This window comes from Narcine bancroftii, chromosome 12 (genome assembly GCF_036971445.1).
Source record: "Narcine bancroftii isolate sNarBan1 chromosome 12, sNarBan1.hap1, whole genome shotgun sequence".
NCBI lineage: Eukaryota > Metazoa > Chordata > Chondrichthyes > Torpediniformes > Narcinidae > Narcine > Narcine bancroftii.
Window position 1 is genome coordinate 64,021,260 of NC_091480.1, and position 125,798 is coordinate 64,147,057.

The 125,798-nt window shown below is 42.8% G+C and overlaps 2 protein-coding genes across 4 annotated transcripts; both read right to left on the minus strand.

Annotated features, from left to right (window-relative positions):
• Positions 1-33,114: 33,114 nt before the first annotated feature.
• Positions 33,115-36,564, minus strand: LOC138746649 (dendrin-like). Its single transcript, XM_069904937.1, has 2 exons — positions 36,394-36,564; positions 33,115-36,314 (listed from the first exon to the last, which is right to left on the minus strand). Exons 1-2 carry the CDS (start codon positions 36,562-36,564, stop codon positions 34,005-34,007), a joined length of 2,481 nt encoding a protein of 826 aa, XP_069761038.1. The 3' UTR covers positions 33,115-34,004.
• Positions 36,565-54,592: 18,028 nt separating this feature from the next.
• LOC138747368 (5'-AMP-activated protein kinase subunit gamma-1) lies at positions 54,593-121,474 on the minus strand. 3 transcript variants are annotated; one of them, XM_069906506.1, is made up of 13 exons: positions 121,310-121,474; positions 101,701-101,749; positions 93,553-93,659; positions 87,028-87,109; positions 85,622-85,680; positions 84,778-84,823; positions 82,837-82,891; positions 73,687-73,813; positions 68,069-68,234; positions 66,025-66,062; positions 65,799-65,945; positions 56,447-56,540; positions 54,593-55,815 (listed from the first exon to the last, which is right to left on the minus strand). In XM_069906506.1, the coding sequence occupies exons 1-13, from the start codon at positions 121,316-121,318 to the stop codon at positions 55,787-55,789; spliced, it is 1,008 nt and encodes a 335-aa protein (XP_069762607.1). In that variant the 5' UTR covers positions 121,319-121,474; the 3' UTR covers positions 54,593-55,786. The 3 variants fall into 3 exon arrangements, with proteins under 3 accessions (XP_069762607.1, XP_069762608.1, XP_069762609.1); XM_069906507.1 differs by lacking the exon at positions 121,310-121,474 and adding an exon at positions 103,321-103,407; XM_069906508.1 differs by lacking the exons at positions 93,553-93,659; positions 121,310-121,474.
• Positions 121,475-125,798: the final 4,324 nt, after the last annotated feature.

The following is a 125,798-nucleotide window of genomic DNA, read 5'->3' on the forward strand; positions in this document are numbered from 1 at the left end:
AAAGGACTCAAGCCTGAAACGTTGGTGATGTATCTTCACCTTTGCTACATAAAGGCACTGTTTGACCTGCTGAACTTCTCCAGCATTTGTGTGACTTTTCAGTTAACCGCAGTGTCAACAGAATCCTGTGTTTTACTTCCTCTCGTATTTATCTCTCCTAATCGACGTGGAAAGAGCCAACTCACATTTACCCTGTCTATTCCCCTCATAATTTTGTAAACCTCTATCAAATTTCCCCTCATTCTTCTATACTCCAGGGAATAAAGTCCTAACCTGTTTACTCTTTCCCTGTAACTCAATTCCTGAAGACCTGGCCACATTCTAGTAAATCTTCTCTGCCCTCTTCCAATCTTACTGATATCCTTCCTGTAGTTTGGCGACCAGAATTGCACACAATATTCCAAATTTGGCCTCCCCAATGTCTTATATAACTTTACCATAACATCCCAGCTCCTGTACTCGATACTTGGCCAAGATGCCAAAAGCTCTCTTTACGACCCTGTCCACATGTGACACCAACTTCAGTGAACAATGTACTTGTGTCCCCAGATCTCTTTGTTCCTCCGCACTCCTCAGTGCCCGACCATTTATTGTGTCTGTCCTACCTTGCTTTGTCCACTGTATGACATCCTATGCCATAGGTGCTTTGTGGTAGTAAGGGATTACTTAAGGTGGCACGTGAGTGGGGAAAAATAGGGTTGAGAACCAGGGTTCTAGAGGCTGCGTGACCTGCTGAGTTTCTCCAGCACTCTTGTGCATTGAAGTCACTTGGACTTGCACCTCAATTTTTGATGCATTGACTTGAAGGGCAGCAAGGATATACCTCAGGCAGTGAGTCAAGCAAGAGAGCAGGACTCAAATTTCTGTACTATCCAAGTTGGCGCAGCTTTGCCTGTGAAAGTAAGCCAGGCCGCTGAGTTAGAATATTCCCCAGGCTGCCTTACAATTTGCTGCAGACTGAGAGGATCACCAAAGCCTCGTTACCACTGGCTGCTGCTGAGTTGGAAACCCCTTACATATTGCTGCACAATTAGATCATCAGTGACCCTCAATAATTGCCACAGCTGCTCTACAATCGGCTGCTGAACGACGTGATCACCAGAGCCCAGTCAGAGTGGCATGGTTGGCCAAGTGGTTGGCACAGCGCTGTTACAGAGCCAGTGACCCGGGTTTGAATCTGTAAGGAGTTTGTATGTTCTCCCCATGTCTGCGTGGGTTTCCCCCCTGGGGGCTCTGGTTTGCTCCCACCCTTCGAAATGTACCCGGGGTTGTAGGTTTAATGGGTGTAACTGGGCGGCACGGGCTCATGGGCCGAGAGGGTCTGTGACCGTGCTGTGCGTCTACATTTTTAAAACATAATAATTGCATTTGGCAGCCATGTGCAGTTTTGCCTAAACGCCTCGGAGATCGCAGTCTTTGCTTATGACAGGATGTTAAAATTGCCTTTATCCAATTGTTTTCTCCCATCACAAGCAACCCATCAGCAATCAGGTGCGCCAGCACGTTGCTGGAGACTGGCTCACGAGGACCAGGTATTGGAACCAGGATTCGAGAGAGTGCTGAGGGCCAGGAGGGCCCCCGAAGGGTGCTGAGGGCTTCCTGATCATGCTGGAGGTTTGGATCTGGAACCTGGGTTGGCTTTGAATCGAACAGGAGTCTGTGCAGCTGCGGGGGCAGCGAGAGGGTTGGGGGCGAATCCACGGACACTCGGTGACTCTGGGGGAACTCTCTTTTGCTTCTCTTTCTCTGACTGTAGGGGGGGCCAGGCGATACCTTGGAAATTTTGTGTAATATTACATTTCTGTTTTATTACATAACAATAAATAGTATTTGATCTGATTCGCCAACATCCCACTGTCGCATTTATTTTCTAAGCTTCATGATCTAGTCACAGGTCCCTAAAATACTCAAGGAAGAATTGTTCATCGAGTAGGTTTATATGGGTCAGCACAAAATTGTGGGCCAAAGGGCCTGTACTGTGCTGTAATGTTCTATGTTCTATATTTAAAAGGAGAAAACCTTTTATATTTGTGGTCTCATGGCCTTGGTTCACCGCAAGGAACTCAGTAATTTGAAGGAGGAGATTGGCTAAATTTTTACCAAAGTTGATACATGTTGATCAACAGGTTTTATAAAGAATAGATATGCTTCAGATAATATTTTGCGAGTGATTAGTTTGATTAATAGATTTCGACAATCTTTAGATCATCCAATGGTAATATCCTTAGATGCAAAAAAAGCATTTGATAGAGTTGAATGGAATTTTTTGTTTAAAGTTTTGGAGAAATTTAAGTTTGGACCTTCTTTTATTGGTTGGATTAGGGCTCTATATAGTAAACCAGTAGCTAGAGTATTGATGAATGGTTTGATTTCAGAATCTTTTAAGTTAACTCGATCAACTCATCAAGGTTGTCCTTTATCACCAGCTTTGTTTGCATTAGTGATTGAACCTTTAGCACAGCTGATAAGACAAAATACACAGATCCAAGATATGAAAGTTTTAGATGAGGAGTATAAAATTAATTTATTTGCTGATGACGTATTGGTGTATTTAACAAATCCAGCTCAGTCACTTTTGCATTTGAAGGAATGTTTAATACAATATGGATGTCTTTCTGGATATAAAGTTAATTGGGAAAAAAGTGAAATATTACCGGTAAGTGAAGGAGATTATTCAGTTTATAAGAATATTATTAATTTGAAGTGGACTGATCGAATTAAATATCTGGGTATAATTTTGAATGTTAATTATCAATCTTTATCTAAATTAAATTATGCTCCGTTAATGAAAAAAATTAAAACTGATTTGATTAAATGGAAAGATTTACCTATTAATTTACTGGGAAGGATAAATACAATTAAGATGAATATCTTTCTGTGTATACAATATTTGTTTCAATCTATTCTGTATTTACTTGATAACATTTTTTTTCGAGATTTAAATAAAATGGTTAGGGAGTTTTTATGAAGGGGTAAATTTTCGAGAGTAGCTTTGAATAAATCAACTTGGAAATATGAGTTAGGGGGATTACGTTTACCACATTTTCAAAATTATTATGAGACAGTCCAACTTAAATTTATTAGTTCATTGATGGATTTGGTACGGCCTCCTAGTTGGGCTAAAATTGAGATGGCAAGTATTTCTGAATTTGAAATATATCAATTTTTGTTTAGGTGGAATATGAATTAGTTACAACAATATAATGTGTCTATATTAAAACATTTGTGGCCTGCCACATTGACCACCACCAGTGGGCTGATATCGCCTCAAACCGTGCATCTTGGCGCCTCACAGTTCAGTGGGCAGCAACCTCCTTTGAAGAAGACCGCAGAGCCCACCTCACTGTCAAAAGACAAAGGAGGAAAAACCCAACACCCAACCCCAACCAACCAATTTTCCCTTGCAACCGCTGCAACCGTGTCTGCCTGTCCCGCATCGGACTTGTCAGCCACCAACGAACCTGCAGCTGACGTGGACTTTACCCCTCCATAAATCTTCGTCCGCGAAGCCAAGCCAAAGAAAAAATATAAAAACATTTAATGAAGTTATGGATAAAGAAAAATAAAATTAAGGCTTTAGGGGTAAATTATTGGCTTTGACTCCATTGTATAATAATCAACTTATTTCTTTTTCAATATATAATCAAAGTTTATTGCATTGGAGATTTAAAGGTGTGAAAAATTTGGGAGATTGTTTTAAAGAGGGTAAGTTTTTATCTTTTAATCAGATGAGGGAAGATTTTGGTATTGTTAAGAATTCTTTATTTCTCTATTATCAAATTCGATCTTTGGTAAAATGTATGTTTGGTAGAGATATGATTTTACCTAAAATGACTAAATTTGAGACTTTTCTTATGAAAGTACCAGAGAAGGGGACAGCAGTGGACAGTGTTGAGAACCTCAAATTTCCGAGGATCTGTCCTGGAGCCTCCACATTGATGCAATCATGAAGAAGGCTCGCCAGTGGCTATACTTAGTGAGGAGTTTGAGGAGATTCGGGACGTCACTGAAGACTCTCGGAAACTTCTACAGGTGGAGTGTGGAGAACTTTCTGACTGGTTGCATCACTGTCTGGTACGGAGGCGCCAACGCTCAGGACAAGTATAAACTCCAGAGGGTAGTTAACTCAGCCTGTGACATCACAGGCACCAGTCTTCACTCTGTCGAGGATGCCTACAAGAGGAGGTGTCTGAAGAAAGCAGCGTTTATCCTCATGGACACATCCCCCCCACCCAGGCCAGGCCCTCTTCACTCTGCTACCATCGGTGAAAAGGTCCAGGAGCCTGAAGACGAGCACTCAGTGGCACAGGGACAGCTTCTTCCCCTCCGCCAGCAGATTCCAAAATGAACCACAGACACGGCCACACTTTCTCTTCTTCTGGACTCATTTATTTTTAAAATGTAATTTATAGCAATATTTGCCCTGTGACGCTGCTGCAAAACAACACATTTCATGATGTTCATGACAATAAATTTTGATTCTGATTCTAATTTGAAGAAACAGCGAGTGATTCCTTTCTGGAGTCTTGCTGAACATCTGTCCCTCAACCTAGTCATCATTGCTGTTAATGACAGCCTCCTGTGTATAAATTAGCAGATGAGTTAACTACATTACAACAGCAAGTTTCCTTCAACTTATTTAAAAACACATCAGAATCCTGGAGGAACCCAGCTGATCTTTTCAGTGTCTATAGGTCGTGGTTTCCTAATTTTCTCCTGAAGTCCACAATCATCTCCTTGGTTTTGCTAATGTTGAGCGCAAGGTTGTTGTTGTGACACCACTCAACGAGCTGATCTCTCTCCCTCCTGTACACTTCCTCATTGTTGTCTGTGATTCTGTCCTGTAATCTTTCAAGTTCACCTTTAAAACCAAATGGAGCCTCGGTTCCATCCCGACACTCCCTCAGATGTAGAATCTTTTATGTTCGGAGCCCTAGATTAGGCTTTGAACTCACGGCCTTCTGAATCAGTCCTATCCTCTGAGGCATGGTTGACACTTGATGGGCTGGCGTTGGCATTGCCTGGGATCTGGCCCAATGTCCAGAACATTTTGTAGCTCAAATAGGCAATCAGAGCTAATTCACTGGACAGCAAATATTTTGCTTCCTGAACACTTTTGGGTGTATTTTATGGATTTTGGGTTGCTGATCACGAAAATCACTGCAAAATTTTCCTATCACATCGCGTTTTTTTTAGATAGAACCTATTTTTGTGATTTCCCATCATATTTTAAATCGACTTCAAGCAGACAAAACCGTGAGGCGCAACATGTTATTGAAAATTCACTTTCTGCATTCGCACTTGGACTCCTTCCCGGCTGATCTTGGTGCCATCAGTGACGAATACGGTGAAAGGTTTCCCTGGGACACTGCGACCATGGGAAAGTGGTCTCAGGGCAACTGGTACCCATCAATGCCGGACAACTATAGCTGGGCACTGACGCAAGAGGCATCAGATGCCGAGTACAAATGAAAATCAGCAGCAAAACATTTTTCGGTCGGATGAACTGACGCGATGTGTCAGCGTCAGGATGCGGTTAAACAGGGTAAATTCAATAAAAGTTAATTTAATGTTTCTCCAACCTCCTACGTGATGCAGCAAATCTGAAATTATCTTTGTGTTCAGCTTGAAGTTGTCCATCAAAATCCCCAATTTTGTTTTCAGGGAGAAAACCCTTTTTAAAAATTTTATTGTCCAGTGTTATCTTGCCACACTGGACACCTTCGTGCCCCTAAAGTCCAGCTCTGCTCAGAGCATCAGAGAGTTTCATTTCTCTTATAGAAAGAAAGTGTATGACAGGAAAACTGTCTCAATCAGCTTCACACCCTTGCGAGCTATCTGTCTCATTATCATTTCCTCTTCACGCACTAATGATTTTGCCCCACTCCGAGTTACTAAGAGTTCAGAAGAGTTTTCCTGAAGGGTCACGTCACTGAGGTACCGTGCAAGTAGAGTTGTCCCGGGACAATATAGTAATCCTCCAAGGTCAGGCAATCTGACACACCCAGTCACATGTACTGCTGGCCAGGACAATGTGTGGTCGTCCCTCCATTCTTTCTCTAGACTCTAGTTGGTATCACAATGACTGGAATCCATCAAGCCCCCTCTAGCTTAGTAAAATATCCCAGGGCAATTCACAGGAAAGTTATTGAGCAAACTTTCACCCAAAATTTCCCATTTGGACAGATGGCTTGGACAGAAATGTTTTTTTAACGAGTCACTTAAAGTAGGAAAGAGGGGTTTAGGGAAAGAGTTTCAGTATTAGAGGCACGGTTAGCATAATGGGTGGGCAACGCTTTTCCAGCACCAGCGATCGGGTCCTGGGTTCAAATCCTGTGCTGACTGTAAGGAATTTGTACGCTCTCCCCATGTCTGTGAGGGATTTCCCTGGGGGCTCCAGTGTCCTCCCACCCTCTAAAATGTACTGGGGGTTGTAGGTCAATTGGGTGTAATTGGGAGGCACGGGCTTGAGGGCTGAAAGGGTCTGTTATCATGTTGTATGTCTCAATTTAAAAATACATTTTTAAATTTTAAAAAATCCAATTTAAGTTCAGGATCAATACACAGCTGCCAATGGCGAAACCATTAAACGTGCCTGGATTGAAGAAATGCAGAAAGAAGTTTGGACGACCCAGTGTTCATTGGGGGGGATCAGAGGTGGAGCAGGTGAGAAATTATGGGAGTCACTATCTCGTACGATCTTTCCTGGACCCAACACACCAAAGGCATCGTAAAGAAAGCACGTCAGAGCCTCTACTTCCTCAGGATTTTGCAGAGGTTCAGTATGACACCGGAAACCTTTACAAGAGGCTCAGACCTTGAAGCATTGGTTATCTTTTACTTCCCACAGATGCTGCGTGATCTGCTGAGTTTCTTCCAGCATTTTTGTGCATCGAGGTTTGAATTTTATGAATAGAATTGGAATACTATATTAGTGATATTACAATGCAGACTGAAGGTATAACAAAGACTTTGACACTGGTTATGGAACTGCAGTCCACAGCAGTAAACAGTGACCATAGGAATTTAACTACAAGTTCAGAACATCGAACATAGAAATCAACAGCACAGTATTATGCCCACAGTGTTGTGCTGACCCAATAACCTACTCTACCAATTGCCTAGAATTTCCTACTGTATAACCCTCTATTTAGAACCAGAGAACTACAGAACGTTACACACAGAAACAGGCCCCTTCAGCCCTTCTAGTTTGTGCTGAACCATTTTTCTGCCTAGTAGTCCTGCTGACCTGCATCCAGTCCATAGCCCCCCCCCCCCATCTCCCTCCCATCATGTACCTGTCCAAATTCTTCTTAAAAATTAAAATTGAGCCCACATTTACCACTTCAGCTGGAACTCCCACCATTCCCTGTGTAAAGAAATGCCCCCTCATGCTCCCCCTAAACTTTTCTCCTTCCACCCTTAACCCATGTCCTCTGGTTTGTATCTCGTCTACCCTCAGTAGAAAAAGCAGACCTACATTTACTCTGTAGCTTACCCCATAATTTTAAATACCTCTATCGAATCTCCCCTCATTCTTCTACGTTCCAGGGAATAAAGTCCTAACCTGTTTAACCTTTCCCTGTAACTCTGTACCTGAAGTCCAGGCAACATCCTAGTAAATCTTCTCTGCACTCTTTCAATCCTACTGATACCCTTCCTGTAGTTTGGCAACCAGAACTGCACACAATACTCCACATTTGGCCTCGCCAATGTCTTATACAACCTCTCCAATAACATCCCAACTCCTGTGATCAATACTTTGATTTAAAAAGGCCAAGATGCCAAAATATCTCTTTACAACCCTATCCACCTGTGACGCCACTTTCAGGGAATTATGTATCTGTATTCCCTGATCCCTCTGTTCTACTGCACTCCTCAGTGCCCGAACACTTACCAAGTATGTCCTTTCTTGGTTTGTCCTTCCAAAATGGAACACCTCACATTTGTCTGCATTAAATTCCATCTGCCATTTCTCAACCCATTTTTCCAGCTGGTCCAGATTCCTCTACAAGCATCAAAAACCTTCGTTGTCCGCATCGCCTCCAATCTTTGTATCATCTGTGAACTTCCTGATCTAATTTACCACATTATCATCCCGATCATCGATGACAAACAACAATGGTCCCAGCACCGATCCCTGAGGTACGCCACTTTACCTCAGTTCCATGTACTATCTCTCGAAATAACCCTATTGTCCCTGCCTCCACCACCACTGCTGGCAGTGCATTCCATGCACCCACCACCCTCTGCGTGAAAAACCTGCCTCTTACACCCTTCCCCTGTACTTACTCCCAAGCGCCTTAAAACTATACCCCCCAGTGTTCGAAGAAAGGAGCAATATTTGCAACCCTTCTGCGGTGGTCTCAGAAAGCAGGGAGCTGATCCAAGCAGATCGGTGAACAGATAGATCCTGCGTACACAAGCACACAGCCATCCAAAGGCACATGGGTTCATATGTCATGGAGTCACCCGCAGTCACTTAAAGGATCAGGCAGCTTCACAGATTAATGAATACTGTCCACAAGCAAGCAGATGTCTGTGTCCGAACAAAGGGGCAAGCTGCCCTGATCTCTATCAATTCAAAAAACAAAGTTTATGGTAAAGTTAGTAACTTTTATTGGAGTAATTAAAAACACTTTGGCCAACTATGTTTGTTATTTTTGCTCAGCTTTCTTGACTGAGGATTTTAATGAATACTGTTAAGTAAATAAACTGGTGCAAAGCTTAATTCCTGACAACTTTACCAGATTAGAGTAGTCTGCATTACATCAGGTATACAGACTTCAGTAACTCTATACCAATGGACGAACAGATTTGATAAGTCATGACTTTGAATGTCAAAAGCCAGATGAATCCCCTGAGAGACCTCTTGAAAGGTCCTTTAACAGCTGTTTGGAACGGGTTGTCTCTGTTAATGTTCACATCAATTCTTCATGTTCTTGCAAGAGTGAGCAACTGGGGACTCTCAGCAGTTTGCTTGCTGTTTACTGACGGGCCATCTTCCCTGGTGGCCCGCTGATGAAGTGCCCTGCCCATTGCATCGAGAGGCCACCAGACAGGGAGAGTTTCAAGTTCACAACTGGGGTGGTGTTGGCTTGATTTGCACTCAGCTTCCAAAAGCAGAAGGAGAAGCGACTTCGCTCAAGCTCTCACTTATTATCTTCAGCCAGCGAGTCTTGTACCCTCTGTTCTGCTGATTACTGCCCTTTGGTTTGCGTAGGCAACCACTGAAAAAGGACTCACTCACTGACTTAGAGTTTGAGTGAGTGGGCAAGGGTCTGGCAGATGGAGCACACTGTTGGTAAATGTGGAGTTATCCGCAGAGGAAGGAAAAATGGAAGATGAGATGATTATTTAAATGATAAGTGATTGTAGCAGCTGCCATGCAGAAGGACTTGGGAGTGTTTGTGCATGAATCGCAAAAGGTTGGTTTGCAGGTGCAGCAGGTGATCAGCAAGGAAAATGGGACGTTGGCTGTCATTGCTCGAGGGATTGAATTTAGGAGCAGGGAGATTGTGCTGCAACTATACAAGGTCCTGGTGAGGCCACATCTGGAGAATTGCATGCAGTTCTGGGCTCCTTACTTGAGGAAGGATGTACTGGGTTTGGAGGGGGTGCAGAGGGGGTTCATCAGGTTGATTCCAGAGATGAAGGGGTTGGCCTATGAGGAGAGATTTCATCGTCTGGGACTGGACTTGCTGCAATTTAGAAGAATGAGAGAGGATCTTATAGTAACATAAAACTATGAAAGGCATAGATAAGATAGAGGTAGGAAAGTTGTTCCCTTTGGTGGGGGAGACCAGAACTAGGGGACATAGCCTCAAGATCCAGGGTAGTAGATTTAGGATGGAGATGAGGAAGAACTGCTTTTCCCAGAGGGTGAGGAATCTGTGGAATTCGCTGCTCATTGAAGCAGTGGAGGTGACCTCAGTAAATATATTTAAGTCAAGATTGGATGAATTTTTACATAGTCGTGGAAATAAAGGATATGGGGAAAAGCTGGGACGGTGGAGATGATCATCAGACCAGCCATGATCTTATTGAATGGCGGAGCAGGCCCGATGGGCCGGATGGCCAATTCCTGTTCTTGTTTCTTGTGACTCTCAGCTGAAATGGGCTATGTGGGACATAGAGAGGTATAGCACAATAATAGGCTCTTCAGCCCATCAAGTCCTTGGCAACCATCAAGGAATCATTTACTCATTCCCTTTCATTCTCCCTACATTCCCATTCAGTCTGCCCAGAGATTCTATCTTTAACCTACACCAGGCACAATTCACAACAGCCAATCAACCCTCCAACCTTTGGGATGTGAGGGGAAGCAAGAGCACCCAGGGGAAACCCATGCTATATTAGAGGGAACATGCAAACTCCACACAGAAACCTTTGTCCAGGTACCCAGAGATGTTGGTTGCCCTTTGTTTTCCATGGATGCTGCATGACCTGCTGACTTTGTCCAACATGTTTGTGCATTACATCCAGCTTCAAGGCCTCCGCGACCCTCGCTTTGTCACTTTTGGCCGTGATGAAAGCTGGGATGCAGGTGAGCCCTAAGGATCGGACCACTTTAGAACCCACAGTGTGGATCTTGTCCATCGTCAGAGGCCATGGGGAGTTCTCAAGGAAGCGGACTACGAGCTGAGGGAGGCATGATTGGGGGGCACAGTTGGTGTAGCGCAATGCTGTTACAGCACCAGTGATCGGGACTGGGGTTCAAATCCCACGCTGTCTGTGAAGAGTTTGTACGTTCTCCCCATGTCTGTGTGGGTTTTCCCCAGGGGCTCTAGTTTCTTCCCACCCTTCAGAACGTACCAGGGGTTGGAGGTTAATTGGATGTAATTGGGCGGCACGGGCTCAAAGGGCCTGTCGAGATTTTAAAAATTTAAATTTAAATGTGGCCACTTCATGGGTAGATGGTGGATCAAACCATCCCTCTGGCCATGACTATACAGGAAACCACATTGTCTCATCCTGGCCACGACATTTATACTAAACATCCATTCTGACAAAACCTTCCGGTTTATGAAACTCACACTCTACATACAAATGCTGTTCCAAGCCATAAGCAAGAAAAAGTTCAAAGCTGCACAGACTGAGGATGCATAGTTGCTGAGAACATCCAATATTTATTACCCTTTATTTTCTTTAGCAACTTCTTGTAACAGTCTGGAAAATGGTCTGGCTACACTGGACAACGAAGATCTTTCTTCCTATACAGTTTTGGGTGTATTTTACAGATTTGGGTTGCTGATCACAAAAATCTCCTTAAAATTTTCCTATCACTTACTGTGTTTTAGATATAACCTATTTTTGTGATTTCCTGTCATATTTTGTCTACTTTAAGCAGACAAAACCCTAAAGTGCAACGTGTCATTGAAAATTCATTTTCTGCATTCACACTTGGACGTCTTCCCGGCTGATCTTGGTGCCGTCAGTGACGAACACGGTGAAAGGTTTCATCAGGACATTGCAACCATGGAAAAGTGAAATCAGGGCAACTGGAATCCATCAATGCTGGCCGACTATTGTTGGACACTGACATGAGAGGCATCAGATGCCGAGTACAACCAATAGTCAACGGCAAAACATTTTTAGGTCGGTTGAACTAACGCAATGTGTCAGTATCATGATGCGATTAAACAGGTTAAATTCAATCAAAGTTAATGTTTCTCCAACTTCCCACGTGATCCAGCAAATCTGAAATGATCTTTGTGTTCAGCTTGAAGTTATCCATCATAATCCCCAATATATTTTCAGGAAGCAATTTTGAAAAACATTTGCTGTCCAGTGTTGGTTGTAATATTTGCTGTAATTCTCACAGTGATGTCTCTGTGCAATGTGACAGCACTCCCTCTCTGAGACGCCGATGATGATTCGTCATCATCAATGCCAACGCAACCTCACATCTCACGCAGGATCACCGTGCTGAGCCAGGCGAGTCTTTCCCAGCTGTAAACAGGAAGTTGGAAGGAAACAAAGGAGATGAAAACTCAGAGCAGATGTTACTGGCCAGACCTTCCCTAGAGCAGGGCAGCAAGGCATTCACAGTGAAGACAGGCAGGACAGTAACTGGGGAGCAATTTGAGAAGCCCATGATGCACAGAAGATTTTAATTTGTCTGAACATTCCTGAGCCACAAACAGTAATATGCAATTCTTTCAAAAGGCTAAATGGTTTTCAGGTGTTTTTCAATTATTAGATATAGAAATGGAGCATCATACTATAGGCCCTTCGGCCCTTGAGGTTGTGCTGACCAATATATATCTTTTTAAAAAATAAACCCTTCCTACCTTTTTTTTAAAATGTAGACATACAACATGATAAGAGGCCATTCCGGCCCACGAGTCTATGCCACCCAATTTATACTCCATTTAACCTACACCCCCTCAGTACGTTTCAAACAGTGGGAGGAAACTGGAGCCCCCAGGGAAACCCCATGCAGACACGGGGAGAGAACATACAAACTCCTTACAGACAGTGCGGGATTCAAACCCCGGTCCCGATCGCTGACGCTGTAAAGGCATTGCGCTAATTGCTATGCCCACCATGCCTCGTAACCCTCTATTTTTCTTTCATCCATGTGCCTATCTAAGGGTCTCTTAAATGCTCCTAATGTTCCAGCCTCCACCACCATCCCCAGCAAGGCATTCCGGGCACCCACAACTCTCTGCGTGAAAAACTTACCCCTGATGTCTCCCCTAAACGTCCCTTCCTTCACTTTGTACAAATGTCCTCTGGTGTTTGCTGTTCATGCCCTGGGAAACAGGTGCTGGCTGTCTACGCTATCCATGCCTCTCAGAATCTCGCCAACCTCTATTATGTCTCCTCTCATCCTTCTTCGCTGCAAAGAGAAATGTCCCAGCTCTGCTAACCTTGCCTCGTAAGACACATTCTGCAATCCAGGCAACATCCTGGTAAATCTCCTCTGAACATAGTGTGGTCTCACCAGAGATTTATAGTTATTCTCTTTAAATTATGCTCATCCCACTGCCTACATATTATAATCAACACAATATTCTCTCTTCCTCAAGATAGACTTTGTTGGAATGCTGTGAGGCATAAATTGGCAACTCCATGTGCAATGAATGGCTGTGTCCCCCAAAATAGTCATCCAATCTGTTTTGAGTTTCTCCAATGTCGAGGAGCCCACATAGTGGACAGTAAGCAGGGAACACAAGATTGGAAGCAAAGGTGTATCGCTGCTTCATCTAGATGGAGTGTGCTATGTCTATAGAAGAGAGTTGCTAGCGTTCTCCCACAGATGCACGGGAAGATGGGGGGGGGGGGTGAGCATGTGCAGTGATGGAAGAGGGACGCTGAAGTGAAAGGGGAGGGAAAGGGGTTCGGGGAACATAAATGGCAAAGGATGGATGTGCAGCAGGGGCAGAGGTGACCACAAGGGGAACCTTGCAGGGAAATGGAACAGACTCAGATCCTCATTTGCCACAGCATAGGAGAAAGGAATGCATCTCGGAAGCTTTGGTGTGGAAGAGGTCACCATCACAGCACCATTCAATCCACAATGGGGAACCTGGCCCTTCAACACCCCAGCACCTATACTTCTGACTGGACCTCTTACAGCCCTCAGCACTTCACTTCAAATTCAATAACCCCAGATGAAGAAGCCTTCCCATTTTGGATCAGAACTGTCCAGGCTATACAGATGCTGCTTGACCTGCTGAGTATTTTGCACATTCTTTTTGACGTCTGTTTTGCAGCAGTCTTACTGTTCCTGCTTTGTTTTTATTTTCTCTCCTCTGTTCCTTCAATTTACAGTTTAATAAGTCTTCATCATCCTTCCTCAGTCACTTAGTCTCCTTAGGAAGTCAGGAGAACACAATCCAGTCCTCATCAAGGGTGTCAGTTGTGGAGAGGGTCAAGAACTTCAAATTCCTGGGTGTGAACATCTCCGAGGATCTATCCTGGAGACTCCACGTCGATGCAATCATGAAGAAGGCTCACCAGCGACTATACTTCGTGAGGTGTTTGAGGAGATTCGGTACATCACCGAAGCCTCTCAGAAACTTCTACAGGTGGACCGTGGAGAGCATTCCAGATGGTTGCATCATTGTCTGGTACAGAGGCGCCAACACTCAGGATAAGAATAAACTCCAGAGAGTTGTTAACTCAGCCTGCAACATCACAAGTACCAGATTTCACTCCATCGAGGACATCTACAAGAGGTGGTGTCTTAAGAAAGTAGCCTCTACCCTCAAAGAACCCCACCAACCAGGCCACACCCTCTTCCTCTGCTACTGTTGGGGGAAAGGTACAGGAGCCTAAAGACAAGCACTCAGCAGCACAAGGACAGCTTCTTCCCCTCTGCCATCAGATTCCTGAACCAAAGACACTGCCTCACTTTGTCTTTTTCTTTTTGTTGCAGTATTTTTATTTATTTTGTTATGTGGTTTATATAAATGCTTGCACGGTGATGCTTCCACAAAATAATGAATTTTGTGACGCTCTTGGATGATCTCAGGCGGTTAGTGTGAGCAGTTCCTTTGGTTATTCAGCATTCTCACTGCCTGTGGGAAGAAGCTGTTCCTCAGCCTGGTGGTGCTGGCTCTGATACTCTTGTATCTCTTCCCCATCGGGAGCAGCTGAAAGATGCCATGTGTGGGGTGGAAGAGGTCCTCAAGGATCTTATGCACCCTCTTCAGACAACTAGCCCAGTAGATCTCATCTATGGTGGTTGGGGGACACCCCAGTGATCCTCTCTGCTGCCCTTATGGTCCTGTGGATTGACTTCCGATCCATTTCTCTGCAGCAATCGTACCCACACAGTGATGCAGCCGGCCAGGATGCTCTTGATAAAGCTCCTGTAGAAGGTTGACATGATGGTGAACGGTAGCCTTGCCAACTTTAGCCTTCTCAGGAAGGGCAGTCGCTGTTGTGCCTTCCTGACAAGTGAGGAGGTGTTGAGTGTCCACGATAGGTCACTAGTTAAGTGAACTCCAAGGAACTTGGTGTCTCCATTCTCTCCACTACAGAGTTGTTGATGTGTTGTGGAGGGTGGTAGTTCCCGGTCCTCCTGAAGTCCACGATCATCTCCTTCATCTTGTCCATGTTGAGACACAGATTGTTACTCTTGCACCATTTCAGGAGATTTTCCACCTCTTCTTTGTAGTGCGACTCATCGTTGTTGCTGACAAGGCTGACGACTGTCGTGCCATCTGCAAACTTAATGACGCTGTTGGAGCTGGATCTGGCCATGCAGTCGTGGGTCAGGGACGTGGACAGGAGCGGGCTGAGCACACAGCCCTGAGGTGCGTCAGTGCTCAATGTGACAGTGATCGATGTTCTGCTACCGACCCAGTCAGACTGTGGTCTTTCCGTTAGGACGTCCAGAATTCAGTTGCAGAGAGGTGTATTGAGTCTCAGTGGGGACAGCTTCTCCACCAGCCTTTGGGGAATGATCGTATTAAAAGCCGAGCTGAAGTCAATGACCAGCAGCCTGGCATATGAGGCGTCATTTTCCAGGTGGGGTCAGGACAGAGTCAAGAGACAAGGCTACAGCATTGTCTGTGGAACAGTTTCTTCTATAGGTAAATTTTGATGAGTAAATGGAGCGACACCACTCCATAGAGACACCTCCATTTCATATGCCTGGTGAAGAGCCCAGGTCTGAAACATTGATCACCCTTTTACTTCCTCTGGATGCTGTGTGACCTGCTGAGTTTCTCCAGCACGTCTGTGCATTGCACACCACTCCATTTGGTGGAGGGCCAGTCAGACGAAGGCACATTCTGAAGGGTCAGCAGAGAGATAAGGAGCATTTTGTTTTGTTCATGTGGTTGACTCACTCATGGCTCCCTCTGCCTGAAAGGAGATTCAGGAGGAAAAATCAGATAAAACATGGTGATGGGGGAGGGTGGAATTTGAAGGACTATGGGGCAGAGGAATAGGACTAGAAATATAATCCCCTCTCCGCCTTCTGCAGGGACCGCTCCCTCTGTGATTCCCTCATCTGCTCCTCCCTCCCTACCAATTGCCGCCTTGGCACCGACCCCTGTGTCCCGCAGGAGATGTTTCATTCGCGCCCACACCTTCCCCCCCCCCCCACCCCATCACCAATCAAGGCCCCAAACCATCCTTCCAAGTGAAGCAACACTTCACTTGTGAATCCGCAGGGATCCTCTGCTGCATCCGGTGCTCCCTTTATGACCTTCTCTACATCGGAGAGACTGGACACAGACGGGGAGATCGCTTCGCTGAGCACCTCAGCTCTGTCCGCTGCAATACCGTGGCCACCCATTTCAATTCCCCGTCCCAATCCCTTGCCGACATGCCTGCCCATTTACTGAGACCACCTGCAAATTGGAGGAACAACACCTGATTTTCCATCTGGGCTCCCTCCAACCAGATGTCATTAACATCGACTTCTCCAGTTTCTGTTGGAACACGTTTCCCTCCCCACCCCTTCTCCTTCCCCCTGTCACCTCTCCCTAGGTTCTCTCTCTCTCTCTCTCTCTCTCTCTCTCTCTTTCCCTTTGCCCCCTGTCTCCTCTCACCTCTCCTCTTATCATATCCAATTAACACTTTTTGTGGGTCTGGACTCCTTCCTCCACCAGCACTGTCACTTATTCTGACCCCTTCTTTGTTTATTCCTTGAAGGGCTCAGGCCTGAAACATCAATTATATATCTTTAGCTCCTATGGATGGTGCGAGACCAACTGAGTTCAACCAGCATTTCTGTGTGTTTTTACAGAGGAAAAGGACTGAACAAAGTTATCATATAAACATATAGCAATTACAGCACAGAAACAGGTCAGTACAGCCCTTCTAGTCCATGCCGAACACCTTCTCCCACCTAGTCCCGTTGACCTGCACCCGGCCCATAACCTTCCATACCTCTCTAGTCCATATATGTATTCAACTTTTACTTAAATATTAAAATTGAACCCACGTCTACCACTTTGGCTGGAGGCTCATTCCACACTCCCACCACCCTCTGATTGAAAAAAAATTCCCCCTTCAATCTCAATCTATATAACCATATAACAATTACAGTACGGAAACGGGCCATATCGGCCCTTCTAGTCTGCACTGATTTAAGTGAACTCCACTAGTTCCACCTACCTGCTCCCTGCCCTTAACCCTCCAACCCCCTCACATCCATACACTCATCCAACCTCCTCTTAAATGACAAAATTGACCCTGCTGCAACCACCTCTTCTGGAAGGTCATTCCACTCAGTACCACTCTCTTGATTGAATCTCCCCCACTCTCAATGGAAAAGCCTGTCCACATTAACTCTATCTGTCTCCCTCAAAACACCCCTCAATCTTCTATACTCCAGGGAATAAAGTCCCAGCCTGCTTAACCTTTCCCTGTAACTCAAACGCTGAAACCCAAGCAGCCTTCTCATAAATCCCTCTGCACTCTCTCTATTCTGTTTATATCCTTCCTAGAATTCGGCGACCAAAACTGTACACAATATTCCAAATTTAGCCTCACCAATGCCTTATACAACTTCAACATGACATCACAATCCTGTACTCAATACTCTGATTTATGAAGGCCAACATACCAAAAGCTTTCTTCATCACCTTATCTACTTGTGACTCCACTTCCAGGGAATTAAGTACCAGAATCCCTAAACCCCTTTGTTCTACTGCCCTCCTCAATTATCTACCATTTAACGTGTATGACTTTTGCTGATTAGTCCTTCCAAAATGTAGCACCTCACTCATCACTATTAAACTCCACCTGCCAACTTCCAGCCCACTCTTCTAACTGACCTATATCCCACTCCAAGCTTTGATGACCTTCAGCACGATGAGCCGTTTATTTTTTGAAAATTTTATTTAATATTTTCATAAAATTATACATAATACAAAAAGAAACAAAAATACCCTCTCCCCCTCCCCTTAACAAAAATAAACTAAACTAATCTAAACTAGCCCCCTCCCCCTTGGAGCCTTAAACACACAATAGACGGGTATTAAATAGTAACTGTTTGGTGTGCCAACTCCACACAAATCATTTACTTAAAATCTATAGCCATATATTTTAAATATGGATTCCACATTTCAACATAAAAAGAATAATTATTTTGTAAATTCTAAGTCATTTTTTCCAAATATAGACATGATTGTAATTCATTATGCCATCTTCGTACACTTAATTCTGCAACATTTTTCCATGTAACAGCTATACATTTTCTCGCTACTGCTAATGCTAATTGAACAAAAGCTAAATCTGGTTTATTCAATTGCAAGCTTGCATTTAATACATTCATATTACCCAATAAACACATCATTGGATCTAATTGCAAATATATTTTGAACAAATCTCTCAAAAATTTTACAGCTTTTTCCCAAAAAATTTTAACTTTCCCACATAACCAAACTGAATGTATAAAAGTACCTCTCTGTTCCCCAAATCTAAAACACAAATCAGACAAACTAAATCCATATTTCTTCAATTTTTCAGGAGTAAAATATAATTGATGTAAAAAATTATAATTAACCATATTATATCTCACATTAAGCAATTTTGTAACACTCTCAGTACACATATTTGACCATTCTTCCCATAACAAAACCATATCTAGATCTTTCTCCCATTTCTCCTTCATTTTATATATGTCCACTTTTTCCATTTTCTCCTGTAATAACCATATAACCATATAACCACTTACAGCACAGAATAGGCCAGTTCGGCCGTAGCAAATCCCCACCCTCCTAGTCCCACTGACCAGCACCCGGTCCATACCCCTCCAGTCTCTCCTCTCCGTGTAACTATCCAGTCTTTCCTTAAATGTAACCAATGATCCCGCCTCGACCACGTCTGCCAGAAGCTCATTCCACATCCCTACCACCCTTTGCGTAAAGAAATTTCCCCTCATGTTCCCCTTATAATTTCCCCCCTTCAATCTTAAACCATGCCCTCTAGTTTGAATCTCCCCCACTCTTAATTGAAAAAGCCTATCCACATTTACTCTGTCTTTCCCTTTTAAAATCTTAAACACCTCTATCAAGTCCCCCTCAATCTTCTACGTTCCAGAGAAAAAAGCCCTAGTCTGCACAACCTTTCCCTGTAACTCAAACCTTGAAATCCTGTCAACAGTATATCTGAAATAAATCCCTTTTCACCTTTATCTGCAATTAATAACTCAAACTTCGTTTAAAACTAAATCATGTCCAAAATTTATTTTTAAAAAATTCCGAACTTGATAATGAGCAAATAAAGAATTTGGCAATATGCCATATTTCTCCCGTAATCTATTAAATGTGGAAAATCTTCCTGCCTCAAAACAATCCTGTATCACACTTATTCCTTTTATTTCCCAATCTTTCAAGTGAGGATTATTTAAAGAAAAAGGATATAATGGTGATTTTATAAATATTTTTCCTTTGGAACTAATAAATTGATTTTGTTTATGCCAAATATTCATTATATGTCACAAAACAGGTAATTTAAACATTTGTAACAATGAAGGATTCCATTTATAAATAAAATGACTAATATTATTTTCAAAAATCGGATCCATCTCAATTTTTGCCCATCTAGGTGGTTGTTCATTATCAAATAACCTATTAATACATTTCAATTGCACAGCTTCATAATAATTCTGAAAATGTAGTAACTGTAATCCACCTAATTCATAACGCCAAGTTAATTTTTGCATAGAAACCCTTGACAATTTACATTTTCACAGAAATAACCTGATTGCTTTATTTATTTCCTTAAAAAATTTATTTGGTATTACACTCGGTATAGATTGAAAAAGATATTGTATCCGGAGGGTCAATTCATCTTTACACAATTCACTCTCCCAATTAAAGTTAATGGTAAGTCTTTTCACCTGCATAAATCAGCTTTAATCTAATTTAATAATGGTATATAATTAAAATTATATAAATCTTGATATTCTTTATTCACAACAACTCCCAAATATTTAATTTTACTAGACCATTTGAATCTAGTAATTTGCTTCTGTATAATCTTCATCGGATATAGATAATATTTCACTTTTTTCCCAATTAACTTTATACCCTGATAACATTTCATATTGATTTAACAAATTTTGTAATGACTTCAACGAATCTTTAGGATGCGTCAAATATACCAACACGTCATCTGCAAACAAACTAATTTTATATTCCTGCTCTCTGACTGTAATTCCTTTAATACTAAAATCCAGCCTTATAGCTTGAGCCAGGGGTTCTATTACCAAAGCAAACAAAGCAGGAGAAAGAGGACAACCCTGTCTAGTTGAACGAGACAAATTAAAAGATTTTAAAATTTGACCATTTGTCATCACTCTTGCCGTAGGTCCAGTATATAAAGCTTTGACCCAACTAATAAAAGAAACGACCAAAATTAATTTTTTCTAATAAACAAAAAATTCTATTCAGCTCAATCAAACGCTTTTTCCACATCTAACACTACTACTATTGGCTACCAAAACTTATCCTGTTTTCTTGCATCGTTTACTAATGAAATCAATTTAATAATATTATCTGCAGAATTTTAACTTTTTAAAAAATATATATTTTAAATTTAATTTAGACATGCAGCACGGTAACAGGCCCACAGCCCATGTCGCCTAATTAATCTACACCCCTGATACATTTTGGAGCATGGGAGAAACTGGAGCCCATGGGGAAACCCACATAGACACGGGGAGAATGTACAATCTCCTTACAGACAGCGTTGGATTCAAACCCAAGTCCCGATCGCTGCCGCTGTAACAGCGTTGCTCTATCTGCTACGCGAATTGTGCCTCCCATTCACAGCATCTCTTTTCCAAGAGGTCATGTGTTCAGCTAATTTTGAGTTGATTTGAAACGTTTTATGAGCCCAACATTTGTTACCTCTTGGACAGGAGGCACACTGGGCAATGAATCAGTTCAGCATCACAGACAAGCCAGGCTCAGAGTTGCTTCCCTGTCAGTGAACGTCACGAGTTTCTCGAACAATGATACAGTTTCTTTTTCAATCTCATCTTTGCTTAATTAGCTACAATTACATTTTGCAGTTGCTGCGATGTGATTTTGAGATCCAACAGTGGTGTTTGATAGGCTTCTAGATCGACATATGAACATGGAGGGAGTGGAGAGAACAGATCAGGGGCAGGCAGCAGGGATTTAGCTTAATTTGAACAATGGACACCTGGGCTGAAGGGCCTGTTACTGTGCTGTAGTGTTTGATGTTCGAAGAGATGGGGAAAACGTGGTTCCAGCTCTGGTCTGAGTGAAACCCGAAAGTCCTCAGACGCTGTGATGGTTGTAAAACCACACCGAAATGCTGGAGGAACTCGGCCGGTCTTTCAGCATCCATGGGAGATTAAGATATATTGCCAACGTTTTGGACCTGAACCCTTCTGCAAGGAATAAGCAAAGTTTTAGACTCTCCTGTCCCCAGGGTCGGGGAGTTTCAAACTAGAGGGCACAGGTTTAAGGGGAGAGATTTAAAGGGGACCTGAGGGGCACCTTCTTCACACAGAGGGTGGTGAGTGTATGGAACGATCTGCCACAGGAAGTGGTGGAGGTGGGAATGATTACACTGTGTAACAGACATTTAGACAGGTCTGTGGATGGAGAAGGTTCAGAGAGAGATGGGCCGGACTAAGGGAAATGGCTCGAGGGCACCTCAGCTGGCCTGGCTCTGTGCTGTAGATGATTCCTGATGGCTGAGAACTTCTGGCCCATGGCCACTCAAAGAGGAAAAGAAGCATTTGTGGGTGTGTTGGAGCACACAGTGACATAATATAGATAAGTTTTTGGGAGATAAATTGAGGCAGGGTTTGTTAGAGTAGGTCACATACAAACAATTTAAAACAAATCTTATTTAAAATACTGGAGCTCTGCCCCATGCTAGACATGTCAAGGCCTCAGAGCCTTTGCAAAAGCTTTGGAGAGTGCCCAAGAGACTTTACTAATGGATTGCTGTTTACAAAAAGGCAACAGATGAAAGAGCTTGTTGGAGCTGCCTACTGTCTGGAAGGGAACTTACTGTTCTAAGAGGGTCATGTGGTTTTGCAAGCAGAGAGAGTCAAACAGGCTTTCTCTCAGAGAGAGAGACACACACAGAAATCAGTTGTACAGTGTTACAGATAGTAACAGCAGCTGGGACTGGAACAGGACAAACTGGCAAGCTTGTGGAAAACCCCCATTTGGAAGACTGGTTGTGAGTTCTTAGTTCAGCCTGGTCAAATCCTTTTGGTTCATGCAAGAGGAGAGGACTGGCTGCCTAATATTTCACTTGGAATAAAAGAAACAAGAAGGAGCTCTGTTGACCTGAAAGAAAGAGGTTGTCATCTGGAGAACCCTGAGGGGGCAAGTTTCGTCAGCAAGATACTGATGTGGCTGATGGAAGTAAGTCAGTTTTGGCTGTCCTGGAACAACAAATCTCTCTCTGAAAACCGACAAGAACCTTCCTGAGCGATAACCATCTACCTTTCAAGCACCAAAGCCTGGTGAACTTTATAAATGTTAAATTCTGTCCACAGTATAAGAATTGCCTGCAGCCAGTGAACTTGAAGGAATGAGAAGTGAGATTGGACTGTGAACCAAAGAACTTTGCTGAACTTACACACACAACTTAACTTAGAAGGGGATTAAGTTAGGTTAGGTAAGTCAATAGTTATCTTTAAAGATAATTAAAAGTAATTTTTGTTTGTAACCATTTGTCTTGGTAAATATCTATTGCTGCTGGGTTTTGGGGTCCTCTGGGCTCGTAACAACACAAAATTCCCCACTCCAACCCCACCACTCACTTCCTGTCCCGCCTCTGGCAGAGTCCTTGGCTCCCACAGTGACCTCACTGGGTACCTCAGAACCGAACAGGAAAGCAAGTGGGTTGGCGTAGCAGTTAGTGCAACACTCTTACAGTACCAGTGACCGGCGCTGTCTGTAAGGAGTTTGTACGTTCTCCCCATGTCTGCGTGGATTTTCCCCGGAGGCTCCAGTTTCCTTCTATCCTTCAAAATGTATCGGGGTTTGTAGGTCAATTGGGTGTAAAATGGGCGGCACGGGCTCGTGGCCTGTTATCGTGCAGCATCTCTACATTTAAATTTTAAATGTAAACATTTTTTAAAAATTAAAAGTCACCCTTGATGATCCCCACCCATCCGCCCAAAGCCAGCCTTGTCATTATTCTGACATTTTCCTGTTCTTTGCTTAATCTTTGACGCAGGGCTCAGGCCTGAAATGTCGGTAATGTCCTACGAACTCTGCGAGACCATCTGAGGTTCCTCCAGCATTTTGGTGTGTTTTTACTTGATCCTGAGGGACCAGCTCAGGAGAAGAACTGTGTGTCGAGGACCAGTGGTGGTTCATTCAAGTGGCCAAACCAAGTGAGCAAGCTCAGGAAGCCACTGGCAACGTTGAATGGTACTGAAAAACGGTGCCTTTGCAGTGCAGACAGAACCATACTTAATTTTCACTCTCCCCACTGAACCACAACTGCCATATCTCGACCACCTCATCAACTGAAAGTGTTAACTCCATAAAGTCAAAGGCTTCACAAATCAGTACCTTATCGGACAGTACACTTGCCCTTCAGACGACCACTGCCTTTCATCTGCTGCATCAGATTCAAACAGTATCCCTTTACAGCTTCCAAACCAAATGTTAAGTGATAACACTGGACAACAAATTTTTTTTAAAGGTTTGCTTGCTGAAAAGAAATTGGGGATTGTGATAGACACCTTCAAGCTGAACGCAAAGATAATTTCAGATTTGCTGTATCACATAGGAAGTTGGAGAAACGTTAAATTAACTTTGATTGAATTCAGCCCGTTTAATCGCACCGTGATACTGACACATTCCGTTCGTTCAACTGACTTAAAAATGTTTTGCTGCTGATTTTCATTTGTACTCGGCATCTGATGCCTCTCCTGTCAGTGGCCAACAATAGTCGGCCAGCATTGACAGATTCCAGTTGCCCTGAGACTGCTTATCCATGGCCGCAATGTCCGGGTGAAACCTTTCACCGAGTTCATCACTGACGGCACCGAGATCAGCTGGGAAGGAGTCCAAGTGCGGATGCAGAAAATGAATTTTCAGCGACATGTTGCATCTCATGCTTGAAGCATTTTCTCAGTCAGATGGATGTAGTTTGGTGCTCTGTAGTTGCCAAGAAAATTCTCAACATCATTTTTAAATGCCTTCCAAACATGCCCAGGCCTAAAACAATATTTGCATAGTACCTACACTGTGTGTATGCCCAGGCAGGCTTAGACTGACCAAAACAGCTTGCTTTGAGGCCAATAGACTTAAAATATGACAGGAAATCACAAAAGTAGGTTATATCTAAAAATCAGTGGGTGATAGGAACATTTTAAGGTGATTTTTGTGATCAGTAGCCCAAAGTCCATAAAGTGCATCCAAAAGTGTTCAGGAAGCAAAATCTTCGTTGGCCAATGTGATTAGTCCCTGCCACTAAATAACTTGCTCCACTAAGCATTTAAAGGAAGCCTCAGCTACTCCTGGGAATGAACACTAACCAGCTTTGAGGTGCTGATTTATAGTCCTCTCTCCTTACAACATGATGTTCTAATCACATTACTGGCAAGAGTAGGCAGAAATGGCAAAAGGACAACGCACCTTCTATCAGAATTTTTTGAAAAAGCAGTTCCTCCTTATAAGAGAGCAACGTGAAGACTTGGGCAGCAACAAGTCTGCACTCATTGCAGACAACTCTCCACAGGAAAAGGGAGAAGTCATAATAAGACACAGATTTCTGCAACAAATATTGGCCACTATCTGCAACTGGAAAACATCCAAATTGAAACTTGTTATTAATTTATAGATGAATGGATAAACATTTATTTGTGCTTGGAACAGATTGAGGAACTGCTGTGTATAAAATATGTTCTCTTTTATAATCTGGAGATTCCTTTTAATTTCATAGAATTAACAGCAACTTTTCTTCATCCCAAGTATCGTCCAAAAAAGGGTTGACCCTACATTCCCTGAACCCTTCCAGCTGCATCAACATCAGGAGCTTGATGGCTGTGGTCAGAGATATTCATCGTGTTTTGACAGCCGGCTTAACGGTGGGGGAGGAGAGTGGCTAAAATGGCTGTCAAAGACACTTCCTTCAGACTTGTGGAATAATCTGCCTTACCCCACTCCCATGTCACCTCTGAGACCCTTTCAATGGGAATAAGGGAAAGATCAGTGGGAATGACGGAGGAAGATCTGGCAACATCACCGAAGGACAACTGCGGGCTCCGTGAGGATCCAAGCTCCAGTGAGAATCAGTAGCAGTGAGAGAGAAAGCAACACAGGACAACAATTTTTTTTCCCCATAAGGTTTGCTTCCTGAAAAATAATTGGGTATTATAATTATTCAATGAACTTTTTATTGAATTTAACATGTTTAATCGCATCATGTACCTCTAAGCCAAGATCTCAGATTGACTGCACCTGTTGCACAACAAATGTAGGGAGCCCAGGGTTTGTCAGGGTCACCAATCTTACAACCGAAGTAGAGCTCATAGGCTTTCTTAATAAATGCAGTCATGCTGCGTCTTTGAGCCATAAGCGTATACACACAAATGTAACAGAATGAATCACAGCTGTTGCGACATTGACGAGACATTTCTGCTGTATTAAATCTTCCTGAAGACAAAAGCTGCTGTTGTTCAGTACACTCACTCCACTATTGCCTAAACATGTGCATCAACAGGCATTCAATCTATAATCAATGTAATCCACAGCATCTGAATATGTGAGCTGCTTTTATAGCCTGTCTCCATCTATCCTGACTAAGCATCCCCAGGCCTAAGACAACATTTGTTTAGCATCTGCATGGAGTGATACCCAAGCATTCTTGGTCTGACCCTATCCGTAGTCTTAAAATATTACAGAAAATCACAAAAATAGGTTATATCTAAACAATGGTATGTGATAGGAAAATTTTAAGATGATTACACGGTTGGCATAATGTTGTTACAGTGCCAGCGATCAGGACTGGGGCTTGAATTCTGTGCTGTCTGTCAGCGGTTTGTACATTCTCCCCGTCTGCATGGATTTTCCCCGGGTTCTCCGGCTTCCTCCCATTGTTCAAAATGTACCAGGGTGTAGGTTAATGGGGTGTATTTGGGCGGCATGGGCTTGTGGGCTGAAAGGGCGTGTTACATCTAAATTTAAAATTTAAATGTTAAAATTTTTAATTAAAAAAAATTAAATTTAAAACAACTAATTTTTATTTTAAATTGTGATCAACACCCAAAATCCCTAAAATACACCCAGAAGTGTTCAAGAAACAAAATCCTCATTGTCCAGTGCAATATTCAAGAGGAGAATAAATTTGCTTTTAAAAACTGGTGCTAGTACTAAAAGAGTAATATAATTGTGCAGAGGCAGGGAGAGAGAGAGAGAGAGTGTATGTGTGTGTGAGAGAGAGGCAGGGGGAGAGAGAGAGAGAGAGTGTATGTGTGTGTGAGAGGCAGGGAGAGAGAGAGAGAGAGTGTGTGTGTGTGTGAGAGAGGCAGGGAGAGAGAGAGAGTGTGTGTGTGTGTGAGAGAGGCAGGGAGAGAGAGAGAGAGTGTGTGTGTGTGTGAGAGAGGCAGGGAGAGAGAGAGAGAGTGTGTGTGTGTGTGAGAGAGGCAGGGAGAGAGAGAGAGAGTGTGTGTGTGTGAGAGAGGCAGGGAGAGAGAGAGAGTGAGAAGGAGAGACAGAGAGGCAGAAAGAGAGAGAGGGGGGAGAGAGAGGCAGATAAGTCAGTAACGTGAACAGGAGCAGGCTGAGTGCACATCCCTGAGGTGCACCCATACTCGACGTTCTGCTACTGACCCAGACAACCTATGGTCTTTCCGTTAGGAAGTCCAGGATCCAGTTACAGAGAAGAGTATTAAGTCCCAGCGAGGATGGCTTCCCCACCAGCCTCTGAGAAATGATCATATTACATGCTGAATTGAAGTCAACGAACAGCAGCCTGGCATATGAGGTGTCGTTCTCCAGGTGGGGCCAGGATGGAGTGGAGGGACAAGGCTACAGCATTGTTGATGGGAATGTGGGGAGAATAAAATAGGGTGAGCAACGGATCAGTGTAAATGGGTGGTTGATGGCCAGTATGGACTAGATGGACTGATGGGCCTGTTTCTGTGCTACATCCCTGTATAATATGAATGTACTCCACATAGGGATTCAACAGTCAGTGTTAATGATTTGCACCGTCCTTCATAAACTGATGACGTGGAACAGGAGACAGATCAGTTCCAAGTAGAGGGTTTGGCAACATGACCAAGCCTTAACATATGACTAAAATTCCCCAGCATCTGCTTTGTAACCACATTGGTGCTAATGGGCAAGCAAGTGACCTGAATCTGGAAATATGCTGTTCCCAGCTCCCTCAGTGAAGCAACAGATAATGGGTCAGGGAGACAACAAAAATGTCCCACATGCCAGAAGACAGAATTGGATTTTGACGTTTGGATCCTGATTTTTCATGTGCAAATTGATGCAATTGAATTCCAAATACAAACATCAGCAAGTCCACATGAATTAGCTGTGCAAACCACTTCAATATTATTCAAGTTTGAAAGATGGTTGTGGTTCCCGTGGCCTGGATAATTCTGAAATTCTCAACCCTGTAAAAACGTGGATTAATGTGCAAAAACCCTTTGACTGACACAAAAATGCACACACTCAAACACAAAGGCAGAGAGAGAGAGAAGCTGATGGTGAAGAGAATTCTAAAGGTAAACTTGTAGGCTGAGTCAGGGGTGAAGAAGACAAGTGGTATTCATTTCAAGAGGAATAGAATATAAGAGCAGGGATGTGATGTTGAGGTTCTAAGGCCCTGTGAGCAGTTCTGGGCTCCTCATTTAAGAAAGGATGTGCTGAAATTGGAGAGCATTCAAAGGAGGTTCAAGAGGATGATTCCGGGAATGGAAGGGTTATCACATGAGGAACGATTGACAGCTCTTGGCCTGTCCTCGTTGGAATTTAAGAAAATGAAGTGGAGGGGAGGGTCTTATTGAAACATTTTGAATGTTGAAAGGCGAGAACAGAGTAGATGTAGAAAGGTTGTTGCCCACGGTGGGAGAATCCAGGACAAGAGGGCACAACTTCAGGATTGAAGGGCGTCCGCTTAGAACAGAGACGTGGAGGAATTTCTTCAGCCAGAGGGCGGTGAATGTGTGGATTTTGTTGCCACAGGCGGTTGTGGAGGACTGGTCATTGGGTGTATTTGAGGCAGAGATTGACAGGTTCTTGATTAGCCGGGACTTCAAAGCTTATGGGGAGAAGGCCGGGCAATGGGGCTGAGTAGGAAAATGGATCAGCTCATGATTAAATGACGAAGCAGACTCAATGGACTGAATGGGCTTTTTCTGCTCATTTGCCTTATGGTCTAATAGAAGCTATGTGGAGCAGCTCATTCATAGTGGAGCTAAAGTTACTGAGTAACCTCCCCATATATTGCAGTGATCACCTCATTGTATTGCATTGGCCCTCAATAAATTTATTCACATGTTTTTAATCCTTAAAATCCTCAAGACTCCCAGAGAGCTGATATTGAATATCATTCCCAAATCGAGCACATGGGCCCAACCTTTCCAAAGCCCTGGACACATTCAGAGTGTGAGGCATAAAAAAGAAAGTAATTTAACAAAATCATTTAGCTTGACAGACAATAGTTTGTGTGCACTGTGAAGGAGGCTCGCCAGCAGCTAGACTTCGCGAGGCGTTTGAGGAGGTTTGGTACATCACCGAAGACTCTCGAAAACCTCTACAGGTGGACTGTGGAGAGGATTCTGGCTGGTTGCATCACTGCCTGGTACGGAGGCGCCAACGCTCAGGACAGGAATAAACTCCACAGGCACCAGACTTCACTCCATCGAGGATATCTACAAGAGGCAGAGTCTTAAAAAAGCAACCTCTATCCTCAAGGACCCCCACCACCACCCAGGCCACGCCCTCTTCACCTCGGGGGGAAAAAGGTACAGGAGATTGAAGACGAGCACCCAGCGGCACAAGAACAGCTTCTTCCCCTCCGCCATCAGATTCCTGAGCGATCAATGAACCACAGACACTGCCTCACTTTGTCTTTTTGTGTACTATTTTGTGTAAGGTGGTTTATACGAATATTTGCCCTGTGACGCTGCTACAAAACAACAAATTTTGTGACATCTTCACGACAATAAATTCTGATTCTGATTGATGGAACAGTTGTCAAAATTGCCTTGACAAAACTGTTGGAGTTTGGAAATAAATATCTCCAGGCCAGAGACAGATGTGAAGCTCTGGAAAAAAATGCTCATCTAAATATTGCCTCCTGCCAGAAATTGCAGGTGTGAAGATGGCTAGAGAGGGCTGAGTTTCAATTGGGATCATTCTCCCCCATCGTTTACCAAGGATGGGGTCACTTTCTGACACAGGGGATGCTGAGAAATTTGAGTCTTCCTCCTGGATCCTGATTTCCACAACCCAATGGCAAACCTCTGATATATGGTCGTTGTGTTTGTTGCCTGGACTTCAGGAAATGAGTTACAGGGAAAGGTTAAACAGGTTAGGACTTTATTCCCTGGAGCGTAGAAGAGGTGTTTAAAATTATGAGGGGGAAAGACAGATTAAATGTCGGTCAGCTTTTCCCACTGGTGGGTGAGATACAAACCAGAGGACATGGGTTAAGTATGAAAGGGGAAAAGTTTAGGGGGAACTTCTTCACACCCAGAGTGGTGGGAGTGTGGAACGAGTGAAAGGGGAAAAGTTGAGGGGAACTTCACACAGAGGGTGGTGGGGGTGTGGAACGAGTGAAAGGGGAAAGGTTTAAGGGAATTTCACACAGAGAGTGGTGGGGGTGTGGAACGAGCTGCCAGCTGAAGTGGTGAATGCAGGGTCAATTTTAACATTTAAGAAGAATTTGGACAGGTATGTGGATGGGAGGGGTATGGAGGGCTGTGGGCTGGGTGTAGGTCAGTGGGACTAGGGAGAATAACAGTTTGGCACAAACTAGAAGGGCCAAAGGGCCTGTTTCTGTGCTGTAATGATCTGTGAAACTGCAAACCGCACTGTTTAAACTCACATGCACAAAATAACATCCTTGGAATCAGATCCCATGAAATCATCCAGCCTTTGACCCGTTCAATTAGATTATTTCTGATATGGGTTCTAAACTCCCAGGTTTCTGTGGCTTCAGACAAGGAATCATTCCCGTTGCAGCATTACAAGGTCAACACAGTGATTTAATTTTTTTCTGTTGTTTTATTTCAGACCCCACCCCTAAAATATCCCCTGATTTCCACAATCAGATATAATCAGTTTACTTGCAGCAACATTCATTCTACTCACAGACCGCAGCAGATGCCAATTATGTTTGCTGCCCATGTCTGAGCAGTGGGACATTGCCATCCCCTGGGTTTGAATAGTATTGCAGTTTTGATCAGGAGCAAAACAGAAATTTCAAATGTACCAGTTTTCTCCTTCACTGAAGAGGTTTACTTAAACTCCCTCACATCACCCCCCCACCACCCCATGATTAAAATTCTCTTGCTTTGCAACAGTCAAAACAGTAAAATACTTTACTCTCAACTCTGCGATATGTCATCGGAAATCCTGGCAAATTTCTACAGGGGTGCGGTGGAACCTGACCAGCTGCATCACAGTCTGGTACGGGGACACCAATACCCCTGAAAGTAAAGCCCTGCAAAAGGGAGCGAACACAGCCTAGGACATCACAGGCAAAGCCCTCCCCACCATCGAGAACATCCACAGGGAACGCTGCTGTCGGAGAGCATCAGTGAGCATCAAGGATCCACACCACTCAGCACAGTCTGTTCTCGCTGCTGCCATCAGGAAAGAGGTCTCGATGCCACAAGACTCGCACCACCAGGTTCAGGAACGGCTGCTCCCCCTCCACCATCAGACTCCTCAATGACAAACTCAATCAGGGCCTCATTCAAGGACTCGTACTTGTGCACTTTATTGAGTTTTCTCTCTGTATTGCACAATCCGTTTTTTACATCTTTATTTGTTTACATGTGTACGTTGTGTACAGTTTTTTTTGCACGACCACTAAATGGTAATTCTGCCTGGCCTGCGGGGAAAAAGGAATCTCAGGGTTGTATGTGATGCCATGTATGTACTCCAACAATAAATCTGAAATCTTTCACAATTTCAGTTGTTTTAAATGCCCGTTCCTCCACAAAAAAACAACTATACTTTCCATTAGCAGCTCGCAAACATGCTGGGGAAACTCAACAGGTCATGCAGCATCTAAAGGAAATAAAGGGTGACCTTGACAAAGGGCCCAGGCCTGAAACATTGGTAGCCCATTACTCCCCATGGACGCTGTGTGACCTGCTGAGTTTCTCCAGCATGGTTGTGTATCTCACTACAAACCCAGCGTCTGCAGACTTTTAACACTTTCCATGAGCCATGGAGATGCTGCCCTCTTGAGAGCAAAGAAGGATAAGAGGAGATGATGTATTGAGGCTCTATAAACCACTGGTTCCACTCAGGGCAGGTTTGGGCTCCTTATCTAAGGGTGTGTTGGCATAAGAGGAACTAGAGGAGACTCACAAGGATGATCCCTGGAATTAAAGTGTTATCACGTCTGGCTCTGGGACTGTAATCACTAGAGCTTAGAAGGATGAGAGGGGGGGGGATCTGATTGAAACCTATCGGATACTGAAAGGCCTAGACGGAGAGGGTGTTTCCTATGGTGTAGGAGTGTGGGGCCAGAGGGAAGAGCCTCAGAATACAGAAATGCTCGAGGAACTCAGTGGCCACACAGCATCCATGGGTAGAAATGCTCAAAATTTCGAGTCAGGACCCTTTCTACCACTGGCCATCAGTTCGCCCAGGTCTTTTCCCCAAAGATGAGGGATGGACGTTTAAACCCAAAGGGATCTCTTTCTGGAAGCACATGGTGAATCCCTGGAAGTTTCTACCCATGAGGATTGTGGAGGTTGGAGCATTGGGTGGGTGGGTGGGGGGGGGGGGTGTTTCAAGAGGAGGGGAATATTATCTTGAAGAATTGGGGAACTGGGGGTTATGGAGAATGGTAATACAGACACAGAAATGCTGGAGGAACTCAGCAGGTCTTGCAGCATCCATCGGAGGTAATGATATATAACCGATGTTTCAGGTCTGAGCCCTTCTTCAAGGTATGAGTAAAAAGCAGAAAGGCATCTGAATTAAATGAAAGGGCAAGGGGAGGTGTACAGACCAACAGACAAAAGGTGACAACAATGAACAACAAATTTTTTTCAAAAAGTTTGCTTCCTGAAAAAAAATTGAGGATTATGATAGACAACATCAAGCTGAACACAAAGATAATTTCAGATTTGCTGTATCACGTAGGAAGTTGGAGAAACATTAAATTAACTTGTATTGAATTTAATGTTTAATCGCATCATGACGCTGACGCATTACGTTTGTTCAACTGACCTAAAAATGTCATACCACTGATTTTTGTCTGTACTTGGCATCTGATGCCTCTCGTGTCAGTGTCCAACAATAGTCAGTCGGCATTGATGGATTCCAGTTGCCCCGATACCGCTTTTCCTCGGTCGCAATGCCTTGGTGAAACCTTTCACTGTGTTCGACACTGACGGCACCAAGATCAGCCGGGAAGAAGTCCAAATTTGAATGGAGAGAATGAGTTTTCATTGGTTTTGTATGCTTGAAGTAGACTTAAAATATGTCAGGAAATCACGAAGATAGGTTTTATCCACAAAATGGTACATGATAGGAAATGTTATGGTGATTTTCGTGATCAGCAGCCCAAGATCCATAAAATACACCCAAAATTGTTCAGAAGCAAAATCCTCATTGTCCAGTGTTATTGGATGTGGATAAAAGGACAGGAAAGAAGAAAGGTGAGAATTGATTGCGGGAAGAGGGTGGCTCTGTGAATGCAGAGCTAGAAGAAGACAGAGCGAAAGGGGAAGAGAGACAGAAGTAGGGGTGGAAATCTTTTAATTTGGACATAGAGCATGGTAACAGGACATTTTGGCCCATGAGTCTGTACCGGGGGTGTAGTTTAATTGGGTGGCCTGGACACGTTGGCCGAAATGACCTATTACCATGCTCTATGTCTAAATTAAAAATTTAAAGGTTGCCCACCCCTGAGAAAAGGAGACATAGGATAGATGGGGGGGGGGGGGTGTTTAATGGAAATTGGAGGCTGATGTTAATACCATCTAGTTGGAGGGTGCCCAGATGGAAGATGAGGTCTTGTTCCTCCAATTTGCAGGTGGTCTCAAGTCTGGCAGTACCTGAGACCATGGGCAGGCATGTCAGCGAGGGAATTGGACAGGGAAATGAAATGGGCGGCCTCTTGGAGATCCACCCTATTGGGCACAGAAAGGGAGATGAGGCCTGGGGCATATTGAGAGCCCTAGGGTTTATTTGGGTTCATGGGAGGAAGAACGCTGGAGACCATGAATGGACAGCAAACGCAGACTGCCCTCAACAAAGTCAAATGGTTTCCTTTGTCAGTTTCACTGTGTGAGCTCCTCACTCCACCTGTTTCAGTTGCCCCCATGTATTTGTACATTCGGCCCGTCAGAAGGCTGCAGGCAGGTGACGTGTGTGGTTGGTCTTCACGTTGTCCTGCAGATCCTTTTGGACTTTCCCCTTGGCTGTGTTTGCCCAATCTTGACCCTCTCAACACACCTTGGAGGGGAGACATGGGCTGTTTTTCCCCATCCGTTGAGTCAATACGATACAGATTGAAGAGGAGGAAGTGCTTGCTGTCTTAAAGCAAATAAGGGTAGATAAACCCCCAGATATTCCCTTGGACCTTGAGGGACATTGGTGGAGAAATTGAGGGGCACTGGCAGTTTAAAATGTCCTTAGCGAAAGGTTTGATTGTGGAGGACATGGGTTAAGGGTGAAAGGGGAACGGTGAGGGGGAACTTCTCTCCACAGAGATTGGAGCTGCCAGCTGAAGTGGTGAATGCGGCCTCGATTTTAACATTTAAGAAGAATTTGGACAGGTCCATGGATGGGAGGGGGGGGGGGGATGTGTTCTGGGTGCAGGTCAATGGGACGGCACAGACTAGAAGGGCCGAAGGGGCCTGTTTCCGTGCTCTATGGTTCTAAATGCTCCTCTCCCAGGCCCTGCGCCGTGATCACCGTGTCCGCCGAGGTATTGCTGGCCGTGCTGTCCCCAGACGCCGAGTCCTCGCCCTCCGGCTGAACGACTGGGTTCCCCGGGAGCCTCTCCACCTCCTCGTCGGACTCCGAATCAGGAGCCGTGTGGCGGCGGATCCGTGAAACGGACTCCGACACCGCGTCCTGCAGCGCTTCGCCGGCGGGGGGATGGATGCCCGGGCCACCTCCTGCCTTCCTTGTGCCGGGACCGAGCGGGCGGGGGCCCAGGGAGACTTCCCGGGTGCCATCGCCCGCTGTCCCTTCGCGCAGTCCGGGCCAGCCACCTGGTGTTCTCTCCCCGGGCCTGGCCCACCCGCTCGCCGCGTTCCCGGGCCGCACTGCCGGCTGCTTCTCCGCCGCAGGCTCGGGTGGGCCAGCGCTGCCGGTCGGTGTCGGCGCGTCCCCGGACACGGTGGGTGCCGGCGGCCGCCGCCCCGGCCCGGAGTTGGCGTCTGTCGTGCGCGCTGCCCGCTCGGTGCCTTGGGGAAGCGGGCTCTGCCCTTGCCCGCGGCCGCCGTCCCATTCTGCAGCCCCGGCGTCCCAACCCTCCCTGCCCGGAGTTGGGCGCTCGACCCTCTCGGTGAATCCTCGGCCAGGGGAGCCCCGGGCACCTCCCGCTCCCACGGGGGGGCTAAATCTCAGCCGCTCTTTCCTCGGCGAGCAAATGTATTGGGCGCGAACGATCGCACAGGTCGCGTCGATCAGGAAGACCCCAGCGCTCGGGGGGCTCCCGCCTGCACGTTCCCCTCCCATCCGACCGCCAGCCCCCGCAGGAAAGGGCCGGGTCCGACTTGGCTGCGCGTTCTCCCGGCGACTGCAGAGCGGCTCCTCGCACCAGGGTCGCCACCTCCACGACCGGCCACGTCCGTCCTGGTCCAAGGGGCCACCCCCGGCCTCGCACACGGGCCCTCTGTCCCACTGGCAGCCCTCGGCGCGGGCTCCTTCCCCTTGCCGCCTGCTCGCCGGCGCTTGGGGCGGGCTGCCGGGGTCGACCCCCCTCCTCCTTCCTCCGCTTGCCGGCTCCGTCTGGAGGTGGCTCGACTTCGGAAAGGGGCCGTTCTCCTGCACGTTCCTGGAGGGCGTCCCGTCCGAATGGCTCCGTTGGGTTGAGAAGCGAGCGCGGGCCAGCCTACGCACGGCCTCCCCGCTGGAAGCCCCAGTGGGATCCCATCCTTCGGCCAACGGCCCTTGTGGGGGCTCGGGCTGAGGGCGAGTCGGTGCGCGTCCTCCCCTCGGGTCCGCCCTGGAGACCAAACAGAAGACAACCTCGCCCTGCTGACCCCGCCGGAGGTCTCCCTTCGCCCGGTTCCTCGCCTCGCCTGGGCCGCCCCCGTCCCACCTCTCGGCACCACTCGCAGAGCCGGGACACGCCGGGAAGCAGGTGCCCTTCGGGTGCCGCGGATCTACACGGCAGGACCTGTCGGCGGGACGGGGTGCCAGCTCGCCCGGACGCTCGGGATCCCCGCGGGCCATGGGGCCACTGCTCCTTCCAGAAGGGTGCAGGTGCTGGCCACGAAGTTCCACCTCCGAACTTGCCGGGCCGCCCCTGCCCTGACTTGATGCCTTGGCGACCGGTGCTGCTCTCGGCCGCTGGCCCCTCTCGCTCCCTGCTGCTGGTTCGAGCGGACAGGTAAAGCTCGCCTTCCTGCGACTTGGCTCCGCTTCCCCTTTCATCCGCAAGTGCATCTCATAACTGGGCGGCTTCCCCGCCCGCAGCGCCGAACCTTTGCACTCGGGAAGATTTGGAGGCACCGGGATGTCACTCTCCCACTGGGGTTCGAAGGGAGCCGCCCGTCTGGTTTCTGGAGCCCAGGGAGCGCTGGTCAGCCGGCTGGAACCCCTTGGAGACTCGGGTGTCCGTGGCTGGTCAATGGGTTGACGCAGCAAGGTTGGGACTTTTTGGCGCTGCCTTGACTGACTGACCGGAGGCGCCGGGAGATTCCAGCCATGGCCGAAGTTTGCACCCACTGTTGCCTGAATCCGCTTCTTCTCCCCGTGCCAGTTGCCTGGCCCATCGCTTGGGAGGGCACCCCTGGCCCAGTGCACACCCAGTCCTTGGGCCGTCGCTGGCAGAACGGGCTGGGTCCCTGGCTTGCTCCACCCTGGCCACCTCGCAGAGGGAGCTTCTCCCGCCTGTCTCCTGGCGATGACATCGCTTTGTGTCCTCCCTGAGGCCAGATGTGGTGAGGAAGGCTCTTCCCAACAACTGGAAGACAGAATACACCCTCTGGTGAAGATAAATGTAAACTTGGAACAGGTAAAAGAGCATCAAAGCAGAAGGGGGAGAAAATCATGCTTTTCCAGTAAAATAGACCTGAGCATTAACCAGATCGAGGAAGGCACTGTTTTTACTCATGTCATAGTCATTTTCTGCACCAATTTGGGAGGGGAGTCGACTTTTACATGGGTCATACGTTTGACCATGGTAAGTACCTGTGTCCCTTCGAGGCACTGGGAGCTCATATGGCCAGGACGGGGGGGGCGGGGGTAAGTCCATGTTCGGGGCATTGGGTGCTCGGGCGGGCAGGTGGTCAGGGCTAAAAGTTGTGGGGGGGGGGGGGAAGAAAGAGTTCATAAAGAAATCACATGATTTTTGGGCCTGAAAAAGAGAGAGGATGTCACCAACGACACGGGATCAACTATCACACATTGTTCCCTTTGGTGGGGGAAGACCAGAACTAGGGGACATAACCTCAAGATTCAGGGGAGTAGGGAGAGGAGGAGGAACTGCTTTTCCCAGAGGGTGGGGAATCTGTGCAATTTGCTGCCCATTGAAGCAGTGGAGGGGACCTCATTAAATATATTTAAGACCAGATTGGATAGATTTTTACAGAGTAGGGGAATTAAGGGATGTGGGAAAAAGGCAGGTTGGCGGAGATGAGTCGATCATCAGATCACCCATGATGGCCGGATGGCCGCCTCCTGCTCCTGGTTCTTGTGTTCTTATACACACCTCATTTAACTGAGCCAAGAATGAGCAAACTACAATGTCCTGATGGCCAAACAGAGGCTAGAGGGACTCAGCAGGTCAGGAGAGAGAGATAGGCAGTCACCGTGTCAGGTTGGGAGTCTGGATCAGTGGTCCCAACCCAAAAGGTTGACTGACCATTTCTCTCCATGGATGCTGCCTGGCCAACTGAGCCCCCACCTTTTTGTTTGCTTGAGATCCTGGCAGCTGCGGTTGATGTGGTTCTCAAGTGTCAGGGCTTGCTCCCTGCATCCTGCACCGTTTGGCCGACACAAACCTTCCACCTCTTCAGATGAAAGAAAAGAAATGCCCAATCAGTTAGCTCTGCTGGATAGCATGCCTGCTCAGGGCTACAGCACAAGAGGCAGCGTGGTTGGCACAACGGTTAGCGTAACGCTGTTACTGCACCAGCGATCGGGACCGGGATTTGAATCCCATGCTGTCTGTTCTCCCCGTGTCTACGTTGGTTCCCCCCAGGGGGCTCTGGTTTCCTCCCACCATTCAAAATTGTACCTGGGTGTAGGTTAATGGGGTGTAATTGGGTGGCACAGACCCGTGGGCCTGAAGGGCCTGTCACTGTGCTGAATGTCTAAATTTTTTTTAATATAAAAAAAAATTTACTCAAGCAGAATTAGAATTCATTGTCATGGATGGACAAGTCACAAAATTTGTTTTGAAGCATGATCACAGTGCAAACATTTCTATAAACCGCCTTATAAAATGAAAAAAATATAGTGCACGAAAAGTCAAAGTGAGGCAGTGCCTGCGGTTCATTGATCATTCAGGAATCTGATGGTGGAGGGGAAGAAGCTGTCCTTGTGCTGCTGAGTGTTTGTCATCAGGCTCCTGTATCTTTTCCCTGATGGTAGCAGAGTGAAGAGGGCATGGTCTGGGTGGTGGAGGATCTTTGAGCATAGAAGGTGCTTTCTTAAGACACAGCCTCATGTAGACGTTCTTGATGGAGGGAAGTCTGGTGCCTGTGATGTTGCAGGTTGAGTTAACAACCCTCTGGAGTTTATTCTTGTCCTGAGAGTTGGCACCTCCGTACCAGACAGTGATGCAACCAGCCAGAATGCTCTCCACGGTCCACCTGTAAAAGTTTCTGAGAGTCTTCGACGTACCAATTCTCCTCAAATTCCTCATAAAGTATAGCCGCCACCCCCCCCCCCCCCCCCCCAAACAACAGTCCTTAACTTTCCAACAATGACATGTGGAAGAAAACTCAAAGTGAAGTCTTGTCAATCTTGCTGTGGTGATTTATAATACTTCAGAGCGTTGAGTAAAATTCCTGCAATGATGATGTTTACTTGCAGACAACCGGGCAAGGAACTCAGTGAAGTGAAGTTATATGGACCATTTAAGAATGGTGCGTTGGCACAAATCATGGGCTAACTCATTGCATTCACCTTTAATGGAGGTTTTAATGATGTGATACCATGTCGTACCACCATTGACTGCCAATTAAGTCTGCTGTTCAATTTGAAATGGCTTCTTATTTTTAATCTAATATAATTATTTTATATTTTGGTTTAACAATTGATAGGATATTGAGGAAGGCAAAGGGAAAGGGATGGTTCAGAAGGGGATCTCATTTTGAATGTTGGAAGGCCTGGACAGAGTAGATGTAACAAACTTGTTTCCCATGGTAGGGGAATCTAGGACAAGAGGGCACAACTTCAAGATTGAAGGGTGGCCACTTCAAGCACTGATGTGGAGGAATTTCTTTATCCAGAGAGTGGAAAACCTCTGGAATTTGCTACCATGGGTGGCTGTAGAGGCCTGGTTGTTGGGAGTATTTAAGGCAGAGATTGATAGGTATTGGAATCGTCAGGGTATCGAGGGTTATGGGGAGAAAGCCAGGGGCTGAGTGGGTGGATGGATCAGCTCATGAAGTAATGGCGGAGCAGACTAGATGGCCCAAATGGCCTACTTCTGCTCCTAGATCTTATTGTCTTGTAGGTGAATCGTAACCTGAGGGTCTCAGGAAGAGACAGAGTGGATCAGTGTGAATGTGCATCAGCAAATGCAAAGGAGAATTGGCAGCAAAAAGAAACAGTGAGGACTGTTCTCACTGAGCGAGGTCTGCATGAGGATTTCTCTGTGTCTGTGAAAATGAAAACACAATAACAATTACATTTAATTCTGTGTGCGTGTCTAAATGAGATGAGAGTGGTAAATCAAGTTGTAAAACATGAAAGGTTGCAGACACCGTGGTTGAAGTAAAAACACAAGGCTGGAGAAACTCAGCAGGTCAAACAGTGTCCTTTATGTAGCAAAGATAAAGATGCAGAACCAATGTTTTAGGCTTGAGCCCTTCATCAAGGTATGTTGGTTGAACAAGAGGCATGTGAAAATCTGAAGTATTGGTGACAGCAGAAACTTGGCTCAAAAGGTGCAGGAGAACACAAACCCCAGTCCTCATCAAGGGGTCAGCAGTGGAACTTCAAATTCCTGGGTGTCAACATCCCTGAGGATCTGTGCTGGGACCTCCATGTCGACGCAATCATGAAGAAGATTCGTCAGCGGCTATACTTCGTGAGGAGTTTGAGGAGATTCAGTACGTCACCGAAGACACTTGCACATTTCTCCAGGAGTACTGTGGAGAGCATTCTGTCTGGTACGGAGGGGACAATGCACAGTACAGGAAAAAGCTACAGAGAGTCGTGAACTCAGCCAGCGCCTTCGTGGGCACCAGTCTTCACTCCATCAAAGACATCTTTAAGAGGCGGTGCCTCCATCCCCACCACCCAAGGCGTGTCCTCTTCACTCTGCTACCATCAGGAAGGAGGTCCAGGAGCCTGAAGACGAGCATTCAGCGACACAAGGACAGCTTCTTCCCCTCCGCCATCAGATTCCTGAACGGACAATGAACCACAGACACAACTCACTATTTCTCTTTTTTGCCAGTTATTTACTTTTTAAAATCCTGTATTAACGGAATTGTAATTTATAGTCATTCTGCGCCACACCGCTGCCACAAATTTTGTGACACATGTTCATGACACTAAACCTGATTCTGATTTTGATACAAAGTGTTCAGGGAGGATAAGGGAGGAAATTGATGACGTTTGAGGGTGCTGGAGACAGAGAATGTGCACCAGAGGGATCTGTTTGGTTGAAGGTAAGAAACATCAAGGGAACATTACACTACTGAGTGTATTCTATCAGTTAAGATGGTTTTTGTGATCAGCAGCCCAAAATTTATGAAATACACCCAAAAGTGTTCCTACTCCCCTGGTATGTACTCGTGGGCCAAAATGGCCTGTTACAGTGTCTAGACCTGGTTCTCAAACTTTTTCCACTCACATACCACTTTAAGTATTCCCAATGCCAGAGCTGTTCTGTAATTGCTTAAGGGGGTATGTGGGTGGAAAGAAAAAGTTTGAAAACCACTGTTTTCATCGTCCCTCATTGACTTGTTATGTGCACGGTTTCAGATCTCCAAAGGAAATGGGCCACTGACAATTTTTCTCAAGCACAATCTTTCAGTTAGTTGGGTCTAGAGCAGTGATTCTCAACCTTCCCTTCCCACTCACATCCCACCTTAAGCAACCCCTTACTAATCACAGAGCACCTGTGGCATAGGGATTGCTTAAAGTGGGATGTGAGTGAAAGGAAAAAGGTTGAGAACCATTGGTCTAAATTAAAAGATTGCTCACTCCTGAAATAGAGGGAAAGAGAATCAAGAATGATGTGAAGAAAAATGAATTTTATGCAATGTCTTTGGAAGATGGAATGTATTGCCTGCAGTCGTGGTGGGGACAGGTTCCATGTGGACTCCAAGAGGGAAGTGGATAATTCGATGGCAGAACTGGATACAGTGGGTGGAATGGGCTGCTTCTTGTCGTGACCATTCTCTAATTCAATGAACATTCTTCAAAGCTCCTTGAGGAAAAGGCCCAGAGATCAATGAAGTTGTTTATTTCCACTGGCAGCGAAACGTATACAGTGGCCGGTTCTGACACCATCGGTGTCGGTTTGGCCTGCCAAGGGATTGATTATTGTGTGGCCTCTGCAAGCCCTGCAGATCACTGGCTTTAAGGTTAAAGATTGAAAGTGGGACAGATGATACAGTTTAGGACGCAGTCACAGCTAAAAATACATCACATGCTTTATACAGGGAGATAACGATGATTGAAATTACTTTTGAAGGCTATGTTCTTGTAACAATATCCAGTAGAGTGGAATTTAATGGCAAAATAACGCAAATAAAGTAATATCTATTCACTACTATTCCTGAACATCATCCTTTGGAAGATGAACAATTCAGTTCCATATTTCAGAAGGGATCAATCAAATCTCAGTGTAATATTTTCCCGCAACCTATTCTCTTTCAAATGTCCATCAACTCCCTGCTTCTATTGTCACTCACCTGCACCTGGCCGCTGAACTGACTGATCTGTGCAAGGTCATGGGGAGAGCATGCAAACTCTGCGCAGACAGCACCCGAGATCAAGATTGAACCAGGGTCATGAGAGCTGTGAGGCAGCGGCTCTACCCACTGTGCCACTGTGCAGCCTGTTAGCAAGCGGTTAACAGATACATACGTGGATCTCCCATGGTAGGTGCCATATTTATCCAAAAGATTATCGTTGCCATAGTTTCTCACTCCAAAGTTCATTTCTTACTTCCTTTGAGTTATCACCTTTGAAAGAAAAAAAAAATCAATCAAAACAATTTGGACATTGTCAGGCTGCCTGGTGTCTGTTCATTCCATACATATTGAAACTCTTTGTCCTCGTAACTACAAATCCCGTTCTTCCAAGCTTCATCAAGTTTCTGCTAGCCCACTCCCCATTTTCCCTCCCTTCCCCATCCCCCTGACTTTCTTTTCTCCAGCCCTCCACCCCCTCCCTCTCCATTCACAGAGCCAACCCCCTCCCCCTGTTTGCTCCTGTCCCCTCCCTTATCCACCTATTACCACCTGCCCTGTAGGCCTGTGCCCCTCCCCACCATTTTTTGTTCGGGCCCTGCTGACATAACATTGGTTATGTATTTTTATCCCTGCCATATAAAGTACATTGACCTGCCGAGTTTCTCCAGATTTGTGGTTTTACAAGGACACACTTACCAGATTAAACGATACACTGGCAACCACTCGCAGGTAGAAGTTACAACATACGATACCCACCACCCCTCAATAGATAAGAGCCGTGCCTGCAGGAGATAAACTAAAGTAGGGACACTAGGCCCACAATTCTACAACTCCCAACCCTTTGCTGGTGCACAGCTTACTAATGATCCTCCAGCGTGACCCACGGTTCCCAACCTGGAGTGGAGCTGGGGTCATCCCAGAAGAGAAAGAGGAAGATGGCTCACACGTGATGGGCTTTATAGTGTCATCTACTGGAGGGTCTAGCTCAGGTATCAATGAGGCAATTAAAGGGGCCAATGACCAGGTGTGTGCTGACCTGTGGGCAGGGCTTGACCTTGATTGGCAGGTGAGGTGACTCCCACCAGGTTCCAGATGGATGGGTTACGTGACCCTCTACAATCCACACCCTTGCCAGGTTCCAGACAGAGAGGTCACGTACCCACCACAATCCACACCCCCCACCAGGTTCCAGACGGAGAAATCGCGTGAACCTCCACGATCAACACCCTCCCCAAGTTCTGGACAGAGAGGTCATGTGACCCTGAGGACAGAAGCGGTGGGTCCAAACCCCGTTCTTGAGACATGGGCATGAGATCAAGGCTGTGGTAGTCACAAGGAGGTGGACACAGGCCCTTTGGTCACTGATTTCACACTGATCATCAGCCAGCCATTTAACCCTAATCCTATGCAACTCCACATTCTTTCACCTCACCCTCCCAATTCTACCACTCATCTGCACATGGGGGCCAGTGATCCCACCGACCCACACACGTCTCTGGGGCACAGGAGGAAATCAGAGCACCTGGGGAGGGGAAAACATGCAGACTCCACACACGGACAGTTTCACAGATCAGGATCGAACCTGGGGTCTCTGGACCTGCGAGGCAGTTGCACCACTGTGGTGTCCTGTTCACTACATTACAACTGTACTTTGATAGCTGAATAGCATTTTGAAACATGGCGAAAGGCAATTCAAGTCTGTTTTCCCCCCATTTATGGAGGGCTCTAATCTTTCTCTGAGAGGAGTGAAACACGAAAGTCTGCAGAGGCCATGATTGTGGTAAACACACAGAAATGCTGGAGGAACTCAACCGGTCTTGCAGCATCCAGAGGAGGTTAAGATATATAACCGATGTTTTGGGCCTGAGCCCTTCTTCGCCAGTTATAGATCTAGCAGTGGTTCTCAACCTTTTTCTTTCCACTCGCATCCTTTAAGTAATCCCTCTGCCATCGGTGCTCTGTGATTAGTAAGGGATTGCTTAAGGTGGGATGTGAGTGGGAAGACAAAGTTTTAATCGTCCCTCATTGACTCGTTATGTGCATGGTTTCAGAACTCCAAAGGAAATGGGCCAATGACAATTTTTCCCAAGCAAAATACTTCAGTAACAATTGGGTCCAGAACAGTGATTCTCAGCCTTCCCTTCCCACCTTAAGCAATCCCTTACTAACCACAGAGCACCGATGGCATCGGGATTACTTAAAGTGGGATGTGAGTAGAAAGGAAAAGGTTGAGAACCACTGGTGTAAAGACAGTAAAACTTGAAAGTCTGCAGATGCCGTGGTTGAAGTAAAAACACGATGCTGGAGAAAAGCAAAGATAAAGATACATAACTGATGTTTTGTCCAAGGTATGGACAAAATAATCTAATCCTTGTATCTACTCTTCCTCTGCAAGGAGGTACGAAACTTATAGAGGTTCCCGGGTGAAAAATACTGTAACTGATTAAAAGGAATGCGCTGAACTAAAATTCAAGCCATTACACTGCCTGTACAAATAATCAGTGGTCATCTCCAGTTTAAGACGTAACGAAAAGCCTGCAATTAATCCACTGGAAGCAGTGAGCACACATGGAAACAAATGCCCCTGGAGCGACTCTCCACAAAACAAGGTTTGCATTCAGCAACACGGCAAAAGTCAATCCTGTCCAACTCACCAATTGTTCCATGCAGCGTGCAGACTTTTCTACCACTCTTGCCGAGTCACATTCACCACCCCCCGCCAGGTAGTGGTTCTCAGTTTTGCTGGGTGCAGAAAAAAAGCAGCAGTTGTTATGAAAAATAAACTCCAATAAAGTTCTTTGTTTGTTCTCCTCTGCATTGAAATTTGCCGCTCAGGCCCAGTGATTACAAACCGACACATATTAGTGTCAAAGGACACTCTTGTGCATGTAACTCCCACCAAATTCTGGACATATTTCTCCTCATGTGGAAAGAATGATTTGAAAAGGCTGATATCAGCACATTATTTGGAGATCAGTGATGAACACCATCTCTCTCTCTCTCAAATTCTAAAATCCCTCCATTTACCGAGCTTGTTTTGAGAATAACTCCACTTTGGCCTCTCGTTCAAGGTGGAGCTTGAATTAATCTCAATTAAGACCTTACCTCAGGTGCTGTGTGAAAGGAGAGAGTTTTCACCTTCTGAATTCCAACCCTGCCAGATTTGATGAAGGGGGGGCGGGGGGGTGGGGGGGGGAGAGGTCAAGATAAAGAGAACGGAGTATTTGGGAATATCTGCAGATGTTTAAACTTGAGATTCTGTTCTGGATATTCAGTGCATGTTTAGAACAGTGATTCTCAACCTTCCCCTCCCACCCACATCCCACCTTAAGCAATCTCTTACTAATCACAGAGCACCGATGGCAGAGGGATTACTTAAAGTGGGAAGAAAAAGGTTGAGAACCACTGGTTTAGATTGAATGGTGGTGGGGGGGGAGGGGGTGCAGAGAGAGAGAAAATGGTGGCTTACCCAATTGCAGGCTTTCGAATAAGAAATGAGATTTTGACAAAATCCCTGAACTTCCCTTTAAAATTGTCCCTCCTTTATGCAGCCTTGGCCTTGGTTTATCTGCTTGTGTTTGTTGAGACTGTCATTTTGCTTCGTTCACAAATAGTTAAGTTTCCATGGACGCTCTAAGCCAGATACCCCGAGGCAGCAAGGACACTTCTTTGCAAGTCCTGGAAATGGGTCTTTTCAAAAAACAAGCAGTGGTTAATGTCAATTAACATGAACCATTGGACCAACAGGAAGGCAAAGGGAAGAAATCGCAGAAAGATTGAGCATGGCCAATGACAATACAGTGAGAGTTTGTGTTTCATTGCAGGTGAGCAGACACCACCACCACCCCTGCCCTCCTACCTAATATCTCTCTGCCAGGACCACTTTGGTCAGGCTCAAGAACTGACTGGTCAAGTTTATTGTCATCTGATTGTACAAGTACAACCCGACGAAACAGCGTTCTCCAGTCCTCGGTGCAAAACACACAGACACACACCCAGACATACAGGACAAGTATTCATATATACAAATAAACAATTTCAGGGTGGCACGGTTGGCATAGTGGTTAGTGCAACGCCTTTACAGTGCCGGCGATCGGGACCGGGGTTTGAATCCCACGCCGTCAGGAGTTTGTATCTTCTCCCTGTGTCTAGGTGGGTTTTCCCCGGGGGCTCTGGTTTCTCTCCCACCATTCAAAACATGCCAGGGTTGTAAGTTAATGGGGTGTAAATTGGGCGGCATGGGCTTGTGGGCCGAAATGGCCTGTTACTGTGCTGTGTCTAAATTTTTTTAAATTAGCTTTAAATTTAAAATGTGATAGTCTCGGAGGGCGAGTGTGAGCAGTTCCTTTGGTCGGTCTCTGCCTGCAGGAAGCTGTTCCTCAGCCTGGTGGTGCTGGCTCTGATGGGAGCAGCTAAAAGATCTGAAGTCCCTCCCCCCCACTGGAGTTCCCAGGGCGAAAGTACACGCTCATCAAGTTGCCTCAAGAAAACCAGTAAAAACGCACTGAAATGCTGGAGGAACTCAGTCGGTCTTGCAGCGACCATAGGAGATAAATATATATTGCCGATGTTTCGGGCCTGAGCCCTGAAGTAGACCAAGTTAACAATCAGCTCCTTGATTTTGCTAACATTGAGCACAAGGTTGTTGTCATGACACCACTCAACGAGCTGATCTTTCTCCCTCCTGTACACTTCCTCATTGCCGTTTGTGATTCTGCCAACAACCGTGGTGTCATCGGCAAACTTGTAGATGGCATTGGAATTGTGCCTGGCCACACAGTTGTGGGTGTATAATGAGTAGAACAGTGAGCTAAGCACGCATCCTTGGGGTGCGCCTGTGTTGATGTTCAGGGAGGAGACGTTGTTTCAAATTTGTACTGACTGTGATCTTCCAATGAGGAAGTCAAGGATCCAGTTGCAGAGGCACAGGGTTTGGACCTTCTTGACTAGCACTGAGGGGATGATGGTGTTGAAGGCCGAGCTATAATCTATGAAGAGCTGCCGCATGTATGAGTTGCTGTGTTCAAGGTGATCCAGAGCTGAGTGGAGAGCCAGGGATATTGCATTTGTTGTGGAACGATTGTGACAATAGGCAAATTGCAGCGGGTCCAGATCTTTGCTTGGGTACGTGTTAATTCTGGCCATAACCAACCACTTAAAGCATCTCATCACAGTAGAAGTCAGTGCTACTGGGCGGGAGTCGTTGAGGCAGCTCAAGCTACTCTTCTTGGGCACTGGGATGATTGGAGTCTAATCTGTCTGACGTGGAATTTCTTTCCATGTGATAATGGTGGGTGCGCTTGTCTACAACTGTTACAACACAACGAAATTAGTGACCCAGAGCACAACTGTCAGCTGCGGGGAGAGTCTCCCTTTCAACATCCGTCCTCTGCTCTACAAAAGGAATACTTGGTTGCAAACCGATGTGCTACCTGAAATGACATCACATCAAAGGCACTTTATTTACGAGCGAAGTTGGTTCAGCTCCAGCTACCAAAAAAATCCTGAACGGAGCCAGTGACCGAATGGAACTCTGGAACAAAGCATGAATGATGTGAGAGATGGACTGACTGGCTTGGCAAACACTAAAACTAAGAATGAATGGGCTTTGTAGAGATTCGCAGACACAAGCTCAGCACAAACGGGTAGACACTCCATCAGCAGAGACCAGGGATTACTCCCACAGTCAATAGCTCACTCTCTGACCAGTGCCAGGACAACACTGAACTAACAGTAGAATTATTGACAAGAAAGAAAAATGGATGATCAACATGAGCATCAGCTTTTGTCTTTCAATGAATTGCACATCCCAAGAGTATCACTATTTTCTTTTGTATAACAAGTCTCACCTGTGTAGAAGCTGGACTTGATGGAAGTTAGAAGAATGAGAGGAGATCTTATAGAAATGTCTAAAATTATAAAAGGCATAGATAGGATAGAGGTCGGTCAGTTGTTCCCGTTGGTGGGGGAGACCAGAACAGGGGGACATAGCCTCAAGATTCAGGGGAGTAGATTTAGGACGGAGATGAGGAGGAACTGCTTTTCCCAGAGGGGGGTGAATCTGTGGAATTCACTGCCCATTGAAGCAGAGGAGGTGACCTCAGTAAATAGATTTAAGACCAGGTTGGAGAGATTTTTACATCAACGGGGAATTAAGGGATATGGGGAAAAGGCAGGTGGGTGGAGATGATCATCAGATCACATTAAAAGGCGGAGCAGGCTCGATGGGCCGGATGGCTGACTCCTGCTCCCATTTCTTATGTAGTTATAACAAAAATAGGTACTGCAACAAAACAGAGACACATCAAAATTGGAGCGAGTCAGGGTGAAGCTGCAGGGTCTCGTCAAACCAGAATGGAAATAAATCTGCCTCCAACAAGTCCCATAAAGCACCACACCATCTCGGACAGTGGTTCTCAACATTTCTTTTGGTCTGGTTTCCGGCCTAAAACATATCATGGTCCACTATGATGATGACTGAGCAGTGTTCGCCTCCGCACAGGCTTTGATCAGCCTGTTGGGGGAGCCAACAGAGGTTTTTATTTGAAACCCCTATTAAATCGACAGCAGTCACAAGGGATTGCAGACTCCATGGAAGCGGAGGGCTGAAGCAGGACACCAGAGGACGGGAAGATCACCCCCCCCCCACCACCCATCTGAGAGGGGGAAGCGGAGGAGACTACCTGCGGGGACGGTGACCACGGCGGCGGACCAGTGAGGGGGCTCTACGGCTGAAGGACCAGTGCACACGGTGGGCTGCTGGCGACTCAAGGTGAGGAAACCACGGAAAAGCTGTGGGCTACTGGAGACTACTGTTGGGAGACTCGCGCCGGACTGGAGGCTGGCTCAAATTGGCTGGAGGGATACTAGATACTGGAACTGGGATGCAAGGAGGTGCCGATGGTGCTGAAGGGTCCCTGACCCCATCGGAGGTTCGGATCTAGAGCTCGGGGTGCCAATGGTGTGGCTGCAGGGGCTGGGGGAAAATCTACAGACACACGATGACTTGGGGGGGGGGGGGGTGGAACTGTAAGAGGCACCATCAATTCCTGCAGCAGGCAAAAAGACACTGTTTTATTCCCATCATGATAAACTGAATATTTTCTCATCAAAGGCACCTCTGTAAGAAACACATTTTAAATCGAATTTAAAGTATTTTATTTAACATTTTTAAAAAGACCAACAAGGAAACACACTGCGGCCCACCAATGGGCCATAGCCCACTGGTTGAGAACTACTGACCGAGGACAAAGCAGCTCTCTTGATTTGACATCCCATCCATCATCCTAATCATTCACTCTTTCCAATACCACAACATGGTTGGAGTGTGCAGAGATTGCTGCAATACATCAAGGGGCTTTCAATAGCAATTCCTACCTTCCACCACGTCAGACGAGGTGGATGGGAACATTCAACTTTCATGATCCCCAGGCATCCCAGACTAACTTGGATCGCTGGGTCTAAATCAGTGATTCTCAACCTTTTTCTTTCCACTCACACATCACTTTAAGTAATCCCTATGCCACTGGTGCTGTGTGATTAGTTTTCCCTGTGGGCTCCATTTTCCTCCCACCGTTCAAAACATTCCGGGGGTGTAGGTTAATGGGGTGTAAAATGGGCAGCACAGACTCATGGGCTGGAAGGGCCTGTTACCGTGGTGTGTGTCTAAATTTAAAAAATAAGATTACAGAAAATCAAACAGTATTAAACGTTTGTGTGCCCCATGTCTGGGGCAGAATGATGAACTTTCAGTCTGACTGACCTGAATGCCCAGACATGACATTCTGCCAGTTTAGTGCAACGTTAGGTCCCATCTGAACATTCAGCCACTCTTTGGGACAAATACATATACACTAGGCACTCATGAATGGGGGTCCCCTGGTGGGGAGTGAGAGGGGAGAAAGACAGGCTTCAGAATGGGGAGTGAGAGGGGAGTAAGACAAGCAGTTGCACACATACAAGCACCCCATTACACTCACCCCATCTCACCAGAAATGGGCCTCTCGCAACTGGGAGCATGCAAAAGGGATTCTCATACACCTCACTTATAATAGTCTCAATCACAAGACCTTCAAATAAAGACAAATTGCATTATTAACTGAACATGCACTAGTTGAAGCAAAAATGCACATAGTTCCAAGAATTTTATTATGGTTTTGAAGATATTACAATTAATAGGCTTTTCAATGAGATTTCAAACCTTCACAAGTAAACGCCAAAGAAATAATAAACACTTCCACGAGAGAAAGGTTTGAACTAAATTGGAATAAATATGATTTTGATTCTGTAAGGAAATAACCACTGCACTTTAAGTTCACATTGTAACTTTAAAAAACAAAACTCAGTATTACATTAATGAGAAAAACACATTAAAACATCATATAAAACTATTTAACAAACAAAAAAATGTTTTAAAAACCTAATCAGTCTACCACACAATGCATAAATGGCACAGGGTTGGCAAGTTAGTTCATGACACAATTCAAAAAGAGGCAGAAAATGGCAGGAACATGCAGCAAGTCAGATATCATCTGCGGAGAAGGAAATACTGATAGCTAATGTCTCACAATGAAAAGGTAGCTCCCTAAGGAGTTGACTGTTTCTCACCCCATGGATGCTGCCTGACCTGATGAGCACGTCGATGAAGGGCTCAAGCCTGAAATGTCGCTATGCAGCAAAGATAAAGATACATGAAAGGACATGGTGACCTACTGAGTTTCTCCAGCATTGTGTTTTTACTGATGAGCAATTCCAGCTTTTTCAATACCTGCAGCAAGTAGATTTTCACATAGTTGGAGCCAGGTGGATTCTCTTTTCTTGCACATCAGGTTTTAGTTCAGGAGTGAAGACAAAGTCTTGCATTTATAGGATTCCTCCCAACTTTGTGGTCGCATTTCAGGGTCTAATGTTGCCCTTCCTGACTCCGCGGAGCAAAACACAGAAGTCTGCAGATGCTGTGGTCGTCATAAAAAACACACAAATGCTGGAGGAACTCAGAAGGTCTCGCAGCGTCCATTGGAGATAAAGATATGTGAACCAACGTAGTGGTTAGCACAAGGCTGTTACAGCACCAGTGACCCACGTTCAAATCTGGCGCTATCTCTACGTTTATACACTCTCCCCATGTCTGCGTGAGTTTCCTCTGGGTGCTCCAGCTTCCTTCCTCCTTTTGAAATGTACCAGGGTGTAGGTCAGTTGGATATATTTGGGCAGCACAAGGCTCGTGGGCTGAAAGGGCCTGTTACTGTGTTGTATGTCTACTTTTTTTTTTAATTTAAATGTTTCGGGCCCAATGTTTCAAGAAGGGCTCAGACCTGAAGTATATATATAGATATATATAGATATATCTATATATATATAGATATATATAGATATATCTATATATATATAGATATATATAGATATATCTATATATATATAGATATATATAGATATATATAGATATATCTATATATATATCTATATATATATAGATATATCTATATATATATACATATATAAATATATAGATATATATAGATATATCTATAGATATATATAGATATATCTATATATATATAGATATATCTATATAGATATATCTATATAGATATATCTATATAGATATATCTATATATAGATAGATATATAGATATATCTATATATTTACCTCCTATGAATACTGTGAGACCTGCTGAGTTTCTCCGGCATTTCCATGTTTTTACTTCCTGACTCCATGTCAAGGGGCCCAGCTGCTTGGATTGATCAATTTATTCACTCATAATTTTCCTCTCATTTTGCCCACACCCTCTCCCGTTTGCCCACTCCGGCCAATGAAGCTTGCCAATCGCATCCCACTTTCAGCCCAAATAATATTCTCAGTGGCAGTGTCTGTGGGAAACCCCAATGCGAGATGGAAAAAGCAAATGAGGGAACAAGGGCGGTGAGTGGAGCAGTTGGCGCAGCACCCAGGACCGGGGTTCTAACCTGTAAGGAGTTTGTACGTCCTCCCTGTGTCTGCGTGGGTTTCCTCCCACCCTTCAAAACGCATAGGGTTGGCTGGTAAATTGGGTGGAATTAGGCACAGGTTTCATGAGCCAGAAGTGTCTTGTATCATTAAAATTAAAATTTTTAAAATGTAAACACAGGTTTATGAGATGCACAGTAATGCTCTTTGTTTGGAAATATTGACTTTTTTCACCCCCCCAACCCTCCGCAGTCATTTGCATTTTCACTTCTGGATTGCAGATAATCCAGAAAAATTGCAACCCTTCAATTTATGAGGGAATAAAATGCCCAGTGACAAATCAACACTTTTTTGCTAATGTGCCACAAAGATCTGGAGGTGAAATGTGAACTTAAACGTCACCAATGAGAAGCTGAAAGTTCTTCATGGAAGGTCATCAACACAAAACCATCACCTTGCATTTCTACCTCTTCACCAATGCTGGTTGATCAGGTGAGTATTTCCAACATCTATTTTTTCCGCACCTCGATTTGCACAATATCCCATTCTTCAGCCAAATGGCTGAAATACAAACGCTGCTTTCACAGCACTGTCCAGAGGAACGCTCCTGGCTAATGCTCGAGTGGTTTCAGCAGGAAGAAACCTGGCAATGTGCACTTTTCATGTTTAAGCAGTCAGAACAGCACTGGATTATACATGGGGTTCTGAGCAAGGGAAGATGCTTTCTCAAAATCATTTCAATGGCAACTTTGCAAAAATGACTTAATTTTTTTTCAAAACCTCCTCAATCTAAATTAGTTCAACTTTGTTAAACTCATTACCAGGTTGGGGAAAGTGGAAAAAAAAAACCTGGGGTTTCATCTCTATTCAATATCCAGGACCCACTGTTAGGAGGGCTCGTGGATGAATGCTGATCATGTACAGAATCAAACTGACAATGGCCATCGAAGTGAAGCTTTAATCCTTCACCAGCACAGAGGCAAACAGGAATATTTGGAAAATTGCTCCTTTGAATGGGAATTTTTTGTCCTTTTCAGGCTGAAGCCTGCAAAAAAAAAAAAAAAAAAAAGTTGGCTTGACTGTTCTTTCCAGTTCTGACAAAGGGACGGGGACGTGAACCATTCATTCCTCTTTCCACAGATGCTGCCTGACTGGTTGGGCATTTCCAGCATTTTCTGCTTTTATTTCAGATTTCCTGCATTTTTTTTAAACCTTTCATTTTTGTTCAAATTCACTTTGGACTCTTTGACGATAAAAGCTAAAATTTAGACCCAATGTTCATGTTTACAGCAATTAACCACATAACCACCGCCAGGGGAATGATTGGAGTCATCTTGCTTAGTGTCCACAAATGCAATAGCAGAACAAAAACATCACAATGTAATTACAATCAGGTTACAGCCCTGAAATTCAATTCCACTTCAAAGCTCAACCAGGTTGCAGCAGAAAGTAAACCAGTTGCTAGGAACTGGGGTTCAAGTGACACCCTGCTCATTTTCTCTGTAAGAGCTCGCTTCTCAAATCTTGAGCACATCTTTGACTGCTTCGATTCCACTACAGCAGCTGTAATCTCACTGGACAATCGGCTTTGATATCAGGAATCTGCCCAATGAGATCACTCGAATGTTAGAACGTATCACTGAAAGTAAGCACGCAGGTACAGCAGGCAGTGAAGAAAGCTAATAACAAGGGGAGTTGAGTATAGTTGCAGAGAGGTCCTTCTGCAGTTGTACAGGGTCCTGGTGAGACCACACCTGGAATATTGTGTGCAGTTTTGGTCTCCAAGTTTAAGGAAGGACCTTCTTGCAATTGAGGGAGTGCAGCTTAGGTTCACGAGGTTCATTCCCAGGATGGTGGGACTGTCATATGTTGAAAGATTGGAGCATCTGAGCTTGTGTACTCTGGAATTTAGAAGGATGGGAGGGGATCTGATTGAAACATACAGGTAGTCCTGGACTTCTGACCTACTTGAATTACATCCACCTGCACATATCACCAAAATTTTAAAAATCTTTATTAAAACTACTGTACATATTTTGTATTAAAAGTCCTGTATCGAGTGGTCCCCGCTCCCAGCTGCAGCCCCAAGTCCCTGCTCCCCTCGGCAGCACAAGGTCCCCATTCCTCCCCCCAGCAGCCTGAGGTTCCCATTGCTTGCAGCAGCCAGAGTTCCCAGATTCCCACAGCAGCCCAAGGCCCCGATTTAGGACCAAACTTGAGTTACAACCGATCCTACAGTCCCCATTATGGTCGTAAGTCGGGGACTACCTGTATAAGATTATGAAGGGATTGGACACCCAAGAGGTAGGAAGCATGTTCCCAATGTTGGGGGGAGTCCAGAACCAGAGGCCACAGTTTAAGAATAAGGGGTAGGCCATTTAGAATGGAGTTGAGGAAAAACCTTTTCACCCAGAGAGTTGTGGATCTGTGGAATGCTCTGCCTCAGAAGGCAGTGGAGGCCAATTCTCTGGATGCTTTCAAGAAAGAGTTAGATAGAGCTCTTAAAGATAGCAAAGTCGAGGGATATGGGGAGAAGGCAGGAATGGGGTACTGACTGTGGATGGTCAGCCATGATCAGAGTGAATGGCAGGGCTGGCTTGAAGGGCCAAACAGCCTACTCATGCACCAATTGTGTATTAAGCTGAATTAGTGGAATTACCAGGCCAGAATGTCCAGATCCCAGCTATCAACCACTAATTTGCAAATGGCCATTAGGAGGAGGTGAAACTAGCACAGAACATGGTGCACCCAACTAAATCAATGCAGAGTTCAGAGTGAACAAGTCAAAACTTTGTCCAATTGGGTATTTGCCAACAAGCAACAATACCAAATTGAATATTTAGCATTCCAGGAGTTAACTCATCAAAACATTCTTCCTTCAGGGTTGGTCTTGTGATAGTAATTAAAAATATTTCTGACACATCCACGAACACAAAATGATATTGTAAAAACTATCTACAACAAAAAGAAAATCAGTCAAGCGCAGAATCAAATTGCTGATAATCACCTTTTTGCATTGAATAGAACGTACAATTTACTGTTTAAATACCGTGAGAACCAATTAAATATCTTTTACCTTCAGAATTCAGATTGCTGAATTGGTCATATTCCATTGTTTGAAGTTTTTGAAATCAACGTCAGTCAATCTTCTAAATTAGGACAAGACCACCCAAAACGAGTTGACCTCATCCAACAGTAAGTGGTATCAACAAGTGAGATGGTTACACAAGTTCAAAGAGAGTTCCATGTTATTTAATAACATTCAAACAAAGGGAAGGAGTGTTTCATCTTAAAATACTTTTTTTGGACTGGACTTCAAAGTTACAGAAACAGAGAAATGCAATTCATATCTTTCGTATCAACCAGTCAGGAGTGCAAAAACAAAACAAGCTGAATTGGTGCTGGTAACGTCATGTAGGAAATGATACATTAAAAATAGATATTTTTGGAAAAAAAGGGCAGTACACTTGGCACAGCAGTTAGCGCAACGCCTTTACAGCGCCAACAATCAGGACCAGACTGGGGTTTAAACCCCACACTGTCTGTGAGGAGTTTGTACATTCTCCCCATGTCTGCGTGGGTTTTCCCTTCAAAACGTTTCCTCCCACCCTTCAAAACGTACCGGGGAATTGTAGGTCAATCGAGTGTAATTGGGAGGCACGGGCTGGTGGGCCGAAAGGGCCTGTTACCGTGCTGTGTCTCTAAATTTAAGTTTTTTTTTAAAAAGATCACTTCTTTATTAATCTAGAATCTAGATTAATACGCACACTTGAGTCTGATCAATAAAAATGAAATTATTACTGACCAAATATATGTAATAAAATGTCCATTTTAATAAAGATATTGAAAGCCCACTACCTGAATTAGAAGACTCCATTTTAAAGTAAAAACCCACGTAGGCACAGGGAGCACAGTGATCCTGATCACTGACGCTGCAAAGGCGTTGCGCTAACGGCTATGCCAACCATGCTGCCCAGTGATGTCACTGTATTAAATTGGGCTACAGAAATTGCAATATAATATTCAATACAGCACAGATAATCAAGCATAACACCAAGTATTAACAAAGTAACATTCTGAAAATGGACAAATCGGTCAGTTAAAACACTCCTCAAAGCTCCCCGACGTTTGTACGATGAATTCATCAAAATATCAAAAGACTTCGTTCCTTTGACCTGACCTGCAGTATCATTTTGGTGGACAGGGAAAGTCCATGGCTTCATGCAAGGAGGTGTAGAAACATTTCCAAGTGAAATCAAAATGGGAATTGTGAACAATGGCAAGTATGTTTCTCTATATCATGGGTCAACACACTGCTGGTGTAAAACGTTGTGCCATCGTGGGTGTACGCCTGCAGGTACAAGATTTTCAGGCTGGTGATGTCTCGATATGGGGGAAATGGCACTTGTACACTTTGTCCAACACATCTCTTACTGTTCACGCTCAGATGATGTGTCACCTGTGGACAAAATAAGAACTTTTATTTCATACATTTAACAATGTGTCAATTTCAGCATGACAAACTCAAAGCAGGTTCCCAAATTAAATAATGAGCCGAATTAAAGAAAATTAGGCAAGGCTGTGGGGAAGAAAAAAAGATATTTGAAACCCAAGGCGAGCAAGTTCAGGATTAAAAGTTATTTTGAGCAATCAGTAGCTGGATAAACTGTTCCGGCCCAAACTCCTCAGCAAGAATGAGAGTTTTCTCTGCAGTTTATGAGCTACACAGTTGGCATAGCGGTTAGCACAATGCCTTTATAGCACTAGCAACTCGGACTGGACCAGGGTTCAAATCCTGCGCTGTCTATAAGGAGTTTGTACGTTCTCCCTGTGTCTGCATGGGTTTTCCCTGGGGGCTCCAATTTCCTCCCACCGTTCAAAACGTACCGGGGGTGTAGGTTAATTGGGTGTAAACTGGGTGACATGGACTCGTGGGCCAGAATGGCCTGTTCCTGTGCTGTAAGTCTAAATTTAAATTTAATCTACTTGCACTGGGATCGAGCTCTCTTATTTTCTGCTGGCTGAGGCTGCACCATGAGCCAGAGTGGGGGTGGGGGTAAAGAAGGAGAATGTGAACTTTGTATACTTGCCTCCTCCAGTCAGTACCAATGCCTGTAGAATATCAGAGAGTGAGACAATCCCCTTCACGACATCATTATCATCAACCACAACTAACCGATGAACCTACAGAGACAGAAACATGTGGTCAGTAACATATCATTATTGCAACAAAAATCAATGAAATGGACAAGGTAACAGTTGATGTGAAAAATTAAAGACCTTCGCATTAGAACAAAAACAATCAATTTTTTTTCCTACATTTCTAATTTTAACACATGTTGAGATGTTCCAGCTCTCTCACCTTCCCCTTCAACAAGACAGTCATGAGCTCATTTTTCTTCCCTGAGTGCAGGGGGTGCTCGGAAGGATATTACATTACAAGGAAGAGGAGCAACAAACATAGGAAATGGGAGGGACAAAGGTGACAAATGTACAAGAATGGGGTAAAAGCACGATGCTGGAGAGATTCAGCAGGTCAAACAGTGTCCCGTTATGTAGTGCAAAGGATAAAGATACAGAACCAAAGTTTCGGGCTTGAGCCCTTCATCAAGGTATGAGCAAAATGTCACCAGGCACCTGAACAAAATAGGGGGGGGGGGGGGGAGAACAGGGGGAGGAGCACAGATCCACAGGGCAGGAGGGGGGAGCCTCTGTGAATCAAGAGCTGGAAGAAAACTCCAGCTCTCCACCCTCTTCCCTCTCCATTTACAGAGCCATCCCTCCCTCCCCCTGTTTGATGCTGTGCCTTCCCTCCCTTCTCCACCTATTACCTCCTGCCTCTGGGACCATGCTCCGCCCCTGCCCCACCCCTCCACCATTTTGTTTGGGTGCCTGCCAACATTTTGCTTATACCCTGATGAAGGGCTCAATCCTGAAACGTTGGTTCTGTATCTTCATCTTTGCTACATAAAGGGACACTGTTTGACCTGCTGAGTTTCTCCAGCCTCGTGTTTTTACTTCAACCATGGGGTCTGCAGACGTTTGTGTTTTACTCTTCACAAGAATGATGGAGTCATTTTTGTAACATAAAATCCTGTTTTAAAAGTGTTCCTTGTGTTCTATTTGACACAAAACGTTGACAGTGACTATTATAGAAGGCAAATTCCACAATATTTATAAATAAAACATTAGTTATTCTGAGACCTTTTCAATTTGAGGTTTTCCTAGTTACTTTTCAACCATGCAGGAAGTTCTCATTGAGGTTAATAATGAGGCACTTGTCATGTCATGCTGTATGGGATTTGCAAGAATATGTGTATTCGATTCACATTTCCAAAAATATTAACAATATTCATGCATTAAACCCTGAGAACATTTTTTTAAAAATTAAATTTAAATTAAATGTAGACATACAGCTTGGCAATGGCTCCATGCCACTCAATTACACCCAATTAACCTACACCCCGGTACGTTTCAAATGGTGGGAGGATACAGGAGCTCCCAGGGAAACCCATGCAGACATAAGGAGTACGTACAAACTCCTTACAGTGTGGTATTCTCACCCCGGTCCCAATCACTGGCGCAAGAAAGGCATTGCCTGACCGCTACGCTAACTGTGCCGCCCTAGTTTAAGTCTAAATTTTGGTGGAAGGAAAATTAAATAAATAAAAAGAGAATCAAACAAAAAAAAATCACTATGACAACAAACTGTGGTTAAATTTTTAAAAAATATTTAAGTATGAGGAGTACATTCGTGTGAACTCAGCTTTTTATATGAGTGAAGTAAACCTGCCCCTTCTGCATCTGGTACTGCCAGCATCATAAACTAGCAATGAGATTGAGACAGATAATGCAATTTCTTTGACCTGGGGTGAAGGAGAATGAATTAAGACACTTGCTTCAGCTAAATATGGCAAATCTTTGGCTTACATAAAAATGAAATATGGCAAAACATTACACTGAGAAGAGAAAAATACTGAAATTTTGCAGAAATCCAATTTGAAGCATTGCAAAGAACACAAGCAAACTGTAGGAAGCAAAACCATTTATTTTGTACTCTTGATTTTCGTGTGAGGCAAATCTAGGACGTGACCAAAGACAAGGATGGGCAAAGCCAAGGGTCTTGCTGCCACTCCCTACTTAATGACTGTGTCCAGTCTGATACATCAAGAATATGCTCTTTAAAAGGCTTGGGAACTGGAACTTGCAAGACCCTTATCCGAGAATCTATGGGACAAGATTTTTAAACTGGAAAATACATCTTCCATATGTGTCTGACATTCATAATCCAATTCAAAGTAGTGCATCATACTCACATGTCCAAAGATAAATGGGCTAGTATTTTTTTTAAACTATTAACCCTATTTGTGACAGATGCAAATCTGAAGTTGCTACATTTTTTTTTAATTTTTTTATTTTTCACACATGTTGACCAAGATACATATATTTTTCTTCTTAAATATATAGTGCCGTTTTCTCCCCTTTTTTCCCCCTCCCTCCCTCTCCCCCTTCCCCATTTATTTGAAGTTCGATCTATAAGATACATTAAACCCGTTAAACAATGTTGTCACTTAATAAAAATAAACAAGAAATTTTACTGAGTCAGTTCTTTTCGTTATCTTCTCCTTCTGTCATTTTAGGTGGTGGAAGTCCATGGTAGGATTTCTCTATTGTATTTCATGTATGGCTCCCATATTTGTTCGAATATTGTAATGTTATTTCTTAAATTATGTTATTTTTTCTAATGGATTACACTTATTCATTTCTATATACCATTGTTGTATTCTCAAGTTGTCTTCTAATTTCCAAGTTGACATAATACATTTTTTTTGCTACAGCTAGGGCTATCATAACAAATCTTTTTTGTGCTCCATCCAAATCAAGTCCAAATTCTTTGTTTCTTATATTACTTAGGAGGAAGATCTCTGGGTTTTTTGGTATATTGCTTTTTGTGATTTTATTTAATATCTGGTTTAGATCTTCCCAAAATTTTTCCACTTTCTCACATGTCCAAATTGCATGAATTGTTGTTCCAGTTTTCTTTTTACAGCGAAAACATCTGTCTGATACTGTTGGGTCTCATTTATTTAACTTTTGAGGTGTGATGTATAGCCTGTGTATCCAGTTATATTGTATCATGCATAATCTCGTGTTTATTGTATTTCTCATAGTTCCGGAGCATAGCTTCTCCCATGTTTCATTCTTTATCTTTATGTTTAGATCTTGTTCCCATTTTTGTTTAGGTTTACCGTTTGTTTCCTCGTTCTCCTTTTCTTGCAGTTTGATGTACATGTTTGTTACAAATTTTTTAATTATCATTGTGTCTGTAATCACATATTCAAAATTGCTTCCTTCTGGTAACATCAGACTGTTTCCCAATTTGTCCTTCAAGTAGGTTTTCAGTTGGTAGTATGCAAACATTGTATCGTGAGTTATATTATATTTATCCTTCATTTGTTCAAAGGATAATAATTTATTTCCCGAAAAACAATTTTCTATTCTTTTGATCCCTTTTCTCTCCCATTCTCTAAAGGAAATGGATTGTGAAAGGGATTAGTTGATTTTGCGTCAATATTGGTTTTGGTAGTTGGTAATTTGTTTTATTCCTTTCTACGTGAATCTTCTTCCAAATGTTGAGCAGATGGTGCAATACTGGTGAATTCCTATGTTGCACCAATTTTTCATCCCACTTATATAGTATATGTTCAGGTATCTTCTCCCCTATTTTATCTAGCTCTAATCTGGTCCAATCTGGTTTTTCCCTTGTTTGATAAAAATCTGATAGGTATCTTAATTGTGCTGCTCTATAATAATTCTTAAAGTTTGGTAGTTGTAAGCCTCCTTGTTTGTACCATTCTGTTAATTTATCTAGTGCTATACTCGGTTTCCCCCCTTTCCATAAGAATTTCCTTATTATTTTCTTTAGCTCCTTGAAGAATTTCTCTCTTAGGTGAATTGGTAATGACTGAAATAGGTATTGTATCCTTGGGAAAATGTTCATTTTAATACAGTTTATCCTTCCTATCAGTGTTAGTGGTAAGTCTTTCCAATGCTCTAAGTCGTCTTGTAATTTTTTCATTAATGGATGGTAATTTAGTTTATATAGATGGTCGAGGTTTTTATTTAGTTGTATACCTAGGTATCGCATTGCTTGTGTTTGCCATCTAAATGGCGATTCTTTCTTAAACTTTGTGAAATCCGCATTATTCATTGGCATTGCTTCACTTTTATTTGCGTTGATCTTGTACCCCGATACTTCTCCATATTCCTTCAATTTCCTATGTAATTCTTTTATTGATATTTCTGGTTCTGTTAAGTATATTATAATGTCATCTGCAAATAAACTGATTTTATATTCCTTCTCTTTTATTTTTATCCCTCTTATTTTATTTTCTGTTCTTATCAGTTCTGCTAGTGGTTCTATAGCTAACGCGAACAGTGAGGGAGATAGTGGACATCCCTGCCTTGTTGATCTGCTTAAGTTAAATTGTTTTGATATATATCCATTTACTGTCACTTTCGCCAATGGCCCCTTATATAATGCTTTAATCCAATTAATATATTTCTCTGGTAGGTTGAATTTTTGTAGTACTTTGAATAAATAATTCCATTCTACTCTGTCAAAGGCCTTCTCTGCGTCTAAAGCAACTGCTACTGTTGGAGTTTTATTTCCTTCTACTCCATGAATTAAGTTAATAAATTTACAGATATTGTCTTTTGTTCGTCTTTTTTTAATAAATCCAGTTTGGTCTAGATTTACTAGTTTTGGTACATAGTCGGCCAATCTGTTTGCTAATAGTTTAGCTATTATCTTATAATCTGTGTTAAGTAGAGATATTGGTCTCTATGACGCTGGTGCAAGTGGATCTTTCCCTGTCTTTGGTATTACTGTAATTATTGCTGTTTTGCAAGAATCTGGTATGCTTTGTGTTTTATCAATCTGGTTGATTACTTCCAGGAGGGGAGGAATTAATAAGTCTTTAAATGTTTTATAGAATTCTATTGGGAATCCATCCTTTCCTGGTGTTTTATTGTTCGGTAGTTTTTTTAATATCTCCTGTAATTCTTCTATTTCAAATGGTTTTATTAATTTATTTTGCTCCTCTGTTTGTAATTTTGGTAGTTCAATTTTAGTTAGAAATTCATGTATTTTGTCTTCTTTCCCTTCGTTTTCAGTTTGATATAGTTGCTCATAGAATTCCCTGAAGTTTTCAATGATCTCCGTTGGATTATATGTAATTTGTTTATCCTTTTTCCTTAATGCCAATACCATTCTTTTAGTTTGTTCTGTCTTAAGCTGCCACGCTAGAATTTTGTGTGTTTTTTTCTCCTAGCTCATAATATTTCTGTTTTGTCTTCATTATGTTCTTCTCCACCTTATATGTTTGTAGTGTTTCATATTTTTTTTGTCTGCCAATTCTCTTCTTTTAGTTGCATCTTCCTTTATTGCTAATTCTTTTTCTATATTTGTTATTTCCCTTTCCAACTGTTCTGTTTCCCGATTGTAGTCCTTCTTCATCTTAGTTACACAACTTATTATTTGCCCTCTGATGAACGCTTTCATTGCGTCCCATAGTATAAACTTATCTTTCACTGATTCCGTATTTATTTCAAAGTACATTTTAATTTGTCGTTCAATGAATTCTCTAAAATCCTGTCTTTTAAGTAACATGGAGTTTAATCTCCATCTATACATTCTTGGTGGGATGTCCTCTAGCTCTATTGCCAATAACAGGGGTAAGTGGTCCGATAATAGTCTAGCTTTATATTCCGTTTTCCTAACTCTCCCTTGAATGTGGGCTGATAACAGGAAAAGGTCTATCCTTGAGTATGTTTTATGTCTACCCGAATAATATGAATATTCCTTTTCCTTTGGGTGTTGTTTCCTCCATATATCCAAAAGTTGCATTTCTTGCATCGATTTAATTATAAATGTGGTTACTTTGTTCTTTCTGTTAGTTTTTTTTCCACAGTTTTATCCATGTTCGAGTCCAAATTAAGGTTAAAATCCCCTCCTATTAGTATGTTCCCTTGCGTATATGCTATCTTCAAAAAGATATCTTGCATAAATTTTTGATCTTCTTCATTAGGTGAATATACATTGAGTAAATTCCAAAATTCTGAATATATCTGACATTTTATCATTACATATCTCCCTGCTGGATCTATTATTTCCTCTTCTATTTTGATTGGTACATTTTTATTGATTAATATAGCTACTCCTCTGGCTTTTGAATTATATGAGGCTGCTGTTACATGCCCTATCCAATCTCTCTTTAATTTCTTGTGTTCCACTTCAGTTAGATGTGTTTCTTGTACGAATGCTATTCAATTTTTTCTTTGTTCAGTAAATTTAACAGTTTCTTCCTTTTGATTTGGTTATGTATTCCATTAATATTTAAAGTCATATAATTCAACATAGTCATTTCATACTTTGTTTATCTTTCCTTTCCGTTTCCTCATCACCACCTTCCCTTCTTATCCATTTCTGCTTTCTTTTTTTGAACACATTATAAGACAACATTTCTAAAACATAAAATATTTCCACTATTCTCATATCTAAAATTCCTTTAACCCCAATAGTCCCTCCCCTTTCCGAGTTGCCCTTTGTCCCTTGTCGGGCAACCACATCTCCCCGCTCCATTTGGATTTGCGAATCCGCTCGCAAGCATCAACTGATTTCGCAGTGACTGTTATTCTTCCCCACCCAGACCCCCCCAGAAAAGATTTTAATCTTCATATATAACAAAGGTCACTCTCTTAATTCCCTCCTTACTTCCTTTCTTTCCCTTCTTAGTTCTTACTTCTACTCTATTTTATTTATACTATATATATATATATATGTGTGTGTATATATATGTATATATATATATATATGTATATATATATATGTGTGTGTGTGTGTATATATATATGTATATATATATGTGTGTGTGTATATATATATATGTGTATATATATATGTGTGTATATATATATATGTGTGTATATATATATATGTGTGTATATATATATATGTGTGTATATATATATGTGTGTGTGTATATATATATGTGTGTGTATATATATATGTGTGTATATATATATATGTATATATATATATATGTATATGTATATATATGTGTGTATATATATATATATATGTTGTCATTTTTGTTCTTGTTACATCTCTTCATCTCTCTGTCTGTTTTGTAGTTGTTCTGCAAATTTTCGTGCTTCTTCCAGATCCGAGAATAGTTTGCTTTGCTGCCCCGGAATAACTGTTTTAAGTACCGCTGGGTATTTTAACATACATTTATAACCTTTTTTGCTGCATTGAACTCCTTCCTCTTCTTCAGAAGTTCAAAACTTATATCTGGATAGAAAAAATTTTTTTGACCCTTGTATTCCAGTGGTTTTTTGTCTTCTCTTATTTTTTTCATTGCCTTCTCCAATATATTTTCTTTGTTGTATATCTTAGGAATTTTACTAGAATGGATCTTGGTTTGTGGTTTAGGGGCTAATGTTCTGTGTGCCCTTTCTATTTCCATTTCTTCCTGTAATTCTGGTCTTCCTAGGACCCTGGGGATCCATTCTTTTATAAATTCTTTCATATTTTTGCCTTCTTCATCTTCCTTAAGGCCCACTATCTTTATATTGTTTCTCCCATTATAGTTGTCCATTATATCTATCTTCTGAGCTAACAGCTCCTGTGTCTCTAACTTTTTTATCAGATTCTTCTAATTTCTTTTTTAAGTCATCTACTTCCATTTCTATGGCTGTTTCTCATTCTTCCACCTTGTCTACTCTTTTTCCTATTTCTGTCATGATCATCTCTAATCTATTCACTTTTTCTTCTGTACTTTTTATTCTTCTTTTTATTTCACTGAATTCTTGTGACTGCCATTCTTTTACTGTTTCCATATATTCTTAAAAAAAAATATATCCATGTACTTGCCCTTCCCTTCATCTTCCATTTCTCTGTGTTCTTACTCCTCTTCTTCTGAGTCCACTCCAGGATCTGTGTCCTTTACCTCTGTCTCTTCTGGTTTTCTTGTTGGGTTGTTTGTTTTATTTTGTTGGGTATTTTTGGTCTTCTTATTTTTATTAAAAGTGTCTTGGTGTTGGTCTTCTTCCTCTAGGTTGGTCATCTGTTGTTTCTTTGATTTCCTATTTTTATTTTCTTCCTTCTTGTTCTCGTTATTTTCTATGTTTTCCTGTTGAGAGTCTTGCTGCTGTGTTGTAGTTGTCGGTTTCAGCCGTGGAGATTTACTCCTCAGCTGGTCCCCCCTCCCGTCGGTGTTGTTTTTGTCTTGCGCGGTTGCGCACTTTTGTTTGGCTCCGTGAGCCATTTTTGTAGTCCCGAGTTCGGGGCTTCGACTGACCTCAGGGAGTGGGCTTCTCTCTCCACGGCGGGCCTTCACCTTCTTCTTCCGACGTCCTTCCTTCTTCTTTTCTTCCCGTTGTTTTTGGTTTTTCTTTCTTCGCTGCCATTTTCTTTTCACTTTCACTTTGTTATGGTTTCTATGTTAGTGCCTTTGTTTTTTCTCTATCTTTTTTTTACTTTTCTGGAGAGGGCTGGAGTTCCCCTACCGGCCACTACTCCATCACGTGACTCCTCGAAGTTGCTACGTTGACATATATGTTTTGGTCTTGATCATCCTTAGAAAACTATTGAACAGAAATTTTTAACATCATTTCAACTATACTCCAAGTGGAGCTACAACTCAATCCAATAGCTGCTCTTTTTGGGGTTGTTGACCCAAACACAGAGTTTTTCTGTACCTGTTCAACAGGTTGTGGCCTTCTCTAGATTATTGGCTGGAAGAGCCATCCTATTCAAACAGAAAGACTCGAACCTCCAAAAGTGATGCAATGGTTTTCTCATATTATGTCCTGTTTAAGCTCAGAAAAAATTCAATATCATGTATTTGACTCGTCAGTGATATTTGAAGATACAGGGTGACGTTTTATGACTCACTTTCATTTGATGTAAATGTTTTTAATGTGATTAGATGGATTTACTCTTCTAAATGAGATATAGTTTTACCTTTTATGATTCATGGTAGGAACCAAAAACTACAAAATATAGGATAACCTGCTCAGCTGATTTTTGTTAGTTTTTTTTATTAGAGTAAGTTCGATGAGGGTTTTTTTTATACAATACTTTTGATGTTTGTTCATTTTCACCCAGTGCAGTGGAGGAGGGATCGAGTTTATACTGTTTGAAGTTTTATATTATACATGTGATAGTGTATTTTCAGTTTCGTTCCCTTTTCTTCATTCTACTGTATTTATTAGAAAAACCAATAAAAAAAATGAAAAAGAAAGAATCTGCTCTTGGCTGATGAACTGGAGGGTGGCATGTGCTCATACAGGGAGAAAGGGGAGGACATCAAAAAATACAAAGTGGGAAAAATCCCTACGACTCACAACATGAAACAATGAGTGGTTGTTAAATACCTCTGCTTCCACAAGTCGGTTGATAATCGTTTCAAGAGTTTCATGTTTGTAACACTTCAGCACACCCTCGAAGTACTGTGAACGATGCAGCAATGCTTTTGTCACAGTAACGTCCAGATTGTTATAGGTCTTCTCAGCAGCCAGGTTCTAAAGCACAAAGGTTTGATCAGGGAATCGCCAGGGAGCAACAAAACAAGGAATATACATCTTGCTGCAAAGTACTTACAATGACATCAAACTTAGAATAGATATCTCCCACTCGTCCTGCAGAGAGGAAAGAAATCAGGAACAATTAGTCTAAAGTAGGTACTCTGCATAATTCGGTTGTTTGGCTTGGGTTAAGTTGAAGAACAGTAAAACCCCTGGTATCTGGGGTAATGCCGGATAAGCGAATTTTCCAGTTGCTTGACATCGCTAGCTGTGCGACCGACAAACTGAATGCAATTTTAACCTTTTGAATTTTTTTATCTATTTAGTTTTGGGGACTTTTCTGCCAGTTTGTTGAGGCTGAATTTCAGGGCTTCTGGGATTGTACTGTATTTGAATAATGAATCTCTCTGAACTTTGACTCACTCGTACAACTGTAAATAAGTGAATCTCTCACTCCTCTAAACAAAGTAGAGGCCTCGTTGACTCCATCTTTCCTCCTACAACATATTCGCCAGTCCGGTGAGTCATCATGGCATTCCCTCTTTTGTAACTGTGCCCTTCTTTAAGTAAAGAGAGCAAAACTGTACCCAATACTGCACGTAAAGCCTCAGAGGCTTACGCAAAAGTTGTAAGGCATTCTTACTTGTACTCAAATTCTCTTGTAATAAAGGACAGCATATCATTTGCTTTCCTTACTGCCTGTTGCACAGCCTTCACCGAATTGTGTACAGGGTCACGCAGGTCCCTTTGCACATCACATTTCCAAATTTCTCACCAGCTAAAATTACCTTGCAAGTCTCTTTTTCTCGACCAAAGTAGGTAACATCACATTTACTCCCACTGACCATCTGCTGTGCTGTTGCCCACTCACTCAGCAGGACTATAGCCCCTTAGAGCCTTTTTCCACCTCAGCAGTGTACTGGCTCCCATGTAGTTTCACGTCATGAACAAGCTTGGAAGTACTACAATTGGTTTCTGCGCCAATGACTCTGTATGTTACATGAATGTTAAAAAAAAATTACATGGTTTGTTTGAATTTTACAAGTCTACAAAAATTAAAATAAAACATTATTTCAAAAACTATTTTTTTTCCCCCCAAAAGGTTTGCTTCCTGAAAAAACATTGGGGATCATGATAGACAACTTCAAGCTGAACATCAAGATCATTTCAGATTTGCTGTGTCACGTAGGAAGTTGGAGACATGAAATTAACTTTGATTGAATTTACCCTGTTTAATCACATCCTGATGCTGACACATTGCGTCAGTTCAACGGACCAAAAAATGTTTTGTTGCTGATTTTCATTTGTACTCAGCATCTGATGCCGGCATTGATGGATTCCAAATGCCCTAATGCAGCTTTTCCACGGCCACAGTGTCTTGGTGAAACCTTTAACCGTGTTCGTCACTGATGGCACCAAGGGAAGGAGTCCAAGTGCGAATGCAGAAAATGAATTTTCAATGACATGTTGCACCTCATAGTTTGTCTGCTTGAAATTGACTTAAAATATGACAGGAAATCACTAAAATGGGTTATATCTTTAAAAAAAACTATGTGATAGGAAAATTTCAAGGTGATTTTCGTGATCAGTGGCCAAAAGTGTTCGGGAAGCAAAATCTTCGTTGTTCAGTGTAATTAGAATTCAAACATCCATCCCTGCAATGCCCCACCAGTCACAATTTATTCCGACTTCATGTTTTCTCTCCGTCCATCCACGTGTTCTACCCTTGTTTATCAACTTCCTGTGTGGGACCTAATTGCAAAACTCTTTGAAGTCTAACACACAGCACCCACTGGCTTCCCCTCACACAGTATGCTTGACAAGATAAGTCCTCACAGTTCACCAACAGATTAAAAAAAACACAATTTTCTTTTCATAAATCCATGCCGACTCTGGGGTTTTTTGATAATTTTCTAAGCATCTTGAGATCACATCAATTATCAAGTACAATACTTGGTGTGTTAAAAGAGCCTCGAAACTAAATTACATTATAACAGCAAAAGTGTTTAAACAGACAATTAGAGACGTTATGGCATTGGTCTATTCCACTTGCAAGATGTAACTTTGATAGTGTGTTGAAATACGTTTTGCAATGGTTAAAAATAAGAACGTTCATTTACCAGACTCATCCACCACAGGCAATGCAGACACTCTTTTTTCCACAAAGATCCCCAAGGCCACATAAATTGGAGTATTTTTGTTCACCACTGCAATGTTTTTGTATGTTCCAATGTTCAACTCTTCCAGTGTTTTGGACATGAAATCTGGTTTGGGCATTTCTGAAATCTGCAATAAAATAATAATAATAACTTCAGAAATACTGCAAATGTTACAAAATCAAACATATAAAAATCCATAAAGTTTTTGGATTAAAATTAGGCATCTATCAGATCTTTATTTTTGAAGTAACATCGATTGACATGCATTTGTCACTATCTCAGAAAGCCTGTCTTGGACCCAACACACTATTGGCATCGTGAAGAAAGCACATCAACACCTCTAATTCCTCAGAAGTTTGTGGAGGTTTGGTGCAGCATCAGAAACCCTGGCAAATTTCTACAGACGTGTGGTGGGAAATGTGTTAACCGGCTGCATCACAGCCTGGTATCAGGGCACCAACACCCTGAGCATAAAAGCCCTGCAAAAGGTAGTGGACACAGCCCAGGACATCACGGGCCAAACCCTCCTCACCATCGAGAGCATCTACAGGGAACGCTGCCGTCGGACAGCAGCAGCAATTATCAAGATTCCACCCAAACCAGCACACGCTCTGTTCTCACTGCTGCCATCAGCAAAGAGGTATCGATGCCACAAGACTCACACCACCAGGTTCAGGAACAGCTGCTACCCCTCCACCATCGGACTCCTCAACAACAAACTCAATCAGGGACTTGTTTAAGGACTTGTATTTTACTCACTTATTATTGTATATTTATACTGACATCTGCATGTGTACAGTTTGTTTACAGTTCTTTCTTTCCTCGAGTACAGTTTACAGTTATCTGTAATTAGAAATTCTGTCTGGCTCACAAAAACGAAACTCTGGGTTGTAATAGGATGTCCTCTATGTACTCTGACAATAACTTGGATTTTTATCCTATGTCCAAGAAGGCAATGCTGTTACATCGCCAGCAATTGGGTCCGGGGTTCGACTCCCATGCTGTCTGTAAGGAGCTTGTATGCTCTCCCTGTGTATGTATAGGGTGGGGGGGGCTTTGATTTCCTCACACCCTTCAAAACGTACCGGGGATTTTTATATTTCATACATTTTAAATTTAAAAAGTTGGCTTTCATCCCCAAAGTCAAGAATCCCCCAAATCCATCACCTTTAGTGTAGTTGTATCATGGTGGAGTGACCAGGTGGGTTGGTGACCTCCCCCAACTCAAATTCTGTCTAGCTTGGGCCATCTCAGATTCAACAATTTTACAGATTAATCCAATGCTTTGAACAGACGTTCACAGTGTACAGCAGTCGGCACAAGCAGATGTCTCTTACAAAGAAGAAATCTTAAGGCCTTGTGCCGCTGAGTGCTCGTCTTCAGGCTCCTATACCTTTTCCCCCCCCCAATGGTAGCAGAGTGAAGAGGGCATGACCTGGAGGTGGGGGGGGGGAAGGGTCCTTGAGAATAGAGGCTGCTTTTTTAAGACACAGCCTCATGTAGTTGTCTTTGATGGAGTGAAGTCTGGTACCTGTGATGTCACAGGCCAAGTTAACAACCCTTTAGATTTTTTTCCCCCGTTCTGTGCGTTGGCACCTCCGTACAAGGCAGTGATGCAACCAGCCAGAATGGTCTCCACCGTATACATGTAGAAGTTTCCGAGAATCTTCAGTATATATACCGAATCTCCTCCAAAGCCTCACCAAGTACACCCACTAGCAAGCCTTCAGGACAGATCCTCGGAGATGTTGACACCCAGAAATTTGAACTCTTGACCCTCTTCAGTGCTGACCCCTCGATGAGGAGTGGGAAACTGGACCAATGATTATCCTGGTACTGTGGGATTTCTCATGAGAGATGATGTCGGTTGCTTGAAAAACGACCACTTCAAAAAACAATTAACCCTCACTGTCAGTCTGTATTGTTCACGCTAAAACTGATATTTACTTCCTTACAATCAAAGGATCATCAGGGACAGAAAGAGTCCATTTGCTCGATGATCCTCCGCTGGCTTTGCAGGAGCAATCTAGTTAGCCCAATTCCCTGTGGTCCTGCAGCTTCATCCTCTCAAAATCCCAAAATGAATCTGCTTCTACCAAACTCTGAAGAAGTGGAATTCAAATCCTAACCGTCTGCAGATCAATGATTTTCTTCACAGATTCTTCTGGCAATCACCTTCACTGTGTGTCCACTGGTTACCCTTGTTCCACCAAGAGGACCAGTTTTTCAAGTCCATAAGACATAGAAGCAGAAATAGGCCATTCAGCTCATTGTGTCTGCCCCGCCATTCAATCATGAACTGATCCATTCTCCCACTCAGCCCCATTGCCTGGCCTTTGCCCCATAACCTTTGATGCCCCGGCTAATCAAGAACCCACCAATCTCACCCAATGACTTAGCCTCCAGAACCACCTGTGACAACAAATTCCACAGATTCACCACCCTCTTTTGAAAGAAATTCCTCCGCATCTCTGTTCTTAGCAGATGCCCTTCAATCCTGAAGTTGCGCGCTCTTGCCCGAGACCAGTGGTTTTCAAACTGCCCCCCTAAACTCACATTCCACCTTAAGCAATCCCTTACTAATCACAGAGCACCTATGGCATTGGGATTACAATATGGAATGTGAGTTTAGGGGGGCAATTTGAAAATCACTGTCCTAGACTCTCCCACCATGAGAAACAACTATTCCACATCTACTCTGCTCATGCCTTTCAACATTTGAAATGTTTCAATGAGATCCCACCTCGTTCTCCTAAATTCCGAGGAGTACAGACCAAGAGCCATTAAAGACTCCTGTATGACAACCCTTTCATTCCCGGAATCATCCTTGTGAACCTCCTCTGAACCTTCTCAACGTCAGCATATCCTTTCTCAAATGAGCCCAGAACTGCTCACAATACTCCACATGAGATCTCACCTCAACATCACATCCCTGCTCCTATATTCTACCCCCCCCTCCTTGAAATGAACGCCAGCGTGGCATTTGCCTTCTTCACCACCGTCTCAACCTGCAAGTTTACCTTCAGGCGATCCTGTATGGGGTCTCCCAGGTTCCTTTGCATCTGGGGATTTTCAATTTTCTTCTCATTTAGAAAAAAGTCTGCCCATTTCTCTATCAAAGTGCATGATCGTACACTTTCTGACATTGTACTTCATTTACCACTACTCTGCCCATTCTCCTAATCTGTTCAAGTCCTTCTACAGTCTCCGTGTTTCCTCAACACTTCCTGCTCCTCCATCTACCTTCATATCGTCTGCAAACTTGGTCACAAAGCCATTCATTTCATAATCTAAATCATTAATGTACAACATAAAAAGAAGTGACCCCCAACAACAACCCCTGTGGAACACCACTAGCACCTGGCATCCAATCAGAATATGATCCTTGTATTCCAACTCCCTGCTTCCTGCCAATCAGCCAATACTCTACCTAGGTTGGTATGTTTCCTGTTACACCATGGGCTCTTGTTATTAACTTTGTCTAAATCCCATGGTGTTGACAGAAATTTCCAGGATTCCAAAGCTAAATTTCCTTTGAGGAACCAAATTCTTTTGCATGGTGGGGGGGGTTCACATGGCCCTTCAGACCCACCACAGCTCCTAGAAAGGCAATCCCATCAGTTACCCTTCAGCTGCCTTTTGATTATTTTGTTGCTTACCAAGAGTAGCTGGCAGCTAGTTAACCTACAAGCATGCCTTTGGGATGTGAGAACACCAGTGGAAGCCCTGGTCACAGGGAGAAAATGAAAGTTCCACACAAAGTAATGCAGCACCCAATGCTCAGGCTCGGGTCCTTCAATAGGTATGATGAAGGCCTGATACATTGGTTACCCTTTACTTCCCATGGACGCTGCGTGGCCTGCCAAGTTTCTCCAGCATGTTTGTGTATTGTACTCGATCCCAGTGACTGCAGACTTTCCTGTTTTAACTCGAGCTCCACACAATGTCAGGATCGAACTCGAGTCTCTGGAGCTGGGAGGCAGCGGTACTAACTGTGACCTCATTGTGTTGCCCATCTGCAACCTCCTCATGCCAGCTGACCATCAACTTGCATGATTTAGCATCAATCACAAATCACACAAGTTCTGACAAATCTGGATATGAAGCATATAAGCTTGCAAACTTTATTTTTTTTTTGACTGGTTAAATTAAGAACAACACCAGTCACTGCAGAAGACTGGTTTGTTTGGAGAAGTAGCAGATGGAGTTCAATCCGGATAAGAGTGAACTGATGAAGGGTGAACTTGAAGGCAGAATTTTTAAGTGTGGAAGAACAGAGGGACCTCAGGGTCCAAATCCATAGATCTCTCAAGGTCTTATAGTATGCTGGCCTTCATTAGCCGGGGGATGGAGTTCAAGAGCTGTGTTGGAGCGTGATAAAACTCTGGTTAGACCGCACTTGGAGTATTGTGTTCAGTTCTGGTCACCTCATTACAGGATGGATGTGGAAGCTGTGGAGAGGGTGCAGAAGAGATTTACCAGGATGCTGCCTGGACTGGAGAGCAAGTCTGATGAGGTAAAGTTAGTAGAGCTGGGACTTTTCTCTTTGGAGCAAAGGATGAGAGGAAACTTAATAGAGGTCTACAAGATTATGGGAGGCATAGACAGGGTGGACAGCCAGAACATTTTTCCTGGGTTTAAATTTAAATTTAGACCTACAGCACAGTAACAGGCCCCTTCCAGCCCAACGCCCGTGCTGCCCAATTACTTAATTAACCTACAACCCCTGTACGTTTTGAATGGTGAGAGGAAACCGAAGCACCCGGAGGAAACCCACAGATGAGGGGAGAATATACAAATTCCTTACATACAGTACCAGATTCGGACCTGGATCGCTGGTACTGTGGTAGCATTCCGCTAACTGCTATGCTAACTGTGCCATCCTTATGCCAACTGTGTCCTCCGTAGGCTAACCATGCCACCCTTCCACTAACCGCTGACAGTAGCAAAAACCAGAGGTCATCTGCTCAAGGTGAAGGGAGGAAAGTTTAGGGGAGACGTCCGGCATGGTTTTTTATATATATATATATATATATATATATGTATATATACACACACACACACACACACACACACACACACAGAGAATAGCGGGTGCCTAAAATACATTGGTGGAGGCCAGTACAATAGGGACATTTAAAAGACTCTTAGACACAGACACACGGATGAAAGAAAAATAGAGGATTGTGGATGTGAGGTAGGGAAAGTTTAGTTTGTTGAGTAGGTTTATCTAGGTCTGCACAACATCGTGAGCCGAAGGGCCTGTACTGCGCTGGAATGTTCGATGTTTAGTTGACCGTCACCCATGATAGGATGGAAGGATTCAAGTCTCTCTGCAGATGTTTACCCCAAAGTGTTCCATGAACTATGTGCCTACAGGAATTGGCCTAATTTTATTTTGACCAAGGCCCTTTGACTTGAAATATTAACTCTGTCCCTCTTCCCCCGGAAGGTGCCGGAACTGCTGAATATTTCCAGCGTTTTCTGCTTTTATTTTTCCTTGAAATTCCCAGCATCTGTGGCTCTTTTGAATTTCACTCATATTTATCTTACCTCATTTCATGGTCTGGGATACTTACAAAGAGTTTGAGAAACTTCAGAATGCGCTTGTGTGTAAGAATGTAGAGCGTATTCCCTGTTGACGGGTCAATGACTGGCAGACGGTGAATTTTGTTTTTGATCAGTGATGAAACTGCATCATACAAGCTGCAGTGATGGAAAAAGGTCGTGAGGCACAACTTGACACTAAATGATGCAGTCATTTAAACTTGTCTTTTCAATGCTTTAAATACAGTTGCACAAAAACTCAAAGTATTTCCAACCCATGAGTTGTAACATTTCCTCAGCGAGAATTGGAGCAGGGAGGAGCCACGTGATGGAGTAGTGGCCTGTAGGGGAATACCAGCCCGCACCAGAAAAGAAGAAATAAAGTGAAGAAAAGACAGAGTTCAAAAAATACAAAACATAACAAATAAAAGATAAAGTTGTAGAGAAAAGAAAGAAAATGGCACCCAAGAAGGAAAAAGTAAAAACAACGGGAAAAAAAGAAGACACCGGAAGAGACAGGAGAAGGCCTTACCTACATGAAGAAACAGGGAGCCGTCGTGGAGAAGAGAGCCCGTTTTCCGAGGTTGGTGACGACCCCGCAGAGTCGCGACCCCCCCGACCACTGGACTGCAAAAATGGCTCTCAGAGCCAAACAAAAGTGCTTACTAAGGAGAAGGAGAACACCGACGGGAGGGGGGGCTCAGCCGAGGAGCGGGCGAACACAACACGACCAGCTGAGGGATGCCCGACACCAGGGATCTCAGCTGGAAGAAGAGGAAAGCGACAGGAGAGGGAGTGAAAGGAAAGAAGAGCAGCAGCAGGAGGCCCAACAGATGAGTAGCCCAGGACCAACAGCAAGAAGCCAAGCAAGAAGAAGCCCAGCAAAGTGAGACAAGCAACTCATCAGGAAAGTCAGAAGAGACACAGATACAAGGAAGAGAAGAAGAAGACACAAACACAGGTATAGACACAGAAGAAGAGGAAGGAGAAGACCAAGATCTGCACAGAGAAATAGATAAAACAGATGGACAGAATATAGATAAAGTTTTTTTTCAAGAACAAATGAGAGGATTAAAAGAATGGTTGACATTAGAATATAGTGAAATTAAAAAAAAATGTAAAGTACAGAAGAAAAAGTGAATAGATTAGAGCTGGTCATGACAGAAATAAGGAAAAGATTAGAAAATGTGGAAGAACAAGAAACGTCTGTAGAAATGGAAGTAAATGACAAGAAGAAAATTGGAAGAAAGTGATAAAAAAGTTAAAGAGTCACAGGAGTTGTTAGCTCAGTAAATTGATATGTTGGAAAATTATAGTAGGCGAAACAACATAAAAATAGTGGGCTTAAAGGAAGATGAAGAAGGCACAGATATGAAGGAATTTATAAAAGAATGGATCCCAAAGGTCCTGGGAATGACAGAAATACAGAAAGGAATGGAAATAGAAAGGGCACACAGAACACTAGCTCCGAAACCACAGACGCATCAAAAACCAAGATCCGTTTTAGTAAAATTTTTGAGATATACAACAAGAGAAAATATACTGGAGCGGGCAAGGAATAAAATTAGAGAAGGCAATAAACCATTGGAATACAAGGGTCAAAAAATTTTTTTTTTTTTACCCAGACACAAGTTTTGAACTCTTAAAGAACAGGAAGGAGTTTAATACAGCGAAATTGATCCCATGGAAAAAAGGTTATAAATTTATGTTAAGACATCCAGCTATGCTTAAAATATTTATCCCTGGGGAACAAAACATACTGTTCTCGAATCCGGAGAAAGCACGAGAATTTGCAAAACACCTGCAGGACAGAAGGAGAGATGAAGAGATGTAACAAGAATGAAAAACAGCGATAAAACATATGTAAAGATGTAATAATGTATATGTAAGAACTAAAGAAGCGAAAGAGAAGGGAAGAAAGGAAGGGGGGAAAAAAAGAGGGTGAACTTTGTTGTATGTGTAAAAAAAAAAGTCTTTTCTGGGGGTGTTGGGTGGGAGAGAATAACCGTCACTGCGAAATCAGTTGACGCTTGCGAGCGAGTTAGCAATTCAAATGGAGAGGAGAGTTGTGGTTGTCCGGCAAGGGATAAGGGGCAACTCAGAGAGGGGGGTAACACTTGGGGTTAAGAGAATATTGGATGTGGGAGTTGTTGAAGTATTTTATGTTTTAAATGTGTTGTCATACAGTTTAAAACTGAGAGATGAAAATGGGGAAAAGGGGGATGGTGGTGGTGAGGAAGCGGAAATGAGGTGTAAACAGGATATGAGATGGCCATGTTGAATTATATGACTATAAATATTAATGGAATACATAACCAAATTAAAAGGAAGAGGCTATTAAATTTACTGAAAAAAGAAAAAAAGACATACCATTTGTGCCGGAAACACACCTAACTGAAGTGGAACATAATAAATTAAAGAGAGACGAGGTAGGGCCTGTAGCGGCAGCATTATATAATTCAAAAGCTAGAGGTGTAGCTATATTAATTAATAAAAATGTACCAATCAAAATAGAGGAGGAAATAATAGATCCAGCAGGGAGGTATGTAATGATAAAGTGTCAGATATATACAGAATTCTGGAATTTGCTCAACATATATGCACCTAATGAAGAGGATCAAAAGTTTATGCAAGATATTTTTTTTGAAGATTGTAGATATGCAAGGGAATATATTGATAGGAGGGGATTTTAACCTTAATTTGGATCTAATGTTGGATAAAACGGGACAAAAGATTAGCAAAAAGAATAAAGTGACCAAATTTATGGTTAAATCAATGTAGAAAATGAAACTTATGGATATATGGAGGAGGCAGCGCCCAAGGGAGAAGGAATACTCATATTATTCGAGTAGGCATAAAACATACTCAAGGATTGATACGTTTTTGTTGTCGGCCCATATTCAAGGGAGAGTTAAAAAAACTGAATATAAAGCTAGATTGCTATCTGATCATTCACCCCTGTTATTAGGAATAGAACTGGAGGACATCCCACTAAGAACATAGAGATGGAGGTTAAAAGGATTGATACGTTTTTGTTGTCGGCCCATATTCAAGGGAGAGTTAAAAAAACTGAATATAAATCTAAATTGCTATCTGATCATTCACCCCTGTTATTAGGAATAGAACTGGAGGACATCCCACCAAGAACATATAGATGGAGGTTAAACTCCATGCTACTTAAAAGGCAAGAATTTAGAGAGTTTATTGAACACCAAATTAAAACATACTTTGAAATAAATACAGAATCAGTGAAAGACAAATTTATATTATGGGATTCAATGAAAACTTTCATTAGAGGGCAGAAAATAAGTTATGTAACTAAAATTAAAAAGGACTACAATCGGGAAATAGAACAGTTGGAAAGGGAGATAGCAAGTACAGAAAAGGAACTAGCAACAAGGGATGATGTAACAAAAAGAAGAGAATTGGCGGACAAAAAAATAAAATACGAAACATTACAAACGTAGAAAGTGGAAAAGAACATAATGAAAATAAAGCAAAAGAATTATGAACTAGGAGAAAAAACACAAAATATTTGCCTGGCAACTTAAAACAGAACAAACTAAAAGGACAAACAAATTACATATAATCCAATGGAGATTAATGAGAACTTTAAGGAATTTTATGAATAATTATACCAAACTGAGAATGAAAGGAAAGATGATAAAATAGAAGAGTTTTTAGCTAAAATTGAACTGCCGAAATTGCAAGAAGAGGAACAAAACAAACTGATAAAACCATTTGAAATAGAGGAAGTACAGGATATATTAAAAAAGCTGCCGAACAATAAAATGCCTGGAGAGGATGAATTCCCAATAGAATTCTACAAAACATTTAAAGAGTTATTAATTCCTCCTCTCCTAGAAGTAATGAACCAGATAGAAGAAACACAAAACTTGCCAGATTCATGTAAGACAGCAATAATTACAGTAATACCAAAGACGGGGAAGGATCCACTAACACCAGCATCATATAGACCAATATCTCTACTTAATTCAGATTATAAAATAATAGCAAAATTATTAGCAAACAGATTGACCGACTGTGTACCAAAAATAGTAAAACAAAATCAAACTGGATTTATTAAGAAAAGACGAACAGCGCATAATGTCTGTAAATTTATTAATTTAATTCATGCAGTTCAAGGAAATAAGATGCCAATAGTGGCTATTGCTTTAGACACAGAAAAAGCCTTTGACAGGGTAGAATGGAATTATTTATTCAAAGTATTACAGAGGTTCAATCTACCAGGAAAATATATTAATTGGATTAAAGCATTATATAATGGACCATTGGCGAAGGTAACAGTAAATGGATATGTATCGAACCAATTTAAATTAAGTAGGTCAACTAGGCAGGGATGTCCATTATGTCCCTCACTGTTCGCTTTAGCAATAGAACCATTGGCAGAACTGATGAGAACAGAAAATAAAATAAAAGGGATAAAAATAAAGGAGGAGTATAAAATCAGTTTATTTGCAGATGACATCATAGTATACTTAACAGAACCAGAAATATCAATAAAAGAACTATATAAGAAATTGAAGGAATATGGAGAAATATCAGGGTACAAGATCAACGCAAATAAAAGTGAAATGATGCCACTGAGTAATGCGGATTATACAGAATTTAAAAAAGAATTACCATTTAAATGGCAAACACAAGCAATCCGATACCTAGGTACTAGGTATTAGGTTAGATAATAATTTAAGCCTATTATACAAATTATCAGCCACTAATAAAGAAATTGCAGGAAGACTTAGAACATTGGAAAGATTACCGCTAACATTGATAAGGAGGGTAAATTGTCTTCCCAAGGATACAATACTTATTTCAATCGTTACCAATTCCCTTAACAGAGAAATTCTTTAATGAACTAAAGAGAATGATAAGGAAATTCTTGTGGAAAGGGGGGAAACCGAGAATAGCATTAGATAAATTAACAGAGAGGTACAACCAAGATGGTTTGCAGTTACAAAACTTTAAAAATTATTATAGAGCCGCACAATTAAGGTATTTCTTTAGATTTTTACCAGACAAGGAAAAAACCAGACTGGACTAACATAGAACTAGATAAAATAGGGGAGAAGGTACCGGAACATATACTTTATAAGTGGGATGAAAAGCTGGTGCAACATGGGAATTCACCAGTACTGCACCATCTGCTCAACATTTGGAAGCAGATTCACGTAGAAAGGAAAATAACAAATGATCAACTACCAAAATTAACATTGACATCAACTAATCCCCTTCACAATAGATAACCTTTCCTTTAGAGAATGGGAAAGAAAAGGGATCAAAAGAATAGAAAATTGTTTTTCGGGAAATAAATTATTATCTTTTGAACAAATGAAGTGCAAATATGGTATAACTCACAGTACAATGTTTGCATACCACCAACTGAAAACCTACTTGAAGGACAAATTGGGAAGCAGGCTGAGGTTACCAGAAGGAAGCAATTTTGAATATGTGATTACGGACACAATGATAATTAAAAGATTTATAACAAACATGAACATCAAACTGCAAGAGAAAGAGAACGAGGAAGCAAGCTGAAAAACCCAAACAAAAATGGGAACAAGATCTAAACATAAAGAATGAAACATGGGAAAAGCTATGCTCCGGAACTATGAGAAATACAATAAACACGAGGTTACGCATGATACAATATAATTGGTTACACAGGCTATACACCACGCCCCAAAAGTTAAATAAATGGGACCCAACAGTATCAGATAGATGTTTTCGCTGTAAGAAGGAAACAGGAACAACAGTACATGCAATTTGGGCATGTGAGAAAGTGAAAAAGTGTTGGGAAGATCTAAATCAGATATTAAATAAAATCACAAAAAAAACCCAAAAAATCCAGAGATCATTCTTCTAAGTAATACAAGAAGTAAGGAATTAGGCCTCAAACTGGATGAAGCGCAAAAAAGATTTATTATGATAGCCTTAGCAGTAGCAAAAAAATGTATAATGTCAACTTGGAAATCGGAAGAGAGCCTGAGAATACAGCAATGGTACATGGAAATTAATAAATGTATTCCATTGGAAAAAATAACATATAATTTAAAAAATAAAGTCACATTATTTGAACAAATTTGGGAACCGTACATGGAACATAACAGAGAGGGCTTGCCTTGGACCTCCACCCCCTAAAATGATAAGACGACAAAATGACTTGATCCAGTGTGTAAAAGTAGATGACATATTTTTCTTATTTATTTTTCATTGTGTGATGACATTGTTTAATGGTTTTATTGTATTATATATGTTGAATGTTTATTGGTTTTGGAGGGGGGGTGGAAAGGGGGGAAGGAAGGTAGGGGGAAAAAAAGGGAGAAAATGCCACTGTGTATATTTAAGAGGGAAATGTTTGTATGTATTTTGGTTCACGGTGTGAAGAAAAAAAAACGAAAATTGGAGCGACAGACAGAAACACAGGGGCTCTTAGGTGATCAGTGTTGAAACAAGTTTGAATTACCCACAAAGGGGTGTCTATTACTTTTGGTCCAATCACCTTAAAGTGGTGGCCACATGGCTCAGAAGAGTCAGGCCGTGCACTATGAACTGGGTAGAGCACATGGGCAAGGTGAACCAGAATCTGGGATTGTTCATTCTCAATTGTAGTAAAGAATCTAGTCATCAGGTACATGGTGCACTTAGTGTTGTGGGTCTGACCCACCTCCCAACTCGTGGGCCACAGCAGTCACAAGCATTGCATTCCATTTCCATTGAAAATGGATCACATCCAGACAGATGTGGCATCCTATTTGTTGAAGAAACAGGAGGGAAGAATGCTCTCAACCTGACCTTCAACCTGCTGGCTACCCTTTCTGAGTCGACCCTGGATGTGTAAACACTAAGGGTGCTTGCATTGCTGATGTTCTATCTGTTCTCGTTGTTGCAAAGGATGGGTCTGGTCCTGTTCAAAACAAGCATGCTCCACATCATCTATCCCTTTCCAAAAGGTTTGTGCAGAAGAGCACCTTTGAGCACAATTTCATTAGGTGATGATCTACATAGAACAAGTGTCAGGTTATCAGCAACACCAAATCTGCCCTGTAGTATAAATGGGGCACTTCAGTAACAAGGAAACCTGCACACGGACGGCACAGAATTGTCTGCAATCTAAAGGTTACTGGAAAGTGAATTATTCTCCCAATAACTGCTAAAACTACCAAGCTGTTCAACCAATCCATTGTTTGTTAACTACAAATAAATAATTAAATAAATCCATGACCAGTAAAGAAAAAAAGTGACATTCTCGATAAAAGCACAACAAAATGGTAGAGGAACTCACCCGGTCTCACAGCGTCCATAGGAGACAAAGATATATTGCCGGTGTTTCAGGCCTGAGCCCTTCTTCAAGGAATGCTTTGCTTGTTCCTTGAAGAAGGGCTCAGATCCAAAACGTCGGAAATATAGCTTCATCTCCCATGGATGCTGCGAGACCGGCTGAGTTCCTCCAGCATTTCGGTGTGATTTTACTACAATCAGAGCATCTGCAGATTTTCGCGTTTCACCAAATATTCCAGATAAACCAAGATCCCAATAAATCAATCTAAAAACTACAAAGAGGAGATTAATTTTTTTTTCCACTTGAAGAGTTTTTCTTCCCTTCACCCACTCCTCTGGAACTGACTACAATCTGGGAAAACCCCAAATTGCAAAGGTCTTAGAATAACATGTTTAATTTCTAAATTTTGTGGAATTCACTATCAACGTTTTGTGTCAAACAGAATGCTAAGAGCACTTTCTTTTTGAAATAGGATTTGCTTAAATATCAAAATGACTCCCTCATTCTTCTGAGGAGTAAAACACGAAAGTCTGCAGACCCCGCAGTTGAAGTAAAAACACGAGGCTGGAGAAGCTCAGCAGGTCAAACAGTGTCCTTTATGTAGCAGAGGTAAAGATACATCACCAACGTTTCAGGCTTGAGCCCTTCATCAAGGTATGACTATAATCCCCACCACTTCTCATCAATATCTGTGGCCAACTAGTCTCCTCCACCCCAACGTGTTCCAGATTATTTTGCCAGTCATAAGTGCTCCGCATTCAGCACATCCCACTATTGTTCCTTGTTCCACACAAACTCCTGCCCTACCATTCATCTCCTGTGGCCATGCAGTTCCATCACCCATGGAGATAACCACTGAAAATAGGTTGCTCCCTTTGTTGGCCACCTGCGTCAGCCTTCCCTTTGGCTCAAGCTCCCCCTTACTTTCTAACCTGTTCCCTCCAACTCACACCTACATTTGGATTCAAAGGGGACTGATCCCTTTTGGATGGGAAAATTTGCCTTTTTTCAATTCTGAACATTAGTCCCAAATTCCATTAATAAAGAATCATAAAATTTACGTAGCTCTTCATTCTTCAAAGCATTTTCCACAACATTCATGTAAATATTGTCAAAGTGCATTCAAATAACACTGGGCAACAAAGATTTTGCTTCCTGAACTCGTTTGGGTATATTTTATAGATTTTGGGCAGCTGATCATGGAAATCACCTTAAAATTTTCCTATCACATATCTTTTTATATAAAACCAATTTTTGTGATTTCCTGTCATATTTTAAGTCCACTTCAAGTATACAAAACCATGAGGTGCAACATGTCGCTGAAAATTCATTTTCTACATTCGCACTTGACTTCTTCCTGGCTGATCTTGGTGCCGCCAGTGACGAACACAGTGAAAAGTTTCACCAGGACACTGCAACCATGGAAAAGTGATATCAGTGTTACACGAACCCATCAATGCTGGCCAACTATTGTTGGACACTGACAAGAGAGGTATCAGATGCTGAGTACAAATGGAAATATTTTAGCGGCAAAACATTTTTAGGTCAGTTGAACTAATGCAATGTGTCAGCGTCATGATGTGATTAAACAGGCTAAATTCAATCAAAGTTCATTTAATGTTTCTCTAACTTCCTACAGCAAATCTGAAATGATCTTCGTGTTCCACGTGAAGTTGTCTATCATAATCCCCAATTTCTTTTTCAGGAAGCAAACCTTTTGAAAAAAATTGTTGTCCAGTGTTAACTGCAACTTTAATTTCAAAAAGTACAGAAATTTTACAATTTGGTACAATACAAGATCCCCTAGAATACATAAATGGGCATAATTAGCTCTGAGAAAAACTAAGACATGTTGCTGTGTACGATTAGAATATTTTGTTACCTGGCATTTGGGGAGATGCTCACCAATGGTTTAAAAGAGTCTTGCAGGTAAACCTCTGAATAAACAAAACATAGCAGAAGAATCAACATGGCAATACTGAATAAATGACACGAATTAAGACCAATACTTAGGGGAGCTTCTATAAAATCTTCAACTGAACTATTTATTCAGACAAAATCCTTCCTTGAATATATCTAGATAAATATACAAAAATTAAAACACACATTAAATCAGTTCACTATCACGCCAGCTATGAGTGCAAAACAAATCAGAAGCAAAAAAATTGCAAGAAACCCAAAGTACAAACACAAAATGCTGGTGGTTGTCCATAGGTAAGGCACCATATTGGTGCAACAAGTAATCATGTTAATGTTCCAGATCATTGAAAAATGGGAGAGAAGCTATTTGTGTAGTGTGGATTGTGGCAGGTCACGTGACCTCTCCACCTGGAACCTGATGGGGGTGTGGATTGTGGGGGGTCATGTGACCTCTCCATCTGGAACCTCGTCGCATTGACTGCCAATCAGGATTGGACTGCGCCCACCTAGTAGTGCTCACCTGACTACTGGCCCCTTTGATCACTTTGGATTACCTGGGCCGGCCCCTCCAGCTGACATGTGGTGGACTTTATATGCTATAAAGTGCTCTTTCTCTTTTGCTCTTTAGTCCTGAGATGAACCCTTCTCCACTCCAAGTTGCAAACTTTGGACAAGGCTGGAGGAGTCATTGGTAAGGTGTGCACTACACAGGGATTGGGGCTGTTGTAATTCGTGTTGCAGATTGCAGTGGAGCTGTGCCCATGTTAGACAAGGAATGGCGGGTAGTGTATTGTAATCCTTGATTGTTATAAGTCTGCACACAGTTGTTAGTATTGATAGTGTTAAGTTTGATGTGACTGAGTTATACTATGCTTGTATGAGTGTAAGCAGTAACTGGTATCAGTAGCGTTAAGTCTGATTTGACTGATTATACTGTGTTGTGATTGAGAGTACTAGTGTGTGTTATCCCTGTTGCAACTCCCTTCCTGTGTTCAGCCTGTGTCCAGATGCTCTTTGAACCCACCAAACTTTTCCCTTCCCACACAACCATTTGTTTGTAAAATACTCCTCTTCTGAATGGCCTTTCAATCAAAACCTTTATTTTTTTTCTCCTTCTACAAATGCTGACTGACCAGCTGTGCATTTTCTGCTTTTATTAACATTTCAGATAGATGCTTTTTTCGTCAAGTCATCAAACTGAATTCAAAGAGTCCAAGAAAATAGTAAGCCTGTTACCAGGTTAATGGCAATAGAGGGGAGAGGAAGGGAATTCCAACAATTCTGATAATGCCTTTTCCAAGTGGATTAAAATTTTGCTTCTTGATCCCTTTAAAATAATTCCAATAATTTGTAAAACAGTGTACCTCTCAGTTTTACGTCTGTCTATATTAAAAACGGATCAAAAAGGTTTCAGGATTTTTATTCTTCAAATATATCCTTGATTAACGACAGACCTGTATTAAGGATCTGCAGATTATAAAGGACCGATTCTTGAAAGGTGAGAAAGAGTAAACACACCAAAATAATGGAGGAACTCAGCCGGTCTTTTCAGTGTCTATAGGATACAAAGATAGATGGCCGATGTTTCAGGCCTGAGTCCTTGTTCAAGGTGAGAATCAACTCAACTAAAGGTTCTTTTAAAAACTTACCAGAAAGAGGTTTATGCATATTACTTATGGCCAAAGTCTATTTGGTAAAGTAATTGATCAAGATTATTGTTAAATTATAATAACAAGGCCAAACAACAGAATGTAGCAATTTAAACATCATCCATACAGCATCATGATGGAAGGATTTGACTTTCTCCCTCAGCACACAACATCCATTTCAAAACTTGCTTCTTCCAACCCTCCATACTTCTAAATTCTCACTCCCCTCACCCCTCCCCATGCTCTGAGATTACCTCTCCACGTTTCTATTTTGTGCTCCTCCAGCTCATAGATCTGAACCTGTGAAGAGAAAAGGGATTAGAACAATCCTCACAAATCAAATGTCATCTCTCTTTCCACCTCTGGGCAACCTGAACCATGGGCTTGGGGAAGGGACTAGGAAATTAAAGCACAATGCCCATCTTAGCCGATCTGATGATGAGGTGGTGAGCAGAGCAGCTATAATTAGCCTGTGGCTTCACTCCTTAGTGAAATGGGTGCAGCTGAGGAGAGGGCAAAACCAGTCAAAGGGCAGGAAATGGGTCAGGCTTTTTATTCCTAATCTGTGAAGGTCGAAACTTGGTAGAAATCACATGGACAGACGTAGCGTGTGATTTAGGGCAAGTACCAAAATGTTTCTACCAGTGGAGAATCTAAAGCACCGTCACAAGATAAAGGGTATTGCCGTTTAAAACTTCTTAGGGAAGGTAGTGCATCTCTGCAATTTTCTGCACCAAAGGGTTGGAGCAGCTGGGTCACTGGGGTATTGAAGAGGAAATTGGTACATTTTTGAAAGGTCGAGGGATTCTGGGCTATGGGAAACTAGCGCAGAAGAGATGAAGCCGAGGGAAGAACAGCCATGATCATGTTGAATGAATCGAGTACAACCAGGGGCTCCAACATATATTGGACCAAAAACAATTTGCAGCTGAAAACATACTTTGACTGATATGAATAGGTGAAGGTGCTTTGTAACGGAAAATCAGCACAAAACGTACTTAATGCAAAGACGTGCTCAGAATCATCAACACAACAGCACTTAAGCTTCAGTAGACCGCCCGCACGCCTGCACGCAAAAACTCAAATGTTCTTACGTACCAGTGGTGATTTGTAGTATCTGTGTAAAATATTAATGAAATCTGTGATTGTGAGCATGCCTGCAACAGAATAAACGACCAGTTAAAATGGAATGCAAACTAAATCTGTTGACTGCATATTATTTAAAATTAGTAAGCTTCATTTGCATGACTTCATTTGCATGTACATGTGCTGATTTGGAGCAGATCGTGAATGAACACAAGTGACCAAACATCAGGTATTTACACCACCTTTTTTTCAATCAATTTATCGATTTAAAAGGTTTAAAATTTAAAAGGTTTGCCTACCTTGACCAATCATCAAATCTACACTTCATACATGCCTTTCTCTGCTCAGCAGTCAGAACCATAAAAATAGGTACAGAGCAATGGTCATCTTGCATCAAAAGCAAACCTAATGTATCCTAAACTTGTGAGAGTGTTTATCACTCCATGGTGGGCTGTCATTGGGCAGACCTCTCTCTCTCCCACCCCCACCTCTTCTTTCCACCCTCTCTCTCTCTCTCTCTCTCTCTCTCTCTCTCTCTCTCTCTCTCTCTCTCTCTCTCTCTCGCGCCCTCTCTCCAGTAGAATGAGCTGTCATGGTTCAGTTGCAATTTTAAGATTTTGCAGACCAATGAAATTGTTCCCTGTGTGGTTGGAATGCAGATCACCTACTTGCCAAATTTTATGGGAAGTAAAATGAAAGGTTAGCATTACCCTCCCCAATGTATTTATCATCTATTCAACAACATACTCCCTGATTAGTGAAACCATTGTTAGTTTGTCATTGCCTTCTGACCTTTCAAGTAGAATGGTTGTGTATGAAGGGTCCCCAACTCAGGTGATTACCAGAGGAGAGTTACAAACTTTAGACATACAGCACGGTAACAGGCCCTTTCAGCCCATGAGCCCGTTGACCTACAACCCTCGGTACGTTTTGAACGGTGGGAGGAAACTTGAGCCCCCAGGAAGAATGTACAAACTCCTTACAGTCAGCGTGGGATTTGAACCCCAGTCCCGATCACCGGTGCTGTAATAGCATTGCGCTAACCGTTACAAACATTATCACCTTTGGTTGCCATCTTTCTGATAATGGCTTCCACATGTTTGCTGTAGAGAGGGAGTTACATCATAACCATTGAGTAATAGTTCTTCTTGCAGCTAACATCAGGAGTTGTGTGAGCTTGGATGGGGGCGATGAGGTGGTGACCGACCATTGGGCCTCTCCAGGAGTCACAGGCCAGGGTTAAAAGCTACTGCAAGGCCCATCAAGTGCAAACCAGCATCACATTTACCACATCATCCGTTATTTGTAACAATTTGTTCTCTTTGTAAAATTAGCTCTTTTTTTTTTAAAAAAACAATTCCACAGCAACTCTTCAGAATCACTTTAAAAAGGCACATGACCACTTCAATGAAACTCACCCACAAAGCTCTGTGTTTTGCTATCCCAAAGCGGGGCAGCACGGACTCCATTGGATACCAGAGCAAAGAAAGCCTTCTTTACCTGGACGAGGAGAGAACGAAGATTCAACGCAAGCATGGAATACAAAAGTTGAAGAGCCCTTTACTCGTAAAGCAGCTTATAAAACTTAATCCGCGGCCTTGTTGACAAAATTACAAGGTACAGTAAAATCCCCGTTATCCGGAATTCAAGCAACCGGCAAAAAAAAAACTGTGGGGAAATAAAACACAAGTTAAAAATTGGAACATCTCACTGTTAGTTCTCCATTCCGGCAACACGCAGTTTCAGGCAACCGGAAAACCAGGGGTTTGACTGTACTTTCTTAAGTTTCCCTTTTTGAACGCCAGATGTGAACAAGGATAGTACAACTGGAAATGCCTTCCATAACAGACATGTCCATCAACATTCTTTGTTGAGCCCACACATGAACTTGGGCCACATTTTTCTCCTTTAAACATTACGAATAGGAAGCTCCTGCACAAATCAGAAAAGTGACCACTGCAAATATGCTCACAATAATACCTTGATGAAAGGCTCAAGCCTGAAACATTGGTTAAGCATCTTTATCTTTGCTGTATAAAGTACACTGTTTGACCTGCTGAGTTTCACCAGCATTGTTTTTACTTTTATCTCAATAATACAATCCTGATGTACATATTCCAACAGTTAAATCAAAATATGCATCAATATTATAATCACAGCAATATTACACTTGCTTACAATGCAAGTGATTGCATGCTTGGGTCTTGGGAGTGTTTATGCATGGATCACAAAAAATTAATTGCAGGTGCAGCAGGCGATCAAAAAGGCAAATGGAACCTTGGCCTTCATTGCTAGAGGGATTGAATTCAGGAACAGGGAGGTTATGCTGCAACTGGACACGGTCATGGTGAAGCCACATCTGGAGAACTGCATGCAGTTCTGGTCTCCTTACTTGAGGAAGGATGGACTGGCTTTGGAGGCGGTGCAGAGGAGGTTGATTTCAGAGATGAGGTGGTTAGCCTATGAGGAGAGATTGAGGCGTCTGGGACTGGAATTTAAAAGAATGAGAGGAGATTTTTTTTTTGAATATTTTATTTATAAATTTTTGAACTCAAACATTTTCCAGTAATCAATCACAAATTACAGTTATCCATTATATTCAAAATTGGCTGTTCAGTCAGAGCCATTCCCCCACCCCCACCACTAAACAGACCACAATTACATATGTCAATTCAAGACACCTACAGCAAAGGTAGGGAACACATCAGGGATTTGCCATGGCCCGACAGCTGGAACCTAGGCTGTTACATTTTTCTTGACTTTACTTGATTGGGTTGGAATGGACCCTCCACCCCTCCCTTAGAAGGATGGACGGGGGAGGCAGGGCGGTGAGATACACAGATCCACACTATAACTGTGGTCATATAAAATTTAAATGTTGTTGCCACAAAATTTTTAGAAAAATGTTATATTTTTTCCTTAAGTTATAAGTAATTGAATGAGAGGGGATCTTATAGAAACATAAAATTATGAAAGGCATAGATAAGATAGAGGTAGGTAAGTTGTTCCCATTGGTGGGGGAGACCAGAACTAGGGGACATAGCCTCAAGATTCAGGGGAGTAGATTTAGCATGGAGATGAGGAGGAACTGCTTTTCCCTAGGAGGCGGGGGGGTGCAATCTATGGAATTCGCTGCCCATTGAAGCAGAGGAGGTGACCTCAGTAAATATTTTTAAGACCAGGTTGGATAGATTTTTACATCATCGGGAAATTAAGGGTTTAGGGGAAAAAGGCAAGTCGGTGGAGATGACCCTATCACCAGATCAGCCGTGGTCTCATTGAATGGCGGAGCAGAATCGATGGGGCAGATGGCCGACTCCTGCTCCTGTTTTTTATGTCCTCAGTGTAATATTGCTGCATAGATATCTCCTTGGTGTTTCTGAGTCACGTGAATCTCCAATTCAATATCTTGCCTGAATGGAGTTTAGCTAAATTCAGCAGTGGTGACAATGCATTAACCAATAGAGCCCAATATTCCAGGAAGTGGGAGAAGGAAAGCCATGAGTGAAACACAAAAGTCTGCAGACACTGTGATTGTAGTTAAAAACACAGAAATGCCGGAGGAACCTAGCTGGTCTTGCAGTGTCCACAGGAGGTAAAGATAAATAACCAATGTTTCAGGTCTGAGCCCTTCTTTAACGTCTGAGTTAAAAGCAGACAAGTATCTGAATTAAAAGGCTGGGGAAAAGGAAAGAAAGGGCAGGGGGAGGAGAACAGGCCAACAGACAAAAGGTGTTAATTGGATATGGATGGGACACGGGAGAGAGTAAAGGGGGAAGGGAGTGGGAATTGTTTGGGGGCTCTACGGAAACAGAACTAGAGGAAAGGATACAGGGAAAGATAGGTGGGAGGAGGGGGTGCTCACAGAAACTGGAGAAGTCGGGCTCCTGCATCTAGTTGTTGAAAGTGACCCTAGCCTGAAGTACATTTAGGTAAATAATCAGCAAGAAAAGATCAACTTCAAAGCCACAGTCGAAAACACAGTGACATTTACTGACTTGGTTCACAAAGACAGAAAATTCCATTTCGGTGCTATCCATTGGTCGAACCCAAACAACTCACAGGCATAACATCCATGGCTTCTTAAATACTGCTATTTAGTAAAACAAGTTAGCAGAATAGAGCTTCTAGCCAAACGTTCTTCATCGATGCCATCAAATAAGATGCAACTACCAGTAGTGGCTGGGAAGACAATGTATCAGAAGTATTAATTAAGGTGTACAAGATCATGAGGGTCTTAGATTGAGAGGACAGTCAGCACCTTTTTCCTGGTCTTGAGAATAGAAATGAAGGCCTAGAGGGATAACCAGGTAATTTTCACCTTGTCGAAAACCAACAATAAATAGTTGAAACTATGAAAGACCAATACACCAATTAGACTTTTCAACTCTCTGAACTCCAATTTTACTTGCTGTGTGTAATCCAAACACAAAATTGAAATGGATGAAACTTGTTTTTAGGGGGAAATTAGGAGATGGAAGCGTGGAAATTGCCTTCAATAAACCTCATCTTAAAATACTCTACTTTTCTTAAATTTAAATTTAGACATGCATTTCAGCTCACAAATCCATGCTGCCCAATTAACCTACAACCCCTGTACGCTTTGAAGGGTGGGAGGAAACTGGATCCCCTGGGGAAAACCCGCACAGACATGGGGATTGGAACTCTGGTCCCGATCGCTGGTGCTGTAAAAGCGTTGCGCTAACTGCTACACCACCTGTGCTGCCCACTGTGATTTTATTCCCTTCAGATCTTCCTGAACCAGCTGAGTGGACAGTAAATGTAAACACTCCCCAACATTGGCCTGACCAGACTGACGTGACTATGGTGTCACCCAGACAAATGATCCTCCGACATATTTACCCGTGGGGCAGTTGATAATTCCTCTAATATACTGGGTAATTCTGAAGGATATTTGTAGGAACATTACATCTTTGAAGTAATATGTCCAATCTTCTGTGTCCACCTTCTTGGTCTCGATCGGTAGTGGGCACAGAACATGCTATCTGCAACCTGAAAGTCACACACAGCCCTCAAGCCAGTGGTTTTCAACCAGTGGGCCATGGCCATGATTCCATATGACCCATTAAAAAAAAGTTACATCAAAAACTTAAAATTAGATAGAGATGTGCTTCTTACAGAGCTGCCTTGGGTTTGAAAATATTGCTCAGTCATTACCACTAGTGGCCGTGACATTTTAGGCCGGAAGCCAGGTGCTAAAGGTTGAGAACCACTCCCTAATCTCTCTGGGAATCTGACATAGTTTGATTGCTATCAGCAGCTTGAAAATATAAAGTAAATTTTCTGAATTAGTGTTCAAATGCAGTCCAGAAACATCACTGTGCACTTATGCTGCAAGAAAAGTTTTGACACAATTAATTTAGGCTGACACTCCAGTGAAGCACATGTAGATAATGTTAAAAAAAAAACGTGGGAGCTCAAAATTGATTGATACAATTCAAAGGGGATTTTGCTACCTTGCTAAATGCTCTGCTTTTAATCACATTCAAGGGAGCACTGTAGTACAAAACAGCCAGGAAAGTGGGTTTCAGCTATTTTTGGTGGGCTACACCATTGCTTGACTGCAGCACCAAATTTTGTTCAGGTCTCCTGCGTAAAATCATTAAATTGTCCAAGGCGGCGCTGGGGTAGTTTGCAACCAGAAACAAGTCAAAAAGGGATCTGTGCCAATCCCAACATCACCACACTTAATTTAGCGCAGATACAGACACTTTCCTGAACAGCAGTCAGAGAAGGCATCAGCTTTCAAAGGCAGCTCCACACCACCAACTCAGGACAGAGGCTGCAGGAGGGAATGAGACATGAGACAGCCCCCACATTCAAAGGGTTAGTCAGCAGAGTACAGACTAGGATGGAGGTCCTGTGTGCCAATAAAAACTGGTGGCACTGCTGGAACCCTGGGAGAATGAACATATAGCGCTGCTCTGAAGAGTTCAACTGCCTGGTCCTAATGCAGACGGCATTAAACCTTAATGTCGCTAAATGGCCTGTTAAAGGAGCTGATGGTGTTTTTAAACTAAAATCCTGCAACCGCGAAGGTCTGTGCCTAAGATGGCTGTGCCTGCGCTTGGCAGTGGCCATGAGGCTCTGGGAGAGCAGCGAACTGGTGCAGGGCACCAGAAACAGGAAGAACACCTGCTGTTAAAAAGGAGAAGCAGAGGAGATGACTCTACAAGGCAGCGGACCAGCGAGGGGCTCAGCAGCTGAGGGACCCACACAGGCTGCGGGCGACTTGCAGTCAGGGGACCTGCATGGGGTGTGGGCTGCTGGAGACTGGCTCATGGGAACTCGGTATCTGAGCCAGGATTCAAGAGGGTGCTTAGGGCAAGAAAGGTTCCCGAAGGGCTTCGGGCTCTGAGGGCTGCCTGATCGTGTGGGTGGTGTTGGATCTGGAGCTCGGGTGGCTGATGGATCGAACAGGAGTCCGTGTGGTTGCAGGAGGGCTGGAGGCGAATCCACGAACACTCAGTGTCTCTGAGGGAACTCTCTTTTGCTTCTCTTTCTCACATACTGTACGTGGCACTGGGTGACACTAATGGCAACTCTTTGCCTTCAGGCAGAAGGTAATTTCGTGTAATATTACATGTTCTGTACTATTACATGACAATAAAGGAATCTTGAATCATGAAAAGAGGTGGATGATGGAAGATGGGTGCAGTTGTCTCCCGCAGCCTAAACAATAGGGGAATGCAAGAATAAATTTCAGGTCCTCCCGAAAATAAAACCAGGGTGATCTGCAGAACACTGAGAACAGCATATCAGCCCCCTCCAATAATGGATCAGGGATTCATTAATTAAAGTCTTTGACTCAGTGCAGGAGGATCTATAAAGCAGCATGTGAGCAATTAAGTGCCTCCTGGGTTCCCTGCCTGTCCTATGTTGGTAATAACCACTGGAGCATAGGGAGACTCAGTCATGGCAAACTTGGAATATCAGAGCCTGCAAATACGTTATTCAGCGAGGCCCAGGTCGGATGTGGTGTCTCTGAAGACACGCAAGGCACAGGCTCTTCTCCGATGGACAAGTTTTTCTCTCCTGCTGAGATTCCCAGCGGTCAGTCGTTGCCACAATGACTCCTCCAGTGACAGCAACGTCACCAGTGAAGCACTTGTGAAGTGAGAATCCCAGCAACAAACTCTGTGGACTTTGAGCACTCTGCCATCAGCTCTCACAATGTCAGATTTGTCCTTCTCAATGGTAAGAGTGAAGAACTGGAACCACCTCAATACGTTTAGGTTACAGCTTTGAGCTCCAATTTATAGTTGGTAAAACAGAAAATGAACATTGCGCAAATTGTGGTTTCATTACGCACACACCTGATGTGCTGAGGTGAAAAATATGTGGAAATGCCCGGTCAGTTGTGCAATTTCACCATGAAATTATTGTTACCACATGCCAAACTTCCATCAGCATGCACAATTTCTACATTAATGCTTCGAAGTTTCTCAGCTAAAAGGTGTGTCCACTTCAAAATAGAGACAGTCCCCGGGTTACAAACGAGATCTGTTCCTTGGTCCATCTTTAAGTTGAATTTGTAGGTAAGTCGGAACTTGCTGCACATGCAGCTTTTAAATAATTGAAAAGGCTTTGAACCTCGTCTTGCACTAAAGTACAGGCTAAAAGGCATATTACACTGATTTTGATCATCAGCGGCAATATGATCAGACTTAAAATGACAGATGGCACTCTCCTTCCTCGAGCCGGTGAACTGCTGAAGCTGCGCGTAGTCCATTCGTAAGTATGAGTTGTCCGAAAGTCGGACGTTCGTAACTCGAGGACTGGCTCTATTTAATTGTAATGCAAGTTTCTTTGAATATTTCAAAGAATGGGAAAGGTATTATAGAAACCTAAATATCTCTTAAGTGTGATGGCAGCAGCAATAGTTGGACATGTAAAGTGTTTATTCCACACCCTTACATTACCTGCAGAGAAGTGTCAAATACCACAAGTTTGGAGCTGGTGGGAACAAGATCATAGCATCTGTGTGACTTCATAAAGTGGGTGTAGACCTCATTGTTGGAGACACGCACTGCAATTCAACAAAAAATGTTAACAGGTCCAGATTCTTAAAAATACAATATTTCTTTCAGATGTGAAGGACTGCCTGGAGCAATAACCACTGGCACAGTGCAAACAACCGGCAAAAGGCTTAATTTTATGCTTTAAATTCATTTCCCTCCTGTTTTTCTCTGAACATTTGAGATGATCTGCCCTGAACAATTTTATCCCATGGTCAAAGGTTACATTAATAATGTGTTTCCAGGCTTATGCTGGTGACAAACTTCGTACTCTGGACCAATGTTGGAAAGTGTACAGGTGTGGATGATAAAATAGGGCTGGGCTGTAATTTCGTCCTTGATCATTTCAGAAGAGTGGGATGAAAATAAAAGAAAGTGCTTATTTGATAATTAACTGCACCAAGGCCATTTAAGATCTGGAGTCAGTCAGATAGAATCAATAAAACCAAACTGGAATTGCTGCAGTTCAGGGAGTTAAAACACCATGTCATATCCCAATATCATAGAAAATGTGCCTCAAGGTAGCAAAGCCAATCATTGTCATCAAAGAAACAAATTGAATGGGCTAATTTAAATATCTTATTCATTGATGTTTGCTGGAATGACATAGCTTCATTCTGGCACACTTGACATTGTACTATTGCAACATTCAAATGATGTGCACAACCTGCTATATGAACATATCAAAGTTCTGAGGAAATAGTTTGTCACTAACACAAGCTGCCTAACAAAAGGGATTTTTTAAAAAAGTAATTTATAATAGAATGAGACAAGGAATCTAACGAGTTTTAAAATTCAGCAGGGAACTTCCATTTCTGCAAGAATATCTTCAAAATGATCGACCGTTCCTAGGATCAGAGAGATAAAGGCAGCTTTCAAAGGACTGACTGACCTGTGGAATGACTCCAGAGATTTTATCTTCATTACCTTGAGTGAAACTTATCCAGCTATTTTCACTCTGCCAGTATCTTTCCCGACAGTCCGAAATTTATTTTTTTTACCAATTTTTATCCATCCTACGGACGTCATTTAAATTTAGATACTGTGTACAATTAACTTCTTTTGATCCACTGAATTTATAAACTTTTGTGGAGTTTCTTGTTTTTCTTAAAGGTTGAAGAGTGCAGGATTTATAATCTTCACTCATAATTCAGTTCTAGCAACAGAAAATATCTTCAGTAACTGTGGTACTCAAGGTGAAGCCTAGCCAGAACAGTCGGGGGATTGAGTTCAAGAGTTGAGAGGTCATGTTGCAACTCTACAAATCTCTGGCGAGACCTCACTTAGAGTATTATGCTCAGTTCTGGTCACCTCATTATAGGAAGGATGTAGAAGCTATGGAGAGGATGCAGAGGAGATTCACCAGGATGTTGCCTGGATTGGAAAAATTAGTCAATGAGGCAAGGTCAGCAGAGCTGGGACTTTTCTCTCTGGAGCGTAGAAGGATGAGAGGAGACTTAATAGAGGTCTACAAGATTCTGAAAGGTATCAATAAGGTGGACAGTCAGCGCCTGTTTCCCAGTGCAGGATCACCAAACACCAGAGGACATCTGTACAAAGTGAAGGGAGGGAAGTTTAGGGGAGACAACAGGGGTAAGTTGTTTTTTTATATATATATATATACTCAAGAGTTGTGGGTGCCTGGAATGCCTTGCCAGGGATGGTGTTGGAGGCTGAAATATGAGGGGCATTTAAGAGAGGCAGACACATGGATAAAAGAAAAATAGAGAGTTACAAGGTAAGGAGGGTTTTTTTTGGTAGGAATATATTAGTCGGCACAACATCAAGGGCTGAAGGGCCTGTACTGGGCTGCTATGTTCTATGTTGTACAGCCGCAAAAGGATGGCTCCAGACTTGGTCTCATTGACTTTCCACATTAGCTTAGCTTCATTTGTTTTATTGAGTTGCTCTGTGGTTACTGTCCAAGATTAGTGTCGTGTGTACAATCACTCAAATCTTGCTCAGCTTCTACCCCCAGCAGCTTAAACATTCGAAGAACACAAGAACAGGAGCATTTAGGTCCTCAAAACTGTTTGAGATTCTGGCTAATCTCTGACCTAACCCCACAAATGTGCCTTTTCACTGTATGTCTCAATACCCCTGATTTACATCACTGTCAATCCCAAATTTAAAATGAACAAATGACCCAGCAATACCTTTCAATCAGGGGGCCTAGACCCTCCTGAAGTTCCTTTTTTCATACAGCCATGTAGCGCGGAATAGGCCTTTTAACCCAACTCATCCAGACCAACCAAGTTGGCATTGTGGGCTTGCCACATTTGCCTACATATGGTCCATTCATCTGTCCAAATGTCTTTAAAATTGTACCCTCTTCCAAAGTTTTCTCTGGCAGCTCATTCCAGAATAGGACAACCCTCTTAGTGAAGATGTTGCCCTTCAGATCCCTCTTAAACTGCTCCCCTCTCACCTTAAATCTATGTCCTCTATTTTTAAAATCATCTACCCCGAGGAAAAAGACTGGGTCCATTCATCTTATCCTCGCTTCTCCTGATTTTATAAACTTTTATTAGATCATCCCTTAGCCTCCTACACTCCAGGAATGAAGACCCAACATACCCAGCCACTCCTGATAATTCAAGCCCCCCCCCACCCCCGGCAAATCTGTTCTCCGCCCTTTCCAATTTAATGACATCCTTCCTGTTGCCAGTCAACCAGAACTGCTCCCAGTACTCCAAACGTGGTCTCTCCAACAACTTGTACAGTTGTCTTATGATGTCTCAACTTTTGTATTGAATCCTGTGCCCAATGAAGCAAAGCATGCCAAACGCCTACTTCATCAGCCCGTCCACCTTAATTCTGATGTCCCATCTAATTTAATTAGCTTGTGAAATTAAACCACCTTTCATTGCATTTTGAAGTCCAAGGTACTTTAGAGAACTATTTGGCACTCTGCTACAGGATGCCGTAAAACTACAATGTAATTGCTTCTTGTGGAAATTGCTGTGCAAAATACTGGCTGCCACTTAGAAAATTTAACAGTGACCACACTTAATGTTAAGATTCCTTTTGAGGGAGCTACATAGCAGTGAGCAGCAGGTTGTACCCCACAACCTGACGGTGAGGAAAGGCTTCTGGAAGAGACGGTCTCCTCACACAGGGAAAATGAAACGGGCCAAGAAGATAGGTGATTGAATGGTGAGCAAAGGTTTCGTAGAAGGAAGCAGCCAAACAGAATCTAAACAAGAGATTGAAATTTTCCAATGGACTTCAGATTTCTTGACAGTAAATGGAGAATAAGAAGAGGGACAGGGACACCACAGCACAGTGGATCAAGATATTACCCAGGGGTAACGAGTGACACTACCTATTAATTATAGGGGGTGGATTATTTGATAACTAGTAGCATAGCCAGGCCAATCCTGAATGTTTCATTGTACCACTGGCATGAGGAAGTGGGGTGGAAAATAACTTTTAAAAGTAGGTCAACAAACAGAAATTGTAAATCACTCAGGATGAAATCACGCAGAATGAAAGACGTTAAAGAATTATGCTTTAAAGTGATGCACAGGCATTTGAGGGGCATCAGTCTGACTCAGTTCGTTAACTTATACTTGAGTCAGAAGATTCTGGGTTCAAGTCCATTTCCAAATTGGAGCACGTAATCTGGACAGTCCGTCAGTGTCGGACAAGGGGATATATTAGATCAGTCACCAAACTGAGGTCTAACTGGGCAGATACAATATATTCCATGGTAATGATGAAGAATAGTGGGAGGTTTTCCTTGTGTTCCCCATATCAAGATTTCTCCCTCATTCAGCACCAAAGAGAACTCAGGCTAAGTGGCCATTCATTTCATTTGCTGCTAGCGAGAATTGCCGTGCACAAAATTGATTGCTGCATTTGCGCACTGCATTTTTAAAGCCAGTAGATGCCTGCAAAGCATTTCCAAGCAACCCGAGGCTACAATAAGGAGAAAAGCAATTCCCCCTTCTCAGTCATCTCAGGGTTATTCTTGATGCAATGCACTGCACCGGTTCAAACAAAATATCAACATGGAGCTCAAAAGAAAGTGTACGTTTGAGTACTTTAGATTCCTTGCCTTTAGGGAAATTAATGCATAGCATAAGGTCTTCAGGTTGGCTAGGTCTCATCCAAACCAAACTGGTACTCGTGTCTCTCCCAAGAAGATAATTAAGGCAGTGAGCAAGAATTTATACGAATTAAGGAAGGTTAAAGAACACAGGGAAAAAAGGTAAGAAACTAAATTGTAGAAAGGTTAAGTTTATAAAATGGAAAAAGGAATGCAATTAAAATCAGACACAACTGTCTGGCTTGTGGGATATAGCTGCAAAATGCATTCACATGATGCTAGTGCCATTTGATAATTATGATGCAAACTCTTAGAAATATGGCTATTTCTGAACACTGGGGATCTCATATGCTTGGGACACCTATGACATACACTAATTGGCAAGGGCCAAACTTTGCAATTAAATTAGAGAGTGTGAAGTTGCCCATAAGTCAAAATAAACACAACTTTGCATCTCTTCACAAAACACCATTTTGGAAACCGAAATGTCATTCTGGCGAGGAGTTTTAACAAATCTTATGCAGGATGATCATCTAGACTATTGAATAAAATTTATGATGTGCTAGTGTCAGTCCCTTTACCTAAAGCAAGCAATGGCAAGCTTAACATGTAGTACAATGAGCGGATGTTGTAGCAGTGTGGATTATCACATTTGACGTGACCTGGGAAAAAGAACTATGAACGGATGCTTCACAAATAATTTTGAGTTAATGTGTTGACTTTCATGTCAATTGTATGAATGCCCTAGACGCGTTTAAAAGGGTGAAAAAACAATAAATCCTCAGGAACAAGCTGCAAGTGAAATTTATGACGACAGACCAATCATTCCATTGGGTTATTAATAAACCAAGGTAATACTTTCAGGAAGGTTGACAGAACAAGCTGTGCTAACAACAAATCCAATAGTCATGTTAATAATAACGAAGGTCAGGAAACTGATACGGGAATAAACCGGAGCATTACCTTCATAAATTTAATCTAATAAATGACAAAAATTACTTTCAGAAGGGGCACATTCAGTCTCCCCAACATTTCTTTTCTATAAAAGTAACATCCCACATACGTTTAGGTCTTGTTTTATTGGAAATAAATTTTTAACATCGTTTCAACTCTACTCGAGATGGAGCTACGACCCAATCTAATAACTGCTCTTTTCGGGGTTGATGACCCAGACACAGACACTTTTTCTCTACCTGTTCAATGGGTTGTGGCCTTCTCTACACTGTTGGCTAGAAGAGCCATACTATTCAAATGGAAAGACTCGAGATGTCCAACAGTGAGTGATTCAATGGTTTTCTCATATTATGTCCTGTTTTAAACTCAGGAAAAAAATAGATATCGTGTATTTGACATGTCAGTGATATTTGAAGATACACGGTGACGTTTTAGGTCTTATTTTCATTTGATGTAAATGTTTCTAATGTGATTAGATGGATTTACTCTTCTAGATGAGATATAGTTTTACCTTTGTTTTATGATTCACAGTAGGAACCAAAAACTACAATATATATGTGACCCTCAAGATAAGCGGCTCAGGTGTTTTTTTTTTGTTTTTCTTTTTTTTAAATTAGAGTAGGTTAGGTGAGTTTTTTTTAAATATATACAATACTTTTGATGTTTTTTTCATTTTCACCCAGTGCAGTTGTGGGGGGGGGGGGGGGGGGGGTCGAGTTGATATGGTTTGAGGTTTTATATTAATATACCTACTAAGTGATATTATAATTTCAGTTTTGTTCCCATTTCTTCATTGTATTGTATTTTTTATGAAAACCAATAAAAGAAGATGAAAAGAAAAAGTAACATCCCAAATGGACACAAGTGTGAAGTGAGTGAAACACGAATGTGTGTAGATGGTATGATTGTAGGGAAAACACACAGAAATGCTGGAGGAACCCAGCTGTAGGAGGTAAAGATATATTGCCGATGTTTCGGGTCTGAGCCCTTCTTCAAGGAAGAAGCAAAGAACGGGAATGCACAAGAATCTGCAGAGGGTCATCTACTGCACCCGTTGTGGTCTCCTCTACATCGGAGAGACTGGACGCAGACTGGGAGATCTCTCTGTTAAGCGCCTCGCCTCTGTCCGCCACAATAGTGTGGATCTCCCAGCGGCCACCCATTTCAATTCCCCACCCCATTCCCTTACTGACATGTCTGTCCGTGCTCTCGTGTACTGCCAGACTGAGACCACCCACAAATTGGAGGAGCAACACCTCATCATCCATCTGGGCACCCTCCAACCGGATGACATTAACATAAACTTCTCCGGTTTCACCACTCCTCTTCTTCTTCTTCCCCCCCCCCCATCCCCCCCCCCCCCCCCCCCCAGCTCCGTCTCCCTTTTCTCGGTCTCCTTTCACAGAGCCAAAATCAATTCTCACCTCTCCTCTTATCATGTTCAATTAACACTTTTTATTGGTATGGACTCCTCCCCCGGCCAGTCTTCAGTCTTTATTCTGGTGCCTTCCTGTTCTTTGCTGATTCCTTGTAGAAGGGTTCAGACGTGAAACATTGGTAATATATATTTGCCTCCTAGGGACGCTCTGAGACCTGCTGAGTTCCTCCAGCATTTCTGTGTGATTTTACAAATGTGCAGTGATGTGGTACAATGGAGTGCAAATCAGTCACCAGAGAAGTGCATAATCTCAGAGCAGAGCCTCATTCATAAAGCTCTGACATCCAGTCATACTTGCCCTTATTTCTTGTTTGCTGCCTTTTCTGTTTAATTATTGAGGGCACAGAGGCCAAAAAGGTACCGCTCTTGGTAACATTTCTTTGCTTGTGAAGCAAGTTGAAATCAGAACACAGAGAAGCTTCGTCATGCAGGGAATGCAAGATTTATATGTCATGGTGTACAAAGTTAAGAAACATTGGCACCTAATAAAGTGGACCTTGGCTTCTAGCAATTCTTTGACAAAGTTCAATACAAAAAGCTGTGATGAAGGTAGATGGTGTCCTAATTAGGATCATGGGAGTTGGTTGGGAAATGTACTGAGCATTACATCTCAGGAATTGTTGCTGGGACTTCCAAACTACAAAGATTGGCTGGATTCCAGAAACACACACACAGAACTCAAATGAAGGTGGTGAAAAGTCAAGTCTGATGAAGTGGCCAAAGGGAAGAATGGAGACAACGCATACATTTGCACTGACATTGAATTTCATTCGCTGTTGTTCTGTGAGGTCTGACACAATGGGGAAAAATACGTGCAAGATAACTTTGACAAATGGAATGTGGATCAAGGGGGGGGGGGATCAGAAATTGAGGACTCAAGATTTACTGCCTGTAGTCGTTGCACAACAGCATTCTAAAATAGCAAATGCACACATTGACAAATTGCCACTCAGTAGCCACTGAGTCCAACCCAGGCCCCACCTTGAACATTGTCACCAAAAGCCCAAAATGTGGAAGCAATGAAGAGGATGGCCAAGAGATTTATTTCTGACATCTGAGTACTGAACTATGACGTCGTCCAGAAAAATTGGGTCTTGAGAAAGAAGGTAACTGATAGGTGACCTTTTTATCCTGAGCACTCTCTCAAATTAAACCACAACTGCAGGACTGAGGTACAACTCAGCCGGTGCGAGTGTAATGTCAGGAGGCATTGCTTGACAAAGAAACTAACATTTGGAATGGACTATGGGCAGGGTAAGAGATGCAAAAACTCTGGAGTCATTCAAGGGGCAGCTAGCTGTCTTGGAACCACTAGCTCAATCACCTTCCTTATCAGTCAAGATTTTTGAAATCTAGACTGGAAACTGTCGAGGTCCCAGCACCAATACCTCAGGCACTCCACTCAGTACACCACCTTAACTACCTTGTTGACAGTGATTCCCCCTTCTGGTTTGTATCCATTAGAAATTCAACTTTAAACTATGATAAAAGAAAATGTGATCACATTTAGACTTTTATGAATATGTAAGCTAGTTTGACATACAATATTCAAAATGTCATGTTTCTGACATGAAATCTGAGAATAAATGGGTTAAAATGAAAAATATACCATCTCCAATCGAACTCAATTTCTCCATGTCTTCGAGGACAGCAATAGCCTGTGGGAAAAGAAAAAAATAACAACGTACTTAAAATCTGCCAGAAATTTTAACTCGGATGATGACATGGAGTCATCAAGCACAGAAGCAGGCCTTTCAGCCCACCAATCCCATTTTGCTATCCTTACATTCCCATCAACAACCGCCCCCCCCCCCCCCCCCCCCCCACCCAGCCAGATTATACACTCACCTACATTATGGGCAATTTACAGCAGTCAATTAATCTACCAACTCCCCGTGGCCACAGGGAGAATGTGTAAACTCCAGGCAGACGGCGCCGGAGGTTAGGATCGAACCAGGATCTCTGGCACTGTGAGGCAGCAGTTCGACTCGCTGCATCCTGCGCAGTCACACCAACTGCAGGTGAGGAGAACTCGTTACAGGGACGACTATGCATTCAGAAACAATAATAAGAGCACCCATCTTAGCAGAAACAACCACATGGCTATTCCAAACAGAGGGCGGCACGGTGTGCGTAGGGGTTAGCACATCGCTGTTACAGTGCCAGCGATCGGGACCAGGGTTCAAATCCCATGCTGTCTGTAAGGAGTTTGTACGTTCTCCCCATGTCAGCGTGGGTTCTCCCCGGGGGCTCCAGTTTCCTTCCACCTTTCAAACGTACCGGGAGTTGAAGGTCAATTGGGTGTAATTGGGTGGCACGGGCTCATGGACCGAAAGGGCCTATTACTGTGCTGTAGGTCTACATTTTTTTTTTAAATTAAAACTCCCCATCCACTTAAGCTAGAAGGCAGGGCACACCGCTTGACTTACCCACTATTTGCAATGTGAGAATTATGACCAGGGTAAGGCTCAAGAATCGTGAGGGGTTTTCAGGGTGTAGTACGCTGCCCTCTGCACATGTCTGACCAATTGCAGGGCAATACTTTTACTCACCTATGCTGCAGGGCACTCCAGCCTAAAATTAATACACTTATGCAAGGCAGGACAGAGCAGGTAGAGAAGAAAGGTGAGGAGAAGTGGTGCTTTGTGCTCTACGCCCTCAAATTGCTGCAGAGGGACATAGACTTGAATCACGTCCCAGAAAATCCCATCTCTGGCCAGCAACAACAACAAAGAAACTCAAATAGAACAGAAAACCAGTCCAAGTGTTCAAGTGAGAGCACAGCAGCCAACGAGCATTTCACAAAGCTGCTATTTTTTGCTCCGAAAGTGAGAAAACACAACAGTCAGAATGCAACAGAAGGACAAAATCATCTTGACACAAGAAACAGCGTGAAAATTGAGCAATAGTAGAAGCAGAGGAACTTACAAAACCCAAACAAACTGATAGAAATAAACAGGGGCATTAGTCACTAGGAGACGCATCAGAAGTACATCCTTGCAACCATTAATTCAGCTAAATATAACAAGGGAAGCATTACAATGTTTCAGTAAACCACTGGCTTTATCTCCAGGATTAAATGAGCTGCTTTAATGTTCAGGTGAAAGTAAATCTCAGAGATTCAAGGCATGAAATCAGCATTTGTGTTCTTGGCACCTGAAAAAGGTCCAACTGCAGCTATTAATAAGAGAGGCACGTAACAGTGGAATAGGCATTAACCTAGTCTCACCTCTTCACAAAAATGTACCGGGGGCGTCGGTCAATTGCGTGGCACAGGCTCGTGGGCCGAAAGGCCTGTTACCGTGCTGCATGTCTAAATTAAATTTAAAGATTCCCCTCACCCTACAGAGACTGCCTGACCCACTGAGCAAAATAAAAAGCAATGACTAAACACACACACTGCCACTTGACAACTACTTGTTCCAGTCATCAACTATTGCATCAAGAAATATCTCACTGAAGTAACTGAACTATAATAAAGGGAAAACAGCCCAAATTCAAACAGGAAATGCTCTTACGACAGATTCTGATCGATCTGCTAAGCGTTTCCACAATTTAAAAAAATTTTAGACATATAGCAAGGTTACAGGCCGTTCTGCCCATGTCACCTAAACACACCAATGAACCTACAACCCGCTTGCATTTTTGAGAAAACCGGAGCCCCCGAGGAAAACCAATGCAGAGAGAAGGTACAAACTCCTTACAGACAGCGCCAGATACAAACTTAAGTAGTAGCGCTGCACTAACCACGACTCTAACCGCGCCACTGTTTGTCTGATTTTATTTCAGATTTCAGCATCTGTAGTTTTTTTTGGATTTTCCTTGATATTGCCCCACCCTTTTGAACTGAGAAGTATGGGCCAAAACATTCAGCCTGATTAAGACCACGTTGTAACCAATTGCGTCTTTAGATAATAATGAAAAGTTGTGTTGTTTGCCACAAATGCAAGAGCAAAACTAAAGTACAGTAAATCCCTGTTATCTGGAATTCATCAAGCAACCGGCAAAAAATAAATAGATAAAAAAAATAAGAAAGTTTAAAATTGGTGCACCGAGTGGTTAGTTCGCCAATTAAGCCACACACAATCTCAAGCAACCAGAAAATTCACTTATCCGGCATCGAACCAATCTCCACAGATGCCGGATTTCTGACCAGCGCAACATTCAGACTTCTATGCTGTGCAACTCCAGAAGTGGCACTTGGGAACATGCCGCACAGCAGCAGCTAGAGCGGATGGGAATGAATTGTAGTGCATGGACAAACATCATTTAAGCCATATAACAGTACTCAATGTGGAAAATCCAAAACTTGAAAGATTCAAATACATCAGCGGTCCTGACAGATTAGTCTGCGAATGGCTGATGGCTGACTGAACACAATCCAATACAAATAAAAACTCTGTACAAGCCATCTGTGCACTCATTTCCCAGCAGCATGAATATCTGCCTTGCAGAGGTGGTCTCTTCATTTAATCATGAGCATGAATGATGTTGACAGTGGCTGATGATAAATAGAGTGAGCACTGTCGGATGTCGGAAACATTCTTGGTCTGTTTACAAAGATTAAGAAAACATTACCGCATATGCCGGCATATAGGACGATCCACTTAAAAACTTCACCTTAAAACCAGGGGTTGTCCAAATGCTGGGTTTAAAATCTGAATCTTGATGACAAAGTCTTAACACCATCGCCATCCCGCACATGCCCCGTTAGTTATCTGCGAAGTCTCTGTGGGGTCCATCTGCCTGGTCCAACAGCCGTCGGCTCTGTCCAGGCTTTAAATGGACTGTTACAGGAGCTGACAGTGGTTTATTTTAAAACATGCAAATAGAATAAAAACCCTTACATGGTAATTTGTTCTTAAAATATTATGATGGGAAGTGCCAGAGTTTGGGGGGGGGGGGGGGGGGGGGGGAGAATTCGTCTTATACAAAGTGCATTGCTCAAAACCACCATTTTGGGTGGAAATTCTGGGTGTTGTCCTCTACACGAGTCACCTTATACGGTATTCAGCTTATAGCTGTATTACTCCTGGTCGTTTTTTTTTCTTTTTTTGATTTTCTTTGGATGCTTTACCCTCCCTCCCCTTCTTCATTGATAGGGAGTCCGAATGTGAACCCAAATATTTGCCAACTACAGAAATGACCTTGCTTGTCCATCCAGAGGAGTCACTGGGAAGCAGTTGCCATGTATCTGGTCTTGTTACATTTACAGTGAAGAGGTGGGAACAGAGAAATGAGAGCTCAGCGTTCTGGTCGGACACGTAATACGTTTGTTGGGCATGGGATGTGTCACTGGGCAGCAGCAGTCAATATTATTGCAGCTGTTCCTTGGTTTATAATTATATTGATGATCAGGCAGATCTATTTGCTTTTATTGCTGTGGTTTACCTTCTTATTCTTGGTCAGGAGGTGCAAGGACCTGGGCCAGAGGGGAGCCAGGGCACGAGGCAATGGAAAGTCGCACACAGGAAGAAGCCAAGAAGTTTGATAGGTTGAGAAAGTGCCCAGAAGGCAGCATACCTTTGTATACTGTATAATGTAATAAACTGAGGTAACTCAGTAAAACACAGAAGTCTGCCAACACTGTAGCTGAAGTAAAACAAATGTTGGAGAAACTCAGCAGGTCAAACAGTGTCCTTTATGTAACACAGATAAAGGTATATAACTGACGTTTTGGGTTGTTTTTCAGTGAAAGTGGATGCCCTCTTCCCAAAAGTATTCATCATCTAGAATGGTTCCAAACATGTACCTTCTAAACCAGCCATTCTCAACCTTTTGTTTTTGGCTATGGCCCCCTTAGAACTCTGCCCAAAGTTTATGGACCGCCTTCCTTATGAAGCAGTGAAGTTTTGGTTTCAGAAACACGAAAGGCTCCAGACACTGTGATTGTAGTAAAAACACCAGAATGCTGGAGGAACTCAGCTGATCAATTCAGCATCTATAAGAGACAAAGATAAATTGCTGAAATTTCGGGCCTGAGTCCTTCTTCAAGGAAAAAAATCTGAAAAGGCAGAAGCAGGAAATCTCAGAAAGACTCAGAATTAAAACAATTGGGGAGGAATCCAGACCAACCAAAGGTGTTGATTGGATGGGATAAGGGACTACGTAGAATTTATCATGTCTGCACGAAAGGAGACAGGGAATGGAGAGACCACAGAGAAGCAAAGGGGTGGGGGTTTAACGAAAGCCAGAGAAGTTGAGATTGATGGAATCCAGTTGGAGGGCACCCAGTTGGAAGGTGAGGTGCTGTTCTTCTAATTTACAGGTGGTTGCAGTCTGGCAGTGCACGAGTCCACGGACAGACACGTCGGCAAGGAAATGGGATGGAGAATTGAAATGGGTGGCCATTGGGAGATCCACGCTATTGTGGTGGACAGAGCCAAGTTTTGGTTTCTTCAATACTTCTCTTTTACCGACCACATAAAAAACATGAACAATATTTTATGATTTCAGGCCACTCCCCCCTCAAGTGCGCTGTGGCCCCTGTTGAGAATAGCTGCTCTGAACATTCCTTGGGAAGAGATCAAGAAACTTCCTGCTGATAGCTGAGCATTTCCTGCTGCCTCACTCTACTGCAACAGAGACTTGCTTTGATCGAGACTTTAGAATGGGCAAACCACTTCCAGTTGTTGCAGTTTAATTTATTCAGAGGAGAATGCATGTACTAATTTGTGAACAATTCATTTTACTTGGCAGTAAAAAAAAATCAGCATGTCCACCAAAAGTAATTATTTGAAACAGTTTAATTGGTAGGTTCTTCTGACATTTTTGTTTTGTGGGGGTTAAAATAAAATTTTAATTTAAATTTGTAATTACACTGGACAACAAATTTTTTCAGAATGTTTGTTTCTTGAACATAAATTGGGGATTTTGATAGACAACTTCAAGCTGAACACAAAGATCATTTCAGATTTGCTGTACAGTGAAACTCCGATTTTACGCGCCCCAATTTATCACATATTCGGATATAATGCAATGAGTCATTGGACTTGGGCGTCGGGCTCCTGGGCAGGGGTGTACTGGATCATTGGGTCAAGCAAGTGTGTGCAGAGAGATTCAAAACACCACAACGCAGAAGTAATTTGTGTTTTAAATTCAACTGTAAAAACAACACTTTAATGGAATCCCGATCTAGCGCGACCCCGTTTTTTTGCGATGAGATTTTATGGACACCCAACGATCGCGTTATAACGGGGCCACACTGTATCACAAAGGAAGTTGGAGAAACACTAAATGAACTTGTATCTAATTTAACATGTTTAATTGCATCATGATGTTTAGGGGATCTCAACAAAACATTTTGAATGCTGAAAGGATTGGACAGAATAGATGTGAATAAGATACTTCCCTTGGTTGGTGAATTCAGGACAAGAGATCACAGTCTTAGAATGACAAGGTTCCCTTAAGTTTGATTCTTTGAATATCAGATTGTGCCTCTCTAATTGCTTGTAAACCCCCTCTCTCAGAATCTACTTCAACAGCTTCCCAACAGCTAGACCTGATTGAGTTTGTCGTTGAGGAGTCTGATGGTGGAGGAGGAGCAGCTGTGGGGCGAGTCTTGTGGCACCAAGACCTCTTTCCTGATGGCAGTCAGCGAGAACAGAGCACGTCCTGGGTGGTGTGGATTTTCTGCCACATCCCCATCATCAGGGGTGCAGTGCTAATCTTTTAGGCGCCGGAGCCGCCCCATGAGGTGCCTGAAGCGGCCCCCTGAAGTGCCGGCTGGTGAGCTCTGGCAGCACTGCACCCCTCCCCATCGCTCTCAAAAAAAATAATCAAATGATTCATTCAATGGCAAACCACAGAGTTACAGTGAAATAATTTCATCATTTGGTGAGCTCTGATGTCACACCTTTTGTTTCTGTCACTCAGATTACAGACTGGTTAGGACAAATGCAAATCGGCTACCAGGAAGGCTCTGTTAAAAAGGCAAAACATCTCACTTCCAATCCTGTGTACTGGGAACTTGCAATGTTGACACAGGTTTGGGCAGCAGAAAAGCCACAATTCAGTCAGGCCACACAAGACATTAACCAGAATTACATGGTGCAACCTGTAATTGAATCAAACAATAACTGTTCTTGGACTGAACAACAGAGGAGAGAAATCATTCTCAGCATGAATAATTCAAGTAAAATTACCATAGCTGCAAGTTAAACATCACCACTTGCAGTTCAGTCAGATTAAAAGTTTGCATTCACAAGACTAGGCACACAACAAATGATTTGGCTTTGAATGGGTTACATACTTCTTTTGATAATCCTATGTCTCTGGAATTTAGAGGAATCAGTTCGATCAACTATTTGACTGAAACATACTTGATCCTCCGGTGTCCTACTGCCATAGATGCATATTTGCTCTGTTGGGATTGTCTCAGGATATAGATTACCTATTTAAATTTTAATTTTTTTTAATTTAAAATTTAAATTTAGACATACGGCATGGTAACAGGCCCTTTCGGCCCATGAGCCTGCGCCGCCCAATTACACCCCATGGTTTTTGAACGTTTAAGACTTAAGATGAGGAGGAATTTCTTCCCAGGTGACTGTAGGTTGAGTCGTAAGTTATTTCTGGCTGAGATAGACAGATCTTTGGGCTGCAGGGGGGAAATCAAGGTTGATGGGGAACAGAAGTGGAGTGAGGGAATGATTGGACATGATATTTTTGAATGGGATAAAGGGGGTGAATGGCCTCCACTGGTTTCCTGAAGCCTTCATCCTTACAAAAACCAAGTTTTTGAAAAATAGATAGCTGGACAGCAGAAACAGAAACTTGAAGCATACAGCCACACAAAGCACCGGTTAGTGGACGGTGCACTGAAAGATGCTCTTGGTGCCATGCCTGGGATCACAAGGAAGAGAGGTAGGCCATTCGGCCCATCGAGTCTGCTCTGCAACTCCACTCTGAGCTAAACCATTTTTGCATCTAGTTCCAAATTCTGGCCTTTTCCCCATATCCCTGGATACCCTGACAATACCTATCAATCTCCCCCTTATACACCCCCCCCCCCCCAATGATCAGTCCTCCACAGCTGCAAGTGGCAACGAATTCCACAGAGGTCTTTATAGAGCCAGCGATCGGGACCAAGGTTTGAATCCTGCGTTGTCAAGAGTTTGTACATTCTCCCCATGTCTGCGTGGGTTTTCCCTGGGGGCTCTGGTTTCATCCCACCATTCAAAACGTACCAGGGGGTGGAGGTCAATTGGGTGTAAACTGGGCGGCACGGACTCGTGGGCCAAAGTGCTGTATGTATTGATGTAAAATATATCCTGGACTTGGGAGTGTTTGTGCATGAATCACAAAAGGTTGGTTTGCAGGTGCAGCAGGCGATCAAGAAGGCAAATGGAATGTTGGCCGTCATTGCTAGAGAGAGGGATTGAATTTAGGAACAGGGAGGTTATGCTGCAACTGTGCAAGGTCGTAGTGACGCTGCACCTGGAGAACTGCGTGCAGTTCTGGTCTCCTTACTTGAGGAAGGATGTACTGACTTTGGAGGCAGTGCAAGGAGGTTCATCAGGTTGATTCCAGAAATGAGGGGGTTAGTCTATGAGGAGAGATTGAGTCATCTGGGACTGTACTTGCTGGAATTTATAAGAAAGAGAGGAGATCTTATTGAAACATAAAACTATGAAAGAAATGGATAATATAGAGGTAGGCAAGTTGTTCCCGAAGGTGGGGGAGACCAGAACTAGGGGACATAGCCTTAAAATTCAGGGCAGTAGATTTAGGACGGAGATGAGGAGGAACTGCTTTTCCCAGAGAGCTGCGACCTCAGTAAATATATTTAAGACAAGGAAATTATAGATTTTTACAAAGTCATGGAATGAATGGATATGGGGAAAAGGCAGGTTGGTAGAGATGAGCTGATCATCAGATCAGCCATGATCTTATTGAATGGCGGAGCAAGCTCGCCGGGCGACTCCTGCTCCCATTTCTTATGTTCTTGCATTCAAAAGTCCAAGGGGAAGAAAAGAAAGATCTGGCACTGTATTCAAGTTACAGGCTGCCAAATGACGCATTAAACCATGTCAAATTTTTTACACTGTAATATATCGTAATAAGACCATTTCATTTGCTTGGACTGAATTTGAAAGAGGCAATTGCGTATGCACAAACTACTAGACAGGTTTACGTTACTCCGCTCCTTATGAAGAATCTAAAGACATTTCCTCATCCATTGCTGGGAGGTTTTGAATATAAAAGAGGGCTGTGCATCATCTACTTTGCAACATCTGTAAGCCATTAGTCACCTGTTACATTGCTCATATTATTGATCTTAGTTTTGCCTGCCTTATCCATAACGACACCATCTTCCCCTATCACCAACACAAGACAATCAATCCCTTCATTTGAGCCATTAAAGTAGATTGCACACCCAAACACTCATCCTTGTGATATTCCACTTGTTACATCCTGCCAACAACCTGTTTGTTGCTGCTGGTTCTCATCCATTAAGAAAACCTCAATCATATAGGCAATCCCTTGGTAACAAACAAGATCCGTTCTTATGTCTGTATTTAAGTCGAATTTGCAGTTAAGTCGGAACAGGTACATATGGTTCTTATTTAGCTTCAGTAAAATGCTTGTCTTTCTATATAGTATATATTTTATATAAAACACTTGTGAAACACTTCCAAATACACCAAAACATAATAATAGTGTTAAAAAGGCAGACGGTGTTCTCCTTCCTCGAACCGACGAAACGCTGAAGCTGCACATAGTCTGCTCATAAGTACTGATATGGACTCTGACTGTTTGGATGGTGGACGGTGACTTTAAGAAATGGATTTCCTCTGCAGCTTTCTGTTTCACCAAATGTGCTAACTGGCCACGGTCAGGCTACGCAGAGAAGGGAAAGCAAAAAACGGCTTAATTGCAGCAATGTGAAGGAGTCGAGAGAGATCAACATGAAGAAACCGGAGAAAAAGGAAGACGAGAGAGTTCACCCGTCTAGTCTAGAAGGAGACTCGGAGACACAGTCCTCTCTGGGTTGAGAATGGTTCCAGCAGCTGGAACTTGAATGTGAGAGAAAGTCACTTAACATCTTCTAGTGAAAGAGCCATTTGGAAAGCCTGTTGTGCCAAGACCTGTGGAGGAGGTGCAAGTCTGTGACGCCAACCCTCCTGTTATCTTCAGTGTTCAATTGTGGATGTCCTTCACAATTATTCAGTCAAAAAACTAAACTTTGGACTTTGAACATTGAAAAGTAACTTTGAAGACAGTGTTTCCTGTTTTTGACCAACTTTCCTGACAGGACTGAGCAATTTGGATTTTTTAAACTTGTATTTTGAAGTATTGGGTATAGACAGTATTGTCTCGGGTTTTTACACTGTTTGAAAATATATTTAGTTCTGTACTGAAGTGGGTTAATTTGGGGAAGACACTGCATCTGTTAATTGTTGCTAATAAATATAGAGTTAAAATTTAACCTATTGAAGTGTGTCTTCTCTTTGCTGCTGGTTTGGGGCATAACAAAATGGGAGATTGTCCAAGGATTTTGGCAAGGGTAGTTGAGAGGAGTGGTTCTCAACCTTTTTCTTTCCACTCACATTCCACTTTAATTATTCCCTATGCCATAAGTGCTCTGTGATTAGTAAGGGATTGCTTAAGGTGGGATGTGAGTGGAAAGAAAAAGGTTGAAAACCACTGTTTTAATTGTCCCTAATGGACTTGTTATGTGCACGGTTTCAGAACTCCAAAGGGAATGGGCCAATGACAATTTTTCTCAAGCAAAATATTTCACTAACTATTGGGTCGAGAGCAGTGATTCTCAACCTTCCCTTCCCACTCACATTCCACCTTAAGCAATCGCTTACTAATCACAGAGCACCGATGGTAGAGGGATTACTTCAAGTGGGATGTGAGTGGAAAGAAAAAAGATTAAGAACCACTGGTTTAAGAGGTTGATTGATTAGTGATCAGAGTCTAAATTAGTGGCAAAGCACAGGGTTCTGTTGACATCATGATTAAGTGAAAAACACACAAATGCTGGAGAAACTCACTGTAATATAAAGTGCCTTTATGTAGCAAAGATGAAGATACATCACCAACGTTTCAGGCTTGTGCCCTTCACAAATGAAAAAAGTGGAAATTGGGAGAAAGATTGCAAAATACTACATAGAAAAAGGAAAGTTTTAGCACAGAAGTATTCGAGCATTTTCCCAAGAGAGAGTTCGAATTGAAGAAATTAGAATTGGAGGCTGCTGAAAGTCAAAAGAAAATGGAACAGAGATTAGAAATGGAAGGAGCTGAGACACAGAAGAAATTAGAATTGGAATAAAAGGTAGTGGAATTAAAGGCTGGGGAACAAATTAGGCTACATGACTGGAAGAGATGAGAATGAAGGAGAGAGGAGGGTCCCGAGGTCAAATTCTTGGTCATGGTGAGGTTATATTAAATTAGTTCCTCCATTTGAGGAAGTGGAAATAGATAAATATTTTCTTCATTTCGAGAAAGTGGGTATAAATTTAAATTGGCCACCAAACCAGTGGTCTATTATGTTACAAAGGGAAAGCTCAACATGCTTATTTGGCCCTTACCACTGAGCAAGCTGATCATTAGGAAACTGTGACAGAAGCCAAACTCTGGGCATATGAACTCGTTCCAGAAACTTACAGACAGAAGTTTAGGAATTTTTTAAAAATCAACCACCCTTCAAGAGGAAACTTGGTTAGAACTTTGTCAGGACAGTTTGACTAATACATTTAATGTCCGGTACAGAATGATACAATATAATTTTTTTTAATCAATTATATTTTACTCCACAGAAATTAAGTGGATTAAATTCAAATTTTTCAGATAAATGCTTTAGATATGATATAGAAATAGGTACTTTTTTTTACATTCTACTGAGGAATGTTCAAAACCCTTTTGGATAGAATTGGGTTTATTTTTGGAAAGAGTTAGACAAGTTAAATTTTTTTTTAAACTTGGAAATATTTTTGACACAGAATTGAAATTAAATTTGTTAAAGTTCTCTAGCAGTAGCTAGAAAATGTGTGGCAGTAACTTGGAAGTCAGATGCATATTTGGGAATGAGTAGATGGCCAGACTGAAATTGGTCATTGTAAACCACTTAAAAGTTGACATATAATTTACGCTATAAATTTGAAAATTTTCAAAAGATTTGGAAACCATATTTTCAAATTGTAGGAATTAGGTTGTAATTGCCCAATCTGAATCTTCCAACTCTTAAAATTAAGATATGTTTGATTTTATTTGATAGTTTTAATTGTCTTGATTTTACTTAAATAATATCCAGATGTTTTCTTTCTTTCTTTTCTACAGGGCTGCTTTTTATTTGTGGGGGCTTAAATCATTTAAATCATTACGTATTAATCTTTATTATTTTGAACAAGACAATTTATGTATAATCTTTAATGCATGTGGAGAACTTAAATAAAATTTTCAAAACAAAAATCAACCACCCAATCTGATATAGACTTTGCACATCCCAAACTGTGAACAAGGATTATAACTGATTAAGAGAATTGATCATAATTGAGAAGATTAAAAGATGTCTTCCAGATTATATTAAAACATACTTGAATGAGAAGGTGTGAATCCATTAAGTTGACTGACCACTATTCTTTAACCTAAGTGGATGTCAGGCAAAAGTTTTCAAAAGTGCACTGTATAATCCCAGTAAGGTGGAGAGGAAATTTGGAGTAATTTGGTAAAGGACAAAACCTTTGATTCTCCTTTGTCACTGCTGTGAGAAGGCTGGTCGCATAATAGCAAGTTATCCGGTCCTAAAAATTAAAAGAGAAAGAGGCAGCACAAAATGCTTGCATTCAAAGTGAGAAGAGGTATAAAAACCCAAAACAAAATACGGGATGTATTCAAACCTTTTGTGACTAAGAGTTTGGTTTCAGTTAAGGAAGGATTAAAAGAAGTGCCACTGAAAATCTTGTGTGATACAGGGAGCTTCTCAATCACTTGTGTTAAACAATGTGTTGGAATTTGGTGAAGAAACTAACACCAGCAAAATAAATTTGATTAAAGATATGGGGGGGTGGGGGGGGGGGGGATGATACTGAACCCATTTCCTTGCACAGAATAGTGTTAAAATCAGACTTGGTTAATGGATTTGTCAAGATAGGAGTTCGTTCAGATCGACCAGTAAAAGGAATTTCTCTGTTGCGAGACAATGATTTGGCTGAAGCAAAAGTGGTTCCTGCAGTCCAGATGGCAGCAAAATCAGTCATTGTTGAATCAGACAGAGACTGATATTTATCTTGTTTGTCTAGTAACAAGGACCACGTCTAAAAAGATTGTTGATGCAGATAGGGCTATGGAGAGTAATAGGATTGAAGATGACCTGGTGGAGATTGGGCAGTCTTCTTTGTTAGACCCAAGCTCTTATGCTAGACCCAAGGCTGCAGGTTTATCACTATTCAGACAGGAGTTGATTGTAAGACAAGATAAAGACCCTGATCCCGCTGAACTGAAAGAGAAGCTTCTCACTGACGAGGAGATTAAGAAAGTTTCGGTGGGTTATTGTAGGCTTCTTCAGGTGCATTCCCCGCCAAGAATGCGCCTGCAGAAACGGAAGCGGCCCTTTGAATTGCCATTCAGGTGGCAGCGCTAAAAGCGCTGCGCTGGCCACTTGAAGGAACAGCTGCACCAGATGCGCCTCTGAGGGCACTCTGGCTCCTGTCCCTTCAGGCTGTCAGGTTTGGGATGGCTGGGACAGCTGGCATGAGCTATCAGCGCGGGGACGTCCCTATACTGATAACACTGCCCCGCTCTCCCAACAGCCCAATATGAGCCTGACAGCCCACGCCAGCTGCCCTTGCCCTGATGTCCCGCACCGGTGGCAGGGACATCTGGGAGGGGAGCTATCAGGCGCTTGCCAGCTGACTGTCATCCCCTTAGCAGCCATTTTCAGACGGCTGCATTTATGTGCCAGGGGGGACCTCAGTGCTCTGGCGATTATCCCTCCCGGAGGAGGGTTACAAAGCTCGCCTCCCAGGCATCTCCTGTGCTTTCAAGTGACCTCCCGACAGCCGCATAGTGGCATAATATGTGGCTTTACAATCGGGGATTTTGGCCACCTGAAAATGCCTTGTGTCAAGGATGGAGTATTAATGAGAAAGTGGAGACCATGTGATGTCACTCCCGGTGAAGAATGGGCAATAGAGCAGCAGGTTTTGATCCCTAAAGCTTTGGCTCATAGTATACCCCTCAGTAGCCATCTTGGGGTGAAGAAAACTGTGGATAAGATAATGAAATACTTTTATTGGCCTAGTTTAAGAAAGGATGTGGTAAGGTTTTGTAGGGCCAGTCACACTTGTCAAATGGTGGGTAAACCAAATCAGGATTCCCCAGTGGTTCCCTTACAACCTATCCTTGCTTTTGGGGAGTCCTTCTCTCGAGAGTGTGGACTGTGTTAGCCCATTGCCCAGAACCAAAGCTGGGAATCAGTATTATGTGTGTAGCCACAAGGTTTCCAGAGGCTATTCCTCTGAGAATCATTACAGCAAAGGCAATTGTAAAGGCCTTAGTAAAAAATTTTCACTCTGTTTGACCAGCCCAGAGAGATTCAGCTAGACCAAGGAAGTAATTTTATGTCAGGCCTATTTCAACAAGTAGTTTATGAACTAAAAGTTAGACAAATAGTATCTTCTGCCTACCATCCCAGGTTCCATTCTGCCCTGAAAAACATGATGAGAACTTATTCCTTTGAGAATAACAGGGATTGGGATGAAGGAGTTCATTTACTTATATTTGTGATGAGGGAGTCTATTCAAGAGTCACTTGGTTTCAGCCCATTTGAATTGGTTTTTGGACAATTCAAGGTCCTTTGATGCTATTAAAGGAACAGTGGGTTAATAATGATGTACATTTAAATTTGTTGGATTATGCCTTTAAATTTAAGGATTGGTTGCATAAGGCTTGTGAAATGGCAAAGGAGAGTTTACAAGCCACTGAACAGAAGATGAAGGTTTGGTATGACACCAAAGCAAAGATGAGAAATTTTAAAACTGGTGACAAAGTGTTTGTTCTGTTTCCTATACATTCAAATCCTCTGAGGGCTAGATTTTCAGGGGCATACAAGATAAAATCTAAAATGAATGAGGTCATTTATGGTATTGAAATGCCTAATTGTAAACAAGAAACTCAGGTCTGTCATGTAAATATGATTAAGCCATATTTTGAGCAGGTGCCTCACAATGAGACTAAACTTTTGCCAGAGATGGTGGTTATGGACCAGGATAATGAGGAGACAAGTCAAACAAATTTCAGAGAAGGTCGTGGGACACAAAAGTTCATAAGCCCAAGATTGGAAAATTCCATGGTTTTGTCGAACTGGGAAGCAAAGTTGGCTCATCTCCAAATTTCAGAAAGGGAAGAAATTAAATGGCTATTTTTCAAATTTAAAAATCTTTTCCCAGATGTCCGAGTTAAAAGATTTGTTTAGCCGACTTTCCAAAGAAAATCTCACGATTAATTAAATTAATTTGGTCGTGCGACTGTTACTTATCTAGGTTATGTCGTATGACAGGGGCAGGTGGCTCCAATCGAGGCCACAGTTTTGGCCATCTCCGAGTTCCCTGTTCCAATTAGTAAGAAAGCTCTTGAGAAAATTCTTGGGAATGGTCGGCTACTATCGCAAATTTTGTAAAAACTTTGCAGATATCATACTCCCTCTCACAAAACTACTTAAGAAGGGAGAAAAATCTGTCTGGTCAAAGTGTTGTCAAGAAGCATTCGAAAATTTGAAGGCCGTATTATGCCAGCCACCCATGCTAAGGTCACCTGACCTAGACAACCCATTTTTAGCCCTGGATGCCAGTGATGGAGCTGTGGGTGCAGTGGTTACAGAAGAAGAATGATGATGATATTGACCATCCTGTCTCCTACTTCCGAAAGAAGTGTAATGAGCATCAGAACAATTATTCCACCATAGAGAGAGACTTGTTAGCTCTTGTGCTCGCTCGACAACATTTTCATATTTATCTTTGTACAGCTAAAAATAAAACACACTTTTAGGACATACATAATCCATTGGGTTTTTTGGTAGACAATGAAGTATAAAAGACGCTTGTTACATTGTAATTTAATTTTACATAATTTAATAATCACACACGTTAAGGGAAAGGACAATTTAATTGTCTTTTTAGATGCTTAAACTTTGTGTGCATTTGGAAATAAACATGTTTTGTTTTATAATATGTAGTACTCAAATTTTGTTCTTGTATATCAAAATTTTACTTTGAGGGTGGTGGGGGGGGGGGGAATGTTATAGACTCTGACTGTTTGGATGGTGGACGGTGAATTTAAGAAATGGATTTCCTCTGCAGCTTTTTGTTTCACCAAATGTGCTAACTGGCCACGGACGGGCTACGCAGAGAAGGGAAAGCAAAAAAAGGCTTAATTGGAGCAACGTGAAGGAGCCAAGAGAGATCAGCATGAAGAAACCGGAGAAAAAGGAAGACGAGAGAGTTCACCCATCTAGTCTAGAAGGAGACTCGGTCCTCTCTGGGTTGAGAATGGTTCTAGCAGCCGGAACTTGAGTGTGAGAGAAAGTCACTTAACATCTTCTAGTGAAAGAGCCGTTTGGAAAGCCTGTTGTGCCAAGACCTGTGGAGGAGGTGCAAGTCTGTGATGCCAACCCTCCTGTTATCTTCAGTGTTCAATTGTGGATGTCTTTCTCGGTATTCAGTCAAAGAACTGAGCTCTAGAACATGGTTCTCAACCTTTTTCTTCCCACTCACATATGACTAAGTAATCCCTTTGCCATCGGTGCTCTGTGATTAGTAAGGGATTGCTTAAGGTGGGATGTGAGTGGAAAAAAAAGTTTGAAAACCGCTTTTTAATCATACCTAATTGACTCGTTAGGTGCACGGTTTCTTAACTTCAAAGGAAATGGGCCAATGACAATTTTTCTCAAGCAAAATATTTCAGTAACAATTGGGTCTAGAGCAGTGGTTCTCAACCTTCCCTTCCCACTCACAACCTTCTTACTTATCACAGAACACCAATGGCATTGGGATCACTTAAGGTAGTTTGTGAGTGGAAAGAAAAAGGTTGAGAACCACTGCTCTAGAACATTGAGAAGCAACTTTGAAGACAGTATTTTCTGTTTTTGACTGACTTTTCTGATAGGACTAAGCAATTTGGGGTTTTTAACCTTTGTATTTTGAAGTATTGGGCACAGACAGTATTGTCTGGGGTTTTTGCACACACACAGTTTGAAAATATATTTAGTTCTGGACTGAAGTGGGTTAATTTTGGGGAAGACACTCCATTTGTTAATTGTTTTGATGCTGGGTTGGGGTGTAACAGTACGAGTTGTTCATAACCCAGGGACGGTCAGTAATATGGTATATCAAATCCCCAAAAAAATCCTTTTTTTTTTTACATCCAATCATTTCCCCTTCTACATGTCAACTTACAACCACAAAAATAAACTTGTCCAAAAGCATTTATTTTTCCTTTCAAAATTCCACACCAATTTTATCCCATCATCTTGTGATTTTCTGACATCATTAAATAGCTGAAATAAATAGCGCTCACTTATCCCCACCACCAATGTCAGTGTAGCTAACTGATCATTAGTTCTGAGCTTTCTCTCTCCCTCCTTTCCCGGGACTGTTCCACAACTGATGAATTCTGGAACATCAGAACCAATACATCCACTATTTCCACTGCCAATTGTAAAAGCGGATCCAGTGATTGTTGGCTTTTAACCCTCTCAAATTCTCCAGTACTTTTTTTTTAATATAGCTACTTCCAAGTTTTTAAAGTTCCTCAGACCCACCCCCCCAGGCCCATGAGTTGAGATTGAGTCATCAAAAATGTTTTATGTTCTTCATTGTGACGACAGGTATCGGGTTTTTGTTCAACATCTCTGCCATTTCCAAGGCTCTTTTATTACCTTGTCCATAAATTTTGGCGTAGTGGTTAGTGCCAGCGATCAGGACTGGATCTGGGTTCAAATCCCGTGCGGTCTGTTAGGCACTTGAATGTTCTCCCCATGTCTGCGTGGGTTTTCCCCGGGGGTCTGGTTTCCTCCCACCCTTCAAAACGTACCAGGGGTATAGGTTAATTTGGTGTAAATTGGGCGGCACAGACTCGTGGGCCGAAATGGCCTGTTAATGTGATGTAGGTCTATATTAATACAAGGAATTTGTTCCTCTTTATTGCCATAAAGGTACATGAAGTAGTCCTGGCGAGAAAGAGAGGCAAAAGAGAGTCTCTTCAGAGAGAGCCCCATTTTATTCTGTCCCTCTGATCATTCTTTTCCTGCTTTGCCAGGGGATTAATTATTTGTAATGTTTACTTTTGTTGAGGCAGAGAAGATTTGGCAAATGTGGAAGATCCTGCATCAGTCCTTTGTCAGAGGTGGAGAAGGTGAGCAAATTTAGTCTTTTGGGTATCACAAACTCGGAGGATCTTTCCTGGACCAAAGACACCAATGGCATCGTGAAGAAAGCACGTCAGTACCTCGAATTCTTCAGGAGTTTGCGGAGGTTTGGTATGACATCAAAAACCCTGGCAAATTTCTACAGAAGTGTGGTGAAAAGTGTGCTGACCGATCTAATATGGGGATAACAATATCCCTGAGTATAAAGCACTGCAAAAGGTAGTGGACACAGCCCAGGACATCACAGGCAAAACTCTCCCCACCATTGAGAACATCAACGGGGAACGCTGCCGTTGGAGAGTAGCAGCAATCATAACGGATCCCCCACCACCCAGCACACACTCTCGCTGCTGTGATCAGGAAAGAGGTCTAGTTGTCACAAGACTCACACGACCAGGTTCAAGAACAGCTGCTCCCCCTCCACCATCAGACGCTTCAACAACAAACTCAGTCAGAGACTCATTTAAAGACTCTGACTTGTACACTTTATTGATTTTTTTCTCTGTATTGCAGTTTGTTTACATTTCTTTATTTGTTTACACATACATTGTGTTCAGATTTTTGTAATACCAATAAATGATAATTCAGGAAAAAGAATCTCAGGGCTGTATGTGATGTCCTGTGTGTACTATGACAATAAATCTTTTTTTAAAAAAACACAAAACTGGAGAAACTTAGCAGGTCAAACAGTGTATTTAATGTCACAGATAAAAATACATAACCAATGTTCTATAGTTCCATGACATCACATACAACCCTGAGATTCTTTTTCCTATGGGCGAGACAGAATTACCATTTGGTGGGAGTGGAAAAGAAACTGTACACAATGTACACATGTAAACTAAAGAAATGTAAACAACATGACTGTGCAATACAGAGAAAAATTATTTAATAAAGTGCACAAGTCAGAGTCCTTAAATGAGTTCCTGATTGAGTTTGTTATTGAGGGGTCTGATGGTGGAGGGGGAGCAGCTATTCCTGAACCTGGTGGGGCAAGTTTTGTGGTAGTGGAAAAGGGGCAATAGTAAGGCTTTATTTGTAAATGTAGGGGAGGGGTTGGGGTTAATTATCTAAAATGTCATTGTTCTGAGAATCTGGTAATGAAGGGACGAATGTCAATAGCCACTTTTCTAGTGGCACCCGGTCCCAAGAATTTACTAGGACAGGGTCTAGTGGAAAAGGAACACTGCCCGATCGCTAGATTGACCGCCTCGACCCCTGCTCACAAAACCAGCATTTGCTTACGCCCGGTACGCTGATCCAGCAGGAGGGGAAAGGGATGGCGGAAAAGTCACCCCGTTTCCAGTTGTAGGGAGAACACGCCGATCTCCCCCCACCCCCTGGGGATGTTCAAGCACTCAGTGTCCTGGGTAAGAGCGGACCAGCAGAAATGGGACCAAGGGCTTCCTATCCTGGGACACAACATGGCCAGTTCACTGGTGGACACCAATGGGCTATTGCTTCACCATTGCCAGCAGAAAGTGGTCCCATCCCCAAATTTCAGCTTTATGGTCAAATACATACATGACATCACATACAACCCTGAGATTCCTTTTTCCTGCAGGCCAGGTAGAATCACCACTAATTGGTCGTGCAAAAAACAACTGTACTCAAGGTAAACAGGTAAAGAAATGTAGACAAACAGACTGAGCCATCCAGAGAGGGACAAACATTGCGAAAGTGGAAGGGTCCTTAAATGAGTCCCTGATTGAGTTGGTTGTTGAGGAGTCTGATGGTGGAGGTGCGGGGGGGAGTGGAGAGGAGATCGAGCTGCCCGGCGTCGCCTCAGGGACGGGACAAGGTCGCAGCCACACAACTCCCCGCCCGGTCCGCGCTCACTTACCGACTCCATCCCCGCGCCTCCGCCGAGCCGCTGCTCTCCGCCCTGCCGGTCGCTTCCTCCTTTCCCTCCGCCCCCCCTCCGATGATGAGCATTTAACCGCTGGACGCTTGGACTTTCCGAACAACGCCTCAATCCTTCCACGCCCGCCCACTGCACAGCAGGCAAGATGGGCTCGGTTCCGTTCCTTCTCCCATCCCCGTGTCCCGGCAGCGCCACTGGCGCCCGGAGGCTCTCACTGCAGCAGCGACAGGCACTGTCCATGCCCAGAGTGTGTGTGTGTGTGTGTGTGTGTGTGAGTGTATGTCTGTGTATATCTGTGTCTGTGTATATCTGTGTGTGTCAGTGTATGTCTGAGTCTGTGTATATCTGTGTGTGTCAGTGTATGTCTGAGTCTGTGTATATCTGTGTGTGTCAGTGTATGTCTGTGACAGTGTATGTCTGTGTCTGTGTGTCTCAATGTATGTCTGTGTGTCAGTGTATATCTGTGTGTGTCAATGTATGTCTGTGTCTGTGTCAGTGTATATGTGTGTCAGTGTATGTCTGTATGTGTGTCAGTGTATGTCTGTGTCAGTGTGCCTGTGTGTGTCAGTGTTTGCCTGTGTGTGTGTGTGTGTGTCTGTGTGTAGTAAAACACAAAAGTCTGCAGGTTGAAGTAAAAGCACGATGCTGGAGGAACTCAGCAGGTCAGTGTCCTTTATGTAGCAATGATAATGATATATAACCAACATTTCAGGCTTGAGCCCTTCATCAAGGTAAGTGGTTTTCAACCTTTTTGTTTCCCCACTCACAAGCAAAGAACAACTCTGTGGTGGAGAGAGTGGAGAGCACCAAGCACCTAGTGGACACTCAACATCTCACTTGTCAGGAAGGCGCAACAGTGACTGCACCTCCTCAGAAGAGTGAAGCGGGTCTGGCTACTGGCCACCATTTTGTCAACCTTCTACAGGAGCTCTATTGAGAGTGTCCTGGCCGGCTGCATCACAGTGTGGGTATGGTTACTGCAGAGAAATGGATCAAAGGCCAATCCACAGGACCATCAGAGTGGCAGAGAGTCTCCCTCCTACTGATGTCATCTTCTGGAATTGTTGTCTGAAGATGGCACGCAAAATCGTTGAGGATTCTTTCCATCCCACACACACAGAATCTTTCAGTTGCTCCGGTCAGGGACGAGATGCAGGAGGATCAGAGCCAGCACCACCAGGCTGAGGAACAGCTTCTTCCCACGGGCAGTGAGAATGTTGAATGATCAAAGGAACTGCTCACACTACCCATCCGTGACTCTCATGTTCATGAAACAATAATTGTATAAATGAAATACTTGTCCTGCAAATGTATTGTTTGTCTGTATGTGTGTTATGTCTGGTTGTGTGACTGTGTGTTTTGCACCAAGGACTGGAGAACGCTGATTCATTGGGTCGTACAATCGGATGACAATGAACTTGACTTGACCTGCTCCAGCACTTTGTCCGCAGACTTTCTTGTTTTAACTCTATATTTATTTTATTGTTTCAGCTCGAAAGTGTCAGTGTATATCTGTGTATGTCAATGTATGACTGTGTCAGTGTATGTCTGTGTCAGTGTGCCTGTGTGTGTATACACATAGATATACACTAGCACAGACACAGACATACGCTGACACACACAGATATACAGACACAGACATACACTGTCACAGATATACTCTGACACACAGACATACTCTGTCACTGACACAGACATACACAGACATACAGTGACACACACAGAAATACACAGACATACAGTGACACACACAGATATACACTCAACCTGCTGAGTTACTCCAGAAGATTGTGTTTAGCTTCAGATTGCAGCATCTGCAATCTCTCTGTGCCAGCAGCATCCTTCAGGTACATTGGCAATCCAGCACCCTGAGAGGGGAAGCAAATTTAAGTTCTTGAGTGCCACTGTCTCGGAGGATCTTTCCTGGACCCAACACACTCATGGCATCATGAAAAAAGCACGTTGACACCTCAACTTCCTCAGGAGTTTGCAGAGGTTTGGTACGACACCAGAAACCCTGGCAAATTTCTAGAGGTGTGGTGGAAAGTGTGCTGCATCACGGGCTAGTGTGGGGACACCAATACTCCTCAGCATAAAGCTCTGCAAAAGGTCGTGGACACAGCCCAGGACATCACAGGCAAAACACTCCCCACCATTGAGAACTTCTACCGGGAACGCTGCCGTCAGAGAGCAGCAGCAATCATCAAGGATCCACACCGCCCAGCACACGCTCTGTTCTCACTGCTGCCATCAAGAAAGAGGTCTCAGTGCCACAAGATTCACACCATCAGGTTCAGGAACAGCTACCACCCCCCCCCCCTCCCCCATCAGACTCCTCAACAAGGAACTCATTTAAGGACTCATACTTGTGCACTTTCTTGATTTTCTTTCCTCTCTGTATTGCACAGTCAGTTTGTTTACATGGATAGGTTGAATAGTTTTTTTTTGCATTACCAATGAGTAGTAATTCTGCCTCACCCACAGGAAAGAGAATGCCATGTATGATGCCATGTATGTCCTCTGACAATAAATCTAAACTTTGATCAGAGTTTTCATCTGGTTTGCGAACATTCTTTTTGTGGGATGAGAATATACAAAATAGGAAGAGCATTTGATTTTGACCATTTCGGAGAAGCAAAATTCGTAAACACCGTTTGACTTTTTTTCTGCAGTGAAGACAAGGAATATTGGAAATCTTGCTCAGCTTTGTGCAAGTTAACAATCTGATAGAAGGGAAAACGTGCAGTTACCACAATGAGATAGATTTGACATTGATTTTGAGAGACAATAAGACACAACTTGACCACTGTGAATTGAGCTCAATTATTGATGGTTAACACTAAAGTTGTAGTTGTGAAAAAAAAATGGTGGTACTGCCAGAGTTGCTGCAATGTTGCTGGTGCGGACCCAGGGAGAGCGGGGAGTGAAGTCTCAGAGCTCCCCTGCAGAGTCCAACTGCCGAGTTTGACTGCTGTCAGGCCTGTACAGGTTTTTAACTGCCTGTTAAAGGAGCCAACGGTGATTTATTTTCAAATCCTGCGCTTGTGGAGCTTGGGCCCAAGATGCCTGTGTTCAATAGCAGCCACGAGGGGGTGGCAGATTCCAGGGAAGCAGAGGTCTGGTACAGGGCACCAGAAAACAGGGAGACCACCCCGTTTGAGAAGGAGCACCATAGGGATGGTGAGCATGGTGGTGGACAGAGAGGCGCTCTGTGACAGGCAGTTGGGGAGTCGAGGCAAGGACGCCATGCAGGCTGCGGGCGATGGCGGTCAAGGGACTTGCACCAGGCTGCGGACTGCTGGACACTGGCTCAAGACTGGCTGAAGGGGTACCAGGTATGGGAACTGGGATGCGAGAGGGTGCTGGAGTCTTCCTGATCACACCAGAGGTGCGCAGCTGGAGCTCGGTTTGCTGATGGTTTGGACTAAAGGCTGTCTGGCTGCGGGAGCGCTGGAAGCAAATCCACAGACACTCAGTGACTCTGATAACCCTGTAACCCTGGAGATGAGGGGATGGACCTGTGAGGAGAGACTAAATTGTCTGGGATTATACTCATTCAAATTCGGAAGAATGAAAGGAGATCTTATAGAAACACAAAATTATGAAAGGGATAGATAAGATAGAAGCAGGAAAATTGTTTTCACTGGTAGGTGAGACTAGGTCGAGGGGACACGGCCTCAAGATTGAGGGGAGTAGGTCTAAGATGGAGATGAGGAAAAACTGTTTTTCCCCAGAGTTGTGAATCTGTGGAATTCTCTGCCCAGGGAAGCAGTTGAGACAACTTATTTAAAGATTCAGTGGGATAGATTTTTACATTAAAAAAAGGAATTAAGGGATATGGGGAAAAGGCAGGTCGGTGGAGTTGAGTCAATGACCAGATCAGCCGTGATCTCATTAAATGGCTGAGCAGGCTCGACGGGCCGGATGGTCGATTTCTACTCCTGTTTCTGATGTTCACTAAGAGACGCCAGGCAATTTCTGCCCAAGGGGAATCTTTGTCTGCCTCATGGCAGACAAATGTTATGTAATATCACATTTTCTGTTTTATTACATGACAATAATCTTGAAACAGGGCATGTATTGAAACAAGGCACGAGAACAGAAAACTAAACGAGGCTGATACCCATTTAAAGCAGAAAACCAGCAACCAGGAGAACTATGGTTTTTTTTAAAAAAAACAAAACGAGACCAAACGCCATTAACACAGGGAAGAAACTCAGCAACGATGATTTAATCTGAAGGTTGAAATGAGCGATGCATGATACATCAAAATGAGACTTATTTCCTGTCATTCCAGCACTCTGATGTAGTCTACCTGATGTTTCCCTGTATTACTAACGGCATTGATCGCGATCAAGTTTTACACAGTCTGAGAAATGCACATCATTTATACAAATGCCCTTCTTGTTGAGAGAAAATGGATCGATTTCTCAGAATCTGATCTGATGAAAGGTCTTTCACCTGAACC

Excerpts from the sequence above, each read along its gene's own strand:
- LOC138747368 (XM_069906506.1), bottom strand. Across the intron at positions 82,892-84,777 it reads CAAAATAGAAACGTGGAGAG|AGGTTTACCTGCAAGACTCT; the intron begins GTAATCTCAGAG and ends TTGTTTATTCAG. Across the intron at positions 73,814-82,836 it reads AGCATCTCCCCAAATGCCAG|CTTGTATGATGCAGTTTCAT; the intron begins GTAACAAAATAT and ends CCATCACTGCAG.
- LOC138746649 (XM_069904937.1), bottom strand. The coding sequence starts at position 36,564 with ATGGACTTACCCCCGCCCCCCCCGTCCTGGCCATATGAGCTCCCAGTG. Across the intron at positions 36,315-36,393 it reads ACAGTGCCTTCCTCGATCTG|TTTACATTTATCTTCACCAG; the intron begins GTTAATGCTCAG and ends ACCTGTTCCAAG.